The sequence below is a fragment of the Pyrus communis genome, chromosome 8 (genome assembly GCF_041283825.1).
Source record: "Pyrus communis isolate YQ-2024b chromosome 8, ASM4128382v1, whole genome shotgun sequence".
NCBI lineage: Eukaryota > Viridiplantae > Streptophyta > Magnoliopsida > Rosales > Rosaceae > Pyrus > Pyrus communis.
In genome coordinates, this window is record NC_142572.1 from 3,539,050 (window position 1) to 3,682,823 (window position 143,774).

Here is a 143,774-nt window from a genome sequence, read left to right on the forward strand (position 1 = left end):
ATGATTTTTAGATTAAAATCATGAGTAAGATCAAGATCTAATTTTAGTCCCTTGGTACATTAATAACCTCATTTATTAATTTTATTTTTATTTTTTAATTATTTCTCTTTTTCTTCCTAATTTTTGATGTATTAATTTTATAGAAAACTAGACTTTAATCCCTAAATAAGATGAAGTTTAGAAAAATGTCTTATATAAGATTAAAAATTGATTTTAGTCCCTATACTCTATTATATGCCAGCATATGTATTCAATGTCTCTCTTTCTTATTTATAATTTTATGGTGTTCATAAATTAAATTTTATGAAAATATTATAAATTTTAATTCTCATTATGGTGAGTATCTTATGTAAGAAAATATTTTCGTAGAGATTTTTCGGTACACTTATATTTTTGCATATTTTCTTATGTGCCACTAATTCATTACATTATATTTATGTACGAACATTTCAGTACACTGAGTTAGTATAATATGTTTAGGTGCTGACATTTAGGTACACTAGTTTAGTCTAATATATTTAGGTATCGACATTTCGGTACACTAGTTCAGTATCATATAGTTAGATACGGAATTTTCAATACAATTATATTTTTGCATATTTTCTTATGTGCCACTAATTTACTACAATATATTTAGGTACGGACATTTCGATACACTAAATTAGTAAAATAAATTATGATACGGACATTTTGGTACACTAATTAGAGGAAGTTAAACAAAATTAATGAATTAAAATGTGTATAATAATAAATTTAAAATTTACTGCAATGACATTAAATAAGATATCTATTAAATATTAAAACAAAAATATAATATAAATTTGAATTGAGTACACATTCGAGACTAAAATCAATATTCAATCTAACACCAGATTTTTATTAAATTTTAATCTTCTTGAAGCATTAAAGTTCAAAAATCCCATAAATATATAAGAGAGGAGCAAGAAGTTTACGAAGCTTGTGGGTATAAAGAATAATAATAACCACTGGTCCACAAGAAGAAGGTTTAAATCTTAATTTGCAGAAGCACGTAGCATGTAAAGATGGTGTAAAAAGAATGATTTATGCATGGTTGATTAGGGTTTAGGTAGCTCACGGGAAGCGACTTGTATGAAACAATGACTTTTGGTATATAAATAGGTCGATTGACCTTCGACAACCAAACAACCTTCAGACTCGATCAGAGGCTTACGTTTACTGTTCCCAGCTCACACAGTTCCCTTCTTTTTTTACCATTTCAACACTGCAAGTGATGAAACCGGCCCTCTTTTTTGTTTGAGCATTCTTGATGCTGATACAATATTCCTCCTTCCACACTGCACCTGTGGACAAAAACAATAAAATTATTCATTATTCATTATTCATGACCTCAAACATTTTTTCCTCTCAAACCAACAAATAAGTAAGATTCAACAATCCATTGTTGAATCCATTTTTTCCTCTCAAGCCTGTATGAAAATGGATTGTTGAATCTTACTTATTTGTTGGTTTGAGAGGAAAAAATGTCTGAGGTCATGAATAATGAATAATGAATAATTTTATTGTTTTTGTCCACAGATGCAAACTCGATCGCATCATGTACTGTTATTGCTGCTGATACTTTGTTAGCATGTAAATTCTTGTTTGGTGGTCCAATTCTCAAGAAAACTAAACTAAAAAAATAACTCAAACATAAAACCTTCTTGTTGAAAACAAAGTTGTTTTTAAATCCCCATAGCCTGCACCTCCACCCTTCTTTCAAAACGACTTTTCTACTTTGAAAAAATAGTCCATGGATCTGCAAATAAATATCTTTCTACTTTGAAAAAAACATAAATCAGTGCCTTGTATGCAGGAAATCTCGGATCCATAACAGATCTTATAAAACCCATCCCTGCATTCACATTCACATACATTGTTAATTGAAATAATGTAGATCTGAAAATTAGTGCTCGGATTGATGTTGATCATATGTATCTGTGATATATCGGTATTCTGCATCCATGTAGTGTAAATCTGCTTTTCTTTTGTGTTGCTGGTGGGTATAGATGACTGGAATAATAAATGAAACGTTAGACCAAAATGAAATGAATGTTTTGAAATGCAAATCAGGCGAGAGATTTACTTAAGTCAGTTACCTGCTTTGCGATAGCTTGTCTCTCCCTTCTTGATTGCTAGGTGCGGATCCATGCATTGTACTTATTTTTTATAATTTAATTATCCTCTTGGAAATTTCTGTCAAGATATTCATTTTTCTGCATTTTAAAATTAAAAGGTGTAGTTTTTGGAGTGAACACGATGTAACAATGGAATCAACTTTCATTTTTCAACTTTGTTGATAAATTTCGTTCTCAATTTTAATCGTTCTCAACTTTGTTGACGAATTGTAGAATACTAGAATGTGTATGTAGGACTTTAAAAATGATGTATATCTATGGGGTAGGAGTGACATAAGTGGATTAGTTGGGTCCAGTACAGAAGCTTCATCAAAATTGCCCATGCGCTTTCTGAAAACACTCCCAAAATAACTGCTGTTTGCGGTGAAGGTGATCAGAAAAACTATTTGGGAGTTGGGACATATCTCTGCAAGTTAAGCAATGCATTTCGAGGCCCCATAACTGCTTGTTTGCTGTGACTCTGCTTGCATGTTTGTCTAAATGCTTTAAGCTTCATTAAATTTTGCAATTTGATAGCTCTACAACTGCCGTGGTTGATGGTAAACTAGACTTGCTGTAGGCTGCAGGATCCAGTTTTACTTTTTCTTGTCTGCGCACTTGACCACTATAGTTGGAAAATAGGCCCGTCTTGCTATTCCGGTTTGCTCCCTGCAAAAATCCAATGTTCTTCAATTAATATACTGTTTTTATCACCCCAAGCTTACACAGCACAAATTGTAACACACGCACATAAAACTTTTGAAACAAATGTTTTTGATGTTGAAACACAGAATGTGAAAACAGAAAATTTAAATTAAAACTAATTAGTAAATAAAACACACACACACATATATATACTTTTTTTTTTTAAGAGTTCCTATTTATTTAATTTTTTTCAAAAAATTTGAAATAAGTGGGTAACAAAGGAAATATGCACCTAGAAATAAATAAATAAAAAATGAAAGGCTTGAACATCTCCAATAGAGTGTCTACAACTGTATGGTCACTAAATCTATGGACAAATGATCACTTCCAATGGGCCGGATTTGAAGTCCTCAAAATATCTTAATATATAAGGATTTGCCAAATATTTTTTTAGGGACTCAAATATTCTTTTAAAGCTACTAAAAGAGTCCTCAAAGTTTGTGGTAGGAGTCCCCGTATAGAGGTGCTCTAAAGAAAAGAGAAAAATGTTAGGAAATAGGGTTGCCTCCACATAATCGATTTATTTAATCTGTGGAGACAATTGAAGTTTGGTGATTAGATCAATGATTACTTAAGAATCATTGACTTGTCGAAGGATGACTCTAAGTACGTTTCAACTTGAAGCCATTCATCTTGAATGTGTACCATTAAGCTCACCTTTAATATTAACAGCTCTAAGTGAGTGAACCTAGTAACAAGATAAGACCCATTCAACCGAGATTTGAAATTTCATGAAAATAACTTCTAACCTCAAACTGAATAGTAAAAACCTTTGCCATGGCTGAAAACGTTTTTGAGAATTTGTTTGTCATGGAACGTCTTTGTTTTTGAGAATTCATGTAATATTATTAATTTCACGTCCTCTATATGTTTCTTTGACATCTTATTTTAGTTCCTCCTGAGCCACGTGTCACATACATGAGTGAAGGCCAAGATGCCACGTGTGCGTGGTAGTTATAAACATCTTACTTTAGTTCTTCATTAGATTCATCCCTAGAGATTCATCTCAGACCCTCCAACCTATCCCACAACCAGGTGAGTTGTGATTAATTGATCCCATTCACAAACTCGACGAACACTAAACGGATAATAAGTCGTGTATAAGTTGATGGTTTACTTTTCTATATGTAAACATGTTGCAAGTTTGGGTACAAATTCATTGATCTTATCATCTTTTTCCCCCTACACTAACGGATTGCTTTCTCTTCCAGAACTCTCTCTCTATATATAAATATATGTATGTACGTACGTATGATCTCATTTATAAAGAAATGCCTGGAATTATATTGATGGGGCTATGTATGTCCTTTTGTTCTCATACATGATCATGAAGGACGAAATAGATCAAGAGTAAGTAATATAAATCTAAATTTGGTCTCGTACATGATCACGAAAAGATGAATAGATCATTAATATAATTCTCAATTGCATTAAATAATACTCACTACCTTGAATACATTGTTAAATTAATAAAAAGAGCAAAAGAGAGACGAGGCTCACAATACCATTTGGTATCTTACAAATCAAAATGTATGAGCTAGCCGCCACCTGTCGCCGGTGAAACCAAAGTGCCTACGTACATAACCATTACTGCACGCCCAGACGAAGACGAAGCTCTCAATTTTTCAACATCAGAATTGTCGAGCACATTCCTGCATGTATCTTCCTTAGGCATATATAATACCAAGTCACCTCGATCCGATTCCATCAAAAGTGCACCATCGTCGAGGAATAACGGATTCAACAACCACACATTAGGAGGGAAAATCTCCGGGCGAATTTTTGCAAAAATAGTCCAAGATTGATCGACCCCATATTCCATCATCACCCATAGGGTAAGGCCAGTGTCCTCAAAGTCAGGAAAATTTTGGCAATCATGGCAGAAAGTGTGAAAGAAGAGACGATTTCCAGTAGTCCCCACTCGCGCCCAATAACATTTGTTATGCCTAATAGAGGAAAACGAATGAAATTTCTCCTGTGCGAAATCAAAGGACCTGATTATTGTCCCGTTATCGTGTCTATGATTCCAATGTAGAGCTCCATTTAAGAAGCACCCTCGTCCATCAATACCAAACGAGGCCGCAGGCTTGAGGGAGTCTACAACAATCTTCCATGAAGCCGCTTTGAGTGAGAAGATTGCAGCAAATCCATCTTTGGCACTTATACCGCCCAAAAGGACCTTGTAGTCTTGAGTGGTGGAATCGTAGCCGAATCCGTAATAACATGGTGTGAAACAAAACCAATCAATGTCCGGTACCTTACGGGCTGTTCTGGTACTAGGGTTCCACAAGAGAAGTCTTATATTTTCATAGTATTCTTCATAGTATGCAAGTGGAGGGTTAAGTAGTAGGCAGATGAGACCATTGCAAGAACCCACAAGTGATGAATCGTTGAGGCTAGTATCATCTGGAAATTCAGCTTCAACGTCTCTATGGTTGCTTCGTATCGCTGATGAAGAGGCAGAGGCGCAGGCGGCAACATTCTTCTTCAGTGATTGGTAGTCAATCAGTAGGGGAGATACAGAGGGGGGTGGTGGCGGGGCTGGTGGCGGCCAGTACGGTTTCGTGAGAATCAGGACATTCTTGTTGCTGTCGTTGGTATGTGCTCGGTGCTTGGCCACGAACTGGGGAGTAGTGATTAAGGCGCGCCATGACTTGCATACACAACGGAATCGGAGGAGAGATACGACCGGTAGCCATGAAAGTATCTCGACGATTATATCGTCATTGTTGGAGGACAAGATCGGCAATTCTCCATCATCACCCGCCATAATAGTAGAAAGCGAATGGCTGAAGTTTCGCACGTATTGATCGTTAGGGTTACAATATAAATGTAAATATATAGATATAGATATATTTATTGTGTGTGTATATATATTAGGAGTCCTATATATGCTTGTTCTCACAGGGAAAGGATAAATACAAATATGAGTCCTACTAAATATAGGACTCCTAATATATATATATATATATATATATGCTTGTTCTCACAGGGAAAGGATAAATATATATGCTTGAACTAATTGGATTAGGCGATTTCACATAAAAAGAAGAAAAGAACTTCTTTTTTTTGTTTTTTTTAAATTAAAAGCAAAAAAAACTTGAATTAATTGAATGTTGTTGACAAACAAAAGACAATAAATTAAAAGTCTACAAAAAAACCGTAATAGCCATATTAATGTTGGTGGCATTGTGTTGTAAATAAATTTAAATGTATGGACATCTTTTATCTTACATGACATCAAATTCAAAATTTAGGTTTTATTTAGATGTTTTAATATAGATGGGTTTATGTCTAGAGTTCAACAGTTATACGGGACTAAATCTAAAGCACCCTAAAAAGAATGACTTGTGCAGAGTTGATTTTAGGGTTTTAGGTAGCCCACGGCAAGAAACAGACTTGTTGTGAGGGGTTGATTAGGTAGCTCATGCAAGAAAGAGACTTGTAGGAAAACAATAAAAATGGGGGTATATTTAGGTGTTTGGACAATTGGGCTCAGGGCCTACGTCATTGGTATTCAAACTCAAGCACATGTATAACATTAAAATAGAAAGCCCAATCCAAAACAAAAATATCTACGACTAATTTGTATCTTCTGCCTTGCTTCACGTTTTGACATCGAGGCAAAAGATACATCCGCTTGACATTCCTATTTCATTCTAATTGTAACACGAGAATTTGTTTCAACATGTGGAGTGATGCCATGGCTTATGTTAAATACTCAAAAACTTCCCCAAAACATGAGCACAAGAGCTGTCTCTGTAACCTCTCAAATTTGACGAAGCCTAAAACCATATATAGCAGTTTACTTGTTCATACTAATTGTACTTTCACACAACAGAAATCTTCTAGTGGCAGTTGGTTCTTACAATAAAGAATGAATCTTCAAGGAAGAATGAATAAAACTGAATTACCGACCTCCATGTGTTACAGCAGCGAGAGGTCAAACAGCAACTAAAGGATCCTGTTTGAATTTATTAGGTTTATTTAAGAAATTAATTAGAGATTTGATTTGATTTTGTAGTAGGGTATTTTGGCATTTACGCATTAGGGTTCTTAGGTTTATTTCACTATAAATAGAGCTTGTAATTTAGTTTGAGAACAAGTTAGTCAAGATGCAGTTTATTCGAGTTATACAGTCATCTTGGTATTTTCGATTATAAAAAGTATTATTCTTAGTTTTATATTGTTGGTCTCTCATTTTCAACATGTATCAAAGCATGTTTAATCGTTTGGGGTTGAATCTGTTCTTAGTAGCCAGTTTGTTTGTCTTGTCACGTTCCTCTTCTTCGTGTCAGTTTGTGTGTTAGTTTGCTCGGTATCAGTTTTGTTAAGGTTTTGTTCCCCAGCCTGCTAATACCATCGTATCATCCGCACCGCACCGCCGCCGTTACTCCGCTGCACCTTTGCACCTCAAGACTACCGCTGCCTGACCCGTGTGTGTCCAGATTCGATTGAGACCTTGACCAACTACCATCGTATCATCTCGCGCCTGACCTGTGTTTGTCGAAGTCAGTTACCTGCTTTGCGATAGCTTCTCTCTCCCTTCTTGATTGCCAGGTGCGGATCCATGCATTGTACTTATGTTTTTGTAATTTACTTATCCTCTTTGAAATTTCTGTCAAGGTATTTATTTTCCTGCATTTTAAAGTTGAAAAGTGCAGTTTTTGGAGTGAACACAACGGAACAATGGAATCAACTTTCATTTTCTAAAGACCGACTCCAACTTCGTTGATGAATTTCGTTCTCAATTTGAATTGGTTATCTACTTGAATCCATTTTTCTAAGCCTAATTAGTTCATGCAATTAGCGCTCTTTCATGTTTAAATATGCTAAATACTTTAGATTTGAAATTCTGTGTGTTGAATGTCAAGATAGAGAAACTTTTCTATAAAAAGCCTTCTGTACATTTATGCATTTGTTTCTATTACTTTGGGTAAGAACCGTGAAACTCTAATCTTAATTTTGTCCTCCTTCGAATTTAAGAGCGAAACTTGATGTATGTATACTCTTTTTTTTGTTGTGAATTATGCAAATTAAAGTGTCTTTGGAGGTATTATGGGTATATTGTTCGAATTGGGGTTTTTATAGTTTATCAAGAAATTTGATCTGGGATTCTGAATTTTTTTTTACAACTCAGTAGTTTGTGGAGTTATTCGTAGGTTTTATCAAGAAATTTGATCTAGGTTTCATGTATTTTGTGACTCACATTGTTTTTTAGCATTTTTTTTCTGTCACTGACAATATTGGCAACAGATTTGTTAGTGTTAATTAGAGCAGCCATGGTTTTAATTTGCATCAAGTTTCAGCATTTTGTTCTAATTTTTGCAAGTTATTTGGTCAGCTCTTCATACTCTGATCACAATTGCTGAGAGTGTCAAGGGCAATGGAGTTGCTGTTGAAAAGAGTAAGTCGATATTTGACGAGTGTTGTGTTTGATTTCCAGTACTATTCTGATAAACATACTGGTTAATGGTGTTAGAAACTACCACATTATTAGAAAAGCTGAAGAAACACTAGAATTTAGTGAGTCTGAAACGTTGAGGTTGACATTTAGGATTCTCTTTCTTTTAGAGGCTTGAAGATATCTCGATCTGCTTCAAATCTCAAATTTTGTGCCCCGTACGGTTTGTGTTGTGCTAAAAGCATGATTGTTTATGTTGGAGTGGTTTAAGGGAATGTTCAACTGAGTTGGGCAGTTTTTGTTCATTCTGTTTAGGTGAGCATCTTTGGAGGTATTGTGGGTATATTGTCCGAATTGGGGTTTTTAAAGTTGAAATTTAATCTGGGATTCTGAATTTTTTTTACAACTTAGTAATTTGTGGAGTTTTTATCAAGAAATTTGATTTAGGTTTCATATATTTGGTGAAATTAGATGCTTTTTTGTGAAGATTTTTTTAATATGTTGTTGTGAAAGTTAAGGCAATTTACGTGTCTGAAAATGCTCGAGAGTTGAATGTGACAAAGTAAGCACATCAGCATGTAAACCTGAAACCATGAAGCTCAAACCCCGAGAATTCGATGGTTAGCCCTGTTTGTCAGATTTGTTTGCTTCAGTTAATTTTGTTGTAAATTAATTAATAATATATTAGAGCGACACCCTGTTGGTTATTTTATAGGTAATAACATGTATTTTCTCTTCATTGCATTTAGAAGTAACCAACCTTAGTTATGCGACTCAAAATCTGGGGCAGCTTCTGGACCTTATTCTCAGGAAGGTAACATTGTGTTTACGATTTCAATTTGATGCCATTAAGCTATCATCCTCAGACCTCAAAATTCAGGTAACCCCATGGTTTTAATATTGCTTCTCCTGTTTTGTCCAATTATTGTTCTATTTATTGTATTCTTTAGTTAAATAATGATTAATTAGAATGTCTAGTAAAAAAACTCAGGCATTGCAGTGTTTGAAATGATAATATAAATCCAATTTGGCCATTAGCCAGTCGGAGAACCTTATTTGGGAAGTCGGTTTTAAAGTTTCAATAGTTTCGTTGTGTGTAAATATTTGTGCTTTGCCTACCGGAAATCTAATAACCAAAGGCTTACTTATGTTTCCCAAATGGTTTTTAACTGTATGTTTCGTTTCTTTACTATTTTCAGATGATATAAATGATCAGTTCTGTGATGCTGTTAAGAATAAACGACTTTTGTGATGCTTTTAAGAATAAAGGATTTAATAAACGACTTTTGTGATGCTTTATGTTATTCCTTTTTATTGTTCTGATATTTAGCAAAAGCATCCTTTAACAAATCCAATTGTCATTTGTTCACGTTAACTTTAATTTTTCCAATTTCTAACAGAGAAATGAAAACAGCTACATATCAGAAGAAAGGAGGAACAAAGTGAAGAAACAAACAATTGGATTCTGGAAATTCAACACTACTCATTGGTTCTTATTGTAGATAGGGTTGCAAATAGACTTCCCCATGTATACAAGTAGTAATGCTAATCATATATATTTAAAACTTTTTACATGTTTTATACAATTTCAAAACCCACAGCACCGCGCGGGCACGCTTGCTAGTAAAACCTGGACCCAATATGCATGATCACGGTAAACACCGGACAAAATTATGAACAAACTGGACTAGCATAGTGGACCCTTCTGTATTCCAGTACAGAAGCCTCAAAGTATCATAATATACAAGGACTAGGCAATGTTGCCCACATGTTGCTGCGGGATTAAAAACTGTGTTGATTACTATGCTTGAAAAACGCAGAGATAGTCGAAGAAAACAATAAGATAAATTTAGATATACAAAACACTATAATCATTTACTGCGGTTCATTGCTTTCATCCAATTTTCAACTGGGACCAGCATTTGTACACAGAAGATAAGAAAATGCTGGACTATGTACATACAAAATATTAGAAATGCTGGGCTAGTACCTGCAAAAAATATTGTCTAACCTAGATTAGAGAGAGCTACTTACATACCAAAAAATAAGAGAAACAATGTCGATGTATATAGATTAGAGGTGCGAAAGTAACATTTGTTCTGTTCAAAAGGAAGATTCAACATTCTTTGTGCAGCAGAATGGACAGGAGAAAGTTGATAATGATTTGAAATAAACAATATAAGCAAGAGTTATTTCAAGTAAGAAGCTAGCAAAAGACGGTGAGATAACATTTGGCAACTATTTTTCAGTTAAGGCAGAAACAGATAAAATGCTTTGGAGGAAAATTAAATGAACGATAGGATACCAATTCAAAACGAAGCATGTGCTAAAATCATGTTGGTATGTTTGCCTCCTCTCTCCCTTTTGCGTTGGGATGTATAAGTTTGAAAGAAAGGGAAAGTAGAGGAAAGTTTAATGATATAAACAAACAATAGAACAGATCATATAAGTTCCCTATTAGCAATGATAACCAATGTAATCAAACATAAATAAAATGGTATGATACAGTTTTATTCTTTTTCACAAAGCTCTAAGGTTCGAGTCTTATGAAATGCCGAGTTTTTGATACAAATTATTATTGATGGAATTGATAGTTTTATTCTCTTTTACAACATGATTCAAAGAACCTCAATCTACTATCTTTAACGATTGAAACTATATTGTACAGTGTTAAATCTTTAGTATTAATTTGAAGACTGAAAATAAAATAATTTGAAGCTAAATTGATTAGTATTAAGCTTAGCATCAAATATTATTCAGCAGATTCAATCCAAAATTAAGACAAATTCGAAAGAATTGAGCCTTACCTGATCATTGATAAAACAATGGGCTGAGAAATACGATTTCAAATTGAATTTGAATGATGACAGCCACCTTTTTCCTTGAGTTCAAAGGTGGAAATTGAACAAAATACGCTAAAATTTGAGTCATACAATTCAAATTTCAAACAAAGGGGTCAATTTCATACATGCAACTCAACAACTAAGATTGTTACCACGATTATTCAAGAACTAATTACCAAAAACAACCATCTAAGGTTCATACCTTTAGTTTTTGTTCACTCGTTATTTTCTCAGTAAATCAACCATTTGTTCTTTATCAATGTCCAAGGCCTGTTATATAGAAGGCAAACGGAGCATAAAAAATTAACCGGGTTAGCAACATGTAACTTAAATATACTTAAGAAAGCATATTTAATTCAAAACCAAGAAATTAAGGGATATCTAAATCATGTAGAAAGTCATAATACTAATAACTAAGACAAATCAGGACGACTTTGCTTAAGATCGGAATGCTACCCGCTTGAACTCAAGAACTAAACTATCCCAGTGAGTCTGAAATTGAGAGATACCCATTAAACATTTCAATGAATTGGGAGATACCCATTAAACTTTTCAAATTGAGGGATACCCATGTTGATTTTTCAAGATTCATAGAGGAAATGACCAACCCAAATAATTAGGGAGATTCACAAATTGAACAGACTATACACAAAGCATAAACAAATTCAGCATATGAACACCAAAACTTACCAAACTCTAGTAACAGACCTCTGGTTGGATCTGTGCAATATGTAGAGTTAAGTAGGATTAATATTAATTAATAGTAGTAATCTATGAACTTTGACAGTAAAATAAAAATTAGATAGGAAATTTAACAAATGAAATCAAGTATCTTGATTCCTCACCAAATAAAAAGTGGTCCAAACTTTTGTATGTTGGAGTTCATATATAAGTATCAGTTCATTTTTGAATCAAAAAGTACCACTAATACTTTTAGCTTCGTCTTCCGATTGAATCAGATCTATCATCAAATTTCAATCAGAAAATAGAAAATTAAGAACAACCCAGAATTTCGACTCACCTTCTGTGAAACTTGTCCCTGTTGAGCAGCAGTAGGAACGGGTAAACTGGGTGATATATACAACCGATTAAAACATTCAAGTTTAGCTGCTTCAGCTACATGACAGAAAAAGAAAAAAAAAGTTAATTTAACTATAATTAAGTAATCTGGTTTAAGATTAATAAAAAAGCTTGGGAATTTCAGCTGTAATATCACACCTCAAAATGTGATCTTCAGTCTTTCAGCCTCTGTTGCAAAAATTAATCCCACAATCCCCAAAAAATTAAACAAATCAAGCAGGGATAAAATCGGTATCACACTGCTCTATGAACATTGTTTAAGTTGTTTGTACAACTGGGGAAGAAAATCTAGTTCTTTTTTTCAACTATGTCATATTCATATAGTTGAGCAACTTATCTGGCAAAACCACATTCATATAGTTGCCTGCATATACAAAATTCAATCAATAGGCAGTATGACACACATAAGAAATCTAACTAACCAACGGTCTTTAAAAACGATAATATTGGGCAGTTAGTTAGTGTATCATACTCGTTTATTATGCTAAAGGATGCAGACACCAAGGTGTGTTTCCGCACATACTTCCACGACATTATTATATAAAGTTGCGTTTAATTAAGAGAATCAAACTTAAGCTTGTCAACATGCAAGTGCTCATTAATCGACTCCTCTTTCTTGAACTCTGCAATCCATCCTTAGTGTGTTATATCAACTTAAAGATCAATAACAGCAAAATGATCAACTCCTGGAGACAGAATCTACAAGCCAGTTCTAGTGTAAAGTAAATCTCCTGTTCCGTCAAACAAAAAGACGACTGTTTATCCCAACGGTTCATCATGCTTATTTAGGCATTGATAACCATCTAAAAACAAAGTACTAAAAAGAGAATTCGAGCCCGCTTACCAGTCTATCAGTAAAAAAAATTTCGATGTACTCTAAACAACGTAAATCCCGAAACAAAATCCAAACAATCATCAGATTCTCCAGGCCACCAAAAAAAACTTCAACCAAAATAATTCAAACTCAAGCCCCCGAAATTTAAACTGCATAGAATCCAATCCATCACAAACAAATACCGCATACACTGCGATCAAAATCAAACAATTGAAATACAAATCAACTCTCACACCAAGATTTAACTCAGTAAGCGAACTTGCCTGGAGAGTTCGGTGGCGAACTCGACTCCGATAGTGGATTTGGACTCCAAGCAGAACTCATTCCTGATAAATCTAGAGAGAATGTTAGATTTGCCCACACCAGAGTCACCGATCAACACGATCTTGAACAGGTAGTCGTATTCGTGGTCTACTCTACTCGCCATGCCGCCCTCTCTCCTCTCCGATCTCCACAACCTATACAAATATATACACACACAAATTCAAATCCATCAAAAATGACACAAATACACAAACAAATCTCTCTCTCTCATTGTAACCTATACATACACAAACAGTTATATCTATAGATCTCGCTTACCCGGAGGCGAATCGACCGAGGAGAGAACGCGATCGGAGCGTTCGATCGGAGGAACCGAAGGAATTGGAGAGGGAAGCACAGTGGGAGGGTTTTGGGTTTACGATTTCAAGTTGGTGCCATTAAGCTATCACCCTCAGACCTCAAAATTCAGGTAACCCCATGATTTTAATATTTCTTCTCATGTTTTGTCCAATTATTGTTCTATTAATTGTATTCTTTAGTTAAATAATGATTAATTAGAATGTCTAGTAAAAAAAACCTCAGGCATTGCAGTGTTTGAAATGATAATATAAATCCAATTTGGCCATTAGCCAGTCGGAGAACCTTATTTGGGAAGTAGGTTTTAAAGTTTCAATAGTTTCGTTGTGTGTAAATATTTGTGCTTTGCCTACCGGAAATCTAATAACCAAAGGCTTACTTATGTTTCCCAAATGGTTTTTAACTGTATGTTTCGTTTCTTTACTATTTTCAGATGATATAAATTATCAGTTATGTGATTCTGTTAAGAATAAACAAATTTTGCGATGCTCTTTAGAATGAAGGTTCTAATATATTTGATTCGCTGTCTACAGAAAAACCAAGGATTTGCCAAATATTTTAAAGAAATTTACAAATATGAGAACTCAAAGAGTGGACTCTATATGAACACCATAAAATTATAAATAAAAAAAGAGACATTGAATACATATGCTGGCATATAATAGAGTATAGGGACTAAAATCAATTTTTAATCTTGTATAAGACATTTTTCTAAACTTCATCTTATTTAGGGATTAAAATCTAGTTTTCTATAAAATTAATACATTAAAAATTAGGAAGAAAAAAAGAAATAATTCAAAAAATAAAAATACAATTAATAAATGAGGTTAGTAATGTATCAAGGGACTAAAATTAGATTTTGATCTTACTCATGATTTTAATTTAAAAGTTATCTTTGTCAAGGATTAAAATGAAGTTTTCTAATTTTTTTTTATTAGATTGGTATATCTGATTTAGTTAAGAAATAGTTTAAGACAGAGTCATTAGGGAATTTTTGTAACTGAACGTAGTTGTTTTCATGAGGTTGATAAATACAATGAGGTGCTTCTATACCAAGAAGTGATTTTATACGGACACATTGTGTGATGTGTAAAATGTTAAAAGGAATACTCGTTCCCGTCCAGCCTTCTGTTTTTTAAGTCTAACTTATTTTTCATTAGTCATGAAAGATACTGCAGTACCTTGGGATCAAAATAGCTAAGAAACTGGACTTGGACATCTTTATTCTATAGAGCGTTTGTAAAAGTAATTTAGACCTTATTAGTTTATATTAATCCTTCACTTCTGTTCATTCATTGTAATTTCTATATGGTTTGTCCACTTTTGTCATCTATAATATCTGCTCGTATTGTAGGTCCTAGCTATTTTCTTTGAATGCATATATACTTCTTCTGTGTGTTGTATCACAGTGAGATTACTCTTGAAGGAAGAAGTACGACCAAGCTTGATCAAAATTTACTCAAACGGAAACAATATAGCCATTGTAGGTCGTTAGGCCATCTTCAACCAAAAGGGTTTAGCATTGCCCTATTCAGAATTATAGTCCTGCAAAAAATTATTTTTAAATGAACAGTACCGGGCAAATCGACCAATTGGGTTGTCAATTGGTACCCATTGAATCCATTTAGTTTGATTTCACCTTGTACTATCACCACCACCACCACCATTCTCACCTCTATATTATGGTCATATCAAATTAAACGGGTCTTAACAGTACCTATTAACAACCCAATGAGTTAATTTACTACCTCTAAACGGTACAAGATCAAGGTTTCCATGTGAGCAGGAAGTCATACTTGTCAAAAGAAAAGGAAAAAAAAAGGTCCAAACTCCACTTTAGACCCTACTAGCAAGACTGCCCGCGCGATGCTGCGGTGCTACGTTTTGCTGCTATACAACCTTATCTACAATAAGGAACAATGAGCAATGTTCAATTTAATTCCATCATCAATACCTTTAACTTGTAGGATCTAAATTGAAAAAAAAAATATATATATATATATATATATATATTAACATGGACCTTAAAATTTCTATCATGGAGAAAAATATTAACATTGGGAAAAGGCAAAGAGAGGAATTCTGAAAAGAAAACTGAGAGTACGGATCACATTGAATGGAAATCACAAACAGCAACCACATCAAAAATGAAGAATAACAATTGAAAAGGAAAATAATAATCGAACCATAACTGAAAAAGCCATCTAGTTTTGAATATTACAATTATGAAGCAACTCTTATAGGATGAGTGATTCGAACTTACAACATAGTTAGGAGTGTTCCATCTCGCTATCAATTTGCTAAACCACGATCATCTATACCAAATGACAGCATTTTAATCCTTCAAATTGCTTCTGAAAAGAAAAAGTAAATTAAATGCGGGGATCTATACCTTAAGACAATGGAAAAATTAGATTAAAGCTGGAAAGTATCAAACTTTACAACTTTCTCCAAAAGCATATATCACTACAAAAGTACCAATTTTTCACATTAATCAGAAATTATGCAATATTATTTCATATTTTCCAATGAATTTGAAACCCTAAAATTGTCATATTTAGACGTTCTTTACTTGAAATTTATTGAAGGAGCACTTGTCAAATGTTCGACAAAATTTGGGAATTCAAACAAAATCCAGAGTGCAGTGATCACAATCGTCGAGACCAACATTGAAAAATGTAGATAAATTCACTGATAAGGCATATCATAAAAACCCATTGAGATTGAGATGACACTAAATTGAAAACATTCTAATTAAAATAGCGTCAGTCACCAAACGCACAATCAAAATAACAACATAGATTACTTTAAACTTGCAGAGACTCCAAAGAAATACCGAACTCATCGGCTACATAATTAAAAAAAAAATTGAATAATGGTAAAAAAAAAAAAAAAAAGATCCATCAGGACAAAAAAAAATTCTCACATGAAATTTAATCAACAGATGAAATTCTTAAGTTACCTAATTAGACCAAGCAAGAAGAACCAGTCGTTAATCGAGAATTCACCAAACAAAACAATGCAAGAATTGACCAAATAAACAATGAAAAATTGATTGCAACAATTGGAACAAAGTAACAAACAGAGGGTAGGATTTGCAGCTACACTGCAACAGATCTATCATTTATGCAAAGGAAATTCGATAGAGAGACGAAGAGAGACGAACCTTCTTGCAGAGGCCAGAGGTTCCAGGATTGAGAAACAGATAGAGAGTTCTGTACTTGAGTTCTCCACTGTGCTTAAGCCAGTGGAGAACTCCAGCTACATTGTTAATTCTAGGGTACCTACAAAGTTAGCATCTTAATTAAAATTTAATTAATATTTTATGCATTAATAAAAGCAAAGTCCTTGCATATAAATCAAACCCATCAAATTCAATGTAAAATTAAATCCAATCCAGACTTGAAAATCCAAACTTTATATCAAAATGAGATTTTTTTTTTTTTTTTTTTTTTTTGAACTCACCAGTCTGACAGATTTTGGGTGCCTGGAACCTCAAAAATGGAAGCTAAATGCATCCCCTTGTACTTCTTTTTGTCTCCTCATCTTCCTATTTGTAAAGTCCATAAAGCTAAAATTAGAATTGCTTCAAATAATTTGCCAAATTTTAAAATTCAAAGGGACACATTTTCAAACTAACATACCAAGATATCAGTAGTGGACACAAATGATTAAAATTAGTAATAAAAGAACTGAAATCAAAGCAAGAAAAATAAAAATTGAAGATTGATAGGACTTACAAACAGTAGCTTGTTTGGAGACTTAAATTGAGGAAAAGTAAACAAAGAGCGAGCAATAACAAAGTAAAAGAAAATTAAAACCTTTATTTCTGCTCTGAGATGGTATGAAGTTATGTCTACCAATTTTATGATAAATGGGTGAAATCGTTGTCATGAAATTTTAATGTTTAGGTTTCAATTTGTTGGTAGAAGCGGGCGAAGCAATGGAGAATGTTTATTCTTGTTATTGGCTGCAGCAAAGATGAGAAGAGTTAAAATCTCAATCCTCTAGCGAATAAGAATTAAATATATCAATGACTTGGTGAATGGAATGTAATACTTGTAACTCATAGCTTTTAGCACTAAATCTTCAACAAATAAGAGTTAATAGATCAATGACTTGTTCATTGGAATGAAATATTTTTATAAACGCTTAAAACCAAAATGCTATCAAACTAATTCCAAGTTCAAGAAGGCAGTGGAAAAGGTAATTATCAAAATGAGAAGAGTTAAACTAAATTAGGCATTGTTCTCAACACTATTAGCACACCAATGACTGGTAGGAAAAAGCAATAGTGCTAACCTGAAGACAAAAAGTTTATCCTCAGTGACAGACACCTTCCCCTCTGGATTCACTTCCGTAAACCTACAAATCACCAACAAAAACCCCAAACCCAATTCCTCAGACACTCAAAAAAAAAATACACCAAAATCCATTAAAAGTACAAAAATCACATATTTCCATCTATGCCTGCATGTATTTTCGGGATCAAAAATTCAAACCAAGTAAAATACCACTGGGTTGTCGCTGAGATTGATTAAGTGCAATTTGTAGGGCACTTTCTTCTCCTCCAAGGTCAGAAGAACCCTTTGGCTAAAAGGGCCTGTCAGAAGCAAAAGATGGAAAATTATACCAAAGTAGCAAAATTTGATCAAACCCCAGAAAGGTAATGGGGATTAACGGTTATGGAGAGAGAGTAGAAGATGAAATTGAAAGGTAATGGGGATTAACGGTTATGGAGAGAGAGTAGAAGATGAAACCAAACCTCTCAATATCTTCTTCTCATCCCGATCTCCGCCCTTGGATCTCATCAACAACCCAATATCCACAAAGTCACCAAAAAAAAAAAAAAAAAAATTCAAATGAAAATCCATTTCTAAATCCAAAATCACAGAAAGGAAATTTCAACATAAAACCCATTCCTAAATCCAAAATCACAAAACCCCATAGATTCACCAATTAACAACCCAAACACACACAAAAAAGGTCCCAAATCACCAAAATAAAACCAAAAAAAAAATTCAGCCGCAAAGGGAACAAATGAAAAAACAAATAATACATTTATATACCTTTAGCACAGAGAGTTCCAAGAATCAGAATCGAAAATCCAAAAATCTGAAAGGGACCGTTTCCCGAATCTGGAAAACAAAACGCATCAGACACGCACAACAACGATCCAACGAAAAAGAAAAGATCGAAACCATATAAGCTGATAAACATGCAAAACTCACATGGAAACGCCGGATTAGATCGGTCGCAACCAAGTCCGAAGCGAACCCAAGATGGGCACAAAATTTCTGAAATAAAAAAGCAAAGCCCATGAGATATTAACAAAAAGAATCCAAAAAAATGGAAAATCGAAACCCCGTGCGGTAATATACATGTAAAACTTACTTGGAAAACCCGGGTCCAACCAACCAAAAACCCAAAACATTATTGGAATCGAACCAAAAAGGCAGAGAATTTAACACCTGTGACCATTAATCGGAGAACAACTAAGCAAAATGGTCGACGTTTTGAACAACGAAGCAACACGATGAAGAAAACAGAAGCGAAGGCGAAGAAAAAAGACGGTGAGAAACAAAGCAACTGGAGATATGCGAGAGAGAATAGGCGAAAGCAAAAGAAAGATCTAGAATAACCAAAGCTAAAACATACACGGATGATGGACGCGTGGAATCAAAAGGGCAAAACAGACCTTTCACTATACAGAAGCCGAGAGAAACCCAGCTGAGAAAATTATTTGGAGGGCATTTCCGTCCTTTTACTATTTCTGAACAGTGCCAGTTTCAACTGGCTTTTAGTATATATAATGTATTTGAGTTGCTTTTCAAAATGAGTCTCGAGGTTTCAAATTTTTTCACATTACACCTTGAGCTTTTAAAATTATATCAATTTACACATTTTGTTTATTTGAACTTGTAATTCTCTGTTAAATTGATGAGTTTCTAATTAATGTGGTGTAGATGTAGTTTACATATTATTATTTTTTTAAACAATTATTATTAACGGAAGAGAGTTTGAAACTATTAAAACAATTTAGGAAAGACCGTTTCGATCCTGAAAGGGAATGGGTTGAAACCCAAGACTCATTTTGAAAGTGGTGGACCGCATGCAATGTAACTTGCATATCAATCCTATTACGAGTTTTATGCTCATCATGTCATCAATTTGATGAATATTCAAATAAAAATGCATAAATTACAACAATTTCAAAACTTCATACTGCAATTTGAGAAAATTAAAACCGCATGACACATTTTTAAAAACCACCCCAAAAAAGGATGTAAATGTAGTTTGGAGATAACATAGAATTAAGGGAAAGACTGCCGACGGATAACGTTGGCTTAGTCACGGGAAGGCAATGGTTTAGGAGGGTGAGATTCGACATTCATTTATTTCAAAATTGATATTTGAATCTATGTACATATTTAGGGAAATTAACCGAGAGCTCTTCAAATTTAGGACCCTCTGTTTTCTTCAACTCAACTTACAAAACTATACAACCAGCCCCTGCGGCAAATAGAATTACATCAAATGTTGATTTAAAGTAACCGTGCAATAAAAATGAAAAAAGGCATCCATTAATCTGTTATAATGATAATCTAGAAAATAAGGAAGCAGTAATCATATTGTTTCATAAAAAAAAACTAGCCCAAAAAATTAAAGGAAATAAGAGAAGGAATCTCACTTGCACAGGATCTGCATGAACGGAGGATTGACTGGTAGCAGGGGCAGAGGCACTTGCTTTGGATGAGGTCTCAGACTCTTTATTTGTCTGACCGCTTAATGCAGAAATCTCTGGGACTAATGAGCCTTTCTTCACACGTTTTCGCAGCAGCAGTTGTTGAAACCTTCCAAACTTCCTGCATGTGACCAATTGGACAACCATTTATACCTCTGAAAAGTTCTAACAGTCACAAATTTGAAATCAGTAACATTTCCAACCTACCTGCCGTCTTTGTGAATCTTGCCTTATACTTGCCTTATATCAACCGTTTGTTTGGTAATAAAGAGGCTTGGGTTTGTGTATCTTGCCTTGGCAAACCAATATTTGCTTGCTCAACATTTATTTTTATTACTGTAGCCTGTAGGGAGAGATCTTTTCTCTCAGGATTCATCCAACATACCTGCCGGCTTTGTGAATATTGTTCTTCTTCTGGGAATAAATATCCCTACATCATTCTGTACATTGCCTCGGTTAAATGAATCCTGAGAGGAAAGATCTCTACCTACAGGCTACAGTAATAAAAATAAATGTTGAGCAAGCAAATATTGGTTTGCCAAGGCAAGATACACAAACCCAAGCCTCTTTATTACCAAACAAACGGTTGATATAAGGCAAGTATAAGGCAAGATTCACAAAGACGGCAGGTAGGTTGGAAATGTTACTGATTTCAAATTTGTGACTGCTAGAACTTTTCAGAGGTATAAATGGTTGTCCAATTGGTCACATGCAAGAAGTTTGGAAGGTTTCAACAACTGCTGCTGCGAAAACGTGTGAAGAAAGGCTCATTAGTCCCAGAGATTTGTGCATTAAGCGGTCAGACAAATAAAGAGTCTGAGACCTCATCCAAAGCAAGTGCCTCTGCCCCTGCTACCAGTCAATCCTCCGTTCATGCAGATCCTGTGCAAGTGAGATTCCTTCTCTTCTTTCCTTTAATTTTTTGGGCTAGTTTTTTTATGAAACAATATGATTACTGCTTCCTTATTTTCTAAATTATCATTATAACAGATTAATGGATGCCTTTTTTCATTTTTATTGCACGGTTACTTTACATCAACATTTGATGTAATTCTATTTGCCGCAGGGGCTGGTTGTATAGTTTTGTAAGTTGAGTTGAAGAAAATAAAGGGTCCTAAATTTGAAGAGCTCTCGGTTAATTTCCCTAAATATGTACATAGATTCAAATATAAGTTTTGAAATAAATGAATGTCGAATCTCACCCTCCTAAACCATTGCCTTCCCGTGACTAAGCCAACGTTATCCGTCGGCAGTCTTTCCCTTAATTCTATGTTATCTCCAAACTACATTTAGATCCTTTTTTGGGGTGGTTTTTAAAAATGTGTCATGCGGTTTTAATTTTCTCAAATTGCAGTATGAAGTTTTGAAATTGTTGTAATTTATGCATTTTTATTTGAATATTCATCAAATTGATGACATGATGAGCATAAAACTCGTAATAGGATTGATATGCAAGTTACATTGCATGCGGTCCACCACTTTCAAAATGAGTCTTGGGTTTCAACCCATTCCCTTTCAGGATCGAAACGGCCTTTCCTAAATTGTTTTAATAGTTTCAAACTCTCTTCCGTTAATAATAATTGTTTAAAAAATAATAATATGTAAACTACATCTACACCACATTAATTAGAAACTCATCAATTTAACAGAGAATTACAAGTTCAAATAAACAAAATGTGTAAATTGATATAATTTTAAAAGCTCAAGGTGTAATGTGAAAAAATTTGAAACCTCGAGACTCATTTTGAAAAGCAACTCAAATACATAGGGTCTAAAGTGGAGTTTGGACCTTTTTTTTTTCTTTTCTTTTGACAAGTATGACTTCCTGCTCACATGGAAACCTTGATCTTGTACCGTTTAGAGGTAGTAAATTAACTCATTGGGTTGTTAATAGGTACTGTTAAGACCCGTTTAATTTGATATGACCATAATATAGAGGTGAGCATGGTGGTGGTGGTGGTGATAGTACAAGGTGAAATCAAACTAAATGGATTTCAATGGGTACCAATTGACAACCCAATTGGTCGATTTGCCCGGTACTGTTCATTTAAAAATAATTTTTTGCAGGACTATAATTCTGAATAGGGCAATACTAAACCCTTTTGGTTGAAGATGGCCTAACGACCTACAATGGCTATATTGTTTCCGTTTGAGTAAATTTTGATCAAGCTTGGTCGTACTTCTTCCTTCAAGAGTAATCTCACTGTGATACAACACACAGAAGTATATATGCATTCAAAGAAAATAGCTAGGACCTACAATACGAGCAGATATTATAGATGACAAAAGTGGACAAACCATATAGAAATTACAATGAATGAACAGAAGTGAAGGATTAATATAAACTAATAAGGTCTAAATTACTTTTACAAACGCTCTATAGAATAAAGATGTCCAAGTCCAGTTTCTTAGCTATTTTGATCCCAAGGTACTGCAGTATCTTTCATGACTAATGAAAAATAAGTTAGACTTAAAAAACAGAAGGCTGGACGGGAACGAGTATTCCTTTTAACATTTTACACATCACACAATGTGTCCGTATAAAATCACTTCTTGGTATAGAAGCACCTCATTGTATTTATCAACCTCATGAAAACAACTACGTTCAGTTACAAAAATTCCCTAATGACTCTGTCTTAAACTATTTCTTAACTAAATCAGATATACCAATCTAATAAAAAAAAAAATTAGAAAACTTCATTTTAATCCTTGACAAAGATAACTTTTAAATTAAAATCATGAGTAAGATCAAAATCTAATTTTAGTCCCTTGATACATTACTAACCTCATTTATTAATTGTATTTTTATTTTTTAATTATTTCTTTTTTTCTTCCTAATTTTTAATGTATTAATTTTATAGAAAACTAGATTTTAATCCCTAAATAAGATGAAGTTTAGAAAAATGTCTTATACAAGATTAAAAATTGATTTTATTCCCTATACTCTATTATATGCCAGCATATGTATTCAATGTCTCTTTTTTTATTTATAATTTTATGGTGTTCATAAATTAAATTTTATGAAAATATTATAAATTTTAATTCTCATTATGGTGAGTATCTATCTTATATAAGAAAATATTTTCGTAGAGATTTTTTTTTTACACTTATATTTTTGCATATTTTCTTATGTGCCACTAATTCATTACAATATATTTATGTACGAACATTTTGGTACACTGGGTTAGTATAATATGTTTAGGTGCTGACATTTAGGTACACTAGTTTAGTCTAATATATTTAGGTATCGACATTTCGGTACACAAGTTTAGTATCATATAGTTAGATACGAAATTTTCAGTACACTTATATTTTTGCATATTTTCTTACGTGCCACTAATTTACTACAATATATTTAGGTACAGACATTTCGATACACTAAATTAGTAAAATATATTATGATACGAACGTTTAGGTACACTAATTAGAGGAAGTTAAATAAAATTACTGAATTAAAATGTGTATAATAGTAAATTTAAAATTTAATGCAATGACATTAAATAAGATATCTATTAAATATTAAAACAAAAATATAATATAAATTTGAATTGAGTACACATTAGGGATTAAAATCAATATCCAATCTAACACCAAATTTTTATTAAATTTTAATCTTCTTGTAGGATTAAAGTTCAAAAATCCCATAAATATATAAGAGAGGAACAAGAAGTTTAGGAAGCTTGTGGATATAAAGAATAATAATAACCACTGGTCCACGAGAAGAAGGTTTTAAATCTTAATTTGCAGAAGCACGTAGCATGTAAAGATGGTGTAAAAAGAATGATTTATGCATGGTTGATTAGGGTTTAGGTAGCTCACGGGAAGAAGGAGACTTGTATGAAAATTAGGTAGCTCACGGGAAGAAAGAGGCATGTAAAGATGGTGTAAAAAGAATGATTTATGCATGTTTGATTAGGGTTTAGGTAGCTCACGGGAAGAAAGAGACTTGTATGGAAATTAGGTAGCTCACGGGAAGAAAGAGGCTTGCATGAAAACAATGACGTTGGGTTTATAAATAGGTCAATTGACCTTTGACAACCAAACCACCTTCAGACTCGGTCGGAGGCTTACGTTTACTGTTCCCAGCTTACACACCTCATCAAGTTCCTCTTCTTTTTACCTCTCTTTTTTTACCTTTTCAACACTGCACAATGGTGATGAAACTGGCTCTCTTTTTCGTTTGAGCATTCTTGATGCTGATACAATATTCCTCCTTCCACACTGCACCATAGTGTGGAAGTGTGGAAGGAGGAATATTGTATCGGCATCAAGAATGCTCATCTCTCCCAACTGTATGATCAACATAATATGGCCACAGTTGAGTTTCAATATCTTTGCACGGAGCCATGAATAACCTGTGTAAAAATGGGTCATACTCCATGCAATGATCAGTACCAGACCCTATAATTTTAACCATCTTAGAGTCAATTGACTTGCCAAAAACCCAAAATTGGCTTGACCGTTGCTGATCTTTAAAAAATACCAAACTTACAAAATTACTTGCAGTCAAGAACAAATTTGTCCTTCTCTCAAACATCGAGAGAGGACAAATGTTCTTGACTGCACCTAATTTTGTGAGTTTGTTCTTGTTCAAAGATCAGCAGTGATCTGGGCAGTTTTGGGTTTTCGGCAAGTCTCGACCCTATGATGGTTAAAATCATAGGTTTGGTTGTGATTATTGCATGGAGTTTGATCCGTTTTCACACAGGTAAAACTTGTCCTTGGGTGGATCTGCAATGTTTCTCTTTCAAAACAACTTTTCTACTTTGAAAAAATAGTCCATGGATCTGCAAATAAATATCTTTCTACTTTGAAAAAAAACATAAATCAGTGCCTTGTATGCAGGAAATCCCGGATCCATGACAGATCTTTGAGTAAGGGTCTCAACTCCAGATCCATTGGATGAGAAGTTATAACAAACCTGTCCCATATCCATAGATCTGGAAGGTATAAAACTCATCCCTGCATTCACATTCACATACATTGTTAATTGAAATAATGTAGATCTTAAAATTAGTGCTCGGATTGATGTTGATCATATATGTATCTGTGATATATCTGTGTTCTGCATCCATGTAGTGTAAATCTGCTTTTCTTTTGTGTTGCTGGTGGGTATAGATGACTGGAATAATAAATGGAAAAAAACGCTAATATGCATACTCGACAGAAACGTTACACCAAAATGAAATGAATGTTTTGAAATGCAAATCAGTCGAGAGATTTACTAAGTCAGTTACCTGCTTTGCGATAGCTTCCCTCTCCCTTCTTGATTGCTAGGTGCGGATCCATGCATTCTACTTTTTTTTATTTTATTTAATTATCCTCTTGGAAATTTCTGTCAAGATATTCATTTTTCTGCATTTTAAAATTAAAGTGTAGTTTTTGGAGTGAACACAATGTAACAATGGAATCAATTTTCATTTTTCAACTTTGTTGATGAATTTCGTTCTCAATTTTAATCGGTTATCTACTTGAATCCATTTTTCTAAGCCTAATTAGTTCATGTAATTAGCGCTTTTTCATGTTTAAATATGCTAAATACTTTATATTTGAAATTTTGTGTGTTGGATCTCAAGATAGAGAAACATTTCTGTAAAAAACCATCTGTTCATTTATGCATTTGTTTCTAACTTTCTTCTTCTTTTTATTGTTCTGATCTTTAGCAAAAGCATCCTATAACAAATCCAATTGTCATTTGTTCACATTAACTTCAATTTTTCCAATTTCTAACAGATAAATGAAAACAGCTACATATCAGAAGAAAGGATGAACAAAGTGAAGAAACAAACCATTAGATTCTGGAAATTCAACACTACTCCTTGCTTGTTATTGTAGATAGGGTTGTAAATCGATTTCCACATGTATACAAGTAGTAATGCTAATCATATATATTTAAAACTTTCTACATGTTTTATACAGTTTCAAAACCCATAGCACCGCACGGCTATTAAAACCTAGACCCAATATGCTTGACTGCAGTAAACACCGGACAAAATTATGAACAAACTGGACTAGCATAGCGGACCCTTCTGTATAGGACCTCCGAATTGTCGAATACTAGAGTGTGTATCTAGGACTTTAAAAATGATATATATCTATTGGGTAGGAGTGACATGAGTGGATTAGTTGGGTCCAGTACAGAAGCCTCATCAAAATTGCCCTTGCGCTTTCTGAAAACCCTCCCAAAATAACTGCTGTTTGCGGCGAAGGTGATCAGAAAAACTATTTGGGAGTTGGGACATATCTCTGCAAGTTAAGCAATTCGTTTCGAGGCCCCTTAACTGCTTGTTTGCTGTGACTCTGCTTGCATGTTTGTCTAACTGCTGTGGTTGATGGTAAACTAGACTTGCTGTTGGATGCAGGATCCAGTTTTACTTTTTCTTGTCTGCGCACTTGACCACTATAGTTGGAAAATAGGCCCGTCTTGCTATTCCGGTTTGCTCCCTGCAAAAATCCAATGTTCTTCAATTAACAGACAACTTTTGAAACAAATGTTTTTGATGTTGAAACACAGAATTTGAAAACAGAAAATTTAAATTAAAAATAATTAGTAAATACAACACACACATATAGGGATGATACTATAAGGATTTACAATTGCAGACAATATTTTTTTAGAGACTCGAATATTCTTTTAAAGCTACTAAATGAGTTCTCAAAATTTGTAGTGGGAGTCCCTATTTAGAGGTGCTCTAAAGAAAAGAGAAAAATGTTAGAAAATAAGGTTGCCTCCACATAATCGATTTATTTAATATGTGGAGACAGTTGAAGTTCGGTGGTTACATCAATGATTACTTAAGAGCCATTGACTTGTCGAAGAATGACTCTAAGTATGTTCAACTTGTGGCCATTCATCTAGAATGTGTAGCATTAAGCTCACTTTTAATATTAACAACTCTAAGTGAGTGAACCTAGAAACAAGATAAGGCCTATTCAACCGAGATTTGAAAATTCATGAAAATAACTTCTAATCTCGAACTGAATAGTAAAAACTTTTGCCATGGCTGAAAACTTTTTTGAGAATTTGATTGTCATGAAACGTCTTTGTTTTTGCAGAATGAAGATGGAGGATTGCGTCTGCATATTGAGGGGCCAAATACCATGTTTGTGGACTGTTTTGGTTCTTCATTAAGATGTAAATAAATTTTGATATGGATGAGAATATATTTTAATATATTTCACACATTTAACATGGTTTTAAAATCCACGACATTGGACGGGCTCAATTTCTAGTGTATTACTATATTTACGTTAGTCCTTGTAATATTATTAATTGCATGTCCTCTATATGTTTCTTTGACATCTTATTTTAGTTCCTCCTGAGCCACGTGTCACATACATGAGTGAAGGCCAAGATGCCACATGTGCGTGGTAGTTATAAACATCTTATTAGTTCTTCATTAGATTCAACCCCAGAGATTCATCTCAGACCCTCCAACCTATCCCACAACCTGGTGAACAAGTGGGTAACAAGGGAAATATATGCACCTAGAAATAAATAAATAAAAAATGAAAGACTTGAGCATCTCCACTACAACTGTATGGTCACTAAATTTATGGACAAATGACTTCTAATGTGCCGGATTTGAAGTCGTCAAAGTATCTTAATATATAAGAATTTGCTAAATATTTTAAAGAAATGTACAAATATGAGAACTCAACTCATACTCTATATTAATTTCAAGTTGGAATGTTGTTGCTTTTTATATTTTTTTTCTTTGTTTTTAGGACCCACCCACATGGCAAAACTTCTCATTTAGCTTTTTTTTTAATTTTTTTTTTCAACGTTGTAAACTCTTGAAAAATCAATGGTGGAGATATCTTTTTTATTTTTATCAATGGGCACGATACTCCAACGAAAGAAATAATAATATTTTGGTCTCTACATTTTGGGATGATATTATAAGGATTTACAATTGCAGACAATATTTTTTTAGGGACTCAAATATTCTTTTAAAGCTACTAAATGAGTCCTCAAAGTTTGTGGTGGGAGTCCCTATATAGAGGTGCTCTAAAGAAAAGAGAAAAATGTTAGAAAATAGGGTTGCCTCCGCATAATCGATTTATTTAATCTGTGGAGACAATTGAAGTTCGGTGGTTAGATCAATATTACTTAAGAGTCATTGACTTGTCGAAGGATGACTCTTAAGTTCGTTTTAGCTTGTGGCCATTCATCTTGAATGTGTACCATTAAGCTCACTTTTAATATTAACATTTCTAAGTGAGTGATCCTAGTAACAAGATAAGGCCTATTCAACCGAGATTTGCAATTTCATGAAAATAACTTCTAACCTCGAACTAAATAGTAAAAACTTTTGCCATCGCTTAAAACTTTTTTGAGAATTTGATTGTCATGAAACGTCTTTGTTTTTGCAGAATGAAGATGGGGGATGGCGTCTGCATATTGAGGGGCCAAATACCATGTTTGTGGAATGTTTTGGTTCTTCATTAAGATGTAAATAAATTTTGATATGGATGAGAATATATTTTAATATATTTCACACATTTAACCTAGTTTTAAAACCCATGTCATCGCGTGGGCTCAATTTCTAGTGTATTACTACATTTACATTAGTTCATGTAATATTATTAATTGCATGTCCCCTATAAGTTTCTTTGACATCTTATTTTAGTTCCTCCTGAACCATGTGTCACATACATGAGTGAAGGCCAAGATACCACGTGTGCGTGGTAGTTATAAACATCTTATTTTAGTTCTTCATTAGATTCATCCCCAGAGATTCATCTTAGACCCTCCAACCTATCCCGCAACCAGGTGAGTTGTGACTAATTGTTCCCATTCACAAACTCAACGAACACTAAACGGATAATAAGTCGTTTATAAGTTGATGGTTTACTTTTCTATATGTAAACATATTGCAAGTTTCAGTACAAATTCGTTGACCTTATCATCTTTTTTCCCTACACAACGGATCGCTTTCTCTTCCAAAACTCTCTCTTTGTATATAAATATATGTACGTACGTATGATCTCATTTATAAAGAAATGCAGCGTGGAATTATATCGATGGGGCTATGTATGTCCTTTTGTTCTCATACATGATCATGAAAGAAGAAATAGATCAAGAGTAAGTAATATAAATCTAAATTTGGTTTCATGATCATGAAAAGATGAATAGATCATTAATATAATTCTCAATTGCATTAAATAATACTCACTACCTTGAATACATTGTTAAATTAATAAAAAGAGCAAAAGAGAGACGAGGCTCACAATACCATTTGGTATCTTACAAATCAAAATGTATGAGCTAGCCGCCACCTGTCGCCGGTGAAACCAAAGTGCCTACGTACATAACCATTACTGCACGCCCAGACGAAGACGAAGCTCTCAATTTTTCAACATCAGAATTGTCGAGCACATTCCTGCATGTATCTTCCTTAGGCATATATAATACCAAGTCACCTCGATCCGATTCCATCAAAAGTGCACCATCGTCGAGGAATAAAGGATTCAACGACCACACATTAGGAGGGAAAATCTCCGGGCGAATTTTTGCAAAAATAGTCCAAGATTGATCGACCCCATATTCCATCATCACCCATAGGGTAAGGCCAGTGTCCTCAAAGTCAGGAAAATTTTGGGAATCAGGGCAGAAAGTGTGAAAGAAGAGACGATTTCCAGTAGTCCCCACTCCCGCCCAATTACATTTGTTATGCCTAATAGAGGAAAACGAATGAAATTTCTCCTGTGCGAAATCAAAGGACCTGATTATTGTCCCGTTATCGTGTCTATGATTCCAATGTAGAGCTCCATTTAAGAAGCACCCTCGTCCATCAATACCAAACGAGGCCGCAGGCTTGAGGGAGTCTACAACAATCTTCCATGAAGCCGCTTTGAGTGAGAAGATTGCAGCAAATCCATCTTTGGCACTTAGACCGCCCAAAAGGACCTTGTAGTCTTGAGTGGTGGAATCGTAGCCGAATCCGTAATAACATGGTCTGAAACAAAACCAATCAATGTCCGGTACCTTACGGGCTGTTCTGGTACTAGGGTTCCACAAGAGAAGTCTTATATTTTCATAGTATTCTTCATAGTATGCAAGTGGAGGGTTAAGTAGTAGGCAGATGAGACCATTGCAAGAACCCACAAGTGATGAATCCTTGAGGCTAGTATCATCTGGAAATTCAGTGATTGGTAGTCAATCAGTAGGGGAGATACAGAGGGGGTGGTGGCGGGGCTGGTGGCGGCCAGTACGGTTTCGTGAGAATCAGGACATTCTTGTTGCTGTCGTTGGTATGTGCTCGGTGCTTGGCCACGAACTGGGGAGTAGTGATTAAGGCGCGCCATGACTTGCATACACAACGGAATCGGAGGAGAGATACGACCGGTAGCCATGAAAGTATCTCGACGATTATATCGTCATTGTTGGAGGACAAGATCGGCAATTCCCCATCATCACCCGCCATAATAGTAGAAAGCGAATGGCTGAAGTTTCGTACGTATTGATCGTTAGGGTTACAATATAAATGTAAATATATAGATATAGATATATTTATTGTGTGTGTATATATATATTATGAGTCCTATATTTAGTAGGAGTCGGATTTGTATTTATTCTATATATATATATATATATATATATATATATAGATATATGCTTGTTCTCACAGGGAAGGGATAAATACAAATCTGACTCCTACTAAATATAGGACTCCTAATATATATATATATATACACACACACACACACACAATAACTAATATTAGACCAAATATCAAATATAATTACTTTTTTTTACCTCTTGAGAGCCTCCTGATTCCAGAACATCTCATCCTCTTCAATTTCCTGATCGAGTAACTTAGTCATCCTGATAAATGGTATTAGAAAAAAAAAAAAAAAAAAAAAAAAAAAAGAAGGTAAATTCTCAGAAATTGAGTCCCAAGTTTCGATCCTTGTCAAATGATTCGGTCAATTTCATTACCTCTTCCCTCGTGTGGCGCGAGATGTCCGATCGAGAAACACAACGGCTGGCTCGTCCTTGGGGACCTCCATGGAAAACTAAGAGAGATTTTGAGGACCAAACTGCAAAAAATCGATTTGATTTTGGATCAGCCGGATTAACTGGTCGACGAGAATAAGGTTTTAAATCTTAAATCGAAAAAAGCACTTAGCTCTGCTATAAAATGAATGACTTGTGCAAGGTTGATTAGGGCTTTAGGTAGCCCACGGCAAGAAACAGACTCGTTGTGAAGGGTTGATTAGGTAGCTCACGCAAGAAAGAGACTTGTAGGAAAACATTAAAATAGAAAGCCCAATCCAAAACAGAAATATATGCGACTAATTTGTATCTTCTGCCTTGCTCCACGTTTTGGGATCGAGACAAAAGATACATCTGCTTGACATTCCTATTTCACTCGAATTGTAACGTGAGAATTTGTTTCAACACGTGGAGTGATGCCATGGCTTGTGTTAAATACTCAAAAACTTCCCCAAAACATGAGAACAAGAGCTCTCTGTAACCTCTCAAATTTGACGAAGCCTAAAACCATATATAGCAGTTTACTTGTTCATACTAATTGTACTTTCACACAACAGAAATCTGCTAGTGGCAGTTGGTTTTTACAGTAAAGAATGAATCTTCAAGGAAGAATGAATAAAACTGAATTACCGACCTCCATGTGTTGCAGCAGCGAGAGGTCGAAGAGCAGCTGAAGGATCCTGTTGGAATTTATTATGTTTATTTAGGAAATTAATTAGAGATTTGATTTGATTTTATAGTAGGGTATTTTTGGCATTTATACATTAGAGTTCTTAAGTTTATTTCATTATAAATAGAACTTGTAATTTAGTTTGAGAACAAGTTAGTCAAGATGCAGTCTATTCGAGTTATGTAGCCGTCTCAATATTTTCTTCTTAATTTTATATTGTTGGTCTTTGACCTTCAACTTTGGTATAGCATATTTAATCCTTTAGGGTTGAATCTGTTCTTAGTAGCCAGTTTATTTGTCTTGTCACGTTCCTTTTTTTGGTATCAGTTTGTGTGTTAGTTTGCTCGGTATCAGTTTTGTTTTTTTTAAAAAAAATTTTAGTCTGTTTGCCCCGGCCTGCTAGTACCATCGTATCATCCGCACCGCCGCCGTTACTCCGCTGCACCTCTGCATCTCAAGATTGCCGCTGCCTGACCCGTGTGTGTCCAGATTCGACTGAGACCTTGACCAACCACCATCTCGCGCCTGTCTTGAACCTCTGCTGCTGCTTGCTGCAGCGTCTTGATGAACCTCCCGCCCAGATCGTCATCGCATAGTGCATGTTTGAAGCCTGTATTCAACACTCGTTGCTCCCTTCCGCAGCATCTTTTCCATTCAGCCCAGAACCTGCATCGACGAACACCGCGCCAAGATCATGCGTCGACGAACCAAGACCAGCTTGCTCACCGTTACTGCAACCCGAACCACCGTGTTGCACCAGGAGACAAATTGGTTGTTTGTTTGGGCCCAGGACGAAGGAAAGAATGGTTAATTTGATTGCTTTTGACTGAGGTCCACGTGGGCCTACTGTTTTCCTGTTTGCACTTGTTGATTGAAGTTGATGTCGGCCTGGTTCGTATGGGGCCCACATAGTTGATGTAAGAATGGTTATTGTTGAGCTTATTAGTCAAGATGTAGTCCGTTTGAGTTATGTAGCCGTCTTAGCATTTTATAAAAAGTATTCTTCTTAGTTTTATATTGTTGGTCTCTGACTTTCAACTACTTGGTACGAAGAGAGAACTGAAATTTGTGGGTAATTATACTTACTGGTTTCTATGAATTTTATGAAGGCTTTTTAGCTAAAATGGTCATTAAGATTTGCATAACTCCTTTTTTTTGGTCCCTAAGATTTGACTAAAAAGCCTTTTATTAAATAGAAATTTTTAAAAAATTGGAAAATAAGTAACAAAAGGCCAATTTGTCACACTTATGCTCATGGACAAGCTAAGTTTCACTATACTATCGGTTTAATTTTGAAGATATATAGGTCACTTTATTTGTATTTTTGCTATCGTTTAACTTCTTCTAAGTCCAACTCCAATTCCTACTCAAATAATTAATTTGACACGATGTTTAACTCTATAAGAAGAATCTTGACGAGTTCTTACAAAAAAAAAGATATTACTTGGGCCCAAGTAAATGGCTTATGTTGAAGGAACATATTGGTCGGATATTTCCCGGTAGGAGCTTGCGTCCAAACTCCAAACCGAACAAATACAACGCAGTTTATGAGAACAAGTCACGCGCGATGAATTATCGTCAGGCATTTCCCGGTGAGTCTTGAAACGACGACTCACTTTAGGTAAGTTTTGTAAGGATATAGTTCATCTTATATACGCATCAAAAGAGATGCCAGGAAGAAAATGACTATGACCAAGAATCCGAGTTAGATCGATCGAGTGTCTACTGTTCTTTGTCTTTCGAGTTTTTCTCTACGTGACTGATCATTACTTTCCATTTGGCTGTACGCTTGAATTGTGTAAAAAGAAAGTTGATATAGTAGTAATGCATAAATATGACAAATTTGTTGTCTAGCAATACCATCTTGAAGCTACTTAAAGAAGCAAAAGCCTTCTAAACAAAGTAAACATCTTTCATTTCTCTTGCTATCCATCCAGTTTCAAATGTTCAGATAAATTTATTTAGTAAACTAGATCGACAATCTCTTTTTCTTCCGTGATAATCAATAAGCCCGATGAGTCTCGGTAGCTAATGCAATGACATAGAAAGCCTGCAAAGCCTCTATTTTCAGGTATCACATGCTCTTCCTGCTACTTAGCCAAAAGCTCTTGTTTAACACACAGGTGCACCAATTGTAAGGGACGGACACTAAACAAACAATAAGTCGAGTATAAATTAATGGTTTACTTTCCTATATGTAAACAATCTAATGAATGAAAACATGCTGCAAGTTTCAGTACAAAGTCATTGATGTTGTCATCTTTATTTCCCCCACACTAACCGATTCCCTGCTCTTCAAGAACTGTATGTATGTATGTATGTATGTTTGATCTCATTTACAAAGAAATGTAGCTTGGATTTATATCGATTGGGCTAAATATACAATTGCATACTAACGTACATGATTATGAAAGGAGAAATAGATCAAGAATAAGTAATATAAATCTAATTAACATTGGATAATACCCACTATCTTAATTTGTACGACAATTACATTACATTGTTACATTAATAAAAAGAGCAAAGGAAAGGCAAGGCTCACAATACTAGTTGGTATGTTTCACATCAAATGTATGAGCTAGCCGCCGCCAATCGCCGTTGACACCAAAGTGTCCACGTGCATAACTGTTTCAAACCAGCCGACAGTTTTCCACCACAAAAAATGTCGAGCATAATCTTGCATAATAGGATGTTGATTTTACACATATTCTTACTCTAACTGATTTGCATTATTAATATATTACTTCTCTTTAAAATTAGTCAGGAGGTTTAGAAGCAATGTGTGGAAACAAACATATGATTAGTTTGTTCATTCATCAACCAAAACTATAAGTATTTATATGATTCACGTTTTGATCGGATTAGTTTTCATTTATTCTTTTCCAAAGAAAGAATAAATACAAATTCGACTCCTACCAAATATATGACTCCTAATATATCTATATATATACACACACACACAATAACTTATATTAGACCATATATCAAATATAATTACTTTTTTACCTCTTGAGAGCCTCCTGATTCTAGGCCATCTCATCCTCTTCAATTTCCTAATCGAGTAACTTAGTCATCCTAATAAATCATATATATATATATATATATATAAAGGGTAAATTCTCAGAAATTGAGTCCCAAGTTTCGATCCTTGTCGAATGATTTGGTCGATTTGGTCAATTTCGTTACCTCTTCCCTCGGGTGGCGCGAGATGTCTGATCTAGAAACACAGCGGCCGGTTCATCCCTAGGGACCTCCATGGAAAACTGTGAGAGATTTTGAAGACCAAACTGCAAAAAAATCGATTCGATTTTGGATCAGTCAGAGGGACTGGTCGAGAAGAAAAAGGTTTTAAATCTTATCGAAAAAGCACGTAGATCTGCTATAAAAAGAATGACTTGTGCAGGGTTGATTAAGGTTTTAGGTAGCCCACGGCAAGAAAGAGACTTGTTGTGAACGGTTGATTAGGGTTTTATATGTAGCTCACGCAAGAAAGAGACTGGTAGGAAAACAATAAAAATGGGGTATTTTTGGTAAGGTGTTTGGACGATTGGGCTCAGGGCCTACGTCATTAGTACTCAAACTCAAGCACATATATAACATTAAAACAGAAATCCCAATCCAAAACAGAAATATCTGCGACTAATTTGTATCTTCTGCCTTACTCCACGTTAATGGGGGTAAAAGATACATCCACTTGACATTCCTATTTCACTCGAATTGTAACACGAGAATTTGTTTCAACACGTGAAGTGATGTCGGCCTGTGTTAAAAACTCAAAAACTTCCCCAAAACATGAGCAACAGAGCTCTCTGTAACCTCTCAAATTTGACGAAGCCTAAAACCATATATAGCAGTTTACTTGTTCATACTAATTGTACTTTCACACAACAGAAATCTGCTAGGGGCAGTTGGTTTTTACAGTAAAGAATGAGAAAGTGTAGGCACATAAATAGGACGAATCATACCGACTTGTAATTTTTCTTAAACTATATGACAATCTATCTTAATATACGTTAGTGGAAAATGGGATTTGTTGCGATATACAAGGCTGCCTAATTATCACAAAAAAATGAAGTCTTCTGGGGAACTAGTAAATCTTGCAATATATAACGCAACCAAGTTATCTGATGAGTCAATATTTTACTATATATTTTAACTTAGTCTTAGTAATAATTTATTGATTATTTTGGTGAGATTTTGATACTTTGAGTTATATTTCTTAATGTAGGACATTCGACTTCCTCTTGAGCATAAAGGAATTAAATGGACGAATTTTCGAGCGATTCCAAATTGGAGGAGGTTCGTGAGTCTTTCAAGATAATTGTATCAAAGTTTCAGATTTTTCTACTTAGCCGTTTGACCGTGGCAATGAAATAAAGGCCTAGCGCAGCATTTCTAGATTAACGTTTTTGGATATTTTGGGTATTTTGAAGTTCAAGATGGCATATTTTAAGGAAGATTCCTTTTGAGGATTTGTAGGGGACGTCTTCAACTTTCAAAAGAGATATTTTAGGACCAAATCAGAGTTGATTTAGTCAGTTAAAAGTCTGATTTTCTGAGAAGTCCGAATTTTAGTTCAAATAGGAAGCCTTTTATTTCTTGTTTTATTATTTTATTATGTTTCCTAGTTTTATTCTAGGGGCACTTTGATTCAGGTCCAAAAAATTCAGCTATTTTTGAATTAGGTCCAATTTTATTTCATTTTCTATTACACCTGTTTTGCCCCTGGAATTTTTTTTTAATTCTTTAAATTTGAATTTTTAAAATTTGAATCTTCAAATACCTTTATCTACCCGTTTTTTAATTAAAAGGACATTATTACAAATCTAATAAATTTATCAAAAATTAAAAGAAACATTGCTAGAGGTAGATAAAAAATTTGTGATGTAGGTAGAATCTATGATAGAGGTAGCCTATGAACAAAAACCTATTGTATAGATAGATAATACAAAATAATCTATGATACAGATAGACTATGAACAAAAACTTATTGTATAGGTAGATAACACAGTTAATTTGTGATATATAGGTAGATAAACACAATTAATCTTATATAGATTATCAACAAAATATGTAATATATAGGTAGATAAATCCCATTATTCATGATACAGGCACAGTATAATATAAAAAGATTAAATAAATAAATAAATAAAGGACAAGTGATATAGGTAGATAAAAACCAAAAAAAATCGTGAAGAAAAATGATATTGAGGGAGGAAACACTAGAGAAAATGCTAATTCAATAGAACTTCAAAGTTAAAAAAAATATATATATATATAGGAGAATGAAGTCCAAAAATATATATATATATATATATATATATATATATATGAGACGAAGAACCCAAAACACAAGATTGACTAATACAAATTTTTTTTTTTAAAAAAAAAAAAACCAATCAAATGTATATTGATCATCCTTATGAAAGGAGGAGCAAAAGAATAATATTATGGTAGAAGACTACGGGGAAAAATAATAGAGGAAGAGAAAGATATTGTGAGGGAGAAACAAGAAAAGAGAAATGAACATTTGGGGAAGGAGAAGAAAAAAAAGGAGATTTAAATCCCTATTCCTATAATTAAGGATAAGATTAACATTAATCACAAACTTAAAAAAAACAGTAATTACTTAATTGGTCAATTTAAGGGTAAATTTGGCAAGAGAATACAAATAAGCTTATGCGGACAATGAATCACTGGACCTAACCTAAAAATTAAATAAAATTGGACTATAACTAATAATGGCTCATAAAATTGGACTCATATTAAGTTTCCCCTTTATTCTAAGACTTTATAGGGTTTTATTTTGTAGTAGCATAAATAAAGATATTTAGCATTAGGTTGAAAAAGACGAAAAGGGGGGGAGGGGGAGAGAGAGGAGGAGACGCACTACTTTAGAGAGCAATTCAAGTTTGTTTTCAAGGTGTTTTTGTTTTCCATATTTTTAATGTGACAGCCTGTCCTGAATTATTTGTACCGTATGTGTGAATTGACGATTTTGCCCTTGGTGGGTATTTGTCATTTTGGGTGGTTGTTTTGTTGTTTGGCTGACTGCATCTAGACCACACACACACTCTCATCCTCATCTCCTTCCCCCGTGTACCTTCTCTGTCTCGAACACACTTTCTCTCTCTCTTTTCTTCTCCATTTGTATGGACAAGACCCAAAACCCTTGTAAACGTTGCATATTGAGGTGGAAAAGTATACCTTTGTGTTTGTGAGGACCATACGAGTTCAACCATACCAATTTCAGGTAAGGAATCCTTCGATTTCACGTCGAACCAAGAATCTCCGTTTTGGTCATTGTTCATGCACACGTGAAATGTTGTTTTTTAGGGAATTTGAAGTTTATAAAAAGTTTAGTGAGGTCCTTAGGAAACTCGAAGTGGTTAGTTGGAAGGATTTGGACGTCGGGATCGTGAGTTGCAAGTTTGGCCGATTTTCCTCGAATTTTTCCAGCGAGATCCTGTGATCTTTGAGGTTTCAAACAGGTATAACGTTGTTCTATTCATCTCCATCTTTCCATTGGTGCAAATTTCATAGAAATTGGTGAAGAAACGAGTAAGAAACGAAGATTTGAAAATTTTCCAGTTTTCCGTCGATCGGCGATTCGCCAGAGAAGAAGATGGAATATTCTGACGCCGTCAGTCAGTTTTAAAGGAATCTGTTAGGGTTTAACGGAATATTCCTGACGGCGTTAACTAACGACGTCAGTGTGCCTGGCACGTGGCCGCGCGTGGAAGACACGTAGGGCCGTGCCCTTGCCGGCGCGTGGAGCCTCGAAAAATTATTTTAAAAATATGGGGATGTTTGTGAGGTTGAGTAGATCACGTTGGTGTATTCACACACCCCATTTGAGCATTGTATGAGAAGTTATTACCTAATTTTGGTTATGTGCTTTAAATTGACGTTTTTATAGTTGTTTCGCATATAGATGAGACCTATCCTGAGGACGAGCGCAATCAATTGAGGCAAGGGGGTTACGACCCTTTCACATATTAGTGAGTGAGTTTTTGGTTTTCCGTATATACCTATATACTTGTGGTTTTTCCCAGAAAATGAAATGGAATGTTTATATGTTTTAAAATGCCCTGCTTAGTGTGTGCCTATTTATTTATGCATTAGTAGTTGTATATATGTATGTTTGGTGCTACGGACACACATGTAAGTGCCAGGTAAGGTTATGGTTATGATTGTGAATTAGTGGTTATGTGAGATGCATAGAGAGCTAGTGCTCCCGCCCAGAGTAGGGCACAGTCCTTCACGTGATGTTCACCTCCCGCACCACACGCTCATCTTGGATTCAAATTAGGTGCACAGTCCTGTCGTACAAACCACTATAGATGGTTCCGACTCGTAGGTGACCCGCGATTATTCGCCCAGTCTTCATGTGATCGTAGCACTTGAGCGTATTTATTTACACCCAGTCCTGTCGTACAGACCACTTTAGGTGGTTCCGACTCGTGTGCAGGTATAGTTAGTGAGTTGGGGATTTGAACTCTAGATTCAGCCGTACAGGTCACGTTAGGTGACTCCAGTTGACATGTTACTTACATTGATTGACATTACCTGGGTTACTTACATTTTATGTGGAGGCATTCGACATGGCATATTTCTGAGTATGTTTTCGATATACGTGTATATTCTATTTTCTGGGAAACTATACAGGTTTTACGGCAAGGGGTTAGAACTTTTGTTAATGAAATGATTTTGAAAAGCTTTGTTTTTGCCCACTCACACTTTCTATTTTGCGCCCCTCCAGGTTCTAGTTTGAATTGCTCTTTTGGTGGCTTACGAGGAATTCACGGCATATCTGACAGATTATCACCAGTGTAGGACCACCTATGGGTGTGTTTAGTTAGTTTTCTTCTTCTGGACTGCACTTAGACTTTCTGTGCTCTGAATATTGTTTTTCACACTTAGTCTTACTTTAGTGTGTTACCTTAACTAGGTTTTTTTTAGTAGTTTGGTTTTTATTTATTCGTACTTTTATTATTATATTTTGTTTCCACATTGTACACCTGGCTACGTCACCATCACATGACGGTCAGCACGCCTTGATTTCAGTCGGGGTGTGTCATTTAATATTCTATTTTATGATTGTTCGTAACTAGTTTCTTTTGCTAGGGCAAAGCCACGAGCCTTAGTAAGAATATGTAGTTTCTTTTCAATTTACTTATGATATTATGCATGCATATTTTGAATTATTAATCACAGTTTTAAACTATCTAATTGTCTTGGTGATTCGCGACCATTAGGATATTTAAAAAAGTAATTTAATGCAATTTTGGTCGGAAGGTTTCTTGAAATTGGCATTGTCTTCTTGTGGTTAATAATTGTAATTTTACTTAGGATGAACACACGTCTTAAGGACTGCATGGTTTTTCATAAAACATAATGAGTCGCCCATGTTCATATTTGATCCGAACGTCCGGACAGGTTACATGTTAGATATACGTTCTATGTTGGGAGGTTCCAAGTAGAATATATATTAGGAAAACTTAACCTTCAAAATATGCATGTGTAATTCATAAGTAATTGGAAGAACTACGTAGGATTGTTAAGGTGACGGCAGAACCCTAGTGCTCAAATTTATTTTCAAAACTTTTTTCTTTAGTTCTCTTTACTTTGCCAATTTATTTAAGGGAACTTTAACGAAAAGCTCCCGGTACTGTTCACTTTAATGAAAAACCATATTTTTACACTAAAAAGTCAATCTTTGTCCCTATTTTCTGGTTTCAATGTTGTTTCATTTTTTTTTCTTTTTGAGTTTTATTCTAATAGCTAATTCCTATTCATTTAACATAATTTTTTTTATTAATTATAATTCACATCATTATCGATCTCACTTAAATGTTTTAAAATCTCAACATTACTCTTAATCAAGATTATTGAATATTATAACATTTAATGGTTAAAAAAAGTGTACAAACAACATTTAACAAAATTAAGAGACAAATACTTGGACACATATTTGTACAAATAACATTTAACATAATTAAGAGACAAATACTTGATTGTGGGCTTTATTAGAGCTCGTTTGAATGTGTTTTTAAAATGATTGAAAACGTTTTTTGTGAAAACCTTTTTGGGAACAATCCTTAGTAAAAATGTTAATAAATCATGGAGTGCTTTTGTAACCCAATAACATTTTCTCTAAAAGCGCTTTCAGTCATTTTAAAAGCACACCCAAACAAGCCCTTAATTGATGAAAAAAACTAGGACTTGATTTGTGGATCGGTTCGTGATTTGACTTCATCAATTAACATTTGATTTAATTAAATTAAAATTAAATAAATTATTTCCGCCAACTGTTGACACGTATGCTTCTTGATGACTCGTCCGATTTTGATGAGTCACATCCATATGTATGATTTGTGTGACACACGGCACATGCCACGTAAACCTTGGCATGTCAAAACTTTAATATATTGATGAACATTTATTTTACTAAAATTTCGATGTCTACAATTGAATTGGGAGAAAATCAGGTTCTGGGCACCCATATTCCTGTCATAACCTAGAATATTTGACCAGTAATACTATCATAAAAGAACATGTATGCAGTGCATGGAATCTAGCTTGCCTTAAAACAACCGTCCGTTTGGTAATAAAGAGGTTTTGAGTTTGTTTATCTTGCCTCCAGGATCCTGATTCTTTTTTTAACACGGTTGGTAGAGATCCCTCTTCTCAAGATCCATTAACCGAGGCAACGTGCGGAATGATGTGGGGATATTTATTCCCAGAAGAACAAGATTCACAATGACGGCAAAAGTTGGGACTGCTTCTAGAATTTGTTAAGAGGTTTATTCACAAGAACGGCAAGATTCACACGATCAGCATAAAACTCGTAATAAGATTGATATACAAGCGGCATTATATCCGGTTTACTATCTTACTGGATAAGGTGTTGAGTTTTAACTCATTTGTTTCATGATCAAGACTCCCTCTCCTAAATTATTGTAATAGTTCCAAACTCTCTTTCACTAATAATTATTATTTAAGAAAAAATATGCAAGCTATATTTACACCACATTAACTAAAAACTCATCAGTTTAATAGAAAATTAAAAGTTCAAATAAACAAAATGTGTAAATTGATATAATTTTAAAACCTCAAAGTGGAATGTAAAAAAATTAAAACCTCACGACTCAATTTAAAAACCAACTCAAAATATAGGATGTAAAATGTAGTTTGGACTCTCTCTCTCTCTCTCTCTCTCTTCTTCCGTTTTTTTTTTTTATTATTTTTTTTATTTTTATTTGGACTAGAATGACTTCCTGCCCACATGGGAAACCTTGGTCTTATACCGTCTAGAGGTGTCAAATCTCTTTGGGTTGCTAATAGATACCCGTTAAGACCCGTTTAATTTGATATTCACCATAATATAGAGATAAGATTGATAGTAGTAGTAATAATAATGTAAGGTGAAATCAAACTAATGAATCTTAATGGTTACCCATTAACAACTCAATGGGTCAATTTACCACCTCTAATACCATCCCCTAACATGGTGATTTCATATGTAATAATGTATACATACACAATTTGTCTCCTCACAAATCTATGCTTAATCTTGTCCATTGATTCTGTTTGATTTATTCAATTTGATGATCAGAAATAAAAAAGCTTATCTGACAACCTTGTGTATAATTAAGATACAAAAATAAACTGAGCCTACCATTCATCAGTTGGGTGTAAGTTTATGTGATGATCACAACAGCCCAACATTTCAGTAAACTAGAAGAGACCTAAATAAATTACAAATAATATTAGAATATGCTTAACACACTCAACCCACATCTCTACTTCCAACTCTTGTACACAAGAAAAAATATAAACATCAAATTTTCAACCACCACCGGTTTATCTATCGTCATCTAAAAGTAGCAATGTGCCTCCATTCACAAGATCATTGCAATCAGAAGATCCCGGGGTTCTTTGCAGATTAACTCGTAAACTCCCTAAAATGACTCTACTTATGAAGTTCAAAAACTTTCATCTGTATGTTGCAGAAGGTCACGAGAGGAACTGATGCGGCATCCTGGCATCAATTGGCTAACAAATCATCACCTTCTAATCAAAATTAGTAGTGATGTCTAAATCTGTATCCGCAGGATTTGCGAGCTCAGCCAGAGGCTCCTGCAGACACCAAAACTTCAACATAAGATATTGTACATTAAAGAGGCCTCATTTTGTTCTGCAATAGTGGAATGACAGATAGACCAGGACCAAAATACATTTAGGGTATAATGTTCAATTTCTTGGTTGTTTAGCGGAACAAGAATATTAGCACAGATTAAAACATATCCATATTATCATACCTGCTCATCATTCGCTGAGGAAACAATCCCCATCGGATAACTGTTAGTAAGATCTTCAGCGGTTTCATGCAAATCCTACAGCATGGAATTACATCACAACACAAAATAAACACATGTTTGCAGGTTGTTCTGATTAAACACAATAACTGAGGATCCATGGAGTTATCTGGTTAGTTATTTCAACAAGCTACGTGTATATTGTTGACCAACACCAAAAGTTTTCTGGCCAGAAAATATCAATGCTCCTCCTATACGGTAATAGCGAGCAGAGCAAATAAACATAAAATATTTAGGTATCAATTCATGGAAGATGGATGGCAACTTAGAATTCAATATACAGAGACATCTATGAAAATTTCCACATGCTCATTGATATCTTCAAGTCTAACTGAAATGTGCATTATGCAAATTCGAATGCTCAGAAAATGGTTTGAATATTTGTGGTCCAAGGTTATCCATGTCCGTCAACAAAAGACCAAGTGCTCCGTAGTCTTCTATTAATCATGGAATGTGCTATAAAACTGTGCTAAGTATGCATAACATAAGCATTTGGTAGTTAACTTTCACAATACATAACAAAAAAAATACAGAAATAAATATAGAAGAGCTAGAACCTTAAATGCAATGCATTCCTCGTCATCCGGGTTAACAGAAGCATCATTGGATCCTTCAGTAACGTTTTTTGAAAGACCATCAAGAATGCCCTGCGTACACCATGATTATTAGGCATAATAGAATGAGCTTAGCAGCTCATACTTCATGCAGAAGATAATGGTAATAGGAGAGAAAAATCATACACGCTCATCCTGGTTTCTGGAGAATTCTCCTTCAACAACTGAAGGCTTGACTTCAGTCGGTGTTCCCTGCAAAGGTCATTTTTGTTATTGCAAAGGATTGGTCATGTTAATCGTAGCAACACAAACACAAGAATGAAAAAATACTAGGGAGTAAACAGTGTATAGAGGCTGGATTTCTTTACATGAACTATCAGCCAACTTACAACATAGAGGAGAAGAAATAAAACATTTAGCAGCCACTTGAAAATCAACTCTACTTCTAAAATAGAAGAAAAACCCATATTCTTAAATGTTGCACATACAGGTTCTATATTGTCCATGGTAAGGTTCCTTCCACCCTTGCTGAGATCTCTCAATGTTCCCTGTACAATCAATAAAGTGGTGAAGAAAATGAAAGTTGCTTAAAAGACAGTAACAGATATTTGTGATCATAGCAATAATGACAATAAAGATCAATCTGAGATACATTGAGAGTGAGAGAAAGAGGGTCTGTGGTCTCGACTTTGTATGTCAAAAATGTAATATTTGTACAGTACAAAAAAGTAGAATAAACCAACCTTATTCGCCCACATAAGACCACATGCATTACATAAAGTTCTTGGCCCAGCAGGTCCACGGCGCATTGCAGGAGTATTATTTTCACTAACTCCACAATGTTGACATCTCCGTATGCTGAAAAAACACAGCAGAAACAGGACAAAGCGTTGAACACAACATTATCAAATGGAAAACTTAGACCATAATTACACATCATTCAACAGAGGAAATCAAAAGAACAGAATTAGCTTGGAACTCACACAGTTTCTGGTTGAGGAGTGCCATCTTGAAGACAACTCTGAGTCGTATCCAAACTAGAAGTACCTGACGTTTGTTTTAACGATGCAAACTGTCCATTCTTCCGAAGCATCCTAGCAAAACAATAAGAATAACAGAAAGAATGACACGTCTTAACACCATAGGACCATGGAAGATGTAAACAAAAATATTATTAATTTGTGAAATGCATGAATAATGAATATCCTATCTTCCCAGTTGTCATGTTAATGCAAACAAATTTTGAATACATAACTAACATCAAAATCAGCATAATCAGATCTACACTCCACAAGCAAAAGCACAAATTTCCCTAGAATTAAGATGAATTGCAACTAGATGCTTAAACAAAGACATAAAGACGAAGCAAAAAATGTGTGTGTGTGTGTGTGTGTGTGTGTGTGTGTGTTTATCTGTATTTATCCAAAAGCAATCCAATCCACCTTATCCGCAAAAAAACTATTTTTTCTTCTTACATACAATCCAATACAGCACCACCAAAGAATGATCACCATTTTATTGACTCCATATCGTTATCTTTGTGGTGTTGACTTTGTACTTGCTCCTTAATCTCAGGGGGTGTGTGGGTAGGGGTTAATTTTAACACAAGTTCGTCTCCAAAAATTGCATCGGGGGATTATGCATGATTATGGTAAATTTAATAGGAAAACAAAAGAGATTAGATTGCCGGATGCTTAGTTTACTTGGTTTAATCTTATGAATGGATTTGTGGACTATAAAGCAAGTTTATTTCTCGTCACACCATTGGGAGGGAAGTCATCCAAGTGTTAGGCAGGAAGCCTTGGTTACAGTTGTCTCAGACCCTTGGTCTACTATTTAAATATACAGCTTCATTTATGCGCGCCAGGGGGTGTGGTTTTGTGGCAGCACTACCATTTAGGTTTGAGAGGTGATTGCACCATACATCTTTTACGATACTTTGACGCTTTGGTGCGAGGAGAGCCGAGTTCTGGGTTAGGAAGGGTATATGTTCATTGCAAAACTGGATCAGAGAAACTTAACAGTTATGCTAAAAACAGTGAAATAATTTCCAAATTACTACTTGCTTAAACAAAAAGGCAAACATCTACTCAATGTTCAACCAAACTGATTTGAAATAAATCAGTTAAAGAATTCAGATTGACTCAAACCCAAAAAGTAATAGTTACCTAGGCTATTATTCAGTGCATAAAATATCGATTATGTTCAAGAACCATCTCTAAGGAGACAGAACATCAAGAGAATGCTATAATGGAAAGATACACATATCAATGGTTTCAAGTAACTAAAGTAAAGATCAAAATGCATTCAGAATGTAAGAACTGTTGATGCAACTGAAAATATATGCATAAAATATTATAATTTACTAGGCATTGCCACATGAAATTTTAATCTATGATTCAACAATAAATGATTCTCTTTTCAAACAAATCCCCCATCCCGTACGAAATTAGTTGAACCCAAAAGCACTAGTTAGTAGTTACAAGAAAAAGGGACAGAAAGAAAGAAGCGTCCTCAATTCGTCTTACCTCTGTGCAACCTCTTTACGCACAGTGTACCTAATTTTCTTGTCAAAACATCTCTCCTTCCGCTTTTCACGAAACCTTACCAGGGAAGCTATTCTTCGCGAAAGATTTGAACGCTTTGGGGTGTCACCCACACCCTAGAGATTGTGGAAGGCAACATGTGAACATAAGCACAGAAGATGCATTGAAATTGGTCTCATTAATGTCAACATATGAATTACCCTTGGATTCTGATTGTAAGACACTTCCACTGTGGGCACACCAGTTGGTACATCACGTCCTCCCAACAGCAAGAGCACTGCTTGCACCTGTTATATGGAATCCTAAATCTGAGCCTTCTTTCAAAATGGGCATAATCCAAACCAGCAAACGCATTTTATTGTAAATTTAGTAAACAGATGGCTGTAAATTTAACAGGTCAACTTAGAGAGAACAGAAACAGACAAAGACTTACTTGGCTTCAACTAGTTGAAGGGATTACCATATCTATTCGCTACTTATAGTGATCCAAGTGATGGAATAGAAGTTCATATTTCATACAACCACACTATATTTTCCTGCCAATAACTTGTTGCTTCATATTGGTTTAGAGAGATTCATGAAAGCATACTTTCATTCTTCTTCCAGAACATTTGTTTAAAAACCTCGTCACAGGGGAATCCATGCGTACGATAATTTCCATATTCATTTCATACCCATAATACCAATTTGATAAAACTAAACAGCACGCCTATTCTAAGGGTCTTAATCTTAAGGAAAAACAATAAGTGTAGAAACCGAATCGTAATCAAATTTTAAATTTTATCACAAACATCAAAACTTCAAGTCCCATAAACTCGTATCCCTCCAACCCAATCCAAGTTTCGTTCTTTCCTTTTTAATTTTCAGTCGGAACAGAAATGAATTTGTATCTTTGCAATTACGCGGAAACATACAAAACTCAATTACTAAAAATTCAGCACAGCACGGTGGCGCAAGCACAATATGAATATTTGGGAAGAAAGAAAAATTGGTTCTTGCTACAATAAAAATGCTCAAAACGAAGATGAGAGAGAGACCTTCTCGGGTGTAACAGCAGGGAAGACATAGACCTCGCCTTCAAAGGACAGAGTGAGCTCGCTAGTCCTGGACGCCATGACCACACCTCCTCCTCCTCCTCCTCCTCCACGCTCCGCAACGCTGACGGGGTTCACATGCACCTCTTCCATGTCCTCCATACCATCATCACCACCATCTTCGTAGTCACCGTCATCGTCTTCTACCTGTATTGGACCGCTCCCGTGCTCCTCAAATGGTCCAGCTTCCAGAGGCTGTGGATTGACGGCTGCCATCCAATATCCCCTTCACCAAACCCTAACGCTCAGCCCCACCGCCTTCTCCGAATTCAAAACCCTAAACCAGTTCCACCGGAAAACCCATAGCCTCCGTCGCAAGGTAACAGTGTAACAATTTTCTGAAACAAACCCTAACCCCAAACCCTGATACTAGCTAATAAAGCAGGAAATTTTCTGAGCTCGATGAAGAAGAAGAAGCTTCCAAAAATCAACGAGAAGCCGAAAAAAAAAATAGCTAAGATTTGCAGGGCGTGCCTCTGTGTTTCCTTTGTGACCCGCGAATGGGTAATAAATTATTTTCCTAAAAAATAAAATATTCAAAAAGCCGAAATTCATATTTTCCTACTTTTATATTCTCTTTCACAATTTTTGTGTGGTACACTTTTTATTTCGATAACCTGAGTAGTAATTGTCTTAGTGGAATGAAGTTGCATACCGATGTGAAATCATTTTAATGTCATAACTAAACTATTTTTTCTTCAGATAATATTAAAGATATTAAAATTTTAAACTAAATAATATGTCATTATTAAAAAATAAATACGTTCATTGATATTTAGTTAATAGGTCAATCGTCTACAACCACATTATTTGCTTTACAAATTCGAATTAAAAATTTTGATCTCCATAATATTATCATTTTCTTTATCATCTAAGAATTTGCTTAAAAAATTCATTTGATTGGGACACCACTTAGTCGTCCGTGTGAATTACATAAATTAATAACTGGTTACGAAATGTTACTTGTTATGATAATTGACAATTTATTTAATACTTAGATGACTAAATCATCTTTAAAGTAAATTTGTAAAAAAAAATCTTCATACTATACTATGATAAAGAGAACAAATGATTCTGACTATAATTTTAAAACAGCATAATATTGGCATGATATAATGACTTAATTTAGATAAGAGGTATAGTACTATCTTTTCGTGCATATGGTGGTGCTATCAACGAACTCAAATATGTCCTTCACACATCTACGCTAACTTACGTCTTTCGATCTTCTTCAATAAATTTGATCATGACTAAAAAATAAGCGGAATAGCACCACTCGGTTTATATTTTGGTGTAGGGTAAGTATCTAGTGTTGCGCGAGAGTTAGTATTAAGTTTTGCTTGCTTGGATGGATATGGGGTGGGGTCCATGGCCACATGCGGGTGCTTTCTGGTGGGGGAGGGGGTGGTGAATGAGGAAACAGCTGGCGGGACCCAGATGCAGTTGATGGGTGTCGGGAATGTAATCCAACGGCTCGTGATGGTAGGCATGCGGTTAGTGATTGGGTTTGGAAAGTGGCGTGGATTATTTAGGGAAAAATGCAGAGTTGGGGGACTGGTGTGGTGTCCTTATAAGGAATGGACTAGGTTGGCCATCATGGTCATGGCCATTTGATCCAAAAAGGATAATGTTGTACTTGCAATTATGATCTGTCCACACACTTTTAGGAATATATGGTTGTTAGAGCATAAAATTACAAAACTAACTAATAATTCATCACTTAATACTAGTACAACGTAATAGTATGTTTCTTCAGTAACAAGTGAAAAGTTTTAAGCTCAAAAACAACGAATTCACAATCAATTTATTTTTTTGCCCATTAGTTTAAACGATAATAATGAAAATTTCTTAATAACAACAATGAAAATTATCAAAATTTTCCTAAGAAATAGAGAGCGCAATTGTCACAAATTGCTTCCCATTTTCTACCAAGATTTTAATTTAACCATCATAATTTATTTATCATAATTCAGCAAAATCCCCCTTCACAAAAAACTTCCAACTGACCTAGAGACCAAATATTTTTGATATAACAATATACTCACATTAAGGCGCAGGAGAATAAATGGGTGTTGAACTGACCATCCTATGATATTCGAACCTCAAACTTCTCACTTACAATTGAAAAAAAATGTCATTAAACTGTAGTACTATATGGCATAGATGAGAAATGTAGTATTGTCATAAAGCAAGCTCCAAAATCCAAAATACACCATTCAATTTACTTATTTTTTAGGCATAGGGAAAAATAGCAATACAGTACTTAGGCTCAATCTATTGCCTCACGATTGATCAATTTTCTAGCATACATTGCCTTTTGGCCCTTTGGATGGATGAGTAGACTACCATCTAACCATAACAATTTGATTCGAATTCGCTTTTGACAAAATCAAATCTAAGACCTCTTACAGGTCATATAAGCAATTACACATTAATGATGCAAAATGTACTAAAATATTAAATAGTGAAATGGTTTAGGTAGGTTTTGTATCCTCTCAGCTGGTGTCAAGGAGAGTCAGTATCAAAACTCAACAAACAAAATCAACATGAAAAAAAATAGATTACTTCTTGTATTGATCACGGCACTATTATAGCTGTACATTACGATCGGACAAGCCGAATGAAAATTCTGGGAAAGCCTACTTGAATGATGCCGGAGACAACGTTGGCATTTTAACGAAACCTAGTTTTCAGCAACTAAGGCCGAGTTATCACCATTAGAGAAGGGAACAAGATTGTTGTGTGCATCGATAGCAGTTACGCTGTCCAAATCTTTAGTATCAGATTCACCTCCCTGTTTTTAATATACATAAAAGAAGGGCACAGAATTGAGCAGAGATAATGGAAAACTCATTCTACACATAGCAATACCAATTTGTTTGATGTAATGTACTCAGAGACATGGAAGATGGAACACACACCTGCTCAGTTCGTTTGACATCATGGCTTCTCTTGGAAAGTTCCCTCATAGAACCCTGCAAAAATTTGATGTAAATTGTATGAAGCGTGGATCTCCGGTGCAAAAATACTAGGTTCGCTTATATGGCGGATTTACAGGTAATGCACAAAGAATGCCTGTAGTGTATATTCTCTTGAAATCTACGTCTAATGAATTCAAGGTCGAGAAAAACTATCAATCTTAAAATTGGGAGCTAAAATGTAAATTAAATATAAAATAACACCTTTGAATATTTTATGATGTAAAAAAATTTTACTTGCTCATAGCCACAAATAGAGCAAATACATCAAATGGTGTTAAAACCACACAAATCCATGTTATCACCCTTTATTCTTTATCACCTCTCCCAAGTCCCAACATATATTTATTCTTGATTTTTTTTTTTTTTTTTTTTTTTATTTTAGACAGGCATTACCAGTTCATGCTATCACGTTTGAAGAATGACTAAATCAAGAAATTTCCATGTAATATTCCTATTTAACAGACGACAACTCTGAACTTAAGAGTCTCCTATAGGCTTAGTTGGAGACTTGGAGTTTTTCAGAGGTCAACCCTTCAGACCTCTAAACTTTTGTTAGTGATTCATGGAGCACAAACAAGTCAAGATTAAATACAATATTAATTTTTATCAAGTAAATATGTGGCTGGAAGAGGGCAAAGGATCCATAAAGAAGGAAAGAGACCATAATATTGTTGCAATAAAAGAAATGAAGTGATTAATTCATCGCTAGAGAAGATACTGACCCTGTTTGCCCAAAAAAGCCCACAAGCATTGCACAGAGACCTCGGACCAGATGGGCCGCGCCGCATCATTGGTGTGGACTTTGAACTTATTCCACAATGCTTGCAGCTGGACGGGTAAAACATGCAAATCATAAGAGGTGCAAGAATAGTTAGTCACAGGTAAGACGCATAAAGTATAAGAATGATAAAAACAAATATAATACGCCTTTAGAAATAGGAAACAAAAATATACTACACAAAATATAAAAAACCCATCCACCAAATTCTTATTTTCTTTTGTTCCCTTAAGATTACGAAACTCTACAATATTGCACAGACTCACAAGGTTTCTGCATGGGTATCTTCCTGCCCCGACTCCTGGCCATTAGACCAGTTACCATCTCCATCTGACTTTTTCGAGGAAGAAAATTGCCCCTTGTTTCGTTGCATCCTGATTTATATACATGAATCAAACATTTAATGTAAAACTTAAACAAAGAATGTAGCATAATGAAACAAAAGAAAGTAGATCTATAACAATAATAAGCAACAGACGAGAAATCAACAGAATGTACGATGCTCATCATATCCTGCTTTTTTCCTTGGACCAATTGTGTACAAGCGTATTAAATGAACCTGTACAATACAGGAGATATATTTTGTGTATGGTTTTTTTTTTTCATGGACTAATTGAGGCATTCTCTCCTTTTCTGGATTAAATTAGCTTATTGTCATAATAATGTGCTCCATATAATTGGTCCACATAAGTATGAAAAATCTCACCATGTGACATTAATTGGTAGAGCCCTACTTATAAATAGAAAGCTAGCTTTGTGTAACAAGATATTTGAGATAATATTGCTCAAACATTATGTACAGATTACTCACATGAGTCATGAGTGTAGTAGAATGACGTAAAAGGTTAAAAGCGTGAACTATGCCAACAATTAAGTAAAGAATCAAGATCCCTATGTGGGATTATACACTATGGCAGAGTCCTAATGCCAATTTTTAAATCACTATTCTGGACCTGAATTGTTAATCCATAAATCTGTAATCAACTTGGTTTTGAAAAGATATGTAATATTATTGTTGAAACTGTAGACAATTAAACTTATAAAAGGAAGCCTAATTCATTACAACACAACTCTATCGGCATAGACAGCACAGGTACACGGCTATCTTAACCCCCAAAAAAGGTTGTTTGATTTACACTAAACTGCAAACACTTAACATCACAGTAGACCAATGAACAAGGTAACAGAAAAGAATCTCTACTTTTTCAATTTAACAGGCACACAATTATATAGACTACACCACCTGATTGCAATTCAATAAGCACATCCAATCAATTCATACATTATACCAAAGGAATTTGAGCAGAAGCATATTATATAGACTACACCACCTGCTGCAACTTTTCTTTCTTAATAAAAAAAACGAACCTGAGTGCTACTTCCTGACGAACACCATATCTCACTTTTTTGTCAAAGCATCGCTCTTTTCTCTTTTGCCGAAACCTAAATAATGACGCTGCTCTGTGAGGTTGACTACATCGGGGAAAATCTTCTGTAGCCTACATAATATGGAGTACAAGAAAACACACCATTATAATATATTCACATACGAATAGGATGCAAAAATTTTCCAGTCTAATGAGATACCCTCGGATTCTGAGATGCCAACTCCGTCCCTTGAGCGCTAGGCGATAATTCATTTCCTCCCAACAGTAATAACACCGCTTGAACCTTCAAACAACATCAAAATGCACAAAAAAAAAATAGTAACTGAAGAAATTTAACTATAATCATACTAGCATGGTGTTGCTCAATGAATCAATTTTTTTGCCTAATTTAATAAATATTCAAACTTTTCGTATTACAGAGCTCTATTTTTCAGCAACCAACATTTTGTTGTAAATTACAGAACATCATCATTCACAAGCTCTAAAAAACCTTAAATGACCAATCAAATTCGAATAAAGTTCTTACCTTTTCGGGCGTAACCGCGTCAAAAACAAAGACCTGGCCGCGAAACGAAAGCGTGAGCTGGCTGGAGCCGTCGTAAGGCTGACCACGCAATTCGGAGCCAGCGGAGCCGCCCTGAACGTAGACGCCGTCGGAGCTAACGTCCTCAACGACGACGATGCCGCCGTCCTCGAGCGTATGGGAATCGTATTGAATGTGGGCGTTGTCGATGGAATCGGCGGCGCCGGTATCGTCGTCGTCACAGGCGGGGATCGGGTTGGGCATGGTCATGTCCTGCGAGTGTCCGTACATTGACATTGAAGGATGCTCACGAATCGGATCGATGGTCGTTCAAGCATTACACAGAGGAACCGATCAATGTGTGAAAACCTAACCCTAACCCTAGCGCAAAATCAAATCGCTGGCTTCAGTAAAGTGTTGGGGTTTTGGGGAAGAGAGAGGGCGAGAGAGAGAGAGAGAGAGAGAGAGAGTGTGTGGGCACAACAGGTATGGCCGGTACAATCGCTGGCTTCAGTAAAGTGTTGGGGTTTTGGGGAAGAGAGAGAGCGAGAGAGAGAGAGAGAGAGAGAGAGAGAGAGGAAGTGTGGGCACAACAGGTATGGCCGGTACAACGAGAAGTCCCCCTGTTTGATGTTGATAATTACGACGTATGCCCTTTCACTACTGGGCTTCGTGGGCTTGGCAGGGAGAGAGCATTTGTGGGCTAACTCTTCTCTTAATTTGTGTGGGCTTTGGCCCTAATTCTTAAATCCTTGGACTGGCCTTATTTTTGTCCCGCTTGGAGTGCGGGCTTGGGTTTAGAATTCATGCCGCGTCTCCAAAGCCTAAAATGGCAGTTTGGGCCTTGCTTGCATTTGCTTTAAGGAAACGAATTGCATTCGAGTGAGTGGGGTGAGCTTGATGATGTTTCATCAAGAGTTGGTTGTTCTTTTCAGCGAACAATAAAGCTGAAATCAAATCCACGAACTTAGTAAAGTTCTGAGGCCTATATTGTTTCGCAGGACAATTGAGGCATAAAAAGTTGAGTAGGTTCTCTTCAGGAGATCATGTTCAGTCAGCCCTCTCAAGGTTTGAGAAGTGATCGGATTCAACAAACTTTAGAATTATATCATTCATAGACTTAAAATCTTGGAAGAGAAAATGCTAACAGTCGTGTCTTGCCTTGGGCCTATACTGTTTGCTTTTATTATTTTTTTGTGTGGAAAAATTTGGGAGATATGTTGGAAAGAAATGTGAAAGAGATAGGGAGTGAGTGAGAGATAAAATATGGGAGTAGAGAGAGGCTTATATCTTTTTTTTTTTTTTTTAAAAAAAAAATTAGAGATAAGCTATGATGATATGTGGGTAAGGAAAATAAAAAAAAAATTTGGTTAGTGCATATTACATTACTGCCCCTAATTTTTTGTATACCATTTTTTATATAAGTTTTAAGGAGAAGTACAAACTTAAAAGGAAGATTACCAATCTCCTCATTCTGTTCGGATGAAGCCACCAATTGTGAGCAAATACACTTATAAGCATAGCAACATTTATATTTGTGTCCCTATGGCATATTACCCACATGCCATTGGTGCCAATCACAGAAATTGTCGCCGACCACCTTCATTGTGGTCGAAAATTTTCTAATCGCTGGAAAATTAAAACTCACTATTCAACAGTGACTCAAAAAAAAAAAAAAAAACAATATGTGCAACATTTTCATTTTTAATAAAGTTTCGTTGTGTGAGTTTACTGTTTGTACATGCATACAGAACAAAATTAGAGAACTTATAGAAAATTAATTACTTAATATGTTTTTTTGAAAATCATTGTTGGACAATAACATTGTGGTCGGAAATTTTGATTAACCGGTCGCAAGAGAAAATTAGCCGGTCGACTAACATGGTAGCAAATCCGGCTACGTCTTTTACATGGTTTGTCCACTCCCTTCTAGCATATGGGCACGCACAAAGTGTGTAAATTTTTTTTATATTTTTGTTTTTGAAATAGAAGGAGAGAGGAAGAGAGTGATAGACAATGTGGGAGTGGGAAATTTTATATTTTTTTAATTTTTTTTAGAGATATGTTAGGATTACATGTAGGTGAGGTTTTGAAAAAAAAAACAGCAAAATTTAGTTATGTGAAATTACATTTCTACCTCATATTTCTTATTAATGTTCTGTTTTAATTAGAGGGTTAAACTGGTAATTTTATGGGATTTTAATTGACAATGAGTGTTTTATTAATTAATAGAGATAAGATTTATGTTCTCACAACTCCTTGATGTTGTGAGTTTAAACAACTATTATATCTAATATCTTGTTTAGATTTGTTATTAGATGCTTTTCTGGATTTAACGTGAATTAAATTGTTTATTTGACAATATTCGTTGCATGCATGAGACACCGTAGCATACGTGACGTTGGTGTACAAGAGAGATTGTTTAGGATGATTAGAATATGAAGTAGTACATCATATATTATTTTATAAATAGTAGGATATATGTATTAAAAAGTTAACTTAAAAAATAAAAGTTTCCACCACTTATATAAAAACGCGTTGTGTACCATGTACCCGTATTCCGATCACAATAAAAAATTTCTCAAGAGCCAGAGTGTCACTTGGAAAATATTAGTATTTAAGTTTATTCTAATATTTAAATTTTGGTCGTTAGTTTAGGATTTGAGTTTAGCAATCCGAGTTAGGGTTTCTTAAATTCAGTTCCTTTTAAGTAGGGCTTGTATATATGACAAACAAGTCACACACAATATAACTTCTTAGAGTTTTGTAGCCACCTTGGCTTTTGTTTTTTCATTGATCAAATAATTGTTGTAGTTTGTTTAATCATCGTAGCTTGTTCGTATGGTCGTTATCGCACTCTGATTTTCAACTCCTGTTTGTGACTACTGATTAATTTGGTCTGTTGAGACGTGAAGCGAGGTTCTACTTCTTTCTTATCGGTCTCTGGAGAATCATCCTCCACTACCGGAGCTACGACCAGTTTTATTATCAACGATCCATGTCTCTACCGCATCGCATCAAAAACCATTTTTAATAATTGTTCATAACAAAAAATGGGAACGATTGACTGGAGGTGACGGTGGTTTTCTGAAATAAATATTCACAATAAAAAAAGGAAACGATAAGGAAAAAACGGTGGAGCTGATGGGGAAGAAAATAGACAAACCATCAAATAAAAATAAAAATAAAAATAAAAATCTCAAGGAGGCAAGTGTCTGCGAAGAATCGAGATTCTCCTCCTCCCATGAAAACGGATGCCCATGTGAATCTAGCTTCCCATTTATTCCTTACCGTGAAGGATAAACTTGATTTAACGGATAGATTTATCGGATCATATTTCCGACACACCGATTTGTTAAAAATCTGAGAAGTTTCTCTCTCCTACTTGAGTTGGCAAACACACAAAAAGCCAAGACCTGCGTATCAAACAAATATACAACTTGATTCCTCTTGCTCAAGCCGTACCAATTGATATATATCCATCCTTCCCTTGGTCAATCTCCATGGACAACCAGAACACTCAGAGTGGAGGCAAAGGAGTAGGAGGCGGAGGAGCTGCTCTTCACGTGGTGGTGTTTCCATGGCTGGCCATGGGCCACATCATCCCCTTCTTCCACCTTTCCACCCTCATAGCTCAAAAGGGTCACCCCGTCTCCTTCGTTTCCACCCCAAGAAACCTCTCCAGACTTCCCAGAATACCCTCCCACCTCTCCTCCCTCATCAACCTCGTCTCCCTCCCTCTCTCCCGCCTTCCTAACCTCCCAAACGACGCCGAATCATCCGCCGACGTCCCCTTCCACAAGCAGCAACTACTCAAAACGGCCTTCGACATGCTCCAACCCCTGTTGACCGCTTTCCTCGAGTCCTCAAGACCCGACTGGGTTATTTACGACTATACCCCTCACTGGCTTCCCGCCACCGCCGCCAGGCTCGGCATCTCACGCGCCTTCTTCTGCTGCTTCAACGCCGCCTGCATGTCCTACATCGGCCCGCCGTCCCTTCTAGTCAGCGGCAAGGATGGGAGGACCAAGGCCGAGGATTTCACGGTGGTCCCCAAGTGGGTCCCGTTCGAGTTCGACATGGTGTATCGGCTCCACGAGATTGCCAAGTGGGTGGAAAGATCAAGCGAAGACGAGTCGGTCACTCCCGATACGGTGCGTTTTGGGGTTACGATTGAGCAGAGCGACGTTGTGTTTATTAGAAGCTCTGAGGAGTTGGAGCCCGAGTGGTTAAATTTGATGAGACAACTTTACCGCGAGGTAAAAGTAAAACCCGTTGTTCCGGTCGGATTTTTACCGCCAAACATAGAAGAGGAGGCAATTGGTGAATTTGATGAAGCATGGGGTGGCATTAAAGAGTGGTTGGACAAGCAACGAGTCAACTCAGTTGTATACGTTGCGCTGGGGACCGAGGCGACACTGAGTCAGGAGGAACTCAACGAGTTGGCTCTCGGGTTGGAGCTATCCGGGGAACCCTTCTTTTGGGTGTTGAGAAACCCGCCCGAGTCGACTCAGTCAGTGTCGGGGATGCTTCCTCCTGGATTTGTGGAACGAGTCAAGGGTCGAGGAGTGGTACACTTGGGGTGGGCTCCGCAAGTGCGCATACTGAGTCATGACTCGGTGGGGGGATTCTTGACTCACTGCGGTTGGAACTCAATGATCGAAGGGCTCGTGTTCGGGCGGGTTTTGATGTTTTTTCCGATGGTTAACGACCAAGGGCTTAATGCTCGATTGGGGAATGGGAAGGGGCTCGGGGTGGAAATACCTAGGAACGAGCGAGACGGGTCGTTTGCGGGTTACTCGGTGGCTGAGCTTGTAAGGTTGGCAATGGTGGATGACTCGGGTGAATCGTTAAGGACTAGGGCCAAGGAAATGAAGGATTTGTTTGGAGATAGAAACAAGAACAGTCGGATGGTGGATGAATTCATATGTTTTCTCGAGGAGAATAGGCCACCGAGGGTTACAGAATAACTTTACTAGGCAAGTTTATGTCACAAATTGCAACAAAAATGTGTCCTTTTGAAATAATATGAAACTTGTTCCGACGTTCAAAAGAAAAGTATAGCTGGAATTATACATGAAAGCCATCCGAAAAAGGGTGAACAATTGTTTGCAAGAGTCCATGATGCAAGTTAAAGAAAGGAAACTACATCAGAATTTTTGTAAGAAAGGCACATAAATTTTAACTTCTTATAAATAGTCACATACTTTCCAAACAGACATCTCAATTTCTATAAATAGGAAAACCCCGACAGTCACCAAAAAACTTTTACATTCTCAATTTCCATAATATTCTATATGCATTGAACCTAAAATTTACTAATCAGCCCATACCCCACGGCCGGAATTCTCTCCTTAAAATAACGAGTTTAAAATAGTTAATCTAATACCATTACACTTTTATTAACATATACCTAAACTAACTAGTGAAAGCAAGTGTATGATCTTGAGATTATCTAGCTAGTTTAACTACATGCATATAAAATTCTATCTGTTTGTATATGCATGGATGCCTACTCCATAATTAAGCTGCATTTAAATTGTTTGGTGGATCTTACTCAAAAGTTACATGGACATCATTATTAAATTGTTTGGCCTGGATCATTAACTCAAATTGTTTCGTGGATTATGTTGCATCAAATTGTTTGGTGGATCATTAATTAAAGAGAGTTTTAACGAAACACTCTTGGTATTATTCACTTTTAACGAAAAACCACATTTTTACATTTTTCTGGTACTATTCATTGCACCTTTATTTGTCATTTTTCATTAAAATTAATTTTTTTTTTTTAACTTTTCGTTAGTTTTCCTTTAATTAAATTGTTTGAGATGTACTCTAGGATTAATTTTATCATGCAAGTACTACTTAATCAAAGGGATTTAATGTAGGTTATATATATGCCATGCATGAACATATGTATAAATATGACTAAAATCGTACTTTTTACATGTACGACATGCATGTCAATTAATGATTTTATTCAAGCTCTATATCATCACATATGTCTCCTAAAATGTAGTTGCAAACATGATCAACATATATAAAAATAAGGTGATCTTCTTAGTGTTTTTCAATAATACACATAGTACACCATTGTTAGAGAGTTTTGTAGCATCCTATATATTGAGTCTATATGAAAGAGTACTTAACACAATCATGGTTCATTACAGCCTTGTGATTTGGATTGCTAATATTGCAAAGACGTGGTCGTCGTATGCTGGGAGACAAACGCCGATCAACCATGAGCACAATATAGTGTGGCGTAAATACTTTGTCTTAAGGACATAATGTGTAACATTTGCCTCGACCATATTTTCAAGTTTTTTCTAATTTATTATGTCATGTTCATTTAACTTTGGTTATTCATGTGCATGCATTACTTTGAAGATTCAAAGAGATCATATATTGAATTGCATGACTATATTTTGTTTTTGCTCATCTAATGAATCGTATTCTTACCGTAGAATTGATTGGTATTTCTATTTTACATATGAATTATGATTCATGCTGACAGATTAATTATTTAGTTGTCTCTTTGTTTGACAAACCAATTTCACATATTTTATCATGTGTCAATTTTAATTTAGTTGTCTCTATGACTGTTTCAAAGCCGAACAAATGCATGAGGGAAAGAGGCGCGCGCCATTTTTCCAAAAACTTTGGATTATATGTCAACTTAAGAAGAATGAAAAAGTAATTTACTTCTAGAAAGTGGTAAATATTATTTCTTACTATGTCAACTTAAGAAGAATGAAAAAGTAATTTGCTTCTAGAAAGTGGTAAATATTATCTCTTACTATGATATTTTTAAGGTCTTGAATACCTTATGTGGGGGAAATTTACTCAAATGTTGGCAAATTACTTAGTAATTAAGTCCTAATATACATCTGGAGGACTTAACGTAGGAAAACAACTACTCTCAAACGAAATTTATTTCCATGCATTGATAGGTTTTGTGATGGCCATATATATAGAATGTATAAGTAGTCAACCTAGCGGTACCAATTATTAAAAGATTGACTAGAGGAAGTTGCATCAACGAGGGGAATGGGGTAAAAGCTTATACTTAGAGTAGTATAGTGAAAATCCAACCTAGTTGACTAGAGATCTCAAAATCTAGGTTCAAAATGGACAACTAAATTATGAGAACTTGGAGTAACATTGCGGAGATATAATCTCCTACCCATGTCCTGTGATGATATTACCTGTCATTGAGATTAGGGTTAAACTTTATGATTTCAATGATTCCTAAAGCTACTTAGAAGTCCAAGTGGTGTAGGTATTGCAAGATAATATACAACAAATGAATAAAACTTACATTTAGATACTGAAAATAAAATTAAGACTTGCATTTCTTCACTTGCAAATAACACATCAATACTGTAATTTTTTTTATAATTATTGTTAAATTTCTTAATTTTCATTTGAAGATCATCCAAACAAAAAAATAATTTAAATAAAGATCAATTTCGTCATTCAACTATTTCAAATAAATAGATGATTCATGATTAATAATATGTTATTTACTACCTATACAATTAATTTATTTGATACACTAAAATAACTAATCGGTCTGTAAATCAAATGACTTTTTGTAAGAATAATTTTCAAACTTCCACTTTGAATACTACTTGTACTTGAGTTGGCAACGCACAAAAGGTCAAGACTTGCTTACTCTTTCTAAATCCGTCCATATATTCCACCCCTATCCTCTGCTCTGTGTTGATCAATCTCCACGGACAACCAGAACACTCAGAGTGGACACAGGTCAATCTCCATGGACAACCAGAACACTCAGAGTGGAGGCCAAGGAGGAGGAGGCGGAGGAGCTGCTCTTCACGTGGTGGTGTTTCTATGGCTGGCCATGGGCCACCTCATCCCCTTCTTCCACATTTCCACCCTCATAGCTCAAAAGGGTCACACCGTCTTCTTCGTCTCCACCCCAAGAAACCTCTCCAGACTTGCCAAAATACCCTCCCACCTCTCCTCCCTCGTCAACCTCGTCTCCTTCCCTCTCCCCCGCCTCCCTAACCTCCCAAACGACGTCCCCTTCCACAAGCAGCAACTACTCAAAACGGCCTTCGACATGCTACAAACCCCGCTGACCGCTTTCCTGGAGTCCTCAAGACCCGACTGGGTTATTTACGACTATGCCCCTCACTGGCTTCCCGCCATAGCCGCCAGGCTCGGCGTCTCGCACGCCTTCTTCTGCTGCGTCAACGCCGCCTGCCTGGCCTACCTCGGCCCGCCGTCGGTTCTGATCAGCGGCCAGGATGGGAGGACCAAGGCCGAGGATTTCACGGTGGTCCCCAAGTGGGTCCCGTTTGAGTCCGACTTGGCGTATCGGCTCCACGAGATTGCCAAGTGGGTGCAAGCATCAAGCGGGAACGAGTCGGGCACTCACGATACGGTGCGTTTTGGGGTTGCGATTGAGGAGAGCGACGTTGTGTTTGTTAGAAGCTCTGACGAGTTTGAGCCCGAGTGGTTAAATTTGGTGAGAGAGCTTTACCGCGAGGTAAAAGTAAAACCCGTTGTTCCGGTTGGATTTCTACCGCCAAACATAGAAGAGGAGGCAAGTGAATATGATGAAACATGGGGTGGCATTAAAGGGTGGTTGGACAAGCAACGAGTCAACTCGGTGGTTTACATTGCACTCGGGACCCTTCTTTTGGGTGTTGAGAAACCCGCCCGAGTCGACTCAATCAGTGTCGGAGATGCTTCCTCCAGGGTTTGTGGAACGAGTCAAGGGTCGAGGTGTGGTACACTTGGGGTGGGCTCCGCAAGTGCGCATACTGAGTCATGACTCGGTGGGGGGATTCTTGACTCACTGCGGTTGGAACTCAATGATCGTAGGGCTCGTGTTCGGACGGGTTTTGATGTTTTTTCCGATGGTGAACGACCAAGGGCTTAATGCTCGATTGGGGAATGGAAAGGGGCTCGGGGTGGAAATACCTAGGAACGAGCGAGACGGGTCGTTTACTCGTGACTCGGTGGCTGAGTTTGTAAGGTTGGCAGTGGTGGACGACTCGGGTGAATCGTTATGGACTAGGGCTAAGGAAATGAAGGATTTGTCTAGAGACAGAAATAAGAACAATCGAATAGTGGATGAATTCATATGTTTTCTCGAGGAGAATAGGCCACCGAGGGTTACAGAATAACTTTACCAGGCAAGTTTATGTCACAAATTGCAACAAAAATGTGTACTTCTGAAATAATATGAAACTTGTTCCGACATTCGAAAGAAAATTATCACTGGAATTATACATGAAAGCCATCCGAAAAACGGTGGACAATTGTTTGCAAAAGTCCACAATGCAAGTTAAAGAAGGGAAAATGCATCAGAATTTTGGAAACAAAGGTTTAGAATCAACCGCAAGCACATAAGTTTCGTACCTGTGCGTGTCAATACAAATCAGAGCAGCTTGTGGGAGCTCTATTTACCAATATGTTCACGAGCACACTCGTATTAGAACATCATTCTGTACAGATAGAGCGTATTCGCAAGCGAAACAACCACAAATTGGAAAAACCTTATCTGCTGAGAGCGAATGTTAACGAATACCCCACACATAAGCGTTACTACAAAAAAAGCATCGCAGCCCACCTATGGAAAACCGTAACTACTAAAATACCCGTAACTTCAGATAATTTATGCAAACTAAATATGCTACACAGGAAAGAAAAAAGGGGGTTTCATTGCTTTAGACAAAATAAAAGGCATTGCAACCCGTCTATACAAAGTTCGGAGGATTAACGCTAGCTATTTGGGAAAGGAAAAATAAGAGTTGGCCTGCCACTGGTTAATACACAATATTTGAAATCTAACCTACCAAGAACATATAGTACAGGTATGTGTTGACACCCCACAGGGTGGCAATGAAGGGCTATAAGTTTTAAGAAGCCAGTATTTTACCTTATTTTGAAACGTTGCAGAAAAATTCACCTCACCAAGTTTTCGAGCTCTGAATGTGTTACATTAAAATAACCGGAGCTTGAACAGGCTTCAAACAAAATGTTCATGCAATTCTTGCGCAACTGCATGTAATCCCGTTCATTGTCTTGACACGCCAAAACATCAAGGAGATGAAACCAAAATCAAAATGAGTCTGAGGCCTGGCATGCGATGACATGGCTCAATATTCTGAGATATTTTACAGACTCCTGTATTGAAGGTTGAGAAGATAATCAAAATCTAAAGGCACACAAACAAATACCACAACTTCAACTGTAATTACGAGCACTTCAACCACCACTTTTGTGAAAATCTGACAACACACACACCCCACATACACGCGCTTAATATCATAAGAGGTAATATACAATTAGTTCATGAATAGATATAATTACAGCCAAATCTAACGGAAACACAAGCAAATACTGCAATAATCCCAATTCTCATTACGGATACTTCCAACCACATGATTTTTATCTGAAATAAAGCAACCACAACAGCCACACACAATCACACAGTTACCGGGGTCACGAGTTGTATCAACCAACACAAAACATATCCAGCTGTCACATTTCATAATTTTAAGACGTTGACGAATTCAAGAATTATCATCAGATATCAGCGCGCACACACGCATATGCACACGGACGTACAAGCAGCTACATAAAAGTTTAGTGTTTTTCTTAGGTGCGAAATGAGTCTTAATTTTTAGTACAGCAAACAGGCAAAAATTCCATGGCCTTAATTGTGTTCAAAGAACTCGGGGTGGATAGAAAACAATTGTCCTGGTCCACAGTTTGGCAGCTTAAGCTTTTGAGGACAGTAATAAACCAACAGACTGTTCAACACGTTACTAGAATTTCCATCCAGCCATGAGGGAATATGGAAAATTGTTACCATATGCCAATATATGTTTGGTTGTTTTGGTTTATGTTCAAATAAAGATTAATGTGCATCTTACTGGATAAAAAATAACATGTTAAACCAGTACAATGAATAGCGAATACAGTACTAAAGAAGAAAAAACAATCACAATTATTACGTCTATATTTCCCAAATAAAGGCATTTATAAAGTGACCGAAATTCCAGAAGTGAACTTGCAGGAAAATGGCTACAGTGCATACCTTGATTCACCTCCCAAATCCTTGCTTGCCATTGAAAATAAATGATTTCCATCCCAAATGGTTAATTTATCCTGTTGAAGACGGTTTGGATTTTGAATTTCGAGGAACAGTAGCTTTGCGAAGTTGAGTATTTTCTATAGAATATACAAGAATGGTTCCATCTTTTGTTCCAGCTAAGAAGCATTCTTCTGGAGTCACCGTTAGAGATGTTATAATCTTTCCTACACCATCATATTTCTTTATGACCTCGAGTGAATTCATAGAGCGTACAACTATTTGCCCTTGGTCACCGGCACAAACCAAAAATTCACCACACCGACTCAACTCAACACAGTTGAGGCGACCATTGGATTCAGAAGAAGCAAGATGTTTACCATTAATTGAATAAAGATGCAAACTCAGATCATCATCAGCATAAAACACAATCAGTCCATGTCGAGAAGCGACGAGCTTTGACAATGCACATCCAGATGGATGGCGCAAGGATCTTACATATCTTCCACTCTGCAGGGTATGAAAAACACAAGTTCCATCTTTTGATCCACTGATCACTATGTCAAGCTCCACGCTGATATACAAGCATGTAATTATATCATCGTGCCCACAGAGAATACGAAAAGGAGTTTGAACAATGACATAATCTTTTCGTGGTAGTTCTGTCTGTGTATTACGAGGTCTCTTTTCTTGGGTTCTACCTCGAAAGACTTCCCACACCATAATTGTAGTGTCATAACTTCCAGTTGCAAGGAAGCTTCCATCAGATGTCACTGCAACATTATAAATGTAACATCTTAGAAAGCATTATGAAGAACTGTACCAGAATTAAAAAGCCAAAAATAAAACCTCGCCCAAAGCAGGAGGAAAAATCAGTGGAGTTGTTATTCATTAAATATTAATGCATTGAAATTTGAGCACCCAATTGGTTACCACAGTTCATAGTCCCCAAAAAAAACATGCATGACATTAGGACACAAGCCTTGATTCACTTGCTTAAAAAACCAACCACAACATATTAAGACTAAATGAGCATTGTGTGATAGAAAAGGTAACATAACCCAGATATCACAGTAACAAACCAACACATGGCCCTCGGAGAAAAAAATCATTTCACTTGGCCATCTATGCTGTATTTCATTAATTCAATTTAAATAGGCTGAAGCAAACTTTGTCTTTATTCTTCACATGCATGTGCCATAAAGGCCATAATTTCGGCTTCTAGTTAAACATACCTGCAACACAACTGACCACATCCTTATGCTGTCTGATGCTTTGTACCATTCTGCCATCATATAACGATATAACCTGAAAGCTATTTTCCCAATTGCCACATGAGATCAAAAAATTCTCAGATGGTGTTTGCATGGTTGCAAAGCATTGTCCTCCAGGTTCAAAATTTTCAACTGAAGGACTCCCAATTTTACGAGGAGAGAGAATATCAGAACCAACGCCAAATGAAGGATCCTGTACATGTTAATTTAGTAAGCAGTAAGAATATGCTTACCAGAAAAAATCAAATCAAACATAATAATAAACAATAGAACAAAATCCCAACCTGGGAGCCAGAGAAGGTAAAATTTCCACCAGATTGCAGTGAGGTTGTCAACCACATCTTAACTGACAAGGTGAGACCCTGGTTTACAAGAACGACATTGGAGTCCACAGTCCGAACATATAATGCAGCCGACCGTGTTTGACTTGTACTACAAACAATCGATGTCAAGTTAATAGAACTAGGTGCGAAGCGCAAGGGATGTGCAATTGGAATAGGTGGCCCTCTTCTTGGGTGTTTTTTACGGAAAATCTGAATTGGTGTCTGGCCAAAATTTGCAATTTGGTCTTCAATAGCTGACCTTTGCAAATCATCTTCCATGGTCTCCAGGTCAACAGCACCTTCATAGGTTAAGTAATAAAAAATATTTGCTGCCTGCATTTCAAATTTTCAATAATATTTTCAGAGATAAGTTCATTTGTAAAAGAGTTGTATCAAGCAATACAAAATGTTCGGGAGACTTTGAAAAAATGTTTGAATTATCACATAGGTACCTCCACAGCAGGTTTTCCACGCTGCTTGTAACCAAATACCAAATCTATCCAATGGTGCAGATTAGAGCTAACATATTCGCTTTCAAGGGCTTCTCTGTTCTTGTTAATAAATTCTTCAGGTGAGCCCTGAATAAATAATTGAATCAGGTAGCAAAAAAAGAATGTAAACCAATTCATCAGATGAGCCCTGAATAAATAATTGGATCAGGTAGCAAGAAAAGAAAACAATGAAAATGAAATGGTGTATCTAATGTGAATAAATCTCATGTCATAGAAAAGATGGAAGATGAAGAAAGGAAAACAAAAGCTTAAACCTCAGATGTCTTATTCCAAAAGAAAAGTTTCTAAAGTTATATGTGTAAAGCAGAAATCCTTTACAATGGCTTCCAAAAGAATGAGTGACACCCCTATGAATTACAAAAACTGGATAAGAAATCCAGCAACAACAAAAACAAGCTAAGACCTCTCAGGTAGGACTATTTACATGTAACTAAAGCAGAACCAAATTCATTTTACGGCTGCTAACACATCCATCACTATATAAGAAGGAGAACAATCCCTGAACTCATTCGAAACCGATGCCCAGAATATTACTCTACCTCATAGTTCCTCTACTCCCACTCCCTTATAATCCTAAAAAATTCTCCTATTACGCTCCAACCAAATATTCCAAAAAATTGCAAACACCAAACAGTTCCACAAAGCTGTAGCTTTCCTCCCCTTTCCTAAAGCCTCGACCTTGGTACTTAGAAGCTCGAAACAATCTTTTGGAATAACCCAACTAGCTCTAACTTCCTTGAACAATTTCCGCCACAGCTGTATCGAGTAAGAACAATGGAGAAAAACATGATTAACACTCTCCTCAGATTTACACAAGCTGCAACAATGAGGAGAAATGCAAATAAAAGCCTTCACCTTTGAACTTGATCACAGGTGTTGACCTTCCCGATAGCCACTAACCATGCAAGAACTTTGACTTTTGGAGGAGCTTTTGATTTTCAAATCTGAGAAAAGGGTGGAAAATGTTGTGCAGCTCCATTGCTGCACAAGAAAGTGCTATAGGATTTGCAAGTTAACAATCCTGATCCGTCTAGTTTCCACCTTCTATTATCCGTTATTGATTGAATCAAACGAACATTTTCCACCTTCTGTAATAACCTAGCCGCCTCTGCTATCATTCAAGTTTCTGAAATCAAAATTCCAACTTCATGACTGAAAAGAAAAATCCACAAGACTTGAAATGCTCTGGTCGTGCTTTCTTGATAACAAGAATAATCTAGGATACTACTCTTTCAACGGTCCACCCTCCAACAACCAACCATCCTCCCAAAACCTCACCCTTTCCCCATTGCCAACCTCAAACTTGCAGCACTCTAGGAAAGAAGAAAGACCAGAAGAAATATATATCCAAGGGCTACAACTTGAACCACGCAGCTAAGGGTTTGCGTCCCACCCATTAGCCCCCAACCCGTACTTGCTCCTTATCACCTTGTTCCAAAAGAGAATTTGATTCCAACGGTGCAGTCTCAGTGCTGGCAAACTTTTATACCCAAACAAAGAGAGAAAATTGGCAAGGTCATATGTTTAAGAAACATGCAGACAAGACGTATGTGTCTTGTGTATCTGTACGCCAACGGTGATTGTATCTATCAAGTCCCAATGAAAAACTTTTTTATACTTATTTTATATTTTCTTTATAAAATATAAACAGTTCCCGCAGGTAAGTATCATGACTGATCCACTTGCGTAAACAAATCCACTGTTTCCCTTTTTATTGTGTTAATTTTTTACTTCACATATTATCAGCGTTCTCCTAAATGTAGTCAATTCCTACCTGCAAAGACACATTCAGTTAGCTAGAGTGCACTTCTGGTCTATGAAGTTGACCATAATCAACTTGGTCAGTATACTCTTTACATCTCTCCATTTCTAGTCAAAGCAATGTGGTTCCAGAACCTGTTGATTTTGGTAGATTTTATATTGATATGCACACTGATTTCCATAACTGTCAAAGCCTAGTCATTGAATGCACACTGTCACTTTTGCCCAACCTACACTTATATTCCCAGAAGGGACATGGGGTTCAATTCCACAGAAATTAAATAGGATGTGGAATGGTTTGGAGTGGATTCCCCAAACACTCCTCAATCTGCATGAGCTTTTAACCGTGCTACAGCACTTACTATCACCGTAATATCTTTCCAGGGGCACCCTTTGAATTAAAGCAAGGTCAACAGATCTTGTGCAACTATACAAATTCACAAGTTTGTTTCAGCTATCATTCTAAGTTCCTCTTTTTATGAAAAGATAATGCATGTAATGAACCAAAACAAATTGCACTGATGAGGGAAAACATTTCTTGCTGCATTATCCATTACTTGGAGAAGATATTACATACCTTGGCCCAGGGTGGGAGACAAACATCTGCAATAGGTTCTCCATCTTGCTTCATACCAAAATGATAAGCATTTGAATTAACAAGAAACTCTGGCATGTAAAAGAACTCCGGTATTAACTCCTTCACATCACTAGTATTAGAAAGGCAGTTCTGATATGTTCCCTCAATGCTTTGAAAGAGACGGTCAGCATGGTCAAATTTACCACCCTGATAAAAAGAAACATGTAAAATTCATGGACCATTAATCAGGATTCAGTATGGTAAGAAAGTAGACAAGTGATAAGAGATGGCACCACAATACCTCAAGAAAAAAAAAAAGAAAAAAAAAAAGATACTACACTTAAGCACCAACTCTATAACCTTATATATAGAAATAGGAAATACGATTCAAAAAAATCATAAAGCTAGATTTAGAGAAAATACTGACTAGAATAAAAATCCACAATAAACAGTGATTAGCCCGTGGTTTTTGAAAACCCTACATAATGTGTTGAAAAGTATAGTCCTATGTCCAATTGTGGTGTCCCATGAGGATATGCTTCATCAGAACCTCTATATCTTTGGTAAAATTAAAATCTCACATAATCTCTGGTAAAATGTCATATAAAAAAGAATCCTCTAAGAAATACTAATTAAAAAAGCTGATACCCTGAAAACTCTATGCACACATTACATATCACACTTAAGAGTTAAGAAAGACATAAAAATTCAAACAATGTGATATGAATGCCAAGATTAGGCAGAAACTCATACTTTGAAAATTTTAAATGTGAATAACCCTCTGCTTATTGGTCATGCATGTGAAATTGCCCATAATTCCAAGATTAGGCAGAAACTCATGCTTTGAAATTTTTAAATGTGAATAACCCTCCGCTTATTGATATCCAAAAGATGAAAATAAAAAGATGAAGAAGGAAAAAATGGTGATGGAAGGATAAAATAACCATGAAAGGAAAAACTGTAATGTAGTTTGTTGGGTACAAAAGATAAAGCTCTCTAGGAATCACCTTATTTTAGTTGAAAAGAAGACTTATAACATATCATAAGATACTTAAGGTATGTGATACTGTCCACAAGAGTACCTGTAAATTTCGATGGAGAGAAGTAAACGGCTCTAATCTCAGAAGGTAATAAAGCACAATCCCCATGCTTGAGTAATGAGACCCATAGTAAAAACTGCAAATGTTAAAATGCAGGTGAGACAATTAAAGAAAGAGCACTTGGGACCTAAAAAATCATTTTGTCTGGACCTGGCTTTGGATATTACCTAGGTATATCAGGATCAGTGAAGCTACGGTACCTATCTTCAAATACCTGTATGGGAAAGCACGCCACCATAATTTTGTTAAAAACAGATGCACAAATATGTGAATTGATTATGTTTGTCAAATAATTTATGACATACAAACCAACCTCAAATCGCTTCATATCAAGTGCACCAACTGGTTTGGAAAGATCCCGAAAGGTGGAAGACTTGTTAAAATCAAGAAGCTCAGAGGAGTAATCAGCCAAGATCCAAGGAAAGACAGGGTACTGGGTCAAATCATTATACGACCTTCCAGCCAGTGTATTGAGAATCATTAGATATTCAAAATTTGTCATATCCCTTCTCCTCCAGCTCTCTCGAGCAGTTTCTGCCATCTCCAGTGCTACACGTCTATCAACAAATGAAATAGCTCCACTTTTGTCACGGCCACTTCCTTTCGGAAACAAATATTCATTTCTGGTAGCAACTATTACGGTTCCAGTATCTTTTGCATCATTCTGGGATGCAAAATTCAAAAATACTGGTGCAGATGAATCGCTGAAGAAAATCTCTATTGCAGAATATCGAAGCAAATAACGAGTCAAACTGACAGCTTTTATCTGTGATAAAAAATAAAAACAAATAAAGATGACTACGATACGCAAGAGACACTAAAAATAAAGCTAAATGAAAATTATTTCTCCAACCTTGCCAATATTCCATCTCCTGTGGCGCTTAATATTTTTTAATTGTTTTCTATTAAGAACAGTTTCATTCATTGCATCAAATTTATCAACTGTAGCTGCCTTCTCAGAATCCAAACCAAGATTTAGAGGCTGTTTCAGGGACTTTTGCTTTTGATCAGGTTTGGCCAAATCATGATTACTTGGAGCATGGAAGTTTCTGAAAACAGATGATCCTCCACTACCTTCAACCAAAAATTCACCAAAGAAATGCAAGACATTTTTCATCACTGCCAAATGTCCAGCTAATTTTCTTTTTGGGGTTACAAGCACACAAGGAACTGATGTAAGAACCTGAAACAGAAATCCCGACATTAGAAGTTTAATTTCATTTTTAAAGCAAGCAGTGAACATATTCATCTCTCTCCAATACCTCACTAGTTTCTGTCTCAAGTAAAGGGGATGAAGAATCTTTTCTTTCCTGCATCCAATTACCACTGTCTTTGGATAATTCCGAGCACTGGCTGTCTGAAGTATCTTTCGGGAGGGTCGGTTTCTGCCCACCAAGTTCATTATCAATTTCATTGGGTTCTAAGCTCCCATCATCAATTATCTTCCATACCCCTTTCAGCAAAAAGCGCTTCATTTGCTCAGGAATGTGCCCCACGAAACCAGATTTACTTTCATTAACAGGAGGTGCAACCTCATTAGTGGGCATAGATGATGAAGGATGACACAGCTTTTCATCAAAATGATAATTCTGTCTCAACTTTTGCCTACGTCGCCAGGCATCCTCTATCTTGTCAAGTTTCCAATGCCTCACAGCACTATTTGGAAAAGGATTAGCAGACCATGGACCTCTCTCATCAATCAAAGCACGAAACATGTGTATCCATTTTTCCTGGAAATTTAAGTATGTCAGTAATTACAAGCATTGATAATATGCATCACAAGTCAGAAGAGAAACAACGGTAATAATGAACAAAAGAAATTGCATGCTCCTAGTTTATTATTCATTTTGAAAAGTGATGTTCAATAACAGAAAAAAGTGGAACACATACAGCAACATTTTGTTGCTCCTCCTCATGAGTGAGCTGGAATGCAGCTCTTCTGCTGTCATCTAAAGCAAGAATGGAGACCAAGCTACTCTGTATCTCATCTTCAAAAGCTTTCCTAGTATTAGATTCTGCAGAGGAATTTTCATCTAACCTAGAATGGAGCTCACGTAACTGCCTTTGACGATCTGTATCTAATGACTTTGCATATTTTGCCTCATCAGCTACCTGAAAAATAAAACTAAGTAAAACAGTAGATGACATAGGATTACAACGCATATTTTGCCTCTTATTGTTTTTTTTTATTTTATATCTCAAATTAAATAATAAATACCATGATTAATTACAAATGGTAAAGTTACTCAGCGTTTTACTTATTTATTTTGGTAAGTCGTGTTTTATTCTCATTTCTTAATCTGTCAAGTTGAACAATTAAACTATTTCTAACCTTACTAGTTAATACTACCTTATAACTAAGATTCATTTTATAAATTATGTTCTATGAAAGGAAAACCATAGGGGCCCATTCAAAGACATGACAGGCACAGGCACGTTCAATCCTAGGTCTAAGACAATCATGCATGGCACCACATGGCACAAAGCACATTTGGGCCTATTTAGGTGCGCTGTTTCTGCATGGCTCAACCAAATTTTATATATTAACGCTATAAATATATCAGCACTAAACATTTATTTAAGTGTGAGTGTGGGGATAGAACATAATATATATATATATATATGTATATAACATCACTAAAATAACTTGCAATACGCACTGCTGCTAGCACTCGATCCCTCTGAATTAAATTTTGAATTGATCCTGTTTCTTTTACACTATTTGCCGAGTCCAAGGGGTCATCTCTCCCCATCATGCTAGTAGCCAGCATTGATTTGCCAAAGTTGACAGTTTCTCGAATCAAGTGTGATATCACATGAAAACGAGCACCATCATCCAACATTCCAAACTGCGACCTAACAACAAGCAAAGCCCTGGCCACAATGTTAACTTAAGTTAAATTTTTGTGAATAACACTATAAACAAAGAAATCATAATTTTATCTCCCAAATTAGAATTGTTTTTTCCTATTATAGTGAACTTGGTTAGAAACCTCAAAGGTGAAAAGTGGCTACCAAATGAACAGCTGCAATCTGCTTTTGCTTTGCTCATCATCAGCTGCCAAGAGACATGGCAAAAGCGAAATGACTTGTTGGACGCAACGTGATGCTCTTTCCAGAGAAGATCTGCATAGATATAGGATGACAAGTCGAAAAATGATTCTTGGGCACCTCTCCCCTCGCAAGAGCATTGCCTTATCAACAACTTTGTTAGGTTTGCCACCTAGCGCACTGCCTATCCCTCCTGATACAACAACTGCAGCCACCTCTGCAGCAGGAATATTCAGAGATTCTACTAAGCCACGTGCTCTTTGGCCAAAAGATGGACCTGCAGATGGTGATGGTTTGGGTGACATCTTGCTTGGTCCCTTACCATTCATGTCACTTATAATAATCCACAAATTGTCATACAGATTCCACCACTTGTCATTTACTATGTCATCCGCATTATCAATTGGCTGCTTGTAACTCCCAGGGATCCTAAACAAAAAAGTCAATCAGAACATGAATCGTATTCATCATAAATCATGACACATCATGAAAAGGAATGACAGAGACAACAGTAGAAGTCCTAGATTCCAACACAGTCTCACTCCAAAAGAAAATACAAATAAATAAACTGCACAAGAACTTCAAAGTTGAAAAGAGAACCACCCCCCCCCCCCCCCCCCACAGGTTCCTAAATCCAACTGAAAGTTGTAGTCGAAGAATGTCATAAACTATGAGAATTCTTCCTTTGATGTAGCCAATACAGACACAAACATCAGAGATTAACCACCACAGTTTTGTGACTCCTTGTCCTTTCCCAGTGATTGGAGATTTGGGCATGTTGCCCTCTAGAGAAGACTCAAAAATAGGCATCAGAACCAGACCTAACAATCTAAAATATCCATCTCTGGATATCCTGTGTAGATGAAACATGTTGGGTTTTTTCCAGCCATGATAAGTTGTCCTACGTCTATAAGGAATTATAGTCTTAGAGGATTAAATTGTTTTCCCAATTGGAGTTGTTTTCCCAATTGGAGTTAGTTTCTCAATTGGAGGAGGATTCATAACTAGATTCCAATTAGGATTAGTAATCCTTATTGAAGACGACCTTTATTATGTCTATATAAAGGGACTATTGTACTAGTTTTGAGAAGAAAGCAAAACAACAAATTGTATACCACTCAAGGGATTAGAGCGAGAGAATTTTGTAAAGTGTGCGAGAGAAAAGAAAAGAGATAGCGTATTTCTTGTTCTTGTTCTTTCAGGTTTTTCATCAATTCCTAGTTCTAGAGATTTGGCTAGATTATTGGTTGTACTCATTATTGATATAGTGAAAGATTGTTGTTGTTGTCCCGTGGACGTAGGCACATATTGCCGAACCACGTAAATTCTTGGTGTTATTTATCTTGGTTATTTGTTTTCGATTTCCGGAGTTTGTTCTATTTTTCCCATTTTTAAACACGATATTCTCAACAAAACATGCATCAAGTCAAGAACAGCATTAAACTATCATTCTGAATCTAACAAATCCTTTATTTTCTTTCCCTGTAATCAACTATGTAATATTTAATCCTCAGAGAAGTTTAAAAGATCACATTATTCTCTTACCTCTAGAGAAATCTACAAGTAGGTCATGAAACATCTAAAACAGCAGCAAAAACATAAAAACCCAAATAGAAGACCTATTAGGGTCACATTATTATTCTCTTTACCTCTAGAAAAATCTACAAGTAGGCCAAGAAACCTAAAATGAAAGCAGAAACATCTAAACCCAAATAGAAAAACTAAACCGACAGATAGAGCACCATCCTAGAATGCCCTCAGTACTACTCCCTCCAATGAAGATTCATCTGGCACAATTAAATTTATTGCAGATTCACTAGATACGTTAAATCCACACAGACAGTACTAGTGACTGACATCATAATGGACATCAGTTTCAGGAATAAAAGTTGCGACTCCAGAAGCTAGTACCTGGATGTTTGGCTATCAATTTCTCCTTCCAGCACTTCATACAAAGCAGAGCCATAATCTTTATGGCGTTCTAGCTCCAGTGAATCCAGGGAAAAGTCAGAGCTACTTGCCGGAAACTACAAGAAAGTCGAATTTTAAATGATAATCTCACCTCTGCAACTAAAATGAAATAAACAGAAAATTACAAGCCATTTCATATGATTGAAAACCAATTAAGCAATGCTTTTGTGTATGCATATAGGAGCAGAGAGTTAAAAAATTCATTACTAAAAGAAAATTTAAGGAACCACCAACTGCATTGGCTGACTGTCACCAAAGTTCGTCCGACATACCCATTGGGAATTATTGGTTTAGTAGACATAACAGAAAACTGGCCAAATAGCTGAGCATTTGATGTGAAAGTTTAGAACTGTGATATGATTGCCAAGAGATAAGAATAACTGGTCATATTTTGAATTTCAAGTCATCTATCCACAACCGAGGAAAGATGGAGAGCATCTTAATAAATCTGAATAGGAAGACTGAAGTTAGAGTAGCACAATTGGACGGTCATCTGATCATTGAGTATCCACTAAGTGAAGCAGTTGAATTAGTAGACTGACTGCAACGTATCTGCTCATGTACTTTTGTAAAATGATAAATTATTGTATCCATTGCTCTTTTTTATTTCTATTTAAGCTTGGGTGGGGTGGTTGAGCATGGGAGTAGTTAGGATATTATGATCTCAATTCCAAGAAAGCTGATTACCGGAAGTTTTTGGTCTATTTCAGAGATAAGCATCTCATCGACCAGTCTTAGAAGGTATAACGTGTTGTCCCGGCATGGTTGCAAGATAAAGATATTCTCTTCAGAAGACAATTCCACAAGTTTACTGATCAAATCCTTATAAATATCTCGAAGCAAGTATCTAAATGAAATGCCCCCCTGCCAGAAAAAGTAAAAAAAAAAACAAATAAAGCTTAAGATCATACGAAGTCTATAATTAATTAGAGATGTAGAATAGCAGAGAGCGGATTTTAACGTACATGTTCACACTGCATTAGTAGGAAAGTCACTGTCTCTTCTAACTGTTGCCACCCACCTTTGACAGAATGAACATAGTAACAAAGAACAACACCAAACAGATTCCTCACCAAATCTTGCTCATTTCTCTCATTATCATCTTGGTCTTGGGGATTAACTTTGTAGTTTTTGAATACACCAAGCTTCACACAAGCTGTTAACCAGGCATTCCAGCCAAATTCCTATTCATGACATTTAACTAAGTCAGGAGAATTTAATTAAATAAGAAAAAGCATACTACAAAACACTTGTTGCGCTATATACCATAAAAGCTTCAACATTTGAAGGATCAGAATCAAGAAGATCAAGTAAGTCTCTGACAATTTTCATTCTTGAACCTGCATCCTCACAGCCAGACAGGAATCTAAAAATAAGAACCAAAATTTGCGGAAGGAGAAAATGAGAGCTATTTGCTTTGCTTCTTTGCCTTTCAACCTGGTTGTGTTTCTGTAACACCTGTAAATCCGAAATCAATTTTCAGTTTGCACAGCATCCTGTTAGAAAAATCAAAACAATAATACAACCAATAATTGCACAGCTACAACGACAGGATGAACTACAAATTTTTTATTTTTTGCTTTCTACTTTTCTAAATCTTTGTTACATGTACCTGTTTGGGGCTAGCACCACCAAGAAGAGCATCAAACAATGAAGCACACAAGTTATCTGTTTGTGGAAATCTGAATAACCTATCAGACATGGCTGAAAAAATTGGTTGCATCTTCAGACAAATTTTTTTTGGGCCATCTGAAGGAGACCGAGATCTGCCAACTGCAAGATTAAAAAATCTTGCTCCCTTCTTCTCAGACGGATGATCAACCAAAAGTCTCCCAAGGAGCTGCAAGCTGAGCAATCTAATAGGTTCATATTCCCTATGGAAAAAAAGAAGAAGAGAAAAACAAAATCAGAAGAGCCAATATAGGTTGTGTTTCTTATCAATCTATACCTTTGAATAAATATATAAGTGACTGCATTATGAAACAATGGTTTAGAAAAGAAAGAGTTTTCCGCCTCAGTTACTTACAGTAATTTACAATCATATAAGAGTAGACTTATTCGACGAGAAAGCAATAAGCAATTTGGGCAAAACTCACCGTTGATCATTTGCAAACATATTTAGATACACAAATTATTTTTGCAATTGTGCAATTATATCTGGAAGCAACTTCGTCACTCTTTGTTGAGTAATAAGCATGTGGTATTTGGTGATAGGAGGGGTTCTTTGGAAGGAGAAATTGGAGAAGCATTGAAGTCATGGTGGGTGTGGAGGTACATTGCAATAAACTAAGATTTCGGCCTTCTTTGTGGGTATGTATTTCCAGTACAGTTCTATCTTTTTTCTGGAATTTTAGTTTATTAGAAGCAGCTCTGCAGTAGTTCGCTGCACAGTTTGTGTCATGATATAGTCAGAATGTAAAATGTTCCATCTCAGGTAGTTAGTTTCAAATTTGTATCTTTCACGTGGACTACTTGTTCTCAACTTTGTATTCATTTCAAGACTTTTAAAGAAATTTTCTATTTTCTAGGAAAATAAATGACAATTAGATTTAGGGAAGGGTAGTGCAATTCACTAGAACAAGCTTAGCTTTACCTATTACTCAAGACAGATCATGTCATTATATAGTTATTCATCATAACATACAGAAAAAAACAATATAGCTTTTATTGCTACTGTTGCCAATTATCTAAAATGACCAGTGTTCTAGGGAATTTTTTATAATTGTCTGAAGTTTAGTTACTTTGAAAGTCCCTCGTCCATACATAGAATAAGAGAACACTCAGAAAAATAAGGTCTTACCCACATGCTCTAGTGTGAAGATTTATATATCATTGAATTGATAATATTCAATGCGTACCTCTGAAGAAGATTAACAAACATATGACAACCACCAATCAGGTTGACGTGCTCCAGGAAAGCTGCAAGCAGTGGTTTTTGAGTAAGTGCTCGAACAAGCATATGTAAAACATCCTCGATACAGGTTGAATCCTGACTTGTTTCGAAAAAAGCTATTAAAGCTCTGATATCTGCTGCTGCAATTTTCTGCCTGCATATTACCCAGGACTTTTTTAAGATTTCACTTCAAACATGAAATGAACAAGACATGACAGTCTGTTACGTTAAATTTGTTTGTTGGAAAGGAGAAACATGATCATAGCTAAATGTTGGGAAACAAAAAAAATCCTCTGATTCAAGTGAAGAGCCATACCTGAGGCTCATTTCACCAAGGCTCAACAAAACAAGACGAATTTTTCGTATTTCTTCATTACTGGGTCTCTCTCCAAGAACTTGTTTTGTGATGGGATGAAGGAGAGGTGTGCTTCCAATAGAAAATCGAGTTTTTGGATTGTCCCAATAAAATTGGCGTATTATATCAATAACACGAGGGAGCTGGCAAAGGCTTTTAAGTAACCTTGGATCATTATCAAACTGCTGGATGAGAAACATGTATAATTCAAGCTGCACCTTATATACCGTATACAACCAGATGAGAGGGTTAAGAAATATGCTAGATATAGCCTCTTTAGTAAGCAGCTCCGATAAGCCTAAAGGTAAAATAAGGAGAAAATTAATAAATCTGGCCGAATGAATGATTCAGAAACTTCTGCACAACTTACATAGGAAAGAAAACTACAGATATTAGTATCAGCTGCTTATATGAGAATTGAGAAACAGTAATAATTTATACCGCAGTTTGCGACGACATTAAATAGATGTTTTAAAGCTGAAAGTGTTTCCAAATTAAGCTGCTGAGGAGGAACTGATTGCAACAAGAACCCTAGTATTGAGAATCCAGACAGAAGATGCATCTGTTGTTGATTAGCTAAGTTCTCATCTAGAACAGAAGCTATGAGCTCAATAACTTCAGCAGTCACTCGCTCTCTCGTGATAACAGGCAATGTATGCTCAAATTGCCCACTTTCTTCACTTTCATATTTTTCAGACTGCGCGATAAGAGGAAAAAACACTGATACACCTCCAACACAGTAAATTATCTGTTGCAATAAACGTCTGGAGCATTGCTGCGTGCCAACCATTACAGTTGCTTCAAATGAGTTCTTATCTGATACATGGTCCAGCATTGGTGAAACATTAAAGAGTTTCCTGCCATCACATGCCTGAAAAAAGAGACCAACTGCTCAGAATACGCCATTTTCTTATAGGATATGGATAACTAATGGATTAGAGTTACTTCATAAACAGAAACCAAAGATTATAGAGAAGTAGTCTTCTAAGAAGAACAGAGAACCTGTGCATTAAGTCCAAAAATAATTTTTGATGAAAGACCATCTTTCGCATCAAGGATCCCACTAAGCACCAGGTTATCCTTAGATGAGGCAGCTTCATTGTCAAGGAACGAATACATGTAGCTCGGCCCAAGAGAATAGATGCCCTGAACTTGCTCAGACGAAATGGCATCATTAAATAAATAAACAGGACCAATCTGACCGAGGAAAGGATGCGAATCTTTTACAGATTCCAAAGCCAAACCATCTTCATACAGAGGAATATCAAATTTTGCGCCAATTCTACAACTTGTTAATAATTCATTAACTTTGGCATATCTGAAACATACAAGTACGAAAGTAAGGGATAATCTCTGTTACTAGACAAAAGATAAAACAAATATACATGTGAAGGAAGAACGGAGGCAGTCTCCAACCTGCATCTTTCAGAAGAAACGAGATCACCATCCACATAGCACCTCAATAAGCTACCCCCAGAAAATGCTCTTCCAATGCTATGAGTTATACATAGAAAATGCCATTTCTTTCTAACAATATTAACCTGTAACTGGACTGATTGTCGCTTCAGATTCATTGACTGGAATTCATGAAAGACATCATTAGTGGCATGACACTAGTGGTAAGCTTTACAATATGGCAAATGAAAATGACTAAAATAGCAACAAGATTGAACACATCCACATTTAGAATATGAATCAAGCACGAAAACATAGTCCCCAATAAATATATTTACCTCATATAGAAACTTTTCCTTTGCAAGTGCAGCCATACAACCTCTTCCATTTTCTGCAAGAAAATTGAAAAGACCCATTTTTCCACTTCTGGGGAAATTCTCTACGCGAAGCCAACATGAAAAAGAAAATCCCTTATTCAGAGGCCACTGCACAGGCGTTTTTATTATGATCCCCTACAAGCAAACAAGAGAGAGAGCGAGAGAAAGAGAGAGGAAAAGGATGAGATACAAGATACAACAGATAAAATAATTTCAGGCATTTCAAATAGTATAAAACAATATAAAACAGAACAGGAAGGTTGTACATATAAAAGGTTTAGAGTTTAGAGTTTATAGAGAGTGGGGGAGGCTACAATTGAGAGGGAGTATCTTTAAACATTTTATTCAATTTCTGCATCATCCTAATTTTGAGCCATAAATCCCAACACTTTATTCAATAAACTTCTTGTTTCTTGTAACAACATTTAAAAAAAGAAAGAAAAATAAAGGAGCTTCAGAAAACAGAGTTGAACTTACAGAATCATTCCCAGTGAAGTCAAAGAAGGCAGTAGGACCCTTTACATTTAGCATTGACAAAACACTGGACAACAATAGTGAGCAATACTTCTGCTGATTCCCAATTTTCTCACTTCGGAGAAGGGCAAAGATTTTGCGAATGTCCTTTCCAGATGTGCTATGTCCACCAACGACCTGAATTAGTTGGGCAATTTTCAAGATGACACTGTCATTGTCTTCTTGTGAAAACCAATCAAGAAGAAAATTAAGCATTCCTGCTCTGACGCAGGAAGCCCGATTGGATATGGAATCCCTCAGTAGTTGTTGAAACACATCCAGCCCGTTATGCTGCAATGAGTCACTGCTCTGCCCAATCATAAAATAGAAAGTAATGATATAGAATGATATAGATTTTCAGACCCATAATTCCAAAATAATCTATAATGATTCCGAAGAAAATAAGAAATCCAAATTTCAGGAAATTTGAAACATAATAGAGAACAAATATAGAAATGATCACCAACCTCCCGCAAAACACGCAGATAAAGTATGATCACATCTTCATTCTGCATGGAGAGAAGTGAAAGAAAATATAATTACAAGAAGCAGGAACTCAGGAATTCAATTCCAAAGCCAAACTTGGCATAAGTATAAAACTCATAAACAAATAAATCTGTGGACATTATGGAAAAGTAAATTCCTAAAAGGGGGCATTTCAAAGTTTCTGAATAAGGTTTGCATCAGGGAGACACCTTTATTTTAGGGCCTGATTTCATATCAAACTTTCCATCAACAAGCATATCAAGCAAAGCATTCAAAAGTCCTTCACTTGAGTGTGACTGACAAGACTCCAACAGTAAGCTTTGCAATGTCTGGTATCCCTTGCCTGCAAGAACTCTAAATGTAGCCTGCAAAAATATATCTGCCAGTCAACATAGCAACTAGAAACTTAGAAATATGAACAAGAAAAGGAAATTGTAGTACCCATCAAATACATATGCTTACATAATAATGCTGGCATATTTGAGAGTCAAGCAACCTCGGAAAGACAAATTTACAAAAATCAACATGTACAACGTATAAATTAGCCAAAAATTGAGATTCAAGACAATTCTCTTTCACATATTCAAGGATCATGATGTTCCGATCAATGTTCGCTTGTCTCAATCAAGAGCGGATGATAGAAGGTGGAAACTGGATTTATCAGGATTGTTCACCTGCAAATCCTATCGCTCTTTCTTGAGCAACAATGGGATTGTGCAACATTTTCCACCCTCTTCACAGATTTGGAAATCAAAAGTTCCTCCGAAGGTCAAAGTTCTTGTGTGGCTAGTGGCTATTGGGAGGCTCAACACTTGTGATCAAATTCAAAGGAGAAGTCCTTTTATTTGCATCTCTCCCCATTGGTGCAGTTTGTGTAAAGCAAAGGAGGAAAGTGTTAACCACATTTTTCTTCATTGTTCTTACACGATTCAACTATGGTGGAAATTGTTTCAGGAGGTTAGAGTAAGTTGGGTCATCCCAAAGGGTTGTTTCGAGCTTCTAAGCACTAATTTTGAGGCCCTAGGAATTGGGAGGAAAGCTAAAGCTTTGTGGGGTTGTCTGGTGTCGGCAGTTTTTTGGAACATTTGGTTGGAGCGTAACAAAAGAATTTTTGACGATTATACTGGCGTGGGGGTAGCAGATCTGTGGGGAAGAGTAAGATATTGGGCAGCCTTCTGGGCTTCAGTTTCAAATGAATTTAAGAATTACTCTCTTTCTCACATACTGTGGGATATGTTAGCAGTCATAAAATGATTTTGGTTGAGGTTGTCCTACTTGTAATCTGATCCTCTGGACAGATTTTCTTGTTCTGTTCTTGGTGGATTTCTTATCCACTTCTGTGTATTACACTTTTCTTTTATAATAAACTGTTATAGTTTCTTCTCAAAAAAAAATGATGTTCCAATAAAGGAACCCCAAAAATTCAAAGGCCACTCACCATTTTACAGCCCACACTTGTGTGTGTGTGTGTGTGTGTGAAACTGTTAGAGAAAGGGTTCCTTATTGAAGATGTTGGGGTTGTGGGACAGGGTTCTTGGTCATCCTTGTACGCTCCAAGGCAGATTGGCCTTTTCAAACTATTTATTTGGACTGGAATGCTTTAGTTTTGTAATTCTGTTTTTAGTGTTGCTTCCTTTATTATTATTACACATGTATTCGATGCCCCTAAGTTGTAAATTCCTTTTATTAATAAATATGTTTTTCTTAATAGAAAAAAAGTAAGGGAAAAAAAAAAGAAAGAGTTAGAGAGAGGAGCATGAGATAAACCAAGGCTGTCCCCTTGATTCTTTTGGAACTTAGATCAGTAACTCGGGTTCTCTCTTTTCAATCAAAATAGAGTGCAAGAAGAAATGGCTTCTGCTCTCTTTGTGATCAGCAGGAAACTTAAACAAGTTTATGTGATCATAATGCATATTAAACGGATGCTCTATTCTCCATGGTATTGCCACATCCATAAAGTAAATAAAAAACACAAATGTACAGTGAATTCATCTGGATGAAATCATGAAACTGAATTTAACATCTTCTTTGAACAAACAAGACAAAAATCAAGCACGCAAGCTTCTACAACGACAAACAAAGAGAGGCAGTAACCATGAGAAAAAGAGGATTACATTCTTTTGTGGAAACAAACTTTTTGTAAGGAAAAAAAAAGGAACACTAAATACAAGAAAAAGATGGAAAAGATGTCCATCTAGATCGAAAATAGGAATACCTTCGAAGCATCATTGCCTGCAAGCAGACAGGTAAGAGTTTGAAGAACATTCAGAACCAAGTTTTCTCCACTAGCCTCCTCAAGGTTGCCATTTAGTAAAGAGACAACATGCAAAAAGCACTCTCCATCACGAAATAAAGTCTGATAGTACTGTGTAGAACAAATATTGATGAGATATAAGAACTTCAAACAAAAAGACTGAAGATGAAAATAAAATCAAGGCATTGGATTATACCACAGGATCAATCTTGAGCATATCTCTCATTCCGACCAGTAAATTGATAGACAGTTCAGCAAAGCTTTTCTCTCGTTCCTTTATTTGAGTGAATGTTTCCAAGTATTTAGAAAATAACTGTAACTTTGCTCTTTGATCCTCTTCAGATGATGGTACAGTCTAAAAGTAATATATAAAATTCAAAACAGAATTAAAAGTTAATCAGCTTATAAGCACTAACAGCCAAGACATATATATCAAATGAAAACAAGATCTTAAGTAATACCTTCATCAGCTCAAATATATGCCTAAGCACCTTATCCCTCAAACCTTCTTCCCAGAATAAATCAAATAAATAACCAATACATTCGATGCTATGCAGAACCAAACTTCTAGCATCTTCTGCTGTTGAGAAAAATTCCATATAGAGCTCCATGGATGTCTCCATGCATTTAAGCCATCTTTGCGTTGTCTGATGTGATTTGGATCCCTGATGACTAGGCACCGCTTCATCAACATTAGGGCTTGTATTTCCAACCCTTCTTGATTCTTGGGCTTGAATGCAAGCAACTTTAAGCACACGAGGAAATGCATTAACTGCCTTAAAAGAAGCAACAGTTTTCTCAGATGAAAGCTGTAACACGCGACGCAGACTCTTGGCAAGAACACTAGCAACTTCAGGACTGCAAGCAGAGTGTTCAAGGGCATCTAATAAAGCAGATAATTCAGGCTGCCATACAAAAAAGAGGCAAGAAGTCAGGAAAGATGCAGAAATTATGAAGCAGGTGTTGATTCGAAGCTACAATTTTTTTTGTTATCAAAATACAAGACTTTATCTATATCTATATAAATAAAGTGAGAAGGCAAAAAAGGTGTGGCATTCAAAATGGCAAGAAATGCCCCTCCCTAATTAAGAATTTCAAAACAAAACAATTTAATTAATAAGGGTAAAATGGTAAACTACATCATTTTGAAGATTACAAACAAAGCACCCACTTCGTGGGTAGTTACTTGATAAAATTAGTACTAATATATTTCACAAAAAAAAAATACTAATACATAAACATTACAAATAAAAAGTCAATTAGCACAGCTGTACATCTAAGGGGACAAGAAGGGCGAAGGACAGATCTCAGTGCCATCAATGATACCAAGAAGTTTGTAGCGGCGGAAAATGGGAGCAAACAGTGCTCGCCATGGCAAATAGTTGGATCGTTTCAGCTTGATCGGCACCATACTGCCAATGTTGTGAATCGTAAGAGAGGTATACGAGTTCAAAGGACTGGGATTAGAGGAAGAATTAGGGTTTTGGACCGAAGGAGAGATGATCGGAGAAGACGATCCAGTTGGTGGCGAGTCAAATTGAGCAGCCATATCTTGATGAGATCAAGATTCAAGAGAGATCAAAGACAAAAAGGCAAAGAATCAGAGAGAAGCGATCAAGAAATGATCGAGTTGTCGAGCGGAAGAGAAGGTCGGTGCTGGGAAGCAGAATGGCGTGATACCATATAGAAACAGAAAACTCTCTCTGTAAGTTTTCTGATTGTATTGAATTAATAAATCAGTTACACAGATGTGAATATATATAGCCTTAGCTGCCTTAGGCTAGTTACAAGAATACCCTCAACTAGCTTAACTAATTACAGTAACTAACAGAACTAATTACATTTAGCTTTATCATACTATGTAACAGTAACTACATTGGATGACTTGCCATTTGCCCTATTAAACATTACAAATAAAAAGTCAATTAGCACAGCTGTACATCTAAGGGGACAAGTAATCCACCATGAACAGAAACAAAACAAAACAAAAACTACATAAGGCTGCATTTATAAAAGAATTAAGATTGATCAAGATACTGCAGCCTTCCAATCTAGTTAAATGGTCGACAGATGTATATTCTTAAAATAGGAGATACAGAAGCCCACAGCGCTGCCCAGTACTACAACTACTCCGAGGACATTGACAAGTTGTTTTCCCCTTGCACATATGTTTCGTGTTTGCAGAGATGCATAGGCTGAAACTCTGGGAAAGGTATTTCTCAGGGCCTCTATTGTCCCTAATGTTTGTCACCTAACAGCTTAACAACAGCAATACCAAAACAAGAAGGCATTCCTTAACACCTTTGTCAGCCCTCAGAACACCTCACACCCATATCAAACCCTCACTTTAAACAATATGTTATTTTCCTAAGCACAATAAATCAGCAGCACTTATATGTTCTAATGTTTAAGCTGACCAGATAGTCAGATACATAAAACAAAAGTTTGTGAGTTTGGTGAAGAGTAAATGTCAGAGAAAAACCAACCAAGTTATGAGCACTTCCACTAGAAGTTGCAGCAAACTCCACAAATGAAATCACTTCCATTTGGAGAATTTCAATCCCACAAACTTTTGCTTGACTGTTGATGCCACTAGAAGCAGAAAGTAGTTCAAGGTTCCTTGGGGACTCATAATAAGTGCAACACTCTCCGGAAAGGTCATCAGATGCTGGTCCAAAATAGAAAAAATTCTCAGAAAATATGAGTTCCCAGATTCCCTCTTCCCGAAATACTTTGAGTGACACTGGAGATGAAACAAGAACCTTCCTAAATGCATTTAAAACGCAATGCTGCAGAGTATTGACAAAGACCCTACAGATAATGCAAAAGGCAAAGAGTAAGATTCATAAGAAAGGGAGAGAAATTGAAAAAGTACATTAAGACAGAAGTAACAACACCTAATAAATAATTGGAAGTGGCAATACTTCCGAAATAAATTCACCTTAATTGGCTTGGCAGTTCGTTTTGATTTGAACAGGCCTTAATGCAGGGGAACACTGTAAGAAGAACCCTCACGATCCATTTGATCGAAAGTTCACCGTACAATGAAGAGACTGCCACAGCAGCTCGGCCAGTGGATGTTTCGAGATCATGAGATTTAATATCTTCTGAAGCAGGAAGAAAAGAACAAAATACTCTGCTCAGCTTAACAGCATAATCACTCCAAAGTTGAGAGAAATAATCATTGGCAGGCAGTGCAACAGAAGTCTCTGTTATATGGTTTTCCACAGTATTCTCAATTCCAAAGTCAATCATCGGCGTTTGGAAATCAGGCTGACCAGGAATATTCTTGGTCTGCTGTTTGTACTCTTGAAACAAGAAAGCAGGCGAACAAAAGCTATTTGCGAATTTTTGAACCCTCCCGTTTTCACAAAGAAATTGCAAGTTGCCGATATTCCCAAAGCTGCACACTTGTCAAGGGAATCAATAGTGTTCTTTCCAGTTAACTGAGGATACAATTGCAAATTTGCACAACAGATACGGTCGCATCTACTATTTGATAAACAGAAGAAGGAATAGTGAAAAGGCAAAGCTACAGCAGATCTTTGTTGCACCAAACAGGAAATGATGGAATGGGAACAGTACTTCCCTGATGTGTTTATTGGATTTATGCTTGTACCCATTCAATTCAACTATATATGCATACATGCAACAAATATGCATTGAAGGTCTCCATGAAATTCAATGGGTATAAGTATAAATTCCCAATAAACACATACGGTACACAGTAAGACAACTTTCATTTATAGGGAGAAAAGAAATCTCAACATCAAATTCCTAGTTAAACAAAAGTACAAAAGTTCACAAGTTAACCAACAAAGGATACACAGCCTCTTTGAGAACTTCCAGAGAAAGAACATGGAGCTGGAAATTTTTTAGCAAGGGGTTCTCATATCTGCAAAAAATAGTGAGCATATATCAGAGCTTATGATGGAGTGTATAACACAAAGACTCATGTCAGAAAAACTGCTATGAAGTTCACAACTTCACATAGTAAATCAATTCAAATCAGCAAAATCTTACTTTATTGATTAAGGTAAATCTTAAAAATACAAAACGAAAACACATTCGCAGATATATTACACAGATTCCTCCCTTTACCGGAGATTTTATTATGACGTCGATAAGCTGTTCAGCGAGAAAATACTATATTCTAATTGTACATGCTAGAAGACTTAACCAGAAAAAGTTAAGAGATAAAATCTCAAGCAAATTCTAGTAGTCAACTAATACATACTCTTGATCTGGCAGAGCCACATTCCCATAACCCGGACACCAACTAAAGATACTCAGGTTTTAAGATGACCCAAAAACAAACAAAAGCACACCTTGACCTGCATAATCTCTATCTTGAAGTTGAAGGAGATCAAACAGATATAGAAATCATTTCATAGAAATTTTTAATTTTAATCTACATCCCCCACAAACTTAAGAAAGCCGTAAATAAAATGAAATGATACTCACCCATTCATTAGCATTTTAAGAAAATTTTGCATATATGAATGCACAAGATAAATGAACCTCAGGATGCAAGTCATACACAAGGAGTTGGTATTACCTTTTCTCAATGGCAGAAGCAGAACTTTTCAGTATTAGCACATTACTTGACGGTATTCCAAGACCATCCAACAGAACTTCAAGTCCTCCAATGCTTTTAAAATGATTTTGACCACGAGGATTCTGTGCTAATGTCATATGAAGAATTCTTAAAGACAAATACAGAAGTGAGGTATCCGTCCACTGTTCTTTCATGCTCAACCTTCTGCTTACACGCAGCAGCTCTGGGACAAGAACAATCTCAATCAATGAAAATGTAGGTGCCAAGAGAGTACAGGGTTTACAAAAGGCACTAAGGATATCATACAGATACCAAAAAGAATTTGGGGTCTTCATAGAACTCAAATATATCCAAAAGTTAAAAATGAAGGGTAGGGGAAGAAAATAGCAGGATCTTAAGATAACAGGGACTGGCATGGGATAGTGTAGGATGTCCTCATCTATTATGTGCACTGAACCCTATGAAAACGGAACAATACCAAGAGTGCATGCTAAGGACAACATAGGAATTCATACAACCATAGAAAAAAAAAATCAACGAAAATCCAATTGTTGTGAATAACATTATTTCTTTTCGGTTTTTTTTTTGGCTTTTCTCAACATTATGAGATTTTCCAAAAGTATGTTGAATTAACTCGAACAATTTTTAATTCTATCACAAGCTACAGAAAGAAGAGAAAGGTAATTTAACAAAAAAAGGGAAAAAGAGGCTGCCAGAAAAGAAATGAAATAAATGGCACAGACATACTCAAGTATAAAAAAAAATAAAGACAGACATTTGGGATACAAGCATGTGAAGCACTAAGTGTCATGTACAGATCACCAAATGAAAATAATCTCTCCAAAATAATGGAACTAAGATTCTTCTCAAAAATAAAAATAATGGAACTAAGACCAACTACACAATGAAGGTATAACATCCATACACAAATGAAAACGAGAAAACAATCTTGTGGAAGTGATGGAACTGTGACAAATAACAAGTTTTTGTTATTTCAGTCTAACTGTGGATTATAAATACAGTAGTCATTGGTCATCCAAGAAGTTTACAAATGTAAATACAGACAGACAGACAGACACATTATGGAAATTAACAAGGCACACAAAATAGAATCTTTACAACAAATGGCAAGGACATGCACACACTCAGCACTTTTGATGTATTTAATCATTAAAAAAATTTACACTAACAAGAAAGAGAAAAAAAACAGGTCATCAAGATAAGATTAAATTCTCTCTAGGAAAAGTTGATGTAAAGAAGAGTGAGTAATGAAATTTTTTTACAAAATAACCAAATCATATATGGAAGATGTCCAGACTCCAGACTGTAGCATATTGTTTCTAAGAGTAGGGCTCAAGTTTTCACTGTGTATTACCAAGTCGAGATATGATGCACTATAAGTTATAAATAAAAATTTCCTATCCAAAAGAAAAGATAAGAGAACAAGTAAAAACAAAATTGCCTACCTTACCTACTAACCAATTAAGTCCACCAGCTTCCATCACCGATACAACTGCCCTCTGATGCCATCGTAACCTTATTTCACTGGAAGGAACCTTACCAGAAGAGCCAACTGGTGATGCACAACCCCTTGAATCAAAACCTATAGTATTACTGCACAACTGACCTCTCTCATATACATTTGAATTTAAATCAATGAAACTACACATTATTGACACCACATATACAAGTATTTGTTGCAAGAGTCCAGTCCTCTCCATAGTAGAATTAGATGACTTTTCATCAGCGGAAAGTGCACCGCTTATTGTTTTAAGCTGGACAACAGCCCCTAAAATAACAAAAAACACAATGCAAAATTAGCAATGTTTTGCAAGATCAATTAAAACTTAAAAAGAAATCAACAAATTTGGTGGATAGGGTCCTAATAACATATGTTACAGCATCACACACATTTAAACCAATCAAAATATATGCACAATCAAATGAAAAACCAACCGAATTATAAATCCAATCCAATTTTAGTCATTTGAATGAGTTATTTTCAATCATTTAGGTGGGTTGGGGTTTTAAATAACAATTATAAAAACCTATAGTTTTATCAGCAAAAGAAATCTTCAATCAATTGGGGGCGTGTGGGTTTTAAATAAGTTAACAATTGCAACAATTCAAATTATTTGAACACCAGTTCACAATGTCTCATCATAAAAAGAAATTACACTAGGAGAGTAATACTACTAATACCTTTCATTAATGCCGTTAGCTTTTGAATCCCACTGTAGTATCCAAAAACTCTGCAATTATGTAATGAGCGAGTAACAATCATAAGAGCATCCAGGAGTGGCATTCCTTCCGAAATGATATTTAAGGTTGCAGAATGGCCAGAGAAGTCTGCCAACAATCGCACTATACTGGTATTTACTGTATTAACCATGGAAGAAACAAAGTAACCATAAATTACATGCAAGAAAACCCAATTTGAAGGAACGAAGATCATAACTAAATAATATGGGAGGGACAAAACGGCCATAAGGAACTAATTAGCCAAACAAAAAGCGCTAAAATATCAATGTATAGTACCATGACCACAATCCTGAAAAGAGTTCACCAAAAGCCTTCCAAAAGTGAAAAAAGAGAAGGAACAAGATACAATTTAGATGGCAACGATGAAGTCCAATGAATAATGTGCAGTTACCATGCTGATTAGCACAAGTATAATCAGCTTTGTTATATATGAAAACAGAATGTTCTGTAAGTTAATGAGTATGCCTGGCAGATGATAAACTGCAAGATCCTAACTAAACTCAAACTCACACAACAAAAGAATGCATTACTTCTTCATCTTATTATTTAAAAAAGAAAAGAAAAGAAAAGAAAAGAAGCAAGATCCTTCCTTTAGATCAATTTCTGTAAGTTAATGAGTATGCCTGGCAGTCGATAAACTGCAAGATCCTAACAAAACACAAACTCACACAACAACAATAATAAAAAAAAACATAGAAACACAATAACTAACTGCCTGCATTTTGGCTGGAAAGAAGATTGGAAGCTATAAAGGCAATTCCCATTCTTACTCAACTCAAGTAGAGAATGTTTATCTCCGCATACAAGGTAAAATATATAAATTAATTTAAATACTAAAACTTCCAACATCGGGCTGCTAACATTTGGCTTATAGTGGTATCAAGCATATGGTCAAAAATATCTCATAAAAATAAAAGAAAATATGTTTCGCAAAAAATTTTAATACAGCACACCAAAGTAAATTGCCGATTGCTAAAAAGCAAGCATGAATTTCAACTTACACTCAGCAACCATAGAAGTTAATTGTGTAATCTCTTCAGTCAATACTAAGATGACTTCTGCAGGATGTCCAGCAAAGCAGCCAATAACTACATCATCTGAATGTGATGAATATTCTGTATATTGAATGGTAGTTGAAGAAGCCTCTGACATTTGGCCTGTATTTACTGGTTCCCAATTCTTGAATACAACCAGAAACTGCTTAAGAAAAACATGAAACAGCCTCCTCTTTTCCACCTGTATATTGTGTGAACATAATATCACAAAGTTAAAACATAAATCAACTAGAGCGCACAAGGAACAAGAAAAGCTATTATGTCATTCTCTGCTATCAATTCATTTGTAAAGATGATGTACTCTTCCTAACCTGTTATGTCCAAAGATAGAAAACAATTCCATAGTATCTATTCTCAAATCCTGTAAATTAAATTCCTTGAAGGATATCTAATTTCATGAAGGTTAGGTTATAAGTCTTTTTTCTGAGCATATAATATATGTATTGTCATTGTTAGAGAAACTAACATAGCTGGACAAGAAAATGAGGATAGCTCCTATAAGAACCAGTAAGTCCCTCTTTTGTTTTTGGCAAGACAGAAAATCCCTAGCCAATCTTGAACATAGTGCATGAGGAAAAGTTTATAAATAGCTCGACAAAAGGTAATTGTCAACGCACAACCCTTGTTTTTGGCACAGTTCATTTTATTACATCAGAAAGAAAAAAAGTTTACAAGTAGCCTCCGTGAAGAACAATGAAGAATCTTTGGAGAAGAATTTGAGAAATTAATAAACTTCCAAGCATACCTTATCAACAGCTTTTTCATATCGATCCCAAAGTATGTTTAGGACTGCCTCATCTCCAACTTCACTGCAAAATAAAGGGCCAAATCATCAAACCACCCATCCTAAAAGGTTAATAAATTCTCTTATAAAAAGGATAGTTAATAATTCTGCACATTAATGCCCACGTAGATAGTGTAACAAAGAAATTACTAACAGCAGAAGAAAATGAAATAAAAGGACCACAAAATGCTAACCAAATTAGGCATCATAAAATTAACAAGTCTTGCATTCCCCTGTTTGCAGTTACAACACTTGCCCACACTCGGTAATGTCGCTATGGTTGAACTGCAAATACTTACAAGAATTTACTCATATAGTTGGCCTTAAAGTTGGGGCTGAAACTAACATGTCTAAGAGTGTGTTGGTGGGTACTAATGTAGAGATATTAGCGTCCATAGCTAGTATTTGGGATGTTGGTCAGGACCAGGAGCGTGGCCTTTGAGTTCTTTGGGACTTTCTTTAGGGGCAGTCTGTGTGCTTTATCTTCCTGGACCCCATTGTTGACTCGGTGAGGATAAAATTAGATGGGGTGAGGAGATAACGTTGCACTTAACCTGACTGGCTCACTGACTCTTGAATCTTGAATACCGTTCCCACTTATCTTATGTCCATTGTGGAATAAAGTAGCTAAAACTTTGGAATCAACAACAAATTACTTTTGGGAGAGGAATGGAGAGGGGAAATTGACCGTTAGGTTAGATGTGCTCAATGCATAAACCAAAGGATGGTCATGGGTTGGCTTTAGAGAATTTGGTGAAAGAAAATAGTGTGTTTTTAAGTATGGAGATTCCCTCTTGAGCATTTTCCTTGTGGAATTTAGCCATCAGGATTGTGCAGAGACTACAGAGTCCAACTGGGATTCTTGTATTCTAAAGAGAATATTGTTCCAAAGTCTTTGGAAATAAATTTTTAAGGCCTTGTGTTCCTTTTCTTATGTAATGATAACTGTTTAAATCCTATCTTGCCATGCATAGTTTCCCTGCCCAAAATTTTATATATATATGTGTGTGTGTGTGTGTGTGTGTGTGTGTGTGTGTGTGTGTGTATTTGATAAAGAAGCGATTGTAGATATTGCTAGTCGGGTCTGATATGCAAGATGACAACTTGTCCTATGTCTCCATACATAGCCCCTGCGTCATGCATTACCATGAAAGAGGAGGTGCCAAGGATGACCAGAAGGCAGTAAAATCCTATTGAAGGCTTTCTACTATTAATCTCCTCTTCCAAACAGATTTATTTAATAAGTAAAAACCTTTAATAGAGGAAAGGAAAGAGTACAAGGTGTTCTATGGCCCAAACCTGACAAGCACTCTCTAAAGAACATAAAAAAAGCCACCATAACACTACACAAAAACAACAGATTATTACAACAATACTCTAAAACACTACAGCTCTTCAATCAGACAGTATTACAAAAAAGAAACAGCCCTAAATTCTGGACATATCAGAGCCCTTAGAGTAGCCGAAGATTGGACTCTCTCTGACAAATTATCCACCTCTTCCACCACCAAAAACCCTAAAGAATTCAATCTCCATATACTAGTGTGATAATCACATTTCTTCAAATGTTCAATTCCCAGCTTTAGCCCTCTCATGGGCACTATATTTTTTTACAATACTGTGACACATACCTAATACCTATCTCAGCTGTGCCCCCTTTACCAATTGACTGGAGGCCCAGAGGATACTTTTTTATGGGAAAAAAATTTTGCCAATAAAAATCATTAAACACAGTGCACACACTCGGTGAAACAAGAGGTCCACCAACAATTTGACATAACTCTCATAAAAAGCATACCCAAATTTCATCTATGACATCGTAACACAAAACTCTAAAAAGGTACCCTAGAGCAGTTCCCCCATCTCATTAAATTATACAAAATGAAACATCCCTAAAGGCCTTGAGACTAGCTTTAGGTTCAATTTTTCCGGAGAGGGAGGAGAATAAAATACTTCAACCATTTTATCATTTTCTTCCAAAGACCCAGACACTGAACTAGCTAAAATTAACTAAGATCGTTCCATATATCCCTGAAAATATGCAATGATTATTAAACATACCAGTCCTTTCATTACAATAATTTAACTTGACTGTATTCAATCTAACATAGCATCCCCATATGAGTAAACACAAAATCACAATTTACAATAACCAACATGCCAGAGTAAAACAAAAAGTAGTGTAACAGTGAATCATAAGTACCTAAAGCGGATCTTCAAGCCAGGAGGAGAGAACTTCTGAGCTTGGGTCCCTGAAGAAGAATCTCCATCGTGGCCACCGGAAGTCCTTCGAATAAGGTCAGCAACACCCTTGACAATATTCATGCTTCCCCACAGCCAAGTTTTTCATATAAGTCAACACTTCATAATCCAATAGTCAGGATGCAAATGGTGACTCCAGCCCATCACCCTCAATGTGCTTGCCTTCTATTAAATGTTACATAAAACACCACTAAGTTAAAAAAAATTCCCATACACTAAAAATCATACTAAATTACTGCCTAATCCACGAAATTCTGAAACCAGTCAAAAAGGACTAGAAATTTGGTTCCACGAAAAATTAACAATAAGAGCATCTCGGTTAGTTTTTACACAACAAATACACTGGTTAGAGTTGAATTTGTCTGTTAAACTTCCTATAGTACATATTAACAAAAATCTTCTAAAACCTCCAACTCATTTTCCATTCCTCTCCCTCAACTTCTTGGCAAACAAACCGAAACGCTATCCGAGTTTCCGACAAGCTATCACATCAATAAACTAACACTCCCATGCACAAAAAGCATAAATTTACATCAAATAAGCTGCTAATAAACAAAAAATAAAAATAAAAAAACCACATTATTTAGCAAAACATTGAAATGTCTGATAAAACTAAATGCGGATGAAGGTTGATAACTCTGAGGAAAAAATCAACGAAAAATAGAGAAATAATTAATTGATCACCGACGTACACTCGAACTCAATGGTTGAATTCTTTGATCAATTTCATGAATTTCAGACAATAAACGATGAGAACCTGATCGGATCGTGGGGCCCAAAAGCACGGTGTGGATAAGGTTTGCGATTGGAGATCTGAGCCTGAAATTCTTGGGAGCTCTATCTCTTCTTCAATGGCGTCAGTGTAGAATCCACGCCAGAAAATGCGTTAGCGGAATGCGGAAAGAAAGAAGAAGGAAAATACGAACCCCCAAACACTCGTTAAATTTCAAGATTGCCCCTGTTACTGTAGTGGTTGAAGATCAAAGCGGGTGATGTGAATTTTATCTGACAGTCGAAAATGCGGCAAATGTAACAGATTTTACCGGGTTTTTCTTTTTTACGACCATTGAGACGTTGTCGTTACTCTTCGGGGGAACCTGTACTGAGCTTTACCAAAGAGGCCTTATTATTCACACGTATTATAACATATTAGTTTCTCTGCAAGTGCTTATGCACGCGAGAAAGGTTTTTTAACCCTTGCGTATAGCAAAGGTATATTTGTAAATAAAGATATCAAAAATAAACTAAAAACTTGTAAATTGCGTCTAGGCACGTAATTAAAAATTTATAAGCGGCTATGATTAAAAAAGGCATCTCGAGTGTGGAGGAGCAGGTGTGTAATACATCAAAATAGTAAGAATGAAAATGACTAGGTAGAAACTACTAACCTACACAATTAAAGATCACGACATAAACACAAAATCTTTGTGCTTTGACTTTGAGACCCCATAAGATAGACCAACGCATAATTGATCACTGAAGTTTGAACACAGGTAAATCTTTACATGGGATATTTTTTTATGGTGAGAGAAAAACTTGATTGGAAACTGCTTTCTTGTAAGTTCAAATAAGCATTTGGTGCTATTGGGAGTCCTTAATGAATCCTTGGTTAAAACATTCTATTTCATGTGTATTGGGTGTCTGAAGGGTTTTCTTGGCCTTGACCTAACCATCGCTTCGGGACCGTTAACAACCTTCTTTGCATTCTCTAATGCTGACTGGACCGTCTGAATGCTTCGAGTAGGATATGGCCCCATCACAACAGTAAAACTCTTTCCTAACATGGCTCACTCGCCTCTGAAGCTGGAATGCTTTTATAGAGGAGTCTACTCGAGGAATCTAAAAGTTTTAAGTGGGATGTGGAATGTGATTGATAATGGATGGTGGTCATGAAATCTCTCTTTGGCACAGGGAACTTAGAAGTCGACAAGAAAGAGCTATGAGTAGCCACGGATATTGCTCCAATTTGGATTTCAACATCAATAAGGTTTTGGTGACAACCAGGACACAATAATCCGTACGATTACACAAACTCAATTTTGGATCAATGTTTCTCAATAGCATGATTGGAGCACTTCTCTGCAATGTCAATTTATGTGAAACATATTTATTATTTTTGCATTAAGCATATCACCATCTTCATTGATTAAAGTTATCAGTGCACATTCCACCTGTAAGTTGCATAATTGATAATTTACATTATATATACTAAAACTCAATTGAGTTTTAGCACTGTTCAGCAATAGTAAACGAGCGGAAATGCCCCAGATTTTTTCGGTCCATTACCGTTCTGCTGCCTGCTTCACACAATAAAACACATGTATTGCCCATGATTGCCATGTGTTGATCATCCTTTGTCCTCCCAGGTTGCGTGTCTATGATCGTTGAGTTGTGGCACAAAGAAAGATAAAATAATTAATTAAAAAACTGACAAAAAATTATTTAAAAAATATGACTTAAATCAGGCCACATGGTTTGTGGTGCACAACACAATAAAAAATTATAAAAACATTGAATGCATGGACAAAATAATTATTAAAAATTGTGAGAAACCCACCTGTCCCCATTGCTTTGCCTTTTGATTATTTTATTTTTTGATTTTGCTCGGCTTTTTGCCTTCCACGCCGAGTCTCCTGCAGTAGGTGGCACGGAACACGGTTTGTGGCACATAACACAATAAAATATTATAAAAACATTTGAATGCAAAGTCTCCTGCAGAGTGTAGGCACAAAGAAGAATAAAATAATAATAAAAAAACTGACAATAAATATTTAAAAAAATGAGTTAATCCAGGTTTGTGGCATATAACACAATAAAACATTATAAAAAATTTTGAATGCATGGAAACCAAATATTAAAAATTGTGAGAAGCCCCGCTGTCTTTCACCTTGCCTTTGGTTATTTTATTTTTTGGTTTTGCTCTGCTTTTTGTCTTCCACGTGTTGATCATCGGGGGATTTTCTGCTGAGAGGGCTTCTCCCTTTATCTTTCATTTTTATCTCTTTCTTTCCTCAGTTTTTCCTTTGCTTTTTCTGCTTCTTTCTTTCGCGTTTTAGCAAACGGTACTTCGTCTTTTTTTCATTTGTGTGTTGTCATTGTTATTATGGGTGCATGATTTGGTTCTGTTTTGTATTTTCAGGAAACGGTGTTGTTCATTTTTCCCAAGTGTTGTGTTGCCATTTTTGCGCTGGTTCTACTTCAGGTATGTCGTTCTTCTTTTCTTTTTCTTTTTTCTTTTTTTTCCACTTATTTTTGCTTATTTTATGTTCTTAGGTAAATTTGGTGTTTAATTTAGAGCACAGAAAATAGGAAATAATTATTAAAAAAATTTGTTTTTGGATGAATTTGATGTTTAAATTAGAGTACAGAAAATAGGAAATAATAAATAAAGAATGAAAGAGAAATTAAAAAATTTATGCTTTGTTTGACCAGGGTAAATGAAAAATATAGCTCCAACTCTTATCGATAAATTACAATCGTATATAAAGCTAGCGAAGTTAAGAGTATGAATTTGCAGGATATGAAAACCATCGATTTCCGGAGCTACTCAAACATAAGCAAAGTGGGTGATTTATAATAAGTGACTTTTTCTTTGTTCTTTATTGTGCTACCTAACTGACTTTTAGTATATGTATACTTTATCATTGTACATTTTTTTTTAAATTTTTCTGTGATAACAAACAATAAAATTTTTATACCTTCTTAACTTTTAAAACCCATGTATATCTAATGGGAAGAAAAAAAAAATATAAAAAAAAATGTGATTAAAACTAGGCCACATGATTTGTGGCACAACAAACAATAAAAATTTATACCTGTCCACGTATCAGTCATTGCCACAAGGTAGTATCTCTACCTTTGTTCTTCTTTCTTCCGTTTTCTTTTGAATTTTTCTTTGCTTCTCCCGCTTTTGGCAGTCGTTTGCTTTCTTCATTGTCTTTGTTTGCTTCTCCCGCTCTTGCCAGTCCTTTTCTTTTGTTTTTGAATCGTTCTCAACACCTAAACCGAGTGATCAATCTTATAAACGAAAAAGAGAATCTGTGAGAAGCGCGCTTTTCATTCCTGGTGAACAAAGGTTTGATATCTAATTTCATACTATTCTCAAATATGATGTTTATATTTTTACATCATGTTTTAAAAAATTTCCATGTGTTCACTTCAACTTTCTTAAAATTTACATATCAAATATTTTCAATAATTATTAAAAAAAAAATCATCTTTTCTTCTTTTTGTGAAAAACTATATTAATGTTGCATAATCATTCAACTCAGTGAATCTGAAGAAATTTCAGAAGTTGATCCAAGAGAATGTGATGAGGTTCCAATCAAGTTATTAAAAACAAAAAAAAAATCACCTCCTAATCAGGCAAAGCCACACAGCAGCACTGGAAACAATGATTAGGTTAGTATGCTTTCAAGTTGTTTTATCTTTTCCTCCATTACCATTTAAATGTGACACTAAATCCTATCTAAATATGTTATATTCTATTCCTCTTTGTTCAGGTTATTTTATCAATGACAACAAGGGCTGAAAACACCTTTCATTACTCTGATCAAGAATGTTTATCGTGTTTTGTTTATCTATATTAAATCATGTTTAACATGTTTAAAAACCTGTACATATCTTTTTTTGCCCAAAACTCAACAATATTTTTTGCATCCTCATACAACAGCATCTCCTCATTTTTTGTATGCAAAAGCTGGAACACACTATATTAGATGGGGTTATTAGAAGAAATTCAGTTATCATGTTTTTTGTATCTTTATACCAGAAATTTCTATTTTTTGTAACTGGATGTAATCTTCCCGGTCCAAAAATACATACAACTGCTACAATATAATGGATAACTATAATTTGTATCTTTATATTATCTAAATTTAACCTTTTCCAGTTAACGCTTTTCCAAATTCATTGTTGCTATCGTTGTTCCTATTTTGTAACAGAAATTTTTTCATTTTTAACATCTTAACTTCAAACCCGCGGCAACGCAGGCGTATTAAGCACCAGTGATCCTCTAAATTTGGAAAACAAAAAAGAAAAAAAGAAAAAAAAACTTCAGCAATAAATTGATCGATGGATTCCTTACCCTCCCATGAGCTTGGGCCTTATATGCTTCAGAAAGAGTCAGCTGGGCCCATTTTACTCATTGGGCCAAAACATTTAGGCCTGAGCTTGGCCCAATTACGGGCCGTTCCTCTTCCATTTGGGCTATGTAATTTCTTGTGGCCTTTCTAGATGGGGTTGGATTTGTTTGTTTGATTTCCTATTATTTTGGACAAATCTGATTGGTCACAAAATTGTGCATCATCTTCTATACTTTCTTGTCAACATTTTGCCCTTTTTTTTTTTTTTTAAATTTTATTTTGCCCCCATTTTTTATACACAATAGTTATATAATGAGGGCAAAATAGTAATTTTGTATCTTTTGAGAAAATGACAATCATATCTCTATTTTTCCTATTTTACTCTTACTTTTGATACACAATATTTACATAAGGAGGACAAAACAGTTTATGTAATATTAAGAGAAATTGTTCCACCATCATTTTTTCATACTCTTTTTAAAATTTTAAAAACTAATCACACTCCTTAATAAAAAATAATAAAAAAAAATGAAATTATTCACATACACAGAATGTGTACTCATCAGCTAGTGACCAATAATGCATACCTTGTAACTTGCAAACCTTCACATCACAAACCCTTCCACAATTTTGGAACCGAAATGTTAGTGGTTCAGAGGAACAAGATTAAATTATAATTCTCAAGCCTTGCATTTCAAGAAAGTCAGTGAGGTTAATTAATTAATTATTTATTTATTTATTTACAATTATTTTTATTTATATTATATGCCAAGCTTTTCTTCTTTTGTGGTTAAGCTTAAAGAGGCAGTCATGGAGAATTTGAGATCTAATTTTCTCTGCTTTCCATTTCTTTAGGTAGAAAAATGTGTTTCTCCAAGGCATCTTTTGTCTCCTAAAGACAATAATTTCATGTGCAAGTGTGGATTATTTAACTCATAAATTCCACCAATTGAAAACTAAGAATATGATCAACTCCACTTTGGTTGGTCACTTGGGTTGGTCGCGAGTTGTGACTTTATCATATTGAATGGTTTTCAGTGCATCCAAAAACACGCTAACGTGATAACATATATATTTATTATTGGGAAATGTCAGGAACTGAGATTCTTAATGGATTTTTCATCATTTTATAATTTAACGTCAATTATCGTGTTAATATTATAAACATTATGTAAAAAAAATATAAGGCCGTAGAGAGTATGAAGATTCCAATTTTTGTAAGAATCTCCTTAATATTTCTTTTTATTAATAATACTTTAGAAGTGAGACATATTATTTATAATTACTTATCAACTAAAATATTAAATCATGTGTCACTAGAAAGAAAATTTAAATTAATAAATGTCGAGGGACTCATCACCTCAACAGATGAAAGAAGAAAGCTTGCTTACGTCAAAGATTAATAGTCAAAGAGTTTTATCTAAAATTAGAAAAAGAAAGAGAGTTTTAAATTAAACACTTCCGGTACTATTCACTTTTAACGAAAAATCACATTTTTACCTTTTTCTGGTACTATTCACTACACTTGTATTTGTCATTTTTAATTAAAGCTAAAGTTTTTTTTTAGACTTTTTGTTAGTTTTCCTAAAAAATAATTGGTTTTAAAAAAAAATTTATTATTTTTTAAAAGAGGGACAATGAGTGGTAAGTCACTGTTATAACGTATTTTTGAGTAATACTAAGTACTCTCTAAAAAGTGAAACTCTGCATGGATTCGCTACCACATTATTTTTTTGGCATAATATCTTATAATGTTGGCACATAACTCTCTCAAAAGTGAAACTCTTCATAAATTCTCTGTCACTTCACAGTTTAACATCAGCTCTTGTACTAATGTTATAAAATATTGTGCAAAAGATATAAGCTTTCAAAGAGTCCCGCAAAGAGTCTCATTAACATTTATCCTTTTGTTTTCTGTACTTGAAAGTTTTCTCGAAGGTGAACAATGAGTCATAATTACTAGATTTTATTTATATTTTAACTAATGTTTCTTTTGGTAATATTTAAGTAATTTTTTGTTCTCCAATCTACTAATGGTTGTTTATTCTGGTGTTGCTTTTAGATTAGGACCACATTATCCAATTTGTTTATTTAACCCTAATGACTTTTGCATCTGTCTAATGCATTGTATTTTCCACCAATAAACCGTCCAACAAATATGATATTCCCGTCAATTGGTCATGGTATACCAACTTCTCAATATGCCATCATATTGTTTATTATTTTTGTCTTTAGGCCATCTCAAATTTGAAAGATGAATATTACAGTAACTTGCAAGTTTTATCTTCTTCGTGCATTTATAAAATATGAAATTTAACTTTTAACAATTTTTGAGCATTAAAGAGATTAGATTAAATTTACAGTAAAATATAAATTTGTATCTTCTAAAAGTAGAGGTCTCACTTTTGACTGAGTTATATCTAAAATATATCTTTGCATATTTGGTGGCGGACCGTATTGGTGGTGAATCATATTGGAGAATAGTATCTCACCTGCATATGACAAGGTAATGTACAATTGATATTAAAAAAAATTATTACCTAAGGTTTCAATGATATTAAGGTGAAAATTCTCATAAAGTAATTGTATATTATTCTGACATATACCTAGGGCTGGAAAAAAATATTGAAAATCTCAAACCATATTGAAACCGAATTGAAAAAATATTGAACCAAAAATCCTGAAAATTTTGGTATCAAAACCAAATCGATTCCGAATTTTTGGGTATGGGATTCAGTCTCACACTTTGAATAATTTGGTATTCCTAAACCGAACTTTACTCGTATAACATACATACATATATATATATGTGTGTGTGGTGTTGGAATGTGTAATGATTATTATTATATAATTACAACCACTAAAGTGTGGTGTGGTGCTGACAAAAGTAGGATGGATGGGTCACTGATGCTTGTTTTCTAGACAAAACTCTCTCTTTCTCTCTCTCTCTTATTTTCTATCTCATCAGTCATCTCTCCCTAAACCCTATTCTCTCTCTCTCTCTACAACCCATAAACCACCTAACCCCTTTATCTCTCACCTATTTTCCATCTCCTCACTCGTATTATCTCTCTCTCCAACCCAGAAACCACCCCTGCTCATTTCAAAACCGAAACCACCCTTCCTTCCACTCAATCCAAAACCGAGCCGACATCCTACTCACTCTCTCGATCATTTCATTTTGCCTTTCTCATCTGCCTTCACTTAGTCTCAGACTCTTTCTCTTTCTCGGATTCGAAGCTTAGCAGCCACCCACCGTCTAACAATCTCACTCCGACAAACTGTCTCCACTCTGGCCACCACCACACCTCATGGCTTCATCCCCACCTCTGGTTCTTTCCAGTGATTCTATGTGTGTTTGAGATTTCGAATTAAGGTTTGGGTTTCGAATTGGGGGCTCGGGTCAGGAGGAGGATGCAGGTCTCTCTCTTCATTCTTTCTCTTTCTACCATAAATCTTCACTGATTCACTATCACTATGTCTCTGATTTCAAGTTGGATTTTTAATGCAGGTTCGGATGATTTTAATTTCAATCTAGATGATTTGGATTCTGACGCAGGTTTGGTTTCTGGAAATTCCGAAATACCGAAAATATTGGGAATCCCGAAATTCAGGAGTCTCAAAATTTAGGTTCGGGATCGGTCCTGAGATTTTCGTCTCGAAAATTTTCGGTTCGGGATTTGATATGTCACTTTTGGTTCGGTATCCCATACCGAACCAGCCCTACATATACCCAATGATGAATCTTATTCTTCAAAATGCCCTCTCACGAGTAGCTCCACACGGTGTCACAAGAGAAATCAATCCTTACATTGGGAACTAGTTAATTCATTACGTCAGAACTAACGCAATTTTTACAAGTTCAGTCATCAATCGTTCAACTAAGGCCAACACAATTTTTCGAAGGCCCAGTGATTCAATTCCTTAAGCCATATGAAAACTTTTATATATTTACTTTATAAATATGGGATTATTGTTCTCTAATGTGCATAAGGAAATTGTTTTTGACACTTCAAAATTCTCATTTAACACTCTTTACAAGTGCATTTTTCTTTCTAAATATAGAATATGCAAAATGAAAATTTTAGAATGCCAATTATAACGCATGTATAATGTTAAAGTCCAATTGAACCAGACCATCTTTGTTAGATGTCATACTGAAATGTCAATCATGCCCTTATGGACTATAGTGAAGGTTGCATTTGTATTTACACATATCACAATATGAAGGATATATACATTATCTTGTTAGCTGCCCTTCTTAGGAGTTTGTGTAATTAGGATACACAGACAAAACGTCACAAGACAAAAGTACATAACATGGATACAAAGATATACAATAGATAAGTTGATAACTTATCGCTTTTATAGTCGAGACACATGAGACAATATGTTAACCCAAACATTGGAGTCATTGTAGGATTTGTTTCAAAACAGACATTAATATATATATATATATATATATGACGGGTTCGTGACATAACTTTCAACACACGTTTTTTAGACTCATTCCATAATGTATTTTAATGATCTAAGTTGTTTATAGTTTAGGTCTTTTCTCAAACATCATGCCCAAATCTGAAAGTATATGACCGAGGAATTAAAGGTTTAGGATTTCTTTACAGAACCATATTCGTTCACTTTCTTCACTAGAAATTAATGTCTTAATGATTTTGGATTTGTTAGATTTTTGCAAGGATGATCTGTGAATGATGTTCTAATTAAATACAGATGAGTTTGGAATGTTAAAATATATTACGAAATGGCTACCAGAAAAGCGTATGTCAAAAATTGTGTAAAAAAGTGCTGCTGCAAATCCACCCCTATATATACATATATAAAACGAGTTAAACTAAATTTTATCAATAAGTTTGTTTTTCATTTTCACTATTCACTAATTTAACTAAATTAACATGTGATATTTATTTCACATCATACCGAGTTCTTTTAAGAAAATATCTCAAATTTGCATCTCACTTTGCTATTTAACTTCATTAAGTTTTTGATGTAGGACATGCTTCAACATTGCATATATAGTCTATAGAATAGTTAATCAGTAGTATGTCTTTTAAGTATAAAATTGTTAAATAAACAAATAAGTTTATATAAAGAATATGTGGTCTGTACGAACTCTTGATATAATGAGATTTCTCTTCTCAATAATAATTAAAAAAAAATTCTAAGCTCAAATATCCTCTCCCACTTTATTAAATGATAGAAAGAAAGAAAAAAACGTATATAAAAAATGAAAGATGCATAAGATTTTTATTTTTTTTATTTTTTATTTTGAAAAAGAAAATCAGCTAGTGATTTTACCACATCAGTCTATCTTTTTGTGGACCAAAAAAAGTCACAGAGACATTTCAACCTTCATTTGGCCACTATAAGATTTCATTCCATTGAGAAATTGTGAGTTAATTATATCTTCTTGTATTTTTTGTTAACCACCCAACTTATATGAGGTTTATATAGTAATGCATCAACTCACATATATATCAAACACATTGCCTGACCAAATGAAGCACTTTAAACTTTATTAATTAATACAACAAATAAATAAGAAACTCATTTAATTAACAGGACTCAGATCCTCATGCTCTGACACAAAATAATATACAAATTGGTGGATTTGGATCCCATCCGGAACTAAATTGTAGGAATCTTAGAAATTTTCACATCTTAGTCATTCATCGTACATTGTACGGTTAGTAATAATTTGAATTTTATTATTTAAAATTAAACACAAATAGTATCTAACGAAAACTGACCGCACGATACGATGAACGACTAGAATGTGAGGATCTTTAGAATCCCCACAAAAAGGATCCGGAAAGATCCTCATCCCAAGTTGGTTGGTTTAGGACCAAATCTTATCCCTAACTCCAAACTAGTGATGCATGTCTAAGCTGTAAGATAAGAAGATAAGCAAATTAATGTACACTCTAGGAAACCATAATTAAAAACCCTAATCGAAGCAAACGTTTGTTTAAGGAAAAATGCAAAAGAAAGTTGATGATAAAGTGAAAGGGCATCACGCGTACCAAGTGAGGAAGAGGATGAAAAAGATTACCAGCCCTAAACGCATTAACTTCCAAAATCAACCTCCCCAAAAGTCATCCCCCCAACTATCCCTCACATGCCTTCATATCCCAAAATCCCCAATCAAAAATATAAGGGCTAATTTTGTTTGAACGTAAAAGGTTTGAATTGATTGTCAAAATCAACTATAAGATTTAATGTTTTCAAATTGTATCATAAGTTTTGAGATCTTATCAATTTATGTCTTTCATCATTTTAACTGTGTAATTCTTTGTGAAATTGAAGACATTATAAGTTATCATATACGACCAGTTGCACCACATTAAACCAAAACTAAGCATCATGGTGGAGTTTCGACATCTCCTCTACTAATGCTTCGTATTCCAAACTGACAATCCATCACACATTTTGGTTCTAATGGTATAAGTATGACTTCTACACAATTCATAAATGGTTTGGCATCAGCTATATTATTAATTTAATGTAGAGACGGCGTTAGAGGGAGCAAAATGTGCAATCACACTGAACCCTAAATTTGGAGGGCCCCAAGAACTTTTTATCATCTAATATTTATATGTAATAATGCTTTATATTAAAAATTATTGTTTTTATTAGCACTTTAAAATCTCATTGTGCAATCTTTATAAGTGTATGCATTTTTCTTTCTAAAGATAAAAATTTTGGAGTGAGATATTTAGAGAACAACACCCTAAAAAAGGATTTTTTTTCTCTTTTAATTTTATTATATAATAATGTCATATATTCAAATGAAAGTTAGAGCATGTGAACTTTTATTTTTCTTGTTTGGTTGTTTAAGATTGAATTGTTTTTTACTATTTAGTGAAGATTATGTTTGTAATTCTTTTTTACTTGTTATTTAATGACATTTGTAAACTTACGATTAATGAGTCATTGTTTTCCAGTATCAATATATTGTCTTACCTTTTTTTGAAAAATTATCTTAAGAAGGTGCCTTTTGTAAATTTTGCACATGACGTCCAAAATCTCAAAGATGGTCCTGATTTAATAAAGAGTTAAATAGTTAAATAGATAGAATACATAAAATTATTCTATTTCAAAACTCCATAGTTTAATGAAAAACAATTGGGACAACGACTCCCTTTTTAAAATTAACCAAAACATGGAAGATGCGACAAGTAATTAACAATTACCGAAAATAATAACAAAACAAGGGCTATTTCGTCATTTTAGAATATAGGTTTGCAAAGGTTATGTATCCCCCTTCCCCCTTCCCCCTTCCCCTTTCCGGACAGCGGACACTGCAAGCAATATTTAATCACGTTACAGCCGCGATCCGGCACGCTAACTTACGCTTGGTGGGCAGTGAACGCGCTGGCGTATAGGCCCGCGTGTCGCGATTTCCTTGGCTTGTAATTTGACGTGGAGACATATTAGAATAGGTGCGCATGCAACCCAAGTGCGCTTTTTAGCGTCTGCCTTCCTCCTCAGTATCGCAAGTCATTGTTATTATTTGTTCAATTTCCCACCCTTCATCCTCACCTACTTGCTCTCTCATTTGCTGCAAAATACTCATCCAACTCTCCAACATCCTCTCTCTCTCTCTCTCTCTCTCTCTCTAAAATCACCATTGCTATTCCTCTTCCAAATCTTTCTCATCAAAATTCAGAAAACATAGCTTTAATTGCAAAAGCTCAGTTCAATTCAGAAGTATTAGCTATTTCTTCATCAGCTGCATGCGCTTTGGTTTAAGAAAACCAAAGCGATTTGCAGAAATTGTACGGTCAGAAGGGTTTTTGTTTTTGTTGTTTAAGCAATATATATACACATATTTATCTATATATATATATTATGATCCTTCTTCTGCTTCTCGGTGTTTTCTGAGAGATTGAGAAACGACGCCGGCCGGAAAGTTTGGACGAAGGAAAAGTCAGCGTTGCGTACGTGACCTGTTGGACTTTTGGGGTGTAGTAGTTTTATTTGGTTTGGTTGGGGTGTCGGGAGGTCCGTGAAGAATGCCTCACAGAACGACTTACTTCTTCCCAAGGCAATTCCCGGATCGAAGGTTCGATTCGTCGTCCAAACAGCTGTTGCAAGAAGATCATCACGATCACGAGAAAGTAACCAAAGACAGCGACACTGCCACTACCACCAGCACCACAACTGCGACCAGAGATAGAGATGCTTACCAACAAAAGGTGCCCAAAACCGCCACCAGCAACTTGTACAAATCCTCAGCCACTACCACTTCTTCTCTGTCTTCCGATGTTCAGTACTTCACGGGCCACGTCGATGAAAGGAAGCCACCGCAGTTGGCCGACTTTCTCAACTGGTTCCTTCATGACAAGAAAGGGACCAGTACTCGATCCAAACCATCGAGTACTGGCCACCGTCCTCATCACGTTAGGGTAACAGGGAGGTTGTCCACTTCGTGCCACCTTGTTGACGAGGATCGCGAGCTGTTGCTGCCTCGTCGTCATCATCATAATGATGATGATCATGATAATCATGTGGCTGAGGCTGGCCCACCGCAGATGGCGCCGGAGTCCACCACGACTGCTATGCTCAAAGACCGGAGTGTTGACCAGAGCTTTGACCGGCAGGTGTCCCTGCCGAGGGTTTCGAGCGGGAGTAGCTATGCAGGGAGCTTGTTCTCAGGAACGACGACGTTGGATGGGAACTTCTCTGGGGATGTTAAGGACTCGTCAGCGACGACGAGGCATTTGGAAGTGGAGGAAGAGGAGGTGGAACAGGAGAGTGCTAAAGTGAGGTTGTCTCAGAGGTCTAAGGAAAGTTATTATTTGCAGCTTCTTTTGGCCAAGAGGCTTTGTTCTCAAGCTACTCTTGGTGCTGAAACATTGCTCTTGCACGAGACTACTACTCAACTTGAGGTTACTGATGCTGAGACGGTGTCGTATCGGCTCTGGGTACGTTTACTCTCTCTCTCTCTCTCTCTCTCTCTCTCTCTCTCTCTATATATATATATATATATATACACATATATATACATACATACATATATATATATCCTATTTATCCTATGTGGGTTAATTTTGCATGAACTGCGGATGTATATCCTATTTGTATATTTTTGTTCTTGGATAAGGCTATTAATAGACATTATTTGGAGCTAACGAAAGACTTAGTGCAAACTAAGCTCAATTTTCAGACCGCCAGCCCCACTTAATTAGTGGGATACAGCTTTGTCGTTTGTTTTTGTTTGATAAAATGGTTCTATTGCCAATATGTCCAAGAATTTTGTGGTCCAATCCAAAATCAGCCTTTGTATGCTCCAGGGAGAGAAAATAGATGTTTGTATCACTTAATTAGTTAATTAAAAATATATAGAGTATTTCCAATTCTGCTGCGCAGCTGCGCTTGTAAAATTAGTACATAAACTCGAGTATGTAGAGAGAAATGCATACTTGCGGGACTTATATTGTCAAAGCGCAATAAATTATTTACCTATGTCTTTGATATATGCCACTAAGATCTTAGTGAATTGGTTCTGAACTTGAAGGTCGGAATTAACTTTGATTGGAAATTTTTCTAAATTTCAATCTTCTATAAGGAATTTGTACATTTCTAACCTTGTAGATCATTTTTAGTGAGTATGAATTTCATATACATTTTCCAGGTCAGTGGCTGCTTGTCTTACAATGACAAGATATCGGATGGTTTCTACAACATTTTGGGGATGAATCCAAATCTTTGGGTGATGTGCAATGATTTGGAGGAAGGTAAAAAAATACCGTCCTTGATGTCACTTAAAGAAGTTAAACCTGGTGAGACATCAATGGAGGTGCTTGTTGTCGATAAAAATGATGACTTTCGCCTCAAGGAGCTTCAAGATAAAGCACATAGACTATCTTGCACTTCAGAGAGTACTTTAGTGTTGGTGGAGAAACTTGGCAAGCTTGTCGCAATCTGTATGGGGTGGGTTTCAATTTTCCCCACTTTTAACTTGAACAATGTTTGGTTCGTTAATTATATTGTTTCTGAGTCGCTTAAACTTGAAGGGGTAATTATCCCGTGGAGCAAGGAGATCTACACATGCGTTGGAAGGTGGTTAGCAAGCGATTGAGCGATTTTCATAAGTGTATTGTGCTCCCCATAGGCAGCCTATCAATGGGGCTTTGCAGGCATCGTGCCATTCTTTTCAAGGTGACAACTTGTACCTCATTTTTTGCCTATTTATGTTTATAGTCTGCTCCTTTTCGTTCTGAATGACTGTTAAAGAAAATACGAGTGTTGTTTGAAAGCTATTGTCAATTAGTTTCATTTATATTGGGCCGGTTAGTTGATATCTTATTTATTTAATGTTTTCTGAAGGCACTCTGTAAAATTTAGGACTCATATGTTAAATTGTACAACAAATATTTCAACATATATGAATATGTGGTCAGGATGCATCCGTTTTACATGAGAATGCAACTAAACTATATAGAGCTATGAGTTTTCGTCCTTTGATCATTCGGTAAGGTATATGTAGCTTTTTGAGGTGTAATAACACAATTCTTGGCGATGTAATTTTTATGGGGTTTATAGGGGAAGACCATGCCTATTACCATCCTTTTGCACATACACCTATTTAAATGCTTTACAAATAAGGCAACACAATTGAGAATTCAGTTATTTCTTGCTTCATTATCTACTCTTTGAGCATATGGTGTACAAATCATAATATTCGATCTTTTTATAATGTTGTCTCGGAGCCTACCGGGTTGCTTATGTCGTTTCAAGCGGAATGAATGGATACAGAATTTGTTTTCATTTATGCTTGTGTGCTGTGGACTGGTGGTGTTTTCGAGTCTATATGAGATATTATTGTTTTCTTATTCTTTATAACTCAATTCTATATTTCCAACGTGCAGAAATTGGCAGATCACATAGGTTTGCCTTGTCGCATAGCTCGTGGTTGCAAGTATTGTGTGGCAGATCACCGGTCCTCTTGTCTTGTTAAAATTGAAGATAACAGGAAGGTTTTGAGGTTAGAAACTTTAATTGTTTGCCGAGTATTGTTGCTAGCAGATTTTATATTATTTCCTATTTTTTAAAACATGATTCAGCATATAAATTCATTCTGAAATGTAGATATTGGCAATTAGTTCCTTGTTTAGGTTTTGGTAGTATCTATTTCCCGAACGGATATTTAGCCATAATGTTACTTCTAGGGTTTATGTTCATTTGATCTAAGGGCATCAATCTTTTTTCTTTCATCTATACACTCTGCAGCATTAAATCTTTGCTGAATTCTTGGTCAACACTCTGCCGTTTCTCAGTCTCACTGTTTTCTTAACTTTTGGTGTTGAAAAGATTTAGCCATGGCTCATAACTAACTTGATTGTTGTCAGATAAGTTGACATTACCCCCCCTGTCACACCCCGTTGTTTTTATGGTGTAAATATGCATTTGATTCTGAGTACCATGTCATGCATGGTTGAAGAGGACGTTATCGTTTCCAACTGTTCGTTTAATTCAGAATTTAACGTATGTTTTTCATGATGGTTATACATATATTTTTTTAACAGGGAATATGTGGTTGATCTAGTTGGGGAACCAGGAAACCTTCATGGTCCAGACTCCTCGATTAATGGAGGAACTCTTTCTTCTATACCTTCACCATTTCAAATTTCTCATCTAAAAGAATCCAAACAACCTTACAGGGATAGTGAATTATATTGCCAAATCACAAACTCAAAGCACACGGGTGCTCCTCCTGAAGATCCCTTTCATGCAGGTATGTTTTGTAGCCTTGAAAATACATGTTCCAATTATTTTGGAGTACTAGAAATTGAAGGGAATCTGAATGAACTACAAGGTAGAGGCATCGTTATTGCTACAATGATTATAATTTTTGTCTAATTATAAACTGACAACCATTAGATTTTTGTTTTTTTTTTTCTGTTTTGTTTTGTTCATTGATACGGAGAAGTAAACGTTCATTATGCTACCTGATTGTACTTTTGATGATTTGCATAATCCATGTGGTACCGTTTTTATCCTTTCTCGATAGCTTCTTCAATCTTTATAGATCAATCTCTTACAGACGGTGGGGAGGGAGGTCAAATCATCAAGGAAACCAGTTTGCTTCCAGGTGATCAAACTAGATTTGGGTTGGAATCTTCTCTGATGCGATTGGAATTGAAAGGAAACTCTCCGCATTGCCTTGTTCAGAGTGACATCCCACCTTGTGTCCAGGGTGATGCGTCGGAAGCTCTTGATGTTACTGCTACTACTGCTGTGGCATCATTAGAGGACTGTGCTAGACTTAGCGAAGAAAATGATGTTGTACAACAAGCTTACAGAAAGGAGATTGTTGTATCAAGAAATCACGTTATAAGAAACAGTGTTGAGCAACCTAAAGTAACTTTGTACAACCAATCAGATCTAGAGGGCGTTCATAGTGAACTTGTGAAACAAGGTAGAATTACTGCTGTGACTAACCCAAGGTACTTGAATCTTGAACCGACTCTCGCAATGGACTGGCTTGAGATCTCATGGGACGAGTTGAATATCAAAGAGCGTGTTGGTGCTGGTATTTATCGTCCCCTATTTTTAACTAGATGCAAATTTACTTGGTTATATTTGCTCAATCACTACTCTTCCCTTCTACCTGAAATCTCATACTTTGCTACTTTCCAGGCTCATTTGGGACAGTGCATCGTGCTGAATGGAATGGATCAGTAAGTTTTTTCTTTTTTTTTTGTGATTGGGCGGCAACTGTTTGTGTATGTGAGAAATAGTGGGTTGGTTATGACGTGCATACTTTTCATATGCTGTATCTGTGTGGTCTGATCACGAGGACAAATTTGATGAGTGGTATATTGCTTAATATCATATGGCTGCAAAGTTTGGACCGTGTGCCTGTTCTTTTTCTCATTCCATCTTCGGGACAGGTCTAGTACTATTTGTGTTTCAGAGGAAGAACTTAAGCAATTTACCAATTTAGATGATCAAACAGAAATTAACTTTCTGCTTAATTTGTTCCTTCTTCTCATGATGTCTTCAGTTGGATGCTGAACATCTGTCTCGCAATATATCATCGTAGTTTTCTGTTGACCCTAATTCTTTTTTTTTTTTTCCTTCTTTTTTCATCTTCTAATTGAGTTTAATTTTGGTGCAATGCAGGATGTTGCTGTTAAGGTTCTAACCGTTCAGGATTTCCATGATGATCAATTGAAAGATTTCTTACGAGAGGTAGGTTTCCTTTTTATGCGTATCAGAAATATGTACATTTTACATTGAAGCCTCTTAGCTGAAGTTGATCTTCACATTGTATTCAGGTTGCAATTATGAAACGCGTTCGTCATCCAAACGTAGTTCTTTTCATGGGTGCGGTTACAAAGCGTCCTCATCTATCTATAGTGACTGAATATCTGCCAAGGTAATCAGCTAATTTTTATTTTTATTTTTCCAATTTTATTTATTGACAGTTAATTAAATGTGTACAAATACTGGAGCCCTTCTTATGTCTGAACCCATTGGTATCCTCGTATTCGTGGAGCAGGGGTAGTCTTTATCGCCTCATTCACAGGCCAGCTTCCGGGGAACTTCTAGATCAGAGGAGGCGGTTGCGAATGGCACTAGATGTGGTTTGTGCAATTTAGCATTATCATTTTCCTTCTTACATGGCAACTACGTTTTCTGTTAGTTAACTCTATACATCATCTTCCCTGCAGGCCAAGGGTATCAATTACCTCCATTGTCTTAACCCTCCTATTGTCCATTGGGATCTTAAGTCTCCAAATTTGTTGGTTGATAAAAATTGGACAGCGAAGGTATATTTAGATAAAGAAAGAGGTTGCCATTGTGTTTTGAGTTCTCCGGTTGGGTGTTTGTGGACTTAATTTGTTTCATTTATTCCTAGGTATGCGATTTTGGGTTGTCCAGATTTAAGGCGAACACTTTCATATCATCCAAGTCCATTGCTGGAACAGTAAGTCTCCCTCTCTCTCTCTCTACATGTACATGAGTGTGTCATCGTGCACAGATTCACATAATATCAGTTGCACTTTTACCCCCCAATGTAGTACGGGTGCCAAACCAGGATTGAGATGTACGCCTTGAAATGTTTGTTTGGTGTTTTGTCTCACAAGTTAGTTGTAGTTGTTTCGATGGATTAGTATATACGTTATGAATGCTGTAAGTTACCATGAACTCTTTTGTATGTACCTCCATGTAAAGTCGGGTATTTCCATCAATATTTCTGCACTTTAAATTTTAGTTCGCAGTGCATCAATCAACATGTAACTCACTCAATTTAATTTTCAGCCTGAGTGGATGGCTCCAGAATTCCTTCGCGGAGAGCCCTCAAATGAGAAGTCTGATGTTTACAGTTTCGGAGTGATCCTATGGGAACTTGTAACCATGGAACAACCTTGGAACGGTCTTAGCCCCGCCCAGGTACATGTCGTGATCAGCATCTCCTTTCTTCCACCCTTGTCCTGCACATTCATTCTCTATTTTCTTTGTTTTCCCCTCTATTAACTATGGTAAATGACGTCGTTCAATCTCTCAGGTAGTTGGAGCCGTTGCTTTCCAGAACAGAAGGCTTACTATCCCAGCCAATGCTCCCCCAGTGTTGGCTTCGCTTATGGAATCCTGCTGGGCTGAGTAAGTCTACCCGATATCTTCCCACTCGTCATAATATACATTACGGATAACCTGATCGGAAGTGCATGCTGGGAGCCAAGACACTACTCTCATTTCCACACGTAGTGTCGAAGATAGAATGCGCCTAACTGGCCCTTAGATCTCCTTGCTTACTTATGTAGACATACAAAAATGATCTTTGGGATGTCAAAATAGTAGCACCTGTGGAGTCTTCTTTGTTTACATATTTAGTTCGTGATGTTTGTCTATTTTCTTCGCAGTGATCCAGCCCAGCGCCCGTCTTTTGCTAGCATAGTTGAGTCGCTAAAGAGGTTGCTAAAGTCTCCTCTGCAGTTGGTACCGGTGGGCGGAACATCCCCTTCTGCCCGGACCTGAGACCGTTATACTTCGGTGGTCGAATTTCTACGACTGACCGAGCTTCTTTGATTCTTGGCAATTATATATATGCTTTTCTTGCTTAACCTGATGACCGTCAAATATGCCGAAGTTAAATACATTTCCTTCCGCGTTAATTTGAGTTTCTAGTGCCACCAGTATAGCATATGGTTTAACAATGTACCCGACGAAGAGTATTGTGCTGAAGGAAAGGAAGAGGGATTTACTAGATAAATTATTAAAGCGTGCTTTTGATGTATCATTATTATCAAAATTAATCCGTCCTCTTTCCTTTTATTCATATTTTTATTGGTTCATCTTTTAGCTATGTTTATATGAATAAAAGAAACTGACGCTTATCCTGTCAAAGTAAAATGTGAGCTACAAATTACTCACATGGTAATCAAATAACTTAAAGAGTTATTTATATTTATTTTCTTCACATTTAGGCCCTTGAACTCTTAAACTCTGAATAAAATCCAGATTTTAAATATGTTGTCATGCTGGATAAAAGATGTCCATGAATTTGTGTTTATTTACAAAACTGTGCTAGCAAACCTCTTATACATTTTCTTCGGACATTTAATTTGTTTAATATAACTTAATTTTATGCCACCAAACCTTTCATCAAGTAGCTCAGTGGTAAGGGCGCAGATTGCGGCTCTTCGCTAAATAAATAAATGTGGGAGGTCTCGGGTTTGATGCTTCGAGCTGATAAGTCTACTTAAGTGTGACCATAGATAAGGTGAATTTCTCCATAGCCTCTTCGAGCCGAAAGGAGTAGAAAATCATAACTTGTCATCAGTTGTCCTCATTTTTAAGGAAAAAAAAAAAAAAAAAATCCTCTTCCACATATTATGTATACTAGTACCATAAAAAAGAAGTAGGTAAATTAATTTTGTTAAAAATTATAAAAGTAGGTACATTAACTTTGTAAAAATTGAAAAATAGGTACATTATTTTCATAGAAATTAGAAATTAAACCGTAGGTAAATTATTTTTATAGTAGGTAAATTATTTCCTATAATTATACAGCAGGTAAATTATTTTCATAAAATTAAAAAATAAATATTGTTGAAATCAAACATTAATTTAGGTATATTCAAATTGAAATTTCATGGATAGAAGACCTTGCCAAATTCAATGCACGTAAATTAAATTAAAACGTAATTACAAGGCATTTTCATACTAGCTTATATGGGGGTATTTTAGGAATTCAAAAAAATTAAAAAATTGATACACAAACTTAATTTGATAAGTTGCTTAGTTAGTTTCTAACCATTGCTTTTTATTCGGATAAATATAATATAATGTGTTATAGGCTAAGAAAAATGAGTATTGAGGGGAAAAGTTAAATTTTCAGTTATTTAAGGGTAATATTATTCATACTATATTTTTATATCACCTTAGGTGACATTTGATGTGGACAGCTACATTATTTGAAAAATTTGCAAAACCCAAGGAAGGGAAGGAGATAGGCTTCTCGTATACCACGATTATCATTTAATTAACTAATTTTTCTTAATTATTAGTTTATTAATAATGAACTAAATTTAAAAATATGATTAATTTTTCTTAATCTGTCCACATCAAATGCCACCTTAGATGATATGAAAATGTGGTACAAAAATATGGTATGAATAACATTACTTGTTATTTAAAGAATAGTCATTCGTAGGTGAGTAATGTTATTCATAGTTTCATACCATGTTTTTGTACCACATTTTCATACCACCTTAGGTGACATTTGATGTGGAAAGTCACATCATTTGAATTAATCAGATTTTTAAATTAATCAGATTTTTAAATTAGTTCATTATTTAATAAACTAATAATTAAGAAAAACTAGTTAATTAAATGATGATTATAGTATACAAGGAGGCTTTCTCATTCATTTCCTTGAATTTTGTAAATTTTTTAAATGATACGGCTGTCCACATCAGATACCACCTAAGATGATATAGAAATATGGTATAAATACATAATCTGAAAATTACTGTTCGTAGGTGGAAAGGTTGAAGCAAATAAGTAGGGGTGGAAAAAATTCCCAAAAATCCTGAACCAAACCGAAAAAATCCCAATCCCAAACCAAAAATTTCCCAAACCGAAATTCCCGAAATTTTCGGGATGCTATCCCGAACCGATCCCAAAATTTCGGTATGAGATTCGGGATTGGCTTCTCAATATTTCGAGAATTCCATACCGAACTGAAAATATATAATGTTAATTATTATATATATATTTATACATATATATATATATATTATTCTTTTATAATTGATGCTAGTAGTTTCTAATTCATGCTCTGGAACCTGGAATGCCCTACACCTTGCATATTTTTCATGTTCTGTTTGATATTCATGTGGATTTTATTATTGTTGCTGCCATGACTGATGATTTCAGAAGACTTGATTCTTTTGTCTCTCAACAGATTGCAAAAAGGGTTTAATTAATTTGAATTTTGACTATGATAAAAACAGTCAGACATGCCAGTGTTCAATTAAATGGTAGTGTGAATGAAATGAAATTTCTAGTTCATGAATGTGTTCCTGAATTATATATTTGAAAAACAATTCATAATTTCATATTTCAATTTGGGATTCCCGATTTGTCCCAAAATCCTGAAAATATTTCGGGATTCCCGAAAATTTGGCTTGGGATTGGTCTTCAAATTTCCGTCCCAAAAAATTTTGATTTGGGATTCGGAATACTAATTTCGGTATGGTATCCCATACCGAACCATCCCTACAAATAAGGCAGGCAAACACCAATAAGAAGGCGGCTTCATTAATATCCCAAAAGCTAAGTCGCAGTTCCTAGAAGGTCAAAATAGTCGACCCCGTCATCGGTCTCCCCCTTCCCTCCCTCCCTTCCCAATTTCCCCATATCTACCAATCCTCCCTAAACCCAATTCCCAAACACCCACTCATGGATTTCCTTCAATCCCAACTCCGATACATCAATTCCCAAACAGAGGAATCGGCACCGATCGATAAGTCCCGAATCGTGAAGGACATTCTCCTCCAAGCCGGCCTAATCCTCTTCGTCGTCATCGCCTTCCTCACCATCAACAACATCCCCCAGAAGCTCTTCGCCAAACTCCGTTACCGCTTCCGTAACAAAACCGCCGCCCGGGCCAAGCGCCACTTCGTCCTCGGCGCCCAGCTCCTCGCCCAGTCCCGATCTGCCGACTCCCTCTCCTCCTCCGCCTCCGCCTCCGCCTCCCTCTCCCAGCAGGCCCTCGACGAGGCCGAAAAGGCCATCGCGCTCGTCCCCAAGGACGCCGCCGCCCACATCCTCAAATCCCTCGCCCTCGACGCCCAGGGGTACAAGACCTCCGCACTCGACGCCATCGATGTCGCGCTTTCCCCTCTCTGCCGCAAGAGCCTGACCGACGAGGAGCGCGGCGATGCGCTCGTCAAGAGGGCGGAGATCATGCTGTCGATGAACCGGAAAGCCCAGGTTGACCCGGTGATTGAGGATTTGAATCGGGCTGTGGAGCTGAGTCCGGAGAATGTGAAGGCGTTTTGTACGTTGGGAGAGTGCTACGAGGGGAAGAAGATGACGGAGGAGGCCAGGAAGGCTTACGAGGCGGCGCTGAGGGTCCAGCCCAGATTGAAAGCCGCCATGGACGCTCTCGAACGACTCGGTTCGAGTTAGGCGCGTGGGCTCGGCTCGGGTTAATTTCGGATTCCTATTTTTATTTTTGTTTTGTAGTTTCAAATTTGTGGTATTTCGTTTATGATAATCATCAGGATATTTCGAGTGTAATGACTTGGATTCACATGTATTTTGTAGGAAATGACGTGTCATAAATGAGAAATGAGTATGTTTATTAATGTTTAAGTAATAATCTAATCATCAACTTTCATGTCATTTAGTTTGTACAATTTAGTCTACGAATTTAGTCCCTATAACATTACTCTTTTAGGAAATGATTTCAACATACTCATGTTCGTTCTTTTGTACACGGATAAAGTTTTGTCCTTCAATTAGCATCGAAATAAATAAGGATATGTAAAGAAAAAAATACGAGTGAAAACCAATTTCGTTGTGTCGGAGGAGATTGGTGAGCATAAGGAAGGAGGTAAACTATGGGAAAGTCTCTTGTCTGGTTTGAGAGTCTTTTTAATTTAAACAACGAGAACTCATATTCGAATTTAAAGCTTGTTACAACTATGAAAATACGAGAATTAACATTAGGACTTCGTCTCAATGTTTTTTTTAAGTAAATGCGATAATATCGTAAGAAATTTCTCAAGGATATAGTATATGAATTATTAGGATAAGTATCTTATCCTCCTAAACAAGAATTTGCACAAAAGGAAATTAAAAAAAAAAAAAAAAAGGAAAACTCGAACACAAGACTGAGGTTGGATTCCCTTAAAAGTGTATACAGAGATATCCCTATCTTTGGCGCGCTTGCATTCATGCATGTATGAAAATTAACAGAGTATCAATCCATATAAAGAACAAGTCCCATGAATATTAACAAAAATAAAATAAAAAATCACAACCAACTCACGTTAATAAGTTTCTGAATCAAATTACAAATTTTCTTTTGCCAATAAAATCTGCCCGAGATTTGATATTATCCTACAAATATATATAACTCACCAAATCTTGTCTGATATAGTAGATTGATGATTGTGCATCCAATGTATACCGTACAACAGAAAATCTCCTGCATTAAATTCTCGTTCAAAACCATATCTCCTGGGTGAGTATGTAGCTCTTTTCTTGCTATATATATAGAGCATAGGCTGTTTGTGGTATATCACATCCCTCAAAAGCTTCCTTATTCTCCAGTCTGTGCTTTTGTCTCATCTCCGACGAGCCATGACTAGAACGAAAGTGAAACTGACCTACATCAGCAACGACTCGGCGCGAAAGGCCACGTTCAAGAAGAGAAGGAAGGGTTTGATGAAGAAGGTGAGCGAACTCAGCACCCTTTGTGATGTTCAGGCGTGCGCGATTATTTACAGCCCGTATGACTCCCAGCCGGAGCTCTGGCCATCGCCGTTGGGAGTCCAGCGGGTTCTCGCACAGTTCAAGACCATGCCGGAGATGGAGCAGAGCAAAAAAATGGTGAACCAAGAGAGTTTCCTGCGGCAGCGGATCGCCAAGGCCAACGAGCAATTGAAGAAGCAAAGGAAGGAGAACCGCGAGAAGGAGATGACGAGAGTGATGTTCCAGAGTCTGATGGGAAAGTCCCAGCTCCACGGTTTGAGCATGGTTGATTTGAACGATCTGGGGTGGCTGATTGACCAGAATTTGAAGGAGATCGACAACCGGATGAAGAATCTGAATGAACAGGATTCTAAGAGCCAAGTGCAACTACAACCAACGGCGCTGCCTGTAGCTGCTGCAACTGTGCCGGAGCGTGGAGTGGAGAGGCAGCAGGGTTTTGAGCTTAACAATAATGTGGGCATGGCGGTTCAAAGGCAGCAGCAGCCGTTTTTCATGGACATGATGAAAGTCCCACAAGATCATCAGCAGCAGCAAATGGCAGGGATTGGTGGTGGATATGAGATGAATATGCTGCCGTTTGCTGCGGATCAGAGCCAAATTAATGCTATTTGGTCCAATAATTCATTTTACCCTTGAAATTTGCTTCTGTATAATGGTTTGTTTTTATAATTCAGCCTCGAACCATGGTAGGGTTTTAGTGTTGAGGCTTGAAAACAGTGCGTTTTGTTCACCCCTTTGATTAATTTTATGTAATAAAGTTAGACCACATCAAATGATGTTTTCAACTTTTAATAATCTATGAAATGCGGCTCTGTTTCATATCATTTCATAGGATCAACTCCATGATAGATTTTTAGTGTGCTCGGAATACGGGCATAACGTTATATATCATTATATAAGTGTATAAACATTTGAAAAAAAGAAGAAAATTCTCTATTTATATAACTAAAAATATGACTTTAACCCATGGAACTCAATTTTCTCCACATAAAACCCGACGTAAATTTTTTGCTCAAATAAAACCCATTGACTAGACTCCACATAAGCAAGTTCATTAATTATGTTTGCATTTATCCATTTAAAAAATTTTCGGATGCCTAAAACACCCTTATTGAATGTTTAATGTACATAATTAATTCTATGCAAATTGTAAGGGAGAATTAATGATTTTACAAAAATAATATTTTGCATATAAATGTAGGCATTTGTTGGTTAGTTTGGCTCTCGAATTCCAATTTACCATTACAATGTGTCCATATTATATATAGGTAAATTATTGTACTTCAAAATAAATAAAAAAAATTGTTGTCAAAGTAAAAATATATAAATTAAAGGAGATAAAAATTGCAGGTAAATTAATTTTAGGACAAAGAAAAAGAAAAGAACCAACTATAGGTAAATTATTTACATATACAGTCTAGATATTTGATTCACATAAAAAATGTAGGTAAATCACGTGTGCATAATTTACCTACTATTATATTAATTTACCTACTTGCATAATTTAGGGAAAATGCCAACAAAACATGAGAATATTATTTGCATATATCACAGGTAAATTGCCAAAAGAAATATGAGAATATTTTGGTTATATAATGTAGGTAAATTACAGACAATAGGGCGACATTATTTATATAGGTAAAGTAGGGATGTTTAACTATTATATATCAGGTGAATAATTACACCGAATAATAATGTAGTCATTATTTAAAGTAATGTAGTAGATTGTTGTAGAAATTAAAAATAAATAAATAGAAAAAACGTCAGGATGATTAATTAGATTTTAAGGCCCTTGATTGAAGCTAATTTTCACGTGTGGGTTGTGGCAAAAATTGTAAATAATTTGTATTAATAGGTTACTTATATTCTTATGTGGCAGTTTATTTGACTTTTGTGTTTTTGTTGGATGTTTAATTATATGTGGGTTTATATTTAGAAATTATGATTTTTCAGAACCAATATTTAATGAACCCTTTATATAATCACATATGCCGTACCAGACTTGTATTCTGGACAAATTGAAAAAATCTCTTCAGTTTCAGCAACTAACCATTAGGTTGAAACACATGCCATGTAGACTGGCAATGGGGTTTGAGGTTTGACCATATTTACCCACCATGCTGACTTATTATTATCTTAAGGTAAAATTACAATCTATCCCTTGTTCACAACAGTTTTTTATTCAAACTTTATTTGTTTTATTTGTTTTCAGTTTTTGACCTAAGTTTCTTGATTTTGTCCACATCAGCACTTTTAAAATATTACACCATTTTGCTTAAGTTTTTGTTAACGTAAACAACCAATCAAATATATTATTATAGTTGGCTCATTTATGCAAATTAATTTTTGGATTTTCGTACCATGAATTAAGATCTCATCTCTTTTTACATTTTAGGTAAAGCAAATTATGATTAAGTTAAAACTAGAAAGTCCAATTAAAACCTAATGTCTCTCTTTTGTGAAAGTCAGACTCTTCCTTGCTGTCATTTTTGTTGTGCCTTGGCCCGTTCGTTAGTGCGGAACCGAGATTCAGATTACAACCTCACCAAAATCACACACAGTTGAACAAAATAAAATACAAGAAATAAAGACACCGAGAAATTTACGAGGTTCGGCAAAAAACTGCCTACATCCTCGGAGAGATATTGCTCTTCACTATGAGAAAAACAGTACAAGTTACACATGAGTTAAATCGACATAACCCAATCCCATAACCCTTGTACACCCACTCACAGAATTTTCCCAAGAGCCTCACTCTACCCCAAGAGTTCTTTCACAAGAGATCTTTCACTCTAGCTCTCTTGATTTCTCTCACCCATGCCCATGGTAGAGCCAAATGCTCACACCATCTCTTTTGGATGCTTTCCTTCTCTCATCCGTATCCTTATTTTGCCAAATGCTCTCTTTTATGCTTTTCTTAATCCAAGCCTTCTCCCACAAAACATGGCTTTGAAAAAACCACAAAACATGGAGCAATTTAAGCCACAAAACAAGCCACAAAACAAGCCACAAAACAAGGAAACATTTGGCCATTATCCAACAATCTCCACCTTGGCCAAATTGTACCAAAGTCCATTGGCCTTACGTACCAGCATGCACACTCTGAATCCACCTCGTTGGTCCTATTCCGATTCAGTTACTGCCAATGCATGTGCAGCTGCTGCAAGCTAAAAATCACCATTTAGCTTCAGACAGGATCTCAACACATCCTCGTCTCCTCCAGCAGGTTTTCCTCCTCTTCATTGTCTGCAACCTGGAAACTCGTCAGCGCGCCTATTTCCAGCAACAACTCATCGAGCCAGACAAAATTCCCACACTTCTTCCTACCTCAGAACCTTCTCATCACCTGTGAATCCCATAGCTCCACCTGCTGCAAAACCCCTGCAACACTTGAGACTAAACATCACCAGGAGAAGTGTTGCTTCGAGTACCTAGAGGGCATACTCAAAGTCTTCCACCACAAACTTGCTAACCCGGCCTTGCACCCGTAGCACTGTGGACCATTGCCTCCGGAACAGGATCTGAACCTGCTGTCTCTCTCAGATCCTCTTTCCAATTTTCTTCCATGATTTCAACCTTGAATAGCTTAAGCAGTCTTGTGCCCACCATCTTCCATGGTTTCTTTTGTGTATCATTCCACACCAAAGAAGCTTGCACCTGCTCCAAACTTACTGTTTCTTTCCTTGCAGTAAAGTTTCTCAAGGTTCTCGTACAAATCTAAAAGTGAGGTAAGAAGAAAGAGGCCTTTGTCTTCTTCCTCAACATCAACTTTCGCAGTTGATCCAAGCATCCCTAAACACGGCTTCCATTTCTTCAGGCTTCCATTACTCTCCTTTACCAAGAGCAAAACCGCCTCTCCCTTTAAACTGCTCAACTGAAAATTCCATGGTGAACAACAAATCTGGACCTCCAACGAACCAAAGCCCCCAACGATGCTCTGATACCAATTGTTGTGCCTTGGCCCGTTCGTTAGTGCGGAACCGAGATTCAGATTACAACCTCACCAAAATCACACACAGTTGAACAAAATAAAATACAAGAAATAAAGACACCGAGAAATTTACGAGGTTCGGCAAAAAACTGCCTACATCCTCGGAGAGATATTGCTCTTCACTATGAGAAAAACAGTACAAGTTACACATGAGTTAAATCGACATAACCCAATCCCATAACCCTTGTACACCCACTCACAGAATTTTCCCAAGAGCCTCACTCTACCCCAAGAGTTCTTTCACAAGAGATCTTTCACTCTAGCTCTCTTGATTTCTCTCACCCATGCCCATGGTAGAGCCAAATGCTCACACCATCTCTTTTGGATGCTTTCCTTCTCTCATCCGTATCCTTGTTTTGCCAAATGCTCTCTTTTATGCTTTTCTTAATCCAAGCCTTCTTCCACAAAACATGACTTTGAAAAAAACCACAAAACATGGCTTTGAAAAAACCACAAAACATGGCTTTGAAAAAGCCACAAAACATGGAGTAATTTAAGCCACAAAACAAGCCACAAAACAAGGAAACATTTGGCCATTATCCAACAATTTTTTCCTTCATGACCACATGCCTCACCTATGCTAGTAAGCTCTCATCCAAAACGATCGCTTCTCTCTGTCTCTCCATCCACGGTATATGCATACTTAGCTTTTGTAGTCTGTTTCTTTTCCTTTTTGTGGGCTAGTCAGTTTAATATGGACGGAGCCTTTTGTTGTCTGGTTCAAGAACTCGTAATATGGGTACATGCCCTTGATTTTGTTTGACAAAGAAGGATAATTATGCCAACTAGGGTATCAGTTGGTAAGGTCCCTATTTTGTATGTTGTCTTGGTCAAGTTTGCTGTCAGCAGTCCTCGTTGGTGCTAGCAATTAGGTGCCACAAGTAAGTCATTTTGGCTCGATGTTGTAGGTATGCCTTAATGGTGAGAGTAATCAATCCCCCTCTAAACTTTTCGTTACCAACAAAAAGGATAACTTTTTCGTTCTCAACTGATACAATTTTTTTTTTCTTTTCAGGAGTACATGTATGATGGGTAGAATGTTTTCCAAGAGTAAGTAATGGCACAATTTTTTTTGTTGGTTGAATTTGTACCCACAAATTAATATTTATACGTGTGTATCCTTAGTATTTAAATATTGTACCCATGTTTACATTATCTGTTATTTTTTTTGTCTTCTTTATGCGCTTTTTTATGAGGTGAATGTATTTTTCGGTCATATGGGTACATTTCTATTGCAAATTTTTTTTTTATTGATTTTGCAATTGGGTCTGTCTGTATGTGTAACAACCTGTTCCAAATTTTACGTTTTTATTTTATTTGAAAAGCGTGAATTTACGAAATTACCCTAGAGGCAAGGACTTTGACTTCTGTTGACCATCGACTTGAGAGATGTGAGACTTATTCTTTTAGCATATCCTCGTAGTATTCATTGGTACGAACGTATAGGCGAAAACCGTTTGCGAGTCCGGATTATAACGGTATACTTATGAACGTTTGAAATTGGTTATTTAAATATTTGAATTCCCACCTTGTGGGATTAGTGGACCAATTAAATTAAAGGGACAAGGAACCAATTAAAAGAGAGAAGTGAAGCTTGCAGCCAATCAGAAAGAAAGAAGAAAAGAAAAGAAAAAAAAAAAAAAAAAACAGGGGAAAAGCTTCCCGTGCACCCATACCCGCACCACCGCGAGTCCATTTTCCAAGGCCGATTCCGGCCAACTCCGGTGGATTTTTTCGATGCCACCACCACCATCTTGAAGCTCTCATTCCCCTCTACAAAACCCACCCAAGAACCACCTTGATTAACCATGGTATGTGGCGGTTTGAGGCCACGAAAGTTGACGAAAATCAATGGTGCTCCGGCCACCCTTTTCCATTTTCTGGCAAATCGGCAAAGTGATGGCCGATGCCACCACTTGGGCTTTGTAGCCCATCATCCCAGGAGCAAAACCCAACCAACCTTGACCCCGTTGGACCACCGTAGACGACGAATCGACGTCGGGAAGTTTTAGGCACCCGCCGGCTTTGTGGGCAAAATTGACCATCTTCCGTCCACTTTTGGACTTCGTGGCAGATATGAAAGTTGCTCCACTCACTGAAATCTTCATTTCTATGAAGTTTGAGAATTTTTGGAAATAGTTGGATTTTCCGGCGAGTTGGGGCGGCCGACCGCCACCCGCGGCGGCGCGTGGCCAGTGGGCCGCCAATGCTATTTTTAGGCTATGTCAAATGTCTTGAATTCAGTTTTTTCATTTGAATAACGTAGGTTGATAGTTGGAACATAAATTCGTTACGATACGTTACTTGATAAAAATGTGAATCGACGATCCGACCGTTGGATCGTCACCAAAATTGGATACATTATAATTCGTAATATTTAAAGATCATAGGAATTTATGGATCGGGAATTCGACTTACAGATCTTCCTGAATTGGATTTGTAAGTTAGTAAAATAAATGTTCACGGCCACTTGTTTTAGGCAATTGGCGGAGATCTGACCGTTGGATCGTAATGAAATTTTAATATGTTATTCTAGAAACATATTGTGGATCGTTGGGAGTTGCGGATTGGAAATCTGATATGCGGATCTTCCGGGTCAAGTTATACAGGGTTGTAAACCCTACCTTCGATCTTTGATCGACGGTTGACTTGTGGTCAATGGGTCCCAAACTATTTTAGAATGTCGTTGAGGTTGTGTTTTATGTGAATTACGTATTCTTCGGATAAGAGTTCTGAGATGTGATTTGATAATTGGTCACATGGACCAATCATTCATGACGCCTCGATGTGTGCGCTAGAGAATCATAGCGTGGACTCCAAGTAAGTGGATCTTTTCCTTTTTATCGTACATATTGTTGAGAGTTCTATCGACACTTTTAAATTGATTAGGTATATTACTTTCATATATAATTATTGTGAATGCTTGAAGTACTATATGAACTACGAATGACTTGATCCCTGTTTAGGGTACGTAGGCAGTCTAACGAGACGTTAGATGCAGCCATAAAATATTTGAGACAAAAGCCTTGCTTGGGAAATTGAGTAATGCGAAGGAAATTGGTAAAGGCAAGTTTTAGTTTTATGAATTGGTTAGCTAAATTAGTGTTAATTGGGTCGTCATGGATAATTATCCCTGAAAATAAGTAGTTTGGGAGTAGGGCGTTATTGATGGTACACTTCTCACTGTATTGTTTATAATTGAAAATGCTACGACATGGTTGAGTATTAGATTGCATCATGGTATATCCATATGTATATTACTTGCATATAATTATTGGGAATGCTTTCAAGTGCAAAGGTGAACTCAGGACACTCAGGTAAGTTCAGGTGAATTTATGGTATTAGTTGAATCGATTGAGTTATAGCATGACTACAGTTATGTGTTAGGCAACTTTGATACTATCGTACTGGTTGCCATGAGTTCCATATGTTATATTGAGATGCATTGAGAGCTCATAAACCTGCACCCCGGTGTTAGTGCTACCGCCCGTGGCTAGGGCACAGTCCTTCAGGTGATATTCACCTCCCGCACCTTACGCTCACCTTGGATTCAAGGTAGGTGCACAGTCCTGTCGTACAGACCACTTTAGGTGGTTCCGACTCATAGGTGACCCGCGATTATTCGCCCAGTCTTCATGTGATCGTAGCACTTGAGCGTATTTATTTACACCCAGTCCTGTCGTACAGACCACTTTAGGTGGTTCCGACTCGTGTGCAGGTATACTTATTGAGCTATTGGCTAGCCAAGATTGATGAGATATGGATAAGTCGTACAGGTCACTATAGGTGACTCCGACTTATATGCTAGCCAGGATTGATGAGATATGGATAAGTCGTACAGGTCACTATAGGTGACTCCGACTTATATGCTAGCCATGATTGATGAGATATGGATAAGTTGTACATGTCATTTTAGATGACTCTGACTGATATATCACTTTGTATTGATTTAGTTCATTTGGCCTACTTATTAATGTATGGTGGAGTTGATGGCAAACCGTGGTTTTGGTCATTTCTGAGTATGGTGTGGATATATGTATATATGTTGTACTGTCTTATGGAAAACGATACGGGTTTTACATTTAGGGGCATTACTTTTAGAGAGGTAATAACTTTGGGAAGCTTGGTTTTATTGCTTACTCACACCTTCTGTTTGGTGCCCTCCAGGTTTTAGCTGCTGAGTTTGTATCGACAAGAATCTGTGGCGAATCTTAGTATTGATGGATATTTCTGAGGGTATGATTCTTACCCACACTATTGTACCTTACTTATGCTCTGACATCGCATGTGAAATGGGTTCGCTCTCACTCGTAGCGCACTCTGGTACTTAGACACTTTTAGATTCAAATTTATTCACTTTTTATACACTATCACATTTTATGGCTTCGTCACCTTCTAGGTGTCGGCCAGCACAGCTCGATTCAGGGTTCAAGTGGACTTTCTGGGTCGGGGTGTGTCAGTATGAGTATATGGGTACACTATTATGTTGTGCATTAGAATTGAGTAATGGTATATTTTCCAACAGAAAAATGACGAGAGAAAAGGTCATTTGGTAAATTAGTACAAATCATGCTCAAAACAACAAAACGTTCTAAAAAAATATGAGCACAGCTTGCAGCCAGTGGATACATTTAATCATGATTGAGGATGGTAATCAAATGGGTACATTTAATCATGATGGAGGAACGTAGTCAAATGGGCACATTTTGTAGGTAATGGGTACAATATTGTTTTGCGTTTGTTTCCTTAATACTCTTATTTACATTGGTACATTGCAAATCTTATTTGTTTACAATTTGGTTTTCTTTGAATTTAGGTGATGAGGAGAAGAATTTTGAATTTCTAGGATTACATTGATTCAGACAATTAATTATGCCAATCGTGAGAAAAATTAATTACCTTGAAAAAGCACAATCTTTAATTTAGAAAATAAAAAAGTTGACATGGAAATCTATTATTACTAACATGTTGAGGTGAACAAAATCAAAGAACTTCGATAAATATTTGAAAACTAATAAAATTTCAGTAAAAAAATATTAGTGATTAAGAACCGCATTCAAAATCTCCTTTATTTTCATCTCATAATTCATTCAGACTTTGTTGCTACCTTAATTCCTTATCATGCAGACTTTATTTCTGTTTGGGGAGACGATTTTTGGAATAAGAATGATTGGTTGGCTGGTTTAGTGACCCTTAATTGTTCTCCATTTCAATATTTGTGATGATTTTGCAAACCTATCATTTGGTTTATTACTTTATAATACTAATCAACCTCTTCTGCAGGTTAATTAGATGATTTATCAAACCTATCCATGTAGTTTATAATGTTAATCAACCTATCGTTTTTGTATTTGTGATGATTTTTCAAACTCATTTAATTTGATTTATGTTGTTAATGAACCTATGTTAAGGACCTTTAGTTAAATTTGTAATTTGAGGAACCTATCCATGTAGTTTATAAATCTATGATATTGACAACTAGAATTTTAATGTCAAATATCAATGTACAATTGTTTGGACCCAAAATATTGGGTGTGGGCCGACTATAATTGTGGGCTTGACACATAATAGAGATCTTCGGCCCATGTCGTGTTTATGAAACATTTAGTCCAGCCCAGCGTAGGATGGTTGAATCCTAATAGGTGAAGGACTCTTAAGGAGTCAGGTTGGAATGATTTGGCTGAGTCTTAATGTGATTGGCTTTGTTTTAAGGATATGGATGAACGTTGGTAGGATTCATGATATTTCAAGAATCAAGGTTCATGGCTCGTCAAGATCATGAGTGATTTGAATATAGAAAAGGGACTGGATTTAGAATCCTAGGTCCAATAGGAGTGTCCGAGTTCTATGCAGAGATCATGATGGTTTGATATTGGATCAAGGAATGCTGAAGATGTGTAATCTAAGTGGGACTCTACTTCGGTATGAAGTGATCAGCACGAAAAGTCATTCCTATAAATAGAAGAAGTTCTGCAACATTCAAAAGACCTTCAATTCAATACACAAAATTGCCCTGCAATTTCGCTTTACGCGAAACCCTCTCATCAAACCTTTGAGAAAACACCAACCTTCCTAACTTCGTCAACATACCTTTAGTTTAGATTAACAACACTATGATAAGAACTAGTGACATTTTTCAGTTTGGATTAACAACAGTGGAGTTGTAGAATCAGGCGACTGATGAGCACCTTCAATTTGGAGTAACAACACTACTTTGAATTCAGTTGGTTATTTATCTAAGTCTTTGTCAACAAGGAGTTTTTGTTGGAAGAGGTCATCTCATTAGCCTCTTGGCGAGTTTGGGTGTTACCAGATTACAGTGTTTGGCACATTGAAAATCAAGCCTTTTTTTTATGAATGGATATTCTCAAGTGCATTTTAGAGTTCATCATTCTGACTGCTGAACCACATTTACAATCAAGACACTTATCTATTTTGCGTATTTGTGTCCATATAGTTTCATCCCGATTTGGCGTACTTATATTTTCACAAATATAATTAAAACAACCAAACTAGGTGGAGACGATGCTAAACTTCACAGTGACTAGCAAACTTGCCTTCAGGCTCTACAACCCCGAGGCTAAGACAAGTTCCTTCCTCGGTTGTGATTACTTGGATAATAGAAGTCAGCAGTGTGTTCCACACCACCACTACATTCAATCTACTCACCGACCGACTTTGGTCATCAAGTTGGCACGCCTGCATTCACTAGAAGGATATAGTTGGCTCACTAACTATTCGGTATGTGCGATACGTAGGCTAAGGAGGGTGTATCCAATCAAGATTTTGAAGAATTTTAAAAGAATTCAAAAATCTAGGTGTATTCAATTAAGATTTTAAAGGAATCTGTCAAACTTTAGTGGTATTCAATCTTGATTTTTAAAGAGTTTGTCAAAATTTGGTGGTATTCAATCTTGAGTTTTTAAAAATGTTTCAAAATCTGGTTGTATTCAAAATTCAATGATTTTTTGTAGGAATTTAGGAGTTGAAGGATTTTGGTGAATTCTAGAGTGGAAAATATAAATACCAAAAGCCCTCACAAATCATGTCTCTCACCTTTAAATTTCATCATGATTCCTCCTTCTAGAAAATATGAGCAGACCTGGATATGAACGAACTCTTATTCTAAGTGGACATGTAAAGGTAACATGCTAAGAAATCTACAAACTTCTTTTTCAATTTAATTGTCTTTTTTGTATGGCCAAATCTTTATCTCGTTTCTCTTCAAGGAAGATAACCTGTAATCAACAATTTTCTTGTCTTCTCCTCATGGCCAATTTCGTTTATTATTTGTTTTAGAGAACCTTAAAATCTCAATTCAACTCAATCGAATTCTAAGCATCAATTTCCTTGGTTGATCCTTTCTTTGGTTCAATTTCCTTACCTGATCTTGGTATATCATAATCACCTAATATATGTTGTACTTGCCAACGCCACTTCCCTTCATCACAGTAGAAATCTTCATTTCTTTTCAACTTTTCTTTTGACATCCTCGTTGTGACTTTTAACATCTTCTGTAAATGCTATAAAAGCTCCATTAATATCCATTAAACTCCATAACAAAATTCATATAAATTCCTTTTAAATCCACGTGAAGTCAATGGGAATCCATTAAAATTCATGTGGAGTATATATGAATGTATTAAAATTCAGAGACTCCATGGGAGTCTATAATTCCACTAGAAATCATCAAATTCTCAATTGAATACATCCCCTAAGTAGTTTTTAGGATCAACAACAATATATCTCTATATAATGCATACAAACAAATCTACACAATTATAATGGGAATCCTGCACTAACTACAATGAAAAAATTACATCCGTACAATACATGAGTTAATAACGGAGATAATTCTGAATTAATTAACTCTGATCTCACATTAACCTCAAGTTTATCGATTTTGCGTACCCCTACAAATTTGACAATCTTCTTCGGTGCAACAATAAAAAACTGGAGGTAGGTTTATATTAAAGGAACCTGAATAAAAAACTGGAGGTAGGTTTATATTGGAGGTAGGTTTATATTAAAAATAGAAACCGAATAAATGAAACTATTACAAAGAACCCATATTTAGTGGGTTTAGAGAACTTGGGCACCAAGCATACTTGACAGAAAAGAAATATAATTACAACCAAATTTAAATAAATTAAAAATCTAAGTTACCTAAATTATCCTAAACTATTACATATAATCCATATTTAGTAGGTTTAGAAAACTTGAGCGCCAAGCATACCTGACACAGAAGAAATATAATTGCGAAACATCCAAATTTAAATAAATAAATAAAATCTTAGTTACCAAAATGATCAAATATATTAAATCCCAATCGGAAAAGATATAAAAGGGGCTTTTGAACATTAGTCATTGGAAAAGATTAAAATTTAAAAAAAATCTAGTGCTAGATTACATATTCAATTTAATCCCTTGAAGTGTACTTTTATCAAAATTTATATTTAATTTTTTTATTTAATGTGTATTTTTATTCAATCTCTCCATATTAGTTTTTAATTTTATTAATATGCACATATTTAGTTCTTTAATTATAAATAAATATAAATGAGAAAATATTAAAAGAAATTTGTGATACAAAAATATATAAATACATAAGTGTACAGAAATGATTATGCTGAAATATATAAAATTAACATTTTTGTACCAAAATATTTGTACCTACATGATTGTACCGAGATATATGATAATGAACCTAAATGTATGTACTGAAATGTATTATATTGAATTAATGTAACTAAATGTCTTTTTTTCTTTAAACAAGAAAATATATTAAAGGGAAAACCCACGAGTGCAACTGTTCCGTACATAATCAAACTGAAGAGCATGAAGAGCAAATGAAGGAATAAAATGATTCCAAATATGACAATCGGTAATAAGAAGGCCTTGTCGAGCGAAGGCATCCGCCACAAAGTTAGTCTCTCTATAAATATGCTTCTAGTCAATGCAATCATAATTGGTTGCCATCCACTTGATATCTTCAATAAACGGAACTAGATTCCATGGCGTCGCACCTCAGTCCAACACTGACTGAATGACCAACTTAGAGTCACCTTCAACCATAATCTTTTTATAGCCCTTCCTCTGAGCAAAAAGAAGGCCCTCTCTGAGAGCCCTAGCCTCCACTTCAGAAATAGTGGCACCATCCAGATTTAAAGCTCCACCTCCAATAATCTACCCATTATGATTCCTCAAGACAAATCCAGCCGCCACCTTGTCCCCAACCACAAAACCATCAAAATTTAACTTAACAAAACTCTTATCCGGCAGATGCCATTTAACAATTGTGGAAGTATCATCAATATTTCTTCTCAAACCTTTACCATTGGCTTTAAGATATCGCATACCCATAGAAATAGCCAATAATTTAGATCTTGCCGGGATGGGCAAAACATTCTTGAACACCATATTATTACGATCATTCCAATTTGCCAACAAATGAGCAAACACAAGCTCAAATCACTAGGAACTTCCTTATCAACATGCTTTAAAGAATTTAGCCAGTCTACCACTTAGTTGAAGTTAGCATTAGGAAAATGCCCGTCTTAACTGAACAAAGGTCCCAAATCAATTTAGTGACACCACAATTAAAAAATAAATGCATTTGGTACTCATCTGCGGAGTTACAAAAAGGACACATCTTATCACTATTAATTACAATATGACTTAATCTTTTTCTTGTTTGAAGTCTATCATGAATGAACAACCACGCAAACATCTTAACTTTAGGAGGAATATTAAGTATCCACATCTTATTAATTAACTTATGCTTTGTAGATTGAGTCAACATCCCTTTATGGATCCAAGTAGCTAATTTAACAGAGAACTTACCATTTGTATTTGGACCCCAAACTAGCACATCTTTGGAATCCTGCAAGGGAATTGTAATATTGCAAATTTCGTCACAATTTCATTACTAACCACTTGCGAAAGCTTTCTCCTAACCCAACAATAATTATCAATAAATTCATTAACTTTCAAGTCCTAATTAATGCTTTGGTTGTCAATATTGGGTAAAAGATGGAACAACGGGTAAGGTAAAACCCAATTGTGGGACCAGAACAAAATGTCCTTACCATTACCCACTCTCCATCTTATACCCTTAAGAATAGCATCCCTACTTTTCAAGATACCTTTCCAAGCAAAAGAATGATTTTGTCTAATTTTATCATCTAGAAAAATTTCCCTTCTAAGGTACTTACTTTTTACTAACTTTAACCACCAGTTATCCTACTCAGTCATTACCTTCCAACCCAACTTAGTGAGACAAGCATTATTAAAATGATCAAGTCTTCTAACTCCCAAACCTCCCATTTTCTTAGGAGCACAAACTGAATCCCAAGCCACTGGAAAGATTTTCTTGTCCCTACCCCAGAAAAAATCCCTACACTCTTTATTAAGCTTATTGACAATCTTGTTAGGACACTTAAAGTAAGACATAACATGATTAGGCATACCCATTAGATTAGAATTAATTATAGTAAGCCTCCCCGCTCTCGAAAGAGTGCTTGCTTTCCAACCAGCTAATTTTTACTCAACCCTCTTAAGTAACTTATTACCATTAACTTGGTCATTCCAGAAAAGAATATTATGAATTCCTAGATACTTACAATTAGTAGTTTTATGTTGAATATGTAAAATATTAACAATATCAATTCTAGTTGGAGAAGTGGTATTCTTGAAAAAATACAAGGATGACTTATGAAAGTTTATTTGTTGGCCTGCTGCTTTAGAAAACATATTAAGGATTTGAAGAATATTCCTCGTACACCTCGGTGTGATTTTAGCAAACAGGAGACAATCATCAGCAAACACTCGATTTGAGATTTTAAATCATCCTCTAGGTGAGGACAAAATACCAATATGAGACTTTGGATTATTTGTTAGGGTATTGAGGTGTCTAATTAACGGTTTCGTACAAATGATGAAAATATAAGGGGTCCCCTTGTCTAATTCCCTGCTTCGGATAAGAATAACCATGAGGTCGCCCATTTATAAGCATAGAGAAGGAAGGAGAAGTAATACATTCCATAACTAATTCAACCCAACGATTATCAAAACCAAATCTAAGAAGAACATACTGAATGTAATCTTAGTTTAACTAATCATATGCCCTTTCCAAATCCAGCTTGACACCCATAACTCCAGTTCTTCCTTTCATACTATTGAAACTAGCAAACATTTCGTGAGCAATAAGAATATTATCTTGAATGGCTTTACCCAAAGCAAAAACACCTTGATTTTGAGAGATGCAAAGATCCAATAAAGGTTTTAGTCTCTTAATGAAGATCTTTGTGATTATTTTATAACTATCATTACACAAACTAATAGGCCTATAATTACTAACAGTTTCCGGATTATCTATTTTAGGGACTAAAGCAATGTTAGTATGATTTATGAGTCTTAAGCAGGAACCATTTTGGAAAAAAAAAATCTTTGACCATACAAGAAACAGAGTCCCTAATTTGGTCCCAACAACCATGAAAAAAGGCCGCGCTTAAACCATCAGGACCCAGGGCTTTAAGAGCTCCAATATTACTCACAACATCCCAAATTTCCTCATTTGTAATAAGAGACAACAAACTTTCATTATGATGATTAGAAACACAAGGTTGAATGATATCCGCTAAATTACTTAGGTCAGCACCCGATGGAGGATTGTCACAGGAAAAGTGCTTTTTAAAATCGTGCACAAAGCCTGTTCAAGGCCCTGACCAACAGACCGTCAAAACCCATTCTCATCTTTGACTTTTGTAATTTCATTCCTTTTTTTATGAATAGTAGCCACGGTTTGAAAGAATTTAGTATTCTTATCCCCAAGTTGCAGCCAATTAGTTTTAGCTCTTTGGGCCCACATAATTTCTTCACAAAGTAACACATGATTCAATTCATCTCGAAGGGATTTTTCCATCATCAAATCAACAGAGCTGTTACTCATAATTTGCTTTTGAAGCTGATCAATTTCATTTAACAATTCTTTCTTTTTCTCCTTTAAATTGCCAAAAATGTCCTTTTTCCATTTACAAACTAGAAATTTAAACTTACCAGCACACGCTCTGAATTTATCTTTACGATTAATAGTAGGGTCACAATGCCAAGAATTTTGTACAAATGTTTTAAACTAAGGACGATTAAGCCACATAGCCTCAAATTTAAACGAGAAGTAGTTATTCTTCTCCTCACTAGAATTTAGAGATAATAAAATAGGACTATGATCAGAACCAAAAATAGGATAGTTATGCAAATGATAATTAGGGAACATATTTAACCATAAAGGGTTAGCCATCACCTTATCCAATCTCTCGAAAACAACCGTATGATCCGTATGACAATTAGTCCAAGTAAAAAGAACTCCAGACGCATTTAAAGACAAAAGGTTGCCACGATTAAGAAAATTGACAAAATTATTCATGTTCGTGGTATGGGTTTGATTACCTCCAACCTTCTCAGAAAGCTCAACAATATTGCTAAAATCTCCAACTAAGCACCAAGGACTATGAATTGGATCTAACTTGAGGACCTCCTCCCATTGGTCACACTGCATATGTTTTTGGGGAAAGACATAAATGAAAGTAACTAATTGCTCTAAATTAGTAACTAAGTCCTTTACAGAACAATGAATATATCTCAGAGAGGAAGAAAATATACTAACAAAAGCCTTAGTACTATTCCAACATACGCAGAGGCCCCCAGATCGGCCAATTGGATCACAACAAAAAATATTGTCAAAATACTTGGAATAAAAGTTCCTAGGGACCTTATGAACAACCACCTTAATCTTCATCAAGCAGAAAAGGTCCAATTTAGCTAAACGACATATAAAATTAAAATTACTAGGAAATTCCTTTCTCCTAATACCCATACAATTCCACGCAAGACACTTCATCAATCTAATTCTTCATGATAACTAAACTTTTCCTTAATTGCAATTTCCTCTTGGATTCTCTTTCTCGGACTCATCATCTTAACAGTGGCACAAGGGTCACCACCACTAGGCCCAGCTTTAACATCATCCTCTTTACAGACTCTTTTCTTTGGACTCATCATTCCTATTTTAGGTCTTGCACTCATAGAGCCAACCTCTGCTTTAAGAAAAGCATAAACCATATTTCGAGTGTTATCCCTAGTTTTAGCCTCCTCACTTTTGACATTTGACATATCAACAACCAGGTATAAAGCAAGATCATTTATAATATCAAAGAAATCAAAATTAACACTTTTATAATCACAAACAAGATTATTGTCACATGGCATGATAAAGAACTTATCATCACCCAACATAGAGTCACTATAATTAACACTAGAGATAACTATCCATCTATCCTCATTTTGTCTAAAGATAAAAAGATTAGAGATAGAATTTATAAACCCAGAGGAGCTACAATTCATAGAGCTTATCCTTGGTCATGTACCAAAATCCCCACCATTACCTTAAGCATCCAATGAAAATTGAATCTAATTTTCACAATGTCAGGTTCCTGCATCAAACCTTCGTCATCGCTTCCAAAGGTCTTCATTACTTCAGCACCATGCATCTTTACTTGTTTCCTAGATAGCCCACATAGCACATGAACTCTCAGATAGGCTTCTATCTCATGTTCCCCAAATTTATTGAACATCAGATAAGCAACAAACCCTATATATTTGCAAGGGATTGAGCAATTAAGCTCTAGAAACCCGCAACCACGACTTTGTAAGGCACCATTCAATTGAATCACAACCAACCCGAATTCTTCCATGGCACCTTCCATGCCCAAAAACCCAGTTTTAAACTGGAAGTAAGAAATACCTGGGAGCTCTTCAACCTCTAGTAATTGGTTACAACCCTAACGATTTGCCTCTGGGCTCCACTCCCTAAGACCCACCATTGATAATTAGCAAGAGGAAAAATCCTAACTACAACCCAATTAGACACGAAGCTACAATTTGGATTGTGAATTGCATGAATACCTTCAGCCCACCCATACTTATCATTGAACAAAGCATTTATGCTAGAGCAATTAGCTAAATTACAAAACTGTACTAAATACCAGCAATTATCTGATCTCCAATTAACTTTCAACCCATTAATTAGCCTATCTACTTTAACTAAAATGCAAATTAGAGCAAGCAACAGGGGCCATAGCCAAATTCGTACCAGGATACTCGGCCCTATGCGCCGTCGGCACCTTCACCAGTCTTCAGAGAACCCTAGCATCTTTTTAATGTAACTAAATATCAATACCGAAATGTATGTACCGAAATATAGTTTTGTGAATACTCAAATGAGAGGTATTAGGTTTGAATCTCATAGATGGCGAATTCAATACCAAATTAAGTTGTCCATTATGTGACTTAGCCGAACCCCTACCCCCTGTCACATCCCGGCCCGGGGGCACTTCCCGGGCCCGCTCCACCACCGTAGCACGATATTGTCCGCTTTGGGCCCCTAGCACACCCTCACGGTTTTGTTTCTAGGAACTCACACGAGAACTTCCCAATGGGTCACCCATCCTGGGAGTGCTCTTACGCGCTACTCGCTTAACTTCGGAGTTCCAATGGAACCCGAAGCCAGTGAGCTCCCAAAAGGCCTCGTGCTAGGTAGAGATGAGAATATACATATAAGGATCACTCACCTGGACGATGTGGGATGTCACACCCCCTTCCGGCGGCCTTAGTGTAAAAAATATTGTTGTACTAAAAAAAAAAAAATTCAAATGTTTGTACCAAAATGTACGTACTGAAATGCATGAATGTTTGTATCGATGAATTAATGTACCTATATGTTTGTATTGATGGATATACCGAAATATTCAAATATATTAATTTACCTAAATGAAGAACATACAAAATTGTTATTGGACTATATATTATAAAAAAATTAGTTGTCTAAATGTAGACATTAAAATATATTATGATAAATGAAATTAAAAGTTAATTTAAATTTAATTAATACATTAAAATAGAAATAAAACATCAAAATATAACTAATAGAGACTAAAATTAGATTTTAATCTTACACAAAGTTATAGTCTAAAACTCATCTTTTTTAAGGAATAAAATGAAGTCTGCTAGAAAAAGGACTCTTGATATTCGACACCAGGCCAAACTAGCGAAATTCATGAATTGGGCGTCAAGTCTCTTGTTGTATGAAAGGAGTGCCTCCGAACTAATTTAAATCCAGCCACAGAAATCTAGAGAGAGAGAGAGAGAGAGAGAGAGAGTGCCACTGAGCTAATTTAGAAGCAGCAGGGAGAGAGAGAATGGCATCAGAGTCAAAGAAAAGAAAATACGACAACGGAAAACTTTCAAACTTTTTTATTCTGCAGTCTATTTTCCACGGACGAGTTAATAACCTGGGGTATAACTGTATGGATTTGGATCTCATATGGATTTTTTTGTGTGGGGATTCTAGGGATACTCACATCCTATCCATTCAGTGTACATTGTGTGGTCAGAAACCTTTAAATTTTTTTTTATTTATTTAAAATTAAACACAAACAGTACCTAACAAAAACAGACTGCGCAATATACGATGAATTGATACGATGTGATGATCCCTAAGATCTTCACACAGAGGATCCTCATCCAAACTGGACAATGTATCATGTATAGAGGACCAGTACTGTATCGAACAAAGTAGTTCGTTTTTGGTAATTGTAAAAATAGACAGAATCACAAGTCAATGCAACTTATCGCCATCCGGCCACTCGAGTTGTAGCAACAAACTTGATGATTTATCAGACCTATCCATGTGGTTTACAATGTTAATTAACCTATCATTTCTATATATACTTGTGATGATTTTTAAACTCATTTGATGTGGTAAATAATGTTAACGAACCTATTTTAAGGACTTTTAGTTAAATTAGTAATTGATGAACCTATCTTTATAGTTTATAAATCGATTAATATCGATTGCTAAAATTTTATTTTCAAATATCAATATACAATTACAATATATCTCTATATAATGCATTAATGCCTGAAAAGCAAATAAAGAACCAAGTAAATGACAAATTGAAACCACACTAACTGGCTCAATGGGAAGAGTGCGGACTGCAACTCCCCAACAAAAAAAAAAAAATTGAGAAACCCTGGTTTCGATGCTCCGAGTTAATGAGTTTGCTTGACTGTGGCCAAAAGCAAAGTGAAATCCCCCATAGCCTTAGTCCAACCCCAAACCTGCAGATGCTAAGCCCGGGTAAAATCAAAACTAATGAGCGCAAGGCAAGCGGTTGATGGAAAGCATGTGAACTATAAAGGATGGATAAGGGTCTGTTGGTCTAAACCTCCGGACACATCATTTTTTACAATACGATGCAACCCAATTGCCTGCAAAATTCTCTTGACGGGGGATCCATGCCCATTTTAAAAACTGAAAGCGTTGTCAAAGGTTTCTTATTTGGGGAAGGATCATTCTGGTAGTCAAACATTCATGCATTTCAAGTTCTTGTGAGCGAACTCAATCAAGCTCAAAAAATGTTGCGGGACAATATTCTCGACAACTTTCTAAAAAATGTGATTAACTCTAGAAATATGATTACTTAATTATTAAACGTGTATATGGTATAATATATTATATATATGGGTATTGTTGGCCCATTATAGTAGGCTTTTTTTTTTTTTTGTCAAACGATACATTTTATTAGATTAGATATTAAATTAGTCATCGACAAGGTTCGAACCCATGCCGTAATGAAATGCTCAACTCTTTTCCATCATTGTGATAAAGAGCCACTTGCCATTATAGCAGGTATTCAACACTAACTACAATTCAAAAACTGCATTCCTATAATAAATGAGTTAATTACAGAAACGATCCCGAATTAATTAACAAAAATTTAACAATCCCCCAAATTAAGTTACCTAAATTACAACCAAATTAATCTAAAAAAATTAAAAATCAAAGTTACCTAAATTATGCTAAACTTTTTTTATTTTATTTTAATGGAAGTATGATATTCATTGCAATCAAATCAGAACATGTACAAACTGATGATAGTGTGCATAATGGACCTCGATAAAACCTTGCCGGGGCTTTCAACCCGATCTAAGAGAAAAGAGTGTACCGCACGGCGAAAAGAACCTATCCTTAAATGACAATACATAAACAAATTATGAAATGTCTTCGATCAAAATGTCCCTAAGCAAGTCAGGGGGATCTTTAAACCACAAAAATTGTTGATTTCTACCAACACCCACTCGAGCAAGGTGGTGTGTTGCTGAGTTACTTTCCCGCTGCCCATGGTTCAACTGCAACTGAGGAAAAGATTGGAGTAAACAGCGAAGATCGTTAATGATAGGACCCAACAGTGAGCAATCTTCATCCTGTTCCTTCATGGCAGCCAACACTAGACTAGAATCGCCTTCGAAAACTATGCTCTTACCAAGAGGACGGAAAGCTTGACCCAACAAAGCAACTTGACGGGCAGCACTCTCCCCTATGATCCCGTTGAACATCCCATATTTAGAGGGTTTGGAGAACTTGGGCGCCAAGCATGACAGAGAAGAATATAATTACATCCTGTTCGGGTAGAAATTTCGCTGGGAAAGGTCCTTGGCTCGAGCACATAGCTCCCCGAGAAGTTGACACTTTGGTTGACTGTCGAGTTCTTGCTGGCTTGTTGGGATGCAAGAAGAGAACATAGTTAGTTTTGAAAGGTGCCTTTGTCAGGCCTTAGATGTAAGCCGGAAGGCTCGCAATCAAAACTAACTAAATGCTGAGGCATGCCATTGCCATCTCTGTATGGCAGATGTAGAATGAGTATATTTAAGTCGATTACTTGCGCCCTAAGTTATTCTGACTTCTCATCATCAAAGGATTGTCGTGGATGGGTTAAATCCACATTAAGTTCTTTTTTATGACTTGAGATCAAGGACTTTTGTTTATCTTGTATGCTTTTTACAGAGTAGGGGTTCATATTTGATTAAGACATTAGTTTCATTTACTTTTATGATAGTAAAAGTACTAAGTGAACCAGATCTGAGAGTTAATAGAACTTTGGATCATCAGGAGATCGAAAATGACTTGCATATATACTGAGGGATACATTATAACACCAGATTGATTAATGGAAAGGCAAAAACAAAGAGAGTCGGGCAAGATTTCACCTTGTCGGGCAAGGTTAAAGCGTCTTGCAATCTTTTTTCTTTGCAGTTACATAAGGGGAAACGAGTTTACACAAGAGAATCGATACTACAACATTTGGGGAAGGTAGCAGAGCTTTTACATAGATAAAAGATGTCTTTCTTTACATAGACAAAAGATGTCTTTCTATGGGAAATCTAGGGTTGAAAAATGGTGCATAATTTGGACAAAGCGCATCTTTCTGAGTATTTGCTTGATTGAGAGACAAGTTGTATGTTTGTTTGTTTAATTGGTTGAGTGTCCTTGTCTCTGGGTCTACTTCCTCATTTTATAGACGAATTAAACCCAACTGTGCTGTTTCTGTTCTTGCCTGAAAGTAATTGAAGGGTAATGAAGCATTAGCATTTTTACATGTTGTGCCATCCAAAAGTACTTTTGGGCCGGAAGTAGGTGGATTTCCATCGGTTGTCACTTCTCTTGTAAACACTTAGCCTTTGCATTTAATAGGAGCCGTCATTTTATCTTGAGATGGATGACCTGGGCTTGACTCCAGGCTTCGAGCAGACCTTCTTTATTGAGCTTAATTGGGCTTCCTTCCTTTCGAAGCCCAAAGTCTAAATATTAACCCAAACACATCCAAATTCAAATAAATAAATAAAACGCTTGAAATTCAACACCAGGTCAAACTAGTGAAATTCATGACTTGGGCGTCAAGTCTCTTGTTATATAAAGGGAGTGCCTCTGAGCTAATTCAAATGCAGCCGCAGAAATCGAGGGAGAGAGAGGAGAGAGTGAGTGCCTCTGAGCTAATTAGTAGCCACAGGGGTCTAGAGAGCGAGAGAATGGCTTCAAAGTCGAACAAAAAGAACAAGGCTACTTATCTTTATGCCTTATTAGGTATTTTTGCAGGTGTTGTTTTCAGCTCCTGCTTTCATGGGATTCCGATGAATTTTGAGGAACAACATAACAGCGCCAGTCTTGCACAACGTTTTGGTGAGTTCTAAATCATCTTCGCAATCGTTGTCTGTCTCATGTATCGGCTAATTTTTAGTTTAGGAGTACATTTTTTCTTGACGTTGAAATAAAATATATACATTTTTTCTTGACGTTGAAATAAAATATATTCTCTTCCGTTTTTTTTTTATTTAATATAAAACAAAACATTAGAATTTTTTAAAATGAAAAAGTTGCGTTTTAGCGAAAACGTTTGTTTAGTGTTGTGATATTATTCTCTTCCGTTTTTTTACAAGACACTGCGCGAGAAGAATACAAGATGGCTTGGTCGCCCTGCCAGTTAAATTCCTCCATTTCTTCCTTTCAAGGTCTCTACAGTTCTGATGTTTGTCGCCGCTGCAGCCACCGCCGTTTTCAACTTCAATGCTATTCTGGGTAGCATTTATTCGATCGGTTTCTTCCATGTCCAGCAACGGACTTCCCCTTGTGATAAGATAATAATTTCAATCAAAACTTGGCAAAAGAATGCGTTATTGTGTTCCCCTGATTTGGCTTGTAAACAACCGTGACTACAAAGTAAACGCCATTCCATACAGTGCATATTCATCAAAACACACCCATTTTCACCAGAACATACGACAATGTAAAACTTGCATTCAAACTTTTTGATTCTGCAGTCTATTCTCTATCGATGAGTTAATAATCTGAGTTACAACTGGACAATGTATCCTGTATTGACATTGAGGACCAGTGTATCGAACAAAGTAGTTTTCTTTTGCTAACTGGAAAAATAAACAGAATTAAAGGTCAATGCAACTTATCGCCATCCAGCCACTTGAGTGTAGGAACAAACTTGACCACAAATGACCTGAAGTTTTCGCCAGAAATTGCATTTCCTACAGTGACTAACTGCGTCAAGCTCATGTGTTTAAATATGAGAAAAGCTTCCCAATAACCTTTCACACCAGCACCCCCAGTCCCAATTTCTTCAATGTTCCAACTAGCTTCTTCTGTATGAGAAAGAGGAGTAGAACATTGATACCTTGTCGTGTCGATAGAGTGTGAACCTATCTCATTGTATGAGATATCCAACACTTGCAGTGACTTCAACTGTTTCAAAGGACCCAGAGCAGTAAAACTGCCGAGCTTGTTGTTACTCAGATTTAAGCGAGATAGAAGCCGCATGGCCTCCAATCCTGTCCAAAGGCCCAAGTATAAGACATTTTCCTCTTAGACGAGAAACAATCAACCACAAAGTTTATTGAGTACTAAGATGCATAATGTACAATCAAAGCCTCATTAAATTAGAGACTTAGGGCTTTGGTGCCTTCGGGTGAGGTGAAAACCAAAAGACAACCCCTTTATATATCAATAGAACCGTTCAAATTCCTCATATTGAGTCAACCATATATGCAACTATACAACTTTTAAATAAATCTGAGGAAAATAATTGAATAAAAATGTGGACACCACATAGGCGTAAAAGATGCACAATGTGAGCAAAAGAAGCATACCTTCAACTGAATGAAGTTCATTATGGCTGAGGTCCAGCATTTGGACCC

General features: G+C 36.0%; 11 protein-coding genes, 2 long non-coding RNA genes and 2 pseudogenes across 40 annotated transcripts in view; 7 read left to right on the top strand and 8 right to left on the bottom strand.

The window, feature by feature from the left end:
* Positions 1–4,242: 4,242 nt before the first annotated feature.
* Positions 4,243–5,678, bottom strand: LOC137717166 (F-box/kelch-repeat protein At3g23880-like). Its single transcript, XM_068456470.2, has one exon. The coding sequence runs from the start codon at positions 5,608–5,610 to the stop codon at positions 4,378–4,380; it is 1,233 nt and encodes a 410-aa protein (XP_068312571.2). The 5' UTR covers positions 5,611–5,678; the 3' UTR covers positions 4,243–4,377.
* Positions 5,679–6,312: 634 nt separating this feature from the next.
* Positions 6,313–9,818, top strand: LOC148694620 (uncharacterized). Of its 5 annotated transcripts, XR_015965455.1 has the most exons (4): positions 6,562–7,400; positions 8,185–8,864; positions 8,994–9,124; positions 9,645–9,818. It is a non-coding gene; the product is annotated as an uncharacterized LOC148694620 (long non-coding RNA). The 5 variants fall into 5 exon arrangements; XR_015965452.1 differs by having other exon boundaries at positions 6,313–8,864; XR_015965453.1 differs by having other exon boundaries at positions 6,313–7,400; positions 7,492–8,864; positions 8,994–9,818.
* Positions 9,819–10,067: 249 nt separating this feature from the next.
* Positions 10,068–19,430, bottom strand: LOC137742799 (uncharacterized). Of its 19 annotated transcripts, none has more exons than XM_088698754.1 (17): positions 19,018–19,259; positions 18,855–18,920; positions 18,693–18,761; positions 18,389–18,448; positions 18,126–18,226; positions 17,926–17,988; positions 17,089–17,173; positions 16,790–16,907; positions 15,887–15,977; positions 13,585–15,527; positions 13,266–13,460; positions 12,306–12,531; positions 12,109–12,203; positions 11,778–11,807; positions 11,290–11,357; positions 11,052–11,125; positions 10,068–10,234 (listed from the first exon to the last, which is right to left on the bottom strand). In XM_088698754.1, the coding sequence occupies exons 1-6, from the start codon at positions 19,055–19,057 to the stop codon at positions 17,947–17,949; spliced, it is 378 nt and encodes a 125-aa protein (XP_088554880.1). In that variant the 5' UTR covers positions 19,058–19,259; the 3' UTR covers positions 10,068–10,234; positions 11,052–11,125; positions 11,290–11,357; positions 11,778–11,807; positions 12,109–12,203; positions 12,306–12,531; positions 13,266–13,460; positions 13,585–15,527; positions 15,887–15,977; positions 16,790–16,907; positions 17,089–17,173; positions 17,926–17,946. The 19 variants fall into 19 exon arrangements, 17 of the variants coding, with proteins under 17 accessions (XP_088554880.1, XP_088554881.1, XP_088554878.1 ...); XM_088698755.1 differs by having other exon boundaries at positions 11,052–11,159; XM_088698752.1 differs by having other exon boundaries at positions 10,068–11,125.
* Positions 19,431–24,222: 4,792 nt separating this feature from the next.
* LOC148694621 (uncharacterized) lies at positions 24,223–27,560 on the top strand. The gene is made up of 2 exons (XR_015965062.1): positions 24,223–25,315; positions 26,102–27,560. It is a non-coding gene; the product is annotated as an uncharacterized LOC148694621 (long non-coding RNA).
* Positions 27,561–29,504: 1,944 nt separating this feature from the next.
* On the bottom strand, positions 29,505–31,483 carry LOC137717165 (F-box protein At5g18160-like). The gene is made up of 3 exons (XM_068456469.2): positions 31,314–31,483; positions 31,131–31,199; positions 29,505–30,817 (listed from the first exon to the last, which is right to left on the bottom strand). The coding sequence occupies exons 1-3, from the start codon at positions 31,382–31,384 to the stop codon at positions 30,535–30,537; spliced, it is 423 nt and encodes a 140-aa protein (XP_068312570.2). The 5' UTR covers positions 31,385–31,483; the 3' UTR covers positions 29,505–30,534.
* LOC148694622 (F-box/kelch-repeat protein At3g06240-like) lies at positions 29,640–30,508 on the bottom strand. The gene is made up of 2 exons (XM_088699051.1): positions 30,480–30,508; positions 29,640–30,330 (listed from the first exon to the last, which is right to left on the bottom strand). The coding sequence occupies exons 1-2, from the start codon at positions 30,506–30,508 to the stop codon at positions 29,640–29,642; spliced, it is 720 nt and encodes a 239-aa protein (XP_088555177.1).
* An 11,212-nt stretch (positions 31,484–42,695) lies between the features above and the next one.
* On the bottom strand, positions 42,696–48,155 carry LOC137718449 (GATA transcription factor 24). The gene is made up of 10 exons (XM_068458004.2): positions 47,561–48,155; positions 46,724–46,810; positions 46,506–46,639; positions 44,961–45,071; positions 44,721–44,835; positions 44,466–44,525; positions 44,164–44,229; positions 43,981–44,070; positions 43,367–43,441; positions 42,696–43,184 (listed from the first exon to the last, which is right to left on the bottom strand). Exons 1-10 carry the CDS (start codon positions 47,831–47,833, stop codon positions 43,119–43,121), a joined length of 1,077 nt encoding a protein of 358 aa, XP_068314105.2. The 5' UTR covers positions 47,834–48,155; the 3' UTR covers positions 42,696–43,118.
* Positions 48,156–50,164: 2,009 nt separating this feature from the next.
* Positions 50,165–53,892, bottom strand: LOC137717809 (GATA transcription factor 25). Its single transcript, XM_068457294.2, has 7 exons — positions 53,291–53,892; positions 52,964–53,047; positions 52,745–52,875; positions 51,643–51,750; positions 51,321–51,426; positions 50,539–50,592; positions 50,165–50,411 (listed from the first exon to the last, which is right to left on the bottom strand). Exons 1-7 carry the CDS (start codon positions 53,582–53,584, stop codon positions 50,301–50,303), a joined length of 888 nt encoding a protein of 295 aa, XP_068313395.2. The 5' UTR covers positions 53,585–53,892; the 3' UTR covers positions 50,165–50,300.
* Positions 53,893–56,463: 2,571 nt separating this feature from the next.
* LOC137718572 (UDP-glycosyltransferase 91C1-like) lies at positions 56,464–58,483 on the top strand. The gene has a single exon (XM_088698187.1). The coding sequence runs from the start codon at positions 56,791–56,793 to the stop codon at positions 58,255–58,257; it is 1,467 nt and encodes a 488-aa protein (XP_088554313.1). The 5' UTR covers positions 56,464–56,790; the 3' UTR covers positions 58,258–58,483.
* A 2,487-nt stretch (positions 58,484–60,970) lies between these two features.
* Positions 60,971–62,533, top strand: LOC137718364 (UDP-glycosyltransferase 91C1 pseudogene; annotated as a pseudogene).
* Positions 62,534–62,966: 433 nt separating this feature from the next.
* Positions 62,967–95,019, bottom strand: LOC137718363 (BEACH domain-containing protein B). Of its 4 annotated transcripts, XM_088698159.1 has the most exons (42): positions 94,879–95,019; positions 94,063–94,286; positions 91,821–91,884; positions 91,022–91,256; positions 89,961–90,137; positions 89,230–89,547; positions 87,759–87,981; positions 87,027–87,095; positions 86,142–86,603; positions 85,687–86,011; positions 83,662–84,105; positions 83,397–83,555; positions 83,162–83,311; positions 81,156–81,311; positions 80,928–80,969; positions 80,425–80,769; positions 79,909–80,082; positions 79,592–79,752; positions 79,178–79,493; positions 78,617–79,046; positions 78,137–78,473; positions 77,786–77,974; positions 76,540–76,801; positions 76,194–76,385; positions 75,893–76,111; positions 75,615–75,791; positions 74,868–74,983; positions 72,921–73,385; positions 72,566–72,779; positions 71,796–72,017; positions 71,168–71,635; positions 70,759–71,088; positions 70,219–70,671; positions 70,073–70,119; positions 69,888–69,981; positions 68,806–69,012; positions 67,323–67,947; positions 66,408–66,533; positions 65,917–66,288; positions 65,594–65,825; positions 64,365–65,131; positions 62,967–63,448 (listed from the first exon to the last, which is right to left on the bottom strand). In XM_088698159.1, exons 2-37 carry the CDS (start codon positions 94,182–94,184, stop codon positions 67,864–67,866), a joined length of 8,448 nt encoding a protein of 2,815 aa, XP_088554285.1. In that variant the 5' UTR covers positions 94,185–94,286; positions 94,879–95,019; the 3' UTR covers positions 62,967–63,448; positions 64,365–65,131; positions 65,594–65,825; positions 65,917–66,288; positions 66,408–66,533; positions 67,323–67,863. The 4 variants fall into 4 exon arrangements, with proteins under 4 accessions (XP_088554285.1, XP_068313999.2, XP_068314000.2 ...); XM_068457898.2 differs by lacking the exon at positions 67,323–67,947; XM_068457899.2 differs by lacking the exon at positions 67,323–67,947 and having other exon boundaries at positions 94,814–94,945.
* Positions 95,020–106,512: 11,493 nt separating this feature from the next.
* On the top strand, positions 106,513–114,531 carry LOC137717511 (serine/threonine-protein kinase CTR1). Of its 3 annotated transcripts, none has more exons than XM_068456897.2 (15): positions 106,513–108,150; positions 108,861–109,159; positions 109,243–109,387; positions 110,098–110,213; positions 110,755–110,963; positions 111,240–111,761; positions 111,869–111,909; positions 112,355–112,423; positions 112,510–112,610; positions 112,734–112,818; positions 112,906–113,004; positions 113,094–113,162; positions 113,498–113,629; positions 113,745–113,839; positions 114,100–114,531. In XM_068456897.2, the coding sequence occupies exons 1-15, from the start codon at positions 107,239–107,241 to the stop codon at positions 114,212–114,214; spliced, it is 3,009 nt and encodes a 1,002-aa protein (XP_068312998.2). In that variant the 5' UTR covers positions 106,513–107,238; the 3' UTR covers positions 114,215–114,531. The 3 variants fall into 3 exon arrangements, with proteins under 3 accessions (XP_068312998.2, XP_068312999.2, XP_068313000.2); XM_068456898.2 differs by having other exon boundaries at positions 111,258–111,761; XM_068456899.2 differs by having other exon boundaries at positions 111,273–111,761.
* A 2,465-nt stretch (positions 114,532–116,996) lies between these two features.
* Positions 116,997–118,088, top strand: LOC137717164 (uncharacterized). The gene has a single exon (XM_068456467.2). It carries the CDS (start codon positions 117,143–117,145, stop codon positions 117,872–117,874), a length of 732 nt encoding a protein of 243 aa, XP_068312568.2. The 5' UTR covers positions 116,997–117,142; the 3' UTR covers positions 117,875–118,088.
* A 472-nt stretch (positions 118,089–118,560) lies between these two features.
* LOC137716799 (agamous-like MADS-box protein AGL80 pseudogene) lies at positions 118,561–120,041 on the top strand (annotated as a pseudogene).
* Positions 120,042–142,832: 22,791 nt separating this feature from the next.
* Positions 142,833–143,774, bottom strand: part of LOC137718005 (geranylgeranyl transferase type-2 subunit alpha 1) — a 4,636-nt gene continuing 3,694 nt past the window's right edge. Inside the window, exons 6-7 of the mRNA XM_068457530.2 lie at positions 143,727–143,774; positions 142,833–143,408 (exon numbers count right to left, since the gene is read on the bottom strand). The exon at positions 143,727–143,774 is cut by the window's right edge and continues 139 nt beyond it. Of these exons, the coding sequence (XP_068313631.2) occupies positions 143,020–143,408; positions 143,727–143,774 (437 nt within the window). The 3' untranslated portion in view covers positions 142,833–143,019. The remainder of the gene's footprint in view (positions 143,409–143,726) is intronic.

Coding starts and splice junctions, on each gene's coding strand:
- LOC137717166 (XM_068456470.2), bottom strand. CDS start 5,610: ATGGCGGGTGATGATGGAGAATTGCCGATCTTGTCCTCCAACAATGAC.
- LOC137742799 (XM_088698759.1), bottom strand. CDS start 19,057: ATGTTTTGGGTTTTTGGTTGGTTGGACCCGGGTTTTCCAA. Junction 18,449..18,692: donor TGGAACTCTCTGTGCTAAAG/GTATATAAATGT, acceptor GTGACTTTGTGG/ATATTGGGTTGTTGATGAGA. Junction 18,227..18,388: donor TGAGAAGAAGATATTGAGAG/GTTTGGTTTCAT, acceptor TGCTTCTGACAG/GCCCTTTTAGCCAAAGGGTT.
- LOC148694622 (XM_088699051.1), bottom strand. CDS start 30,508: ATGATACTAGCCTCAAGGATTCATCACTT. Junction 30,331..30,479: donor GCCTCAAGGATTCATCACTT/GTGGGTTCTTGC, acceptor GTTTTGTTTCAG/ACCATGTTATTACGGATTCG.
- LOC137717165 (XM_068456469.2), bottom strand. CDS start 31,384: ATGGAGGTCCCCAAGGACGAGCCAGCCGTTGTGTTTCTCGATCGGACA. Junction 31,200..31,313: donor CGCGCCACACGAGGGAAGAG/GTAATGAAATTG, acceptor ACCATTTATCAG/GATGACTAAGTTACTCGATC. Junction 30,818..31,130: donor AATCAGGAGGCTCTCAAGAG/GTAAAAAAAAGT, acceptor ACGAAACTTCAG/CCATTCGCTTTCTACTATTA.
- LOC137718449 (XM_068458004.2), bottom strand. CDS start 47,833: ATGGCAGCCGTCAATCCACAGCCTCTGGAAGCTGGACCATTTGAGGAG. Junction 46,811..47,560: donor CTGCTGTTACACCCGAGAAG/GTCTCTCTCTCA, acceptor TCCATATAACAG/GTGCAAGCAGTGCTCTTGCT. Junction 44,836..44,960: donor ACTCCTCAACCAGAAACTGT/GTGAGTTCCAAG, acceptor GTGTTTTTTCAG/CATACGGAGATGTCAACATT.
- LOC137717809 (XM_068457294.2), bottom strand. CDS start 53,584: ATGTCAATGTACGGACACTCGCAGGACATGACCATGCCCAACCCGATC. Junction 53,048..53,290: donor ACGCGGTTACGCCCGAAAAG/GTAAGAACTTTA, acceptor TGTTGTTTGAAG/GTTCAAGCGGTGTTATTACT. Junction 52,876..52,963: donor TGGCATCTCAGAATCCGAGG/GTATCTCATTAG, acceptor CATATTATGTAG/GCTACAGAAGATTTTCCCCG.
- LOC137718572 (XM_088698187.1), top strand. CDS start 56,791: ATGGACAACCAGAACACTCAGAGTGGAGGCAAAGGAGTAGGAGGCGGA.
- LOC137718363 (XM_068457898.2), bottom strand. CDS start 94,184: ATGAATATTGTCAAGGGTGTTGCTGACCTTATTCGAAGGACTTCCGGT. Junction 84,106..85,686: donor GTGGAAGTGCTCATAACTTG/GTTGGTTTTTCT, acceptor TTTGTATGGCAG/CCTGAATTATCTGCTTTATT. Junction 80,970..81,155: donor AATCAGGCCCTAAAATAAAG/GTGTCTCCCTGA, acceptor CTCTCCATGCAG/AATGAAGATGTGATCATACT.
- LOC137717511 (XM_068456897.2), top strand. CDS start 107,239: ATGCCTCACAGAACGACTTACTTCTTCCCAAGGCAATTCCCGGATCGA. Junction 108,151..108,860: donor CGGTGTCGTATCGGCTCTGG/GTACGTTTACTC, acceptor TACATTTTCCAG/GTCAGTGGCTGCTTGTCTTA. Junction 113,840..114,099: donor ATGGAATCCTGCTGGGCTGA/GTAAGTCTACCC, acceptor TTTTCTTCGCAG/TGATCCAGCCCAGCGCCCGT.
- LOC137717164 (XM_068456467.2), top strand. CDS start 117,143: ATGGATTTCCTTCAATCCCAACTCCGATACATCAATTCCCAAACAGAG.